General features: G+C 44.7%; 3 protein-coding genes across 7 annotated transcripts; 1 reads left to right on the top strand and 2 right to left on the bottom strand.

Annotated features, from left to right (window-relative positions):
- The first annotated feature begins 6136 nt into the window (after positions 1-6136).
- LOC124034537 (guanine nucleotide-binding protein subunit alpha-14-like) lies at positions 6137-24062 on the top strand. Of its 2 annotated transcripts, none has more exons than XM_046347862.1 (7): positions 6137-6417; positions 19398-19582; positions 19764-19918; positions 20395-20523; positions 20642-20768; positions 21180-21333; positions 21549-24062. In XM_046347862.1, exons 1-7 carry the CDS (start codon positions 6294-6296, stop codon positions 21734-21736), a joined length of 1062 nt encoding a protein of 353 aa, XP_046203818.1. In that variant the 5' UTR covers positions 6137-6293; the 3' UTR covers positions 21737-24062. The 2 variants fall into 2 exon arrangements, with proteins under 2 accessions (XP_046203818.1, XP_046203820.1); XM_046347864.1 differs by lacking the exon at positions 6137-6417 and adding an exon at positions 6588-7096.
- A 2851-nt stretch (positions 24063-26913) lies between these two features.
- LOC124034535 (vacuolar protein sorting-associated protein 13A-like) lies at positions 26914-94942 on the bottom strand. 4 transcript variants are annotated; one of them, XM_046347858.1, is made up of 69 exons: positions 94583-94942; positions 91952-91995; positions 91804-91846; positions 91549-91644; positions 91336-91437; positions 90986-91095; positions 90793-90852; positions 90420-90479; positions 90223-90303; positions 90050-90107; positions 89704-89831; positions 89282-89388; positions 88876-89047; positions 88296-88358; positions 87892-88024; positions 84907-85001; positions 84642-84784; positions 83914-84115; positions 83539-83653; positions 82984-83120; positions 82270-82402; positions 81997-82114; positions 80951-81095; positions 80242-80326; positions 79928-80106; positions 79639-79795; positions 78890-78969; positions 78734-78793; positions 78410-78608; positions 77931-78047; positions 75278-75381; positions 74660-74827; positions 74062-74369; positions 73655-73802; positions 73326-73500; positions 73115-73239; positions 72152-72321; positions 71390-71634; positions 70897-71216; positions 70384-70746; positions 68946-69047; positions 67622-67774; positions 67111-67372; positions 66628-66788; positions 66370-66473; positions 64632-64926; positions 62254-62688; positions 62013-62117; positions 61657-61803; positions 61253-61384; positions 60944-61077; positions 59373-59502; positions 49783-50012; positions 49494-49647; positions 49173-49319; positions 48893-48974; positions 48652-48721; positions 48319-48433; positions 43491-43604; positions 43147-43292; positions 40192-40273; positions 39887-40000; positions 39648-39723; positions 38982-39145; positions 38045-38329; positions 28316-28401; positions 28099-28222; positions 27721-27795; positions 26914-27590 (listed from the first exon to the last, which is right to left on the bottom strand). In XM_046347858.1, the coding sequence occupies exons 1-69, from the start codon at positions 94680-94682 to the stop codon at positions 27540-27542; spliced, it is 9723 nt and encodes a 3240-aa protein (XP_046203814.1). In that variant the 5' UTR covers positions 94683-94942; the 3' UTR covers positions 26914-27539. The 4 variants fall into 4 exon arrangements, with proteins under 4 accessions (XP_046203814.1, XP_046203816.1, XP_046203815.1 ...); XM_046347860.1 differs by having other exon boundaries at positions 73350-73500; XM_046347859.1 differs by having other exon boundaries at positions 59373-59499; positions 94583-94941.
- An 11988-nt stretch (positions 94943-106930) lies between these two features.
- Positions 106931-108211, bottom strand: LOC124033039 (C2 calcium-dependent domain-containing protein 4C). The gene has a single exon (XM_046344962.1). It carries the CDS (start codon positions 108209-108211, stop codon positions 106931-106933), a length of 1281 nt encoding a protein of 426 aa, XP_046200918.1.
- Between the last annotated feature and the right edge of the window lie 13685 nt (positions 108212-121896).

The raw sequence follows: 121896 nt of genomic DNA, 5'->3' as shown, positions 1-121896 counted from the left end.
TATTATTCTGACATTTCACATTCTTAAAATAAAGTGGTGATCCTAACCGACCTAAGACAGGGAATTTTTACTATGATTAAATGCATTTGGCTAAGGTGTAAGTAAACTTCCTACTTAAACTATGGCAGCATCCATGTTGGCTTTGTAATCATTACTTTTTTGCCAGATTGAATGTGCAATATTGAAAATATGTCTAATATATGGCTAATTCATTTGTGAAAAAAACATGGTTTTAAGAGGAGAATGTATATATATTTTTGCCAGTTAATTTTTCAACAAGAAACCAAGTGCAGTTTTAGATCTGCATAATGAGCAATCAATATGATCTAACGGAACAGTTTGCCAGAAGCTGCAATAGCTTTTGTTCATTCACTTTTGTATAAAAGACTGCAGACTCCAATTACAGGGCTAATTCCATTGGTTTAGACCGAAATACTGGCTTCAGGAAATGAGCACTTGTCCTAAGTATTACTAGATGAGTGTTTTGAAAACACTTAATTTCTTCCTTTCCTCATTGGAGTAGTCACTGATCTAGCATGATTGGATATGTTATAGCAAGAATCCCACTAGTCACAGATGTGAGTTCAACACCTAGTTTAGATTTTTCATTTGTTTGAGTTGTCAACTAATGTGAATTCAATGTGAAATCAACAAAAAACACCATGTCATTGGATTTAGGTTAAAAGTTATGTGAAATAAACATTCTCTTACAATTATTTTTTCCCCCCGAAACCAATCAGTTTTCCAAGTAGATTTTCCAAGTTTGAGTTGAAATTACTAAAACAACATTGATTTAATCCGTTTTTTGTCCACTGGGATCCCACTGCCAGATTAGTGATTTCTCCAAGGAAGGGAGGCAGGAAGGATGTATGAAAGTATTCAAACAGGGCTTTGGTTTCCCCTAGTCCTCCCCACACTGGGACTACTGTGTTCCGTTGGGGCTTATTGTTCAGGGGCCATTTATCGTAATGCTGCACCCCCTGAAGTTTCTTATGTTCATGTTTAAGACTGAGCTGTGACCAAGCAACGGTTCCAATGCCCAGTAAGAGTAAGCTGTTAGCCTCTCAAAAATACCTTCCAGTGTCTTTTTGCTGTAGAGGGTCCACGAAAACGACCCTAGATTAGAACCATTCCGAGTTCCAACATGCTTGAACCTATCCTGGATTGTGTTCATTAGGCATGCAATGGCAAATGTTTAAAAATAAATAAAGAGTTTGTTATTGGACAAGGCCAGGTTTGTCAGTTTTATTCTATTTGGTGCCTAATGAGCACGACCCAGTTCCTTCAGATCTGTAACATTGAAGGAGTAGGGGGCAGGGGCTAGGGAATGGGACGTGGGGGTGTATTTTTACCAGCACTTGATTACCAGAGTGTGTCATGGGTTAGAATGCAGGTAGGGGATCAAATGTGGCACTCTCCATAATGGCACGTGCACCACGCTCACAATATGCTAGGCACACACATTTGTTTAAATAGATTTCAAATCCAGTTGAGGAATGTACATTAATAGAAGCTTTTGCATTTCTTTTGATGGCCAATCATCAGAATGTACATTCTTTCAAATGTATTTATGAACTACATAAAAGTGATAGAAAAAAGTTCACATGTGCCTCCTGCTCTTATTTAATTAAGGAACACTTCATCATGTTTCCGCTCTCTAAATGAATATGTATGACATCTGTATGAACATGTTTCAGTATTCACGTCGAGACCAGAAGGCTATGTCACGAAGCCAGCCAGAAAGTAACAGGAAAGACAGCTAAATGTATATTTGACACACACACACACACACACACACACACACACACACACACACACACACACACACACACACACACACACACACACACACACACACACACACACACACACACACACACACACACACACACACACACACACACACACACACACACACACACACACACACACACACACGGCAGATAGCCTAGCGGTTAAGAGTGTAGGGCCAGTGACCAAAAGGTTGCTGGTTCAAATCCCTGAGCCAACTATGTGAAAAACATTTCCACTTGCCCTTGAGCAAGGAACTTAAGCATAATTACTTCTCAAAGGCACTCTGGATAAGAGTTCAATTAAAATAATGAATTCCTTTCCTAGAGGTGCTTGACAGATATTTACCTTGTGAGGTCACTGGCTTTGGTGCAATAGAGACCATGACAAGGAACAACTTGTGCAACTAGGCTATGGAATTGCGTGACAAAACAGAGTGATGGCCTCTATTAAAAAGAGGAGGATTCCAACAGTTTTCTATAGGCTAGGCCTACTATGTTATTTCTCAAATTTTCCTAATATTAAGCACATTGCTTCTCTTTACAACAGTTCTATATCCTACCTGGCTGGCATGAAAATGAACCACGGGAAAATTCATTTGCTATTTAAATGCATAGATGAAATGTTTTCCCCCCTTGCTCCTGTTTCGAGACAGGTGCATGATAATGGTACATTCTAAATCAAAACAAATGTAACACATTATTTAGTATATGTAAAGACAAAATTAAATCAAGAATAGTCTGATAGGTGAAAATATTAGCCTATCACTTGTGAATTATACATTATCACTTGTGAATGACGACCAGCTTGTGTGCAGTAAGTAAGGCAAGAAACAGTGCAAGGCTTTTTTTGCAACTTTTTCAAATCATAGCCTAGCTCAGAGGCCTATATGTTTTGAAAAGGTTAGAATCACATATAAAGTGGCCAAATAACTTCTTAAAATTAATCACATGAATCTGCTTTACAACTGGCTTAGAGCCTAACTGGCATACATACGCAGTGTGTGAGTTTCAGATCTGAGGAAGATCATTTCAACATAATAATGCACCTTTATTAAAAAAAAACATTACATGCATAATCGCATTTGTGGTGACTTTCCCATTAATGCAACATTTGAGTTTATAGCCTACTGCCATGTGAGCATGGCTGCGCGTAATAAATGTGAAGAAATAGCCTAATAGTTTATCAACATTTTAACGTTCTGATCTGTTGTGTCAGCCTCATTGCTTAAATGATTTTTTTGTATGCTAGTGGTTGTATTAATGTGGGATCTATCGCATCTGTCCCAGACTAGGTTTGGAATATTTCTTTCTCGCACAGAATAGGTAAACTTTTGCACCATAGTGGATAGTAGATTGACATAGGCTAGAGCTTTTGCTGTTTGTTAGGTCAACGAAAAGTAAATGTGGACAGCTCTTCCAATATCTTCAATATGCGCCTCGGATTTGGATAAGAACACACGCAGTTGCGTCCCGAATGTATCTGTCTTCACTGGTCACATGACCGAGAGCCATGTGAGTGAGAGGGCATTCGGAGCATGCAGACGGTAGAAGGGAATTGTAATTATTATATTCAGTCCAAGGGCACAACGGACCACTGGCCGTAAAATGCATGGATTGTTTTAGGAGGCATTCAGGCCACACAAAGGGGATGCCACCGGGAAACTCGAGGCATTATCAAGTGCTTGTCGAATTGTGAATGAGAGACTGATAAAGTGCATATAGCCTGCGCAAAAAAATAAGCAGAGCTCTTGCCTTTCAAGCGACTTTTTTTCCAAATCATCATTAGAGTCACATCATGCAGACTTAGAATGTATTAAAAATCAAACCATATAGCCCAACGTTCGTATCATAACTTAAGTTACATTAATAACTCTAAATGAAGCATATCGGAGTATATTTCTTAGTTAACTGCTCAACACAGAATAGCCGCATGTGCGTACTACCTCAAATTGTTTTGAGAAAATATTGTTTCTATTTTATTCAGCTTTGTTCAATTGAATTCTTTATACTATAAATTAATAGCACATAATTCTAAGCAAATCTTGTCTGCTAAATGAACTAATGTAACCCACAGCCATATGGCACAGCCAGATCACAGCCTCACATAATGACAACTCAAAGTATGCTATTCTGTTCTGTTCTTATGAAATAGACTACATTTTCTTAATATCATGTTTCTTTAAACCTGTCTAAAATAATATTGGAATTATTGTGATGGTACATTTATTAAATGTAGATGTTCCAACGGTCTGCCTCAGTGGCTTGCAGGCTATGCCTGGAAGGCAGCAGAAGCTAAATGTGTTTATGTTAAGTCACAGTCAATTACTATGAGACTGGCAGTTATTTGCTTTACAATCACCGGCTGACAAAATTTAATGACCATCACAGCCCTACTCACAACCGCAGACCACGTGTACTCAGCCATCCCAGGATCTCCACATCTGGCTTCTTCATCTGTGAGATCATCTGAGAACGGCCACCTGGACAGCTGATGAAATTGAGGAGTAATTCTGTCTTTAATAAATCCTTTTTGTGGGGAAAAACTGATTCTGATTGGCTGGGCCTGGCTCCCAAGTGGGTGGGCCTATTCCCTCCCAGGCACATCCATGGCCATGCCCTACCCAGTCGTGAAATCCATTGATTAGGGCCTAATGAATTTATTTCAGTTGACTGATTTCCTCCTGTAACTCAGTAAAATCAATTAAATTGTTGCATGTTGCGTTTATATTTTTTATTAGCCAAAATAGATAATTAAACTAATCTATTTCTAAAGCAGGAAGACTCTAAATTGGAAATCTTATTTAGTGTTACTTTTGTCATATGAGCCTAGGTATTATAGAAACATAACAGTGCCTTAGTCTCCTTGTAACTACAGGTAACTGCCAAAATATTGGAAACACCAACATAAAGTGTCTTAATAGGGTGTTGGGCCACCATGAGCCACCGAAACAGCTTCAATGCGCCTTGGCATATATTCTACAAGTGTCTGGAACTCTACTGGAAGGATGTGACACCATTCCTCCATGACAAATTCCATTTTTTATTTTTTTAATGGTGGTGGAAAACAGTGTCTGAGGCACAGCTCCAGAATCTGTTAAATTGGGTTAACATCTGGTGACACACACCCACACCCTTTAAACCCCCTATGCTCCTCTGAGATCTCTTCTAGCCATGGTAGCCAAAATAATGGGCAACTGGGCATTTTTATACATGATCCTAAGCATGATGGGATGTTTTAATTGCTTAAATAACTCAGGAACCACACCTGTGTGAAAGCACATTGCTCGCAATTTACTCAACCTGGTCTCAGGGATAGACATAACATAATGTAACGACCCTGGGTTTATTTGCGCGGAAATCGACTCTGCCGCTTGAGCATGCTTTTGCGGCACAGTCGATAGCGCGCTGGAACTCGGGATCGAAGGTTCGAGACCTGCTCCCTGCTGTTTCATTACATTGGTGTCAAAAGTTGGATCGGACCTTGCATCCACAACAGTGCGTGTGCTTAGCTGGTGAGCGTGTTCCTGTAAGACGTAGAGTTGCGAGGACGCGCTCTTTGAAAGGTGGGAGTAGTGTAAAGACCCTGGGTTTATAAGCGGAAATCGACTTTGCCAATTGAGCATGCTTTTGCGACACAGGTCAAGGGTTTGAGACCTACTCCCTGCTGTTTCATTACAATACTGTAGAAAATGTAAATCCTGGACACTCCAATTAGCATGATATGTTATGTTTCATATGATATGTATTAATTTGTGGATGTCCATCATCCATATCGTATGATGTTACGAATCACAATTCGTATGTTATGTTCAGATTTGCAATTCATGCAATATGTTACAAATTTTCAGAACACATGATATTTTACAAATTCCAATTTGTTGTGGCTAACATTAGCTAGGTGGCTAACATTAGCATGGCTTGGAGTTAGGGGTAAGGTTAGGGTTAGGTTACTAAGTAGCTGCAAAGTTGCTAATTAGCTCAAATGCTAAAGTTTTCCTTGATGAGATTCGAAAACACAACCTTTGGGTTACTAGATGTTCGCTAGGAGTTAGGGTAAGGGGTTAAGGTTAGGGGAAGGGTTAGCTAACATGCTAAGTAGTTACAAAGTTGCTAAGTAGCTAAAATGGTCCATGATAGGATTTGAACATGCAACCTTCGGGTTGCCGGATGTTGGCAGTATACGCCCAACCATCCACCCCACTTTCACTTTTGCCATAAGTAACCTTCTGTCTTATGTAACCATACCAAAAATAACATACTAATTTGAGTGTGCTGGATTTACCTTATTAGGTCGAGTCTATGAGACCAGGCTGATACTTGAGTGTGTTGCCTGTATGTAACCATTCCACCGGGTATCTACTGTGTGTAAGGTGCGCTCGTCCCCGCCACGCCCCGTGGAGATGCGTCCTCCTACGACCGTGGAGTTCAGAGCCCCATGTAATAGTGACTGCTTCAATGATAATCATTGCTCGTTAATTTTACGCCTGCAAAGTTTGGTTAATGATGGCTGGATGTTGTATGTCGGCCGAGGAGAAGGATAATCACAGAATCAATCAGGAGATTGACAGGCAGCTGAGACAGGACAAGAAAGACTCGGGCAGTGAACTCAAACTGCTGCTATTAGGTGAGAGTTGTCACATCTGTCAAGAAGTGCACACTGCTTAGTGCATAGCCTAGGGTCCTAGGCTACTTAGGTAAAGCCTGGACCATACGTGTAAAATCAGATGAACAAGGGAGCGGTAGGCTATCAGTGTTGTAGACGTACCAATTTCAAGTTAGAATAATAGTAATATGTAGTAAAATGTCAATACTGTGCAGACATGGGAGCGCATTAGTTTAAATATTATTTTACTCTCATTTGGTGTGTCGTCATAGCGGTCTCTGATTTATGCGCAGATTAGCTCAGGTGCAACAAATTTGCGCCTTTTTTTCAATGTTGAATTGAAAGAAATGGATGGCCTCACTTTCAACGTCGACAAAAACTAACTATCTGGGAAGCTTTTAATTACGAGATTCTGGTGGCTTGCGTTGGGCCTTGGCCACAACGAAGTGTTTGTAGTCGCAGGTAACTGGTGTATCGGAGTTATGCTCTCATGCAAAGCCATGCAAATACAGCCGCGAGTCTCATATCAGTTTTGCCTGATCAACTCTCCTCGAAAGTGTGCTCTAAACTCAAACACAAAAGGCTAGCATGAAGAAAGAAAGCTTGCAATGCACATGCCCATGATAACTCGTATTAAAATGTAAAACACTGGATATTTTATGTTTCTACTCCCATAAGGGGATTCCTACGTCTTCACCAGGTAAACACAAAACACGTTATAATGCCATATATATTATCGTTAAGAATACATCCGAATTGATCATGTTTATAACTTTAATATCTTTGTTTGCCATATAGCCAACAAGCATAGTTAGGCTTTAAGTGAATACCTTGTTCTGTGCTCTCCTGTCCTGTGTGCGCGAGAGGCAGCGAAGTGTGTGAGCCACTACAGTTGAAGTCGGAAATTTGCCGTTAACAATTCCTGACATTTAGTCCTAGTAAAAATTCCCTGTCATAAGTCAGTTAGGATCACCACTTTATTTTAAGAATGTGAAATGTCAGAATAATAGTAGAGAATTATGTATTTCAGCTTCTGTCCACACATTTTCTATAGGTTTGAGGTCAGGGCTTTGTGGTGGTCACTCATAACTTGACTTTGTTGTCCTTAAGCCATTTGGTCACAACTTTGGAAGCCTGCTTGGGGTCAATGTTCATTTGGAAGACCCATTTGCGACCAAGCTTTAACTTCCTGACAGATGTCTTGAGATGTAGCTTCAACATATCCACATAATTTTCTTTCCTCATGATGCCCTCTATTTTGTGAAGTGCACCAGTCCCTCCTGCAGCAAAGCACCGCTACAACGTGATGCTGCCACCCCTGTGCTTCACGGTTGGGATCGTGTTCTTCAGCTTCCAAGCCTCCCTTTTTTTCTCCAAACATAACAATGGTCATTATGGCCAAACAGTTCTATTTTTGTTTCATCAGACCAGAGGACATTTTTCCAAAAAGTATGATCTTTGTCCCCATGTGCAGTTGCAAACCATAGTCTGGCTTTTTTTATGGCGGTTCTGGAGCAGTGGTTTCTTCCTTGCTGAGCGGCCTTTCAGGTTATGTCTATAAAGGACTCTGTGGATATAGATATTTTTGTACCCGTTTCCTCCAGCATCTTCACAAGGTCGTTTGCTGTTGTTCTGGGATTGAGTTGCACTTTCCGCACCAAAGTATGTTAATCTCTAGGAGACAGAACGCGTCTCCTTCCTGAGCGGTATGACGGCTGCATGGTCCCATGGTGTTTATACTTGCGTACTATTGTTTGTACAGATAAACATGGTACCTTCAGGCATTTGTAAATTGCTCCCAAGGATGAACTAGACTTGTGGTCTACAATTTTTTTCTGAGGTCTTGGTAGATTTCTTTTGATTTTCCCATGACGTCAAGAGGCACTGAATTTGAAGGTAGGCCTTGAAATACATCCACAGGTACAAATCTAATTGACTGATGATGTCAATTAGCCTATCAGAAGCTTCTAAAGCCATGACATCATTTTCTGGAATTTTCCAAGCGGTAAAAGGCACAGTCAACTTAGTGTATGTAAACGTCTGACCCATTGGAATTGTGATACAGTGAATTATAAGTGAAATAATCTGTCTGTAAACAATTGTTGGAAAAATGACTTGTGTCATGAACAAAGTAGATGTCCTAACCGACTTGCCAAAACTATAGTTTGTTAACAAAAAATTTGTAGAGTGGTTGAAAAACGAGTTTTAATGACTCCAACCTAAGTGTATGTAAACTTCCGATTTCAACTGTACATGTCCCTAAAGGTATCATTAGACCCGTGACTGGCCACAGTAAAACTCGTGGGAGACATTCAGCACATGATGAAAAGGGTTTCTGGTCCAGATCTACATATGATCACCATGTGTATTGTAACACTTTCATATTGCACAGTCAAGGGGCTATTCTACAGTAACAGAATTAAGCTTTGACTCAGTTCTTTCACTTTGAAATGTATCCCAAACAAAAACCATTGATTTCAAAGTGTAACAAACCATACAACTCTATGCACAAGGACAATGTTTTACAATTTCCACTGAAAAATGTACAAGAACTACTTTATTGGAAGAACTGCGCAGATGCAAACTTTCGTAACGAAATCACGGTAAAATCTCCCTCAGGTTTTTATACAAACACCTTTTCCAATACCTGCTCCGAATTAAGGGTCAAAGATGTCTGCAGAAAGAATGGGGTGTCAGCTATGACATGTCACCTTGTACAGTGGAGTAGAGTATAGTTCAGCACAATACACTACATTCTATTCACTGTACTACTGTATCATATTGGACTGTACTCTTCTGTGCTCTACTTACGGTACAATACTGTGGTGTACTTGTACTTTACTGTGCCCTACTCACTGTACTATCTAAACTTGATTGGTTCAGATTTAGTACTGTCCAGTCTGTCTCTGTCCAGTCTGTCACAATTTTTCAACCCTTGTATTGGTCAGCCTGTTGCATGCTTTTGTGTGTGTTCCCAAACAAGAACCAGTTGTGCTCTGAGGCGACAACAGACACACCGGTCTGATGTTGGTGGGATTTGGAGGATGATGGAGGCAACAGAGGAAAGAGCCTCAGATCCACAAAGTCCCTTCCACCAGGTGGCTGATGAGATATGTTGGCACGACTGCCATATTGCATCTCCATCCCAAAGCCCTTGCTTGGAAGTGTACTTCGCCAGACTGTCAAGAACCTTTCCCTCATCCAGGCCAAGGTGGCGAGACACGGTAGTGATGACACCATACGCCTTGTTGATCTCTGCACCAGACAGGATGCTCTTGCCAGCATACTTGGGATCCAACATGTACGCTGCGGTGTGTATGGGCTTCAAGCAGAAGTCTTCACACTTTTTGATGCATTTCAGAACTGCAGTTTCCTCTGCTTGGAGCAACAGTGAAGTGGGCAGGGCAGTACGGATTTGTCTTACATTTGCAAGCAGAGTCTGAACATCAGACAAGATGGCATTGTCTCCCTCAATCTGTGCAACGGCTACTGCTATAGGTTTCAGGCTGCTTACCACTTTCTCCCAAAATATATCATCCAGGAGGATCCTCTTGATGGGGCTGTCCATATCGGCAGACTGTGATAAGGCCATTTCTTGGAGACTCCTTCCCCTCCAGGAGACTGTCAAACATGATGACACCACCCCAACAGGTGTTGCTGGGCAGCTTCAAAGTGGTGCTCTTATTCTTCTCACTTTGCTTGGTGAGGTAGATTGCTGCTATAACTTGATGACCCTTCACATACTTAACTATTTCCTTGGCTCTCTTGTGGAGTGTGTCCTTGAGGAGCAGATTCAATGCATGAGCAGCACAGCCAATGGGTGTGATGTGAAGGTAGGACTCCTCCACTTTAGACCAAGCAGCCTTCATGTTCGCAGCATTGTCTGTAACCAGTGCAAATACCTTCTGTGGTCCGAGGTCATTGATGACTGCCTTCAGCTCATCTGCAATGTAGAGACCGGTGTGTCTGTGCTCTTGTAGAATACTGTTTGAGGGGTGGAGATGTAGTTAATTATTCCTTGCCCAGTAACATTCGACCACCCATCAGAGATGATTGCAATACAGTCTGCTTTCTCTATGATTTGCTTGACCTTCACCTGAACTCTGCATCCAGCAAATGAGTAGATAAAGCATGTCTGGTTGGAGGGGTGTATGCTGGGTGAAGAACATTAAGAAATCTCTTCCAATACACATTGCCTGTGAGCATCAGAGGTGAACCAGTTGCATACACAGCTCGAGCAAGACATTCATCAGCATTTCTCTGACTACGTTCCTCCATTGAGTCAAACAAACTTCGGATTCCAGGAGGACAATGAGCTCTTGCTATCAATAAGGTGTCTGATTCATCATTTTCAGCTCGAATAGAACTAGAGGGACTTTTGTCAGACGTTGCTTGTTGTGCTGAGGGAACTTTATGCACTTGGCCAGATGATTTTGCATCTTTGTTGCATTCTTCACATATGATTTGGCACAGTACTTGCAAATGTACACAACTTTTCCTTCTACATTAGCTGCAGTGAAATGTCTCCAAACATCAGATGGTGCCTGTTGCATTATCCTGTAAAGGTTAGAATTTTCTTTGTAAAAAACAACATACAATTGCATATACAGATAAATAGTTAAGAAGCTAGATTAACTCCTTTGTAAGATACTTTTTTTATATGCAATGTATGGAAACAGGTGAATTAACACTCAAATCAAATCAAAATCAAATCAAATGTATTTATATAGCCCTTCGTACATCAGCTGGTATCTCAAAGTGCTGTACAGAAACCCAGACTAAAACCCCAAACAGCAAGCAATGCAGGTGTAGAAGCACTGTGGCTAGGAAAAACTCCCTAGAAAGGCCAACACATAGCCTGGTTCCTCTCTAGGTTTCTTCCTATGTGGGGTGGCCAGTCCACCCCTAAGTTACCAGACTCAAGCAAGCTAAAACCCAAATGGTAGCAAAAACTAACTAGCAGAAATTGTCAACAAGTTAGAAATGATTTAAACACACTTTGCTGTAGGCTACTATTTACTAGTTAACAAAAAATGATGTATGTCATATAAAATATATTCACCCCACCCAGTATTGTAATAAAAATGTATCAGAAAGCATGTAGTCCTTGGCTCAGACAGTGTAGTAGTGTGGACTCAATAGCATCTCATTAGTGTGTAAGATCTTGAAAATCAGCTGTACATGTGATGGAAGAACACACTGGGTTGCAATTCCATTGAATTGTGACATATTTTGGTTAAACTATCCCCAAGACCTAGCATTGCCTTATGTGTATCCCACAAAAAAGGTTCACTGTTATAAGCTAACTTTTTAAAATGAATTTAAGCACAATTCCTAAAACCATGGAAAATGTCCGGAAATTTACCGTAATGTTTCCGATCCTTTGCAACCCTAGGTGTCCACATACTTTTATATATATAGTATATCTTAAAAATGGCACAAGGTAATATTTCTTAAACTTATAGAAGGTAAAGATTTTCTCCAAAACAAAATATATGCGTTGATATTAGCTGGCAGGGGTCTTTACGTCAACATTATTGTGTATTTCTGATCCATTTAAGACTATTTCTAGTATGATGTTTTCTAAGAGCCCTTTTCTATCTGTTTTATCTAGAAATCAAAACCTTTACTTTTTGGGAAAATGGTTGGAAAATGTGTCTATGCCTTCACTTCCCAAAAATATAGTCTTAGCTGTCATTTGACACCAAATGTAATATTTTCATATGAACTTGTTGGTGCTCGATGGAAATTCCCCAAGGTAGAAGTGAACCACCACTGTTTTACACCAACATCAGCTACAGCCTCCTCATACTTCAGTGAGAGACTATACAGACTCTGTGGCAGGGCTTTGTGTAGGCTACTGTCCTCACACCCCCTAAGAAAGAGGAAGTGTAGGTGTGTGTGTGTATGTTCCTGTGGTCAATGTGGCAGGCTGGGTGGTTATGGTAATGTATAATGCCTAGAGCAAAATACTCCTTTGAGTGGGAGAGAGGCCAGCTGGGCAGACAGTCAGAGAGACAGACAGACAGAGAAACTGACTGGTGGTGGTAACCACATGGGTAATGGTATGGTAAATCAAATCAAATTGTATTGGTCACATACACATGTTTAGCAGATGTTATTGCGGGTGTAGTGAAATGCTTGTGTTTCTAGCTCCTACAGTGCAGTAATATCTAATAATTTCACATACCCCAACCAGAAGCCATGGATTACAGGCAACATTTCTATGTCACATAATGGCGCCGGAGAAGAAGGCAGATGTTTTATGTGTCCCCAAAAAATTGTGTTTTTTTGTTTATTTGTGTTTTTTTTTTTTTTACATATTATGTTTACTTATTTTGTACATAATGTTGCCGCTACCCTCTCTTCTGACCGAAAATAACTTCTGGACATCAGGACTGCGATTACTCACCACGGACTGGCAGAATCTTTTTATTTTTCATTTAACGAGTCTGACGAGCCCGACGCGAACAATATACTGCTTTCCCGGGAACAGGCCCAGATCCCTGTGATTTGCGTGAAGAGGAGGTGGATAAAAAGGGGCCAAAGGGCGGGCTGAGAATTTGTAGGTGATCTAATAAACCCCCACTTCCTTCCATTTTGCGAGCAAATGTGTAATCTTTAGAGAATATAATAGATGACCTACGAGCAAGATTAAACTACCAACAGGACATTCAAAACTGTAATATCTTATGCTTCACCGAATCGTGGCTGAACAGCTGGCTGGTTATACGCGGTCCTGGCAGGATAGAACAGCAGCGTCTGGTAAGACAAAGGGTGGGCGGGCTATGTATTTTTGTAAATAACAGCTGGTGCATGAACTCTAAGAAAGTCTCGAGCTATTGCCCGCCTTAGGTAGAGTATCTCATGATAGACTACACTATCTACCTATAGAGTTTTAATCTGTATTTCTTTTTTGTAGCTGTTTACATACCACCACAGTCAGAGGCTGGCACTAAGACAGTATTGATAGTATAGCTGTATTCCGCCATAAGCAAACAAGAAAATGCTCACCCAGAGGCGGCTATCCAAGTAGCCGGGGAGTGTTCAGTGAAACTTAAATCCGTTTTACCAAATTTCTATCAGCATGTTAAATGTGCAACCAGAGGAAAAAATACTCTGGACCACCTTTACTCCACACACAGAGAGGCATACAAAGCTCTCCCTCGCCCTCCATTTGGCAAATCTGACCATAATTCTATCCTCCTGATTCCTGCTTACAAGCATAAATTAAAGCAGGAAACACCAGTAAAGTGATCAATAAAAAAGTGCTCAGATGAAGCAGATACTAAGGACTGTTTCTCTATCACAGACTGGAGTATGTTCTGGGATTCTTCCGATGGCATTGAGGAGTACACCACATCAGTCATTGGCTTCATCAATAAGTGCATCGATGAAGTGGTCTAATGTTGTTATGGTCTAATGTTGTTATGGTCTAATGTTGTTATGGTCTAATGGTCTAATGTTGTTATGGTCTAATGTTGTTATGGTCTAATGCTGTTATGATCTAATGGTCTAATGCTGTTATGATCTAATGTTGTTACGATCTAATGTTGTTATGATCTAATTGTCTAATGTTGTTATGGTCTAATGGTCTAATGTTGTTATGGTCTAATGTTGTTATGATCTAATGGTCTAATGTTGTTATGATCTAATGTTGTTATGATCTAATGGTCTAATGCTGTTATGGTCTAATGGTCTAATGTTGTTATGGTCTAATGTTGTTATGGTCTAATGGTCTAATGTTGTTATCGTAGAATGTATGCACACATGACTGTAAGTCGCTTTGGATAAAAGCGTCTGCTAAATGGCATATATTATTATTATTATTATTATTAAGTGGTCCCCACAGCAAAGTGTCAATACAAGACTAAGATTGAATCATACTGCTCTGGCACTCGTCGGATGTGGCAGGACTTGCAAACCATTACAGACTACAAAGGGAAGCACAACCGAGAGTTGCCCATTGACACGAGCCTACCAGACGAGCTAAACTACTTCTATGCTCGTTTTGAGGCAAAAGGCCCATGAAACCTGCATGAGAGCATCAGCTGTTCCTGAAGACTGTGATCACGCTCTCCGCAGCCGATGTGAGTAAGGCCTTTAAACAGGTCCATTCACAAGGCCGCATCGCCAGACGGATTACTGACATTTTCAACCTCTCCCTGTCCAAGTCTGTAATACCAACATGTTTTAATGCCTGTGCCCAAGATCAGGCCTTGATAATGGAGTTGGAGCTGTGCGTGACTACGCAGTCATGGGTGAACAGGGAGTACAGAAGGGGGTTGAGCATGCATCCTTGTGGGGCCCCAGTGTTGAGGATCAGCGAAGTAGATGTGCTTTTTCCTACCTACACCACCTGGGGGCGGCCCGTCAGGAAGTCCAGGACCCAGTTGACAGGGCAGGGTTCAGACCCAGGGCCTCGATCTTGATGATGAGCTTGGAGGGTACTATGGTGTTGAATGCTGAGCTATAGTCAATGAACAGCATTCTTACACAGTTATTCCTCTCGTGAAGCCCATTTTTAAGGCATTTGTGACCATCATATTCATATCTGTATTCCCAGTCATGAAATCTACAGATTAGGGCCTAATTAATTCATTTAAATTGACTGATTTCCTTATATGAACTGCAACTCAGTAAAATATTTGAAATTGTTGCATGTTGTGTTTATACTTTTTGTTCAGTGTGTGTGTGTGTGTGTGTGTGTATATAAATAGGTAATTCATATTATCTTTCAGGTGTGAAGGTCCTAATGAATGGATTTAAGTTTGTATATTACAAAAAATGTATAGAACTCATTGTATTTATTTGGAAAACTACATGCACATTCTAATCTCAATTGCAAATGGATGGATCAACCCATCTTCAGTAAAGCGTTTAAAACATAAATAAATAGAACATTTATATTGTATCTCTATGGCTTATTAGGTCATGAGGGTAAGTGCAAACTCCAGGTCCCTCTCTGACTGCTTTGGTCAGTTATACATGCTAACTCTCTCTTTGATTGGTCAACTTAATATTCACAAGTCCCTATGGCCTCTGATTGGTCATTGTCAGGCAAGTCCCTGCCCATTATGTCTTCTGGATGGATCTGTGTGGGGTGGTGGCTATTTGAGTACACACTTTTATGTTGTTCTCATTAGAATATTGACTGGCTAGTTTTTGAAAGTAAAATTAATTCAATATGTTTTAAAGTCTATGTACATATGTCTGCAAATACAGTTTCCTTAGCAACAACTCATTTATTTTGTTTTAGTCTCTTGGAAACCACCTAGAGCTCAACACATACAGACACACTGTCCAATTAACTTGAAGAAGCATTTTCGAAGTCCACTTCCATTGTCTTCCAAGGGTAGCTGAAAATGAATGGCTGGAAGGAGGGTGTGTGTTTCAGTGAGGTGCATTGGGGTTTAAGTCTTCATAGCAGACTAAAGACAGATGAGACCCAGCAACAGAGAAACTGTGTTCTGTACCTGTTGGGGTCTGGTGTTTGTTGGCAACAATTATCCATGCTGACATGTTTAAATCCTGAGTGGCTCCAGGAATTGTGAATAAATGGTGGCCAGGAATGAGCCTGTGTCTTCCTCTCAGAAACAACGCAAAAAAGATTGCTGACCCACCTGGTCTCGGAGCATTTCGTATCATGTACGTAAATCCGAGACAGTCCATTTAGTTTGACATGTTACTATATTACGTGTAGTATATGAGACCAGGCTGAGCTGTTCTTAGGAACAGCCTCACTCTTTATCTATTTTTCACCTCTCCTATCCTGGTGATTTCCTCTGAACTAACAATCTGGTGGGTCATTTGATTTTTTAAAATTGATTTAACCTTTATTTACCTAGGCAAGTCAGTTAATAAATTCTTATTTACAATGACTGCCTACCCCGGCCAAACCCTCCCCTAACGACTCTGGGCCAATAGGGCGCCGCCCTATGCTGCCCTACCAAGCAAAAAGGCAGTGACTGCTCATAGCGTGGAACTGAGAAAAATGGCTTTTATTTACCTTGGTTTCACAGTAACTTTATGCAGTTACTGCTAACATGACCCCCATTTTCTCCAAAATACAATAAGAGGCAGGATACTTGTCCACATAATTAAGCATGTATTTAATGTATAAAAAAACGCCATTAACTCATTTTCAACCAAATTAGCAGTTACTGCCTTTTTGCTTGGTAGGGCAATATGGGACTCCCGATCACGGCCGGTTGTGATACAGCCCGGGACTGACAGCTCTAGCACTGAGATGCAGTGCCTTAGAAGGCTGTGCCCCGCAGGTGCTGAAATTGTTTCTGTAGTTATAAACAAATGAGATTATCATTCCTGAAACATTATTTTGTTGAAATGTAATTTGATCTCTGAGAAATTTGGCAAATTAATTGCACCCAAATTGGCCATTTTAATTAATAGGATTCATATAATCTTCAATAAATATAGTACCCAACATCTGATTTAGACCATAATTCTTCCTAATATATGCTATTTAGCAGACGCTTTTATCCAAAGCGACTTACAGTCATGTGTGCATACATTCTACGTATGGGTGGTCCCGGGGGATCGAACCCACTATCCTGGCGTTACAAGCGCCATGCTCTACCAACTGAGCTACAGAAGGACCACAACAATGAGTAAGACGAGGACTCTAATAAAATGATCAGAAGCCACCCATGTACCCCCCCCCCCCCCCATTACATGCTGCTGTTCCTGCTACTGCCACACCTTTTTATCCATTTTGATGGTCTCTTGTGTTTATTAAAGGAATCACAATGTTTCCTTTGCAACTTTGGGTAGAAAACCAATAGCTTTTGCTCATGATAAAATAAATAGTGTGGTCACACAATTCAAGCCAGTCCTCCATGAAAGCAATTCAGTTTGTCCACTTAGGCTTAATATGTGTCCAGGAAAAAGCTCCCGCTCAGCCCAGTCCAAGTTTTTCTCTGTCCTGGGACCCCAATGGTAGAACCAGCTTCCCCCTGAAGCTAGGTCAGCAGAGTCCCTGCCCATCTTCCTAAAATATCTGTAACCCGGGGCCTCCCGGGTGGCGCAGTGGTTAAGGGTGCTGTACCGCAGCGCCAGCTGTGCTGCCAGTGACTCTGGGTTCGCACCCAGGCACCCAGGCTCTGTCATAACCGGCCGTGACCGGGAAGTCCGTGGGCCGACACACAATTGGCCTAGCGTCGTCCGGGTTAGGGAGGGCCTTACCGGTAGGGATATCCTTGTCTCATCGCGCACCAGCGACTCCTGTGGCGGGCGCGCTAACCTAGGTTGCCAGGTGCATGGTGTTTCCTCCGACACATTGGTGCGGCTGGCTTCCGGGTTGGATGCATGCTGTGTTAAGAAGCAGCGCGGCTTGCTTGGGTTGTGTATCGGAGAACGCATGACTTTCAACCTTCGTCTCTCCCGAGCCCGTACGGGAGTTGCGATGAGACAAGATAGTAGCTGGATTGGATACCACGAAAACCCCCCCATAAAAACCTTTTTGTGATCTAACTCACACTTTCTTTTCACGTTTGCTGATTGCTACTATTTTGAGTAAAAATGTACACTGTGATATGTGGTTGTCCCACTTAGCTGTAAATCGCTCTGGATAAGAATGTCTGCTAAATGACAAATGAAAAATATATAAAAAATCCCAAACACACACTGTATAGTGTTTTGTAATAGGGTTGGGTTTTAATGGTAAATGTCTCTAATCATGTTATTGAAAAACATGATCATCAAATACTTTATTATGGTTGTCACACCATTTTAGGCATAGCCTATTTCTCCCAATTCTTTGGCTTGTAGGAAAATGAGAATTGCACCATAGAGCTGCCAGTTGTTGGACTATTCAAAGAGTTGGGTTGACGTATTAGGCTTCTAAGAGAAGGACAAATGTAATTGCTTTCATGGAGGACTGGCTTGACAACACAATTTATTTTCATCATGAGCAAAAGCTATTGGTTTTGTACCCAAAGCTGCAAAGAAAATGTTGTGATCAATTTAATAAATGCAAGCGACCAGAAAAATGTATGAAAGGGTGTGGCAGTAGCAGGAACAGTGGCATCTAGTGGACAAAACCTAGTATTTCCACACTAATTTATGCTAAATAATGGTAACCGCTTCAATTGCAAATTTTTCTAAACAGGGGAAAAAAACATGACCAAATTCACAGATAATACATTACAAAGGATGAAGAAGCAAAACTCCAAACCGCACCTCCATACTACTTGTCAGACATAGAGAACTGATACTGGTTGTTGGGTGGGATGTGGAGGGTCTGTGGGTGGCTTTTAACTAATTTATTGGATTCCTCATGTCTTACTCAATGGTACGAAGACGTTTGGTCCAAATCAGATGTTGGGTCCTATATTTGCTTATATTTGGCTCCCGAGTGGCGCAGCAGTCTAAGGCACTGCATCTCAGTGCTAGGGGTGTCACTACAGACCCCCTGGTTTGAATCCAGGCTGTATCACAACCAGCAGTGATTGGGAGTCCCATAGGACGGAGCACAATTGGCCCAGTGTCGTCCGGGTTTGGCCGGTGTAGGCCGTCATTGTAAATAAGAATTTGTTCTTAACTGACTTGTCTAGTTAAAAAAATATAGATATATTCTGGTAGTCACTCCCTGTTTCAGTAAAAAAAAAAAAATTGTGCCCATAACAGACAGGTTCTGTTATGGTGGTAGAGGTACATTTAGGTTCTGTTGAGGACCCTTGTAAAGGATCTCTCCAGGATCCAGATCTAGAGCTCACATCACAATAGTTATTGTATCCATAGAGATGTTGTTCTTGGTCACTGACCAGGCCAAGAAATCTAAGGAGCTGGCAGGAGCAGCTGGGAAAGGAGATTGAGAATGTGTGTGTGTAAATGTGAATAGGGCTGTAATAGGTGATTATGGATTTTGGTTTGTTTGTCCAGATGCTATCCTTGTCTGGATATAGTGCCTCACACTTCTTCAATTACCCATGTATTCCTTCCTTCCCCATCCTCAACTCACCCCTCTCCCCTTTTACCAGGTGCTGGAGAGAGTGGGAAGAGCACCTTCATTAAACAGATGAGAATCATCCATGGCGCCGGCTACTCAGAGGAGGACAAGCGAGGCTTCACCAAGCTGGTGTACCACAACATCTTTACTGCCATGCAGTCCATGATTCACGCCATGGAGACCCTCAACATCCCCTTCTTGGAGGCCCAGAATAAGGCAAGAATCCCAGCCACATCACACCTCAGGTCTGCTTCCGCACCAGCTGATCACGGAGCCAAGGACTTTTCCAAAAATAAACTCAATTTTAGTTTTAATTTGTGAAGCGTTTTAAAGCATTTTGCCTTGCGTGCCCTAATGAACACCCCAACCATCTTGTTGTTTGCTCCCTCCCTCCCAGGGCTATGCCAGCATGTTGAGTGAGGTGGAGGTGGACATGGTGAATGATCTGGAGAGAGGCCATGTGGACGCCATCAGGAGCCTGTGGAGGGACGGTGGAGTGCAGGAGTGTTATGCCCGCCGCAGGGAGTACCAGCTATCTGACGCCGCCAAATAGTGAGTAGACATAAGTCATAGTGCAGGAGTTGCTCTTAACCTGATAATGATCAGGAAAAAAAACACAGGCCCTGGTTATGGGCTATAACTAGGGCCTGGAGTTTTCCTGGTCAGGGAACAAAGACCACATCTCTATTGACAAAAGTAATTACACTATAACGTAAGACTGCAAAGCCATTCAAAGAACCTTAATTAAAGATTAAATCTGTGCTGCTGCAATTGTTTCCCCCTGCATGTCCTGGTAGAGAACTAAATCAATCTTCACACTGGAATGTCAATTTGCTGCCAGCATGCTGTTATTACATGGACAATGTTAAGACTCTAGCTGAGTCTTTCAAAAGGACACTCTTTTGGGGGCATATACTGTACCACTCTGAAGTTTTTAATTCATTGTTTGTAGTATTGTTGTTCACTTTTTTTCTTTGGGTGATCACACAATTCCCATAAACATATTCTCTTTATGCTGTGTTGTTCAGTTATCTGAGTGACCTGGACCGGATCGCAAAGGCCTCCTACGTTCCCACTGAGCAGGACATCCTGAGGGTCCGAGTGCCGACCACGGGAATCATCGAGTACCACTTTGACATGGAAGAAGTCATCTTCAGGTGAGGGGAAACTTTGGTTCTGTTAATGATGCTCCTTCTCCAATCTCAACTGAGCACATGTTTTGAGGAAACACTATTACCAACAAGCAACGCTCCTAACATTGGCTTGATGTGACAGGATGGTGGATGTGGGGGGTCAGAGATCAGAGAGGAGGAAGTGGATCCACTGCTTTGAGAACATCACATCCATCATCTTCTTGGCCGCGCTCAGTGAATACGACCAGGTGCTGGCTGAATGTGACCAGGTGAGCTCCCCGTCAGTCAGAGCACAGTGTTCAGGCACTGGACATATTTTACTGATACACCTGTGGGCCGCATCCATGAGCAAACATGCTGTTGTGTAAAATTGGTAAGTAAAAGTCAATTGTATCTCACACATTGTGAGATTATAAACAGGGTGGTTTGAGTCTTGAGTTCTGATTGGCTGAAAGCCATGGTGTATCAGACCGAATACCACAGGAATGACAAAACATGTAGTTATACTGCTCTAATTACATTGGTAAACAGTTTAAAATAGCAATAAGGCTCCTCGGGGGTTTGTGATATACACCATGGCTGAGGGTATATTGGCCATATACCACGCCTCCTCTGGCCTTATGGCTTAAGTATGGGCCTTTTATATCCGCTTGTCTATACATGCATTGTCTGTCCCCTAGAACTGTATGGAGGAGAGCAAAGCACTCTTTAAGACCATCATCACATACCCCTGGTTCCAGCAATGTTCTGTCATCCTATTCCTGAACAAGACCGACATCCTAGAGGAGAAGATCACGCGCTCCCACCTTGTCAACTACTTCCCAGAATACACTGGTAAGCTCTAGTAGTGTTTGTGTGACCGCTATTCTTATCAGTATAGTAAGAGAACCCATGAGTTAACACACACGACCAACCAGGTATCAAACCCAGATGGCCACATGACTCAATGGCCTCAGGTCTCAAGCCAGGGTACTCATCACAAGAGGGCAGTTCACCAGAAAAACCTCCGCTACGCATGCACACGCCATAACTAAAGCTGTTGTTTCCAGGGCCGCAGAATGACCCTAAAGCAGCCAGGGAGTTCATCCTGAAGATGTACCAGGAGCAGAACCTAGACAGACAGACTGTTTACTCCCACTTCACCTGTGCCACTGATACAGAGAACATCCGCTTTGTCTTTGCTGCTATCAGAGAGACCATCATCAAAAATCACCTCAAGGACTTTGCCATTATTTAGAGGAGAGCCAAGGCTCCTGTGAGGTTAAGAGACATCTAGCCTGGTCCCAGATCTGTAGCATGTGCTCTAGACAACTCCTCTAACTGTCATTGACATGAGTTGGTTAAAGCACACACAGATCTAGGATCAGGCTAAGATACTTGAGAGTATATGTATAAGGTTGGAATGTTAGATTGATGCGGTAGAAGAAAATGCTTTGACTGCAAGATTTGTAGCATGGGTTGGAACCGGTTCAGGGAACAGAACCGAAAACCGGACAATAACATTTTTCAAGGAACAGAAACAGAACTGGTAATGAAAGTGATCCATACTGTTCCGGAACAGAACCGTTATTTGAAAAGCATGGGAATCAGTTAATAACGTTATTTTACGTTCCAGGCATTTTTGTTCTAGTCGCACAAAACACAACAATGCACCTATGCAAAGCCCTCACTCTGTCACTCAGAAACGTTTTCCAGTGTTTGCCTGCAAGCTGAGAATCTTTGTCAGTGTGGGTGCGTGCTTAGGCTACCTGCCCCTCCCCCATCAGAAGCATAGGATTCTGTACTGATGTTACAAACATGATTCAGAAGATGGGGAGAGACATTATTAATTAGCTAGAGAAGAATGGATTAACTTTTTATATGCTAGTTAAGGATGCTATGTTCATTGTTGTAACATTTCATGTAGGATTTATTAACTATAAAAAGTGTTTCATTCTGCACACTCAAGCTTGTTAGCTAGCTCAAAAGATATTCAAAGTTCCTCCATAGAAGCCACTCCTCCATAGGTATAATTCTGTGGGACTAATTCAGATAATGCATGTCATAACAAGATGCCCAGTGCTTCAAACCTCCTCCTCAACACTCTCTCTTCCCAGAGACCCTCAGTTGCATCTTGGTCCATAGGCGACACTTATCTGTCAATCACGCATGTAAACAACTAGCTTTCCTGCTCTATCTGCACTGTTTGTTGAAGTAATTTAATTAGACTTGTACATACAAAACTGATGATTTCACAGATTTAAAAAAGGAACAGAAAGGAATTATATAAACCAGTACTTTTTGGGGGATTCGAACTGGTTCAGAACTTTATTTTGCTGTTCGGAACAGTAGAATGGAACAAAAAAAAATGTTGTTCTGTTCAGAACGAAACGATTGAAAAATCATTTTGGTTCCAACATGATTTGTAATGCTGTTTTTCTGTCCAGAGTGCTTTTGTTAGGTTGAGCATCTATACCATTTGGAAATAGTATCTGAATAAAAACCATCAGATCACTAAAGAGAATCTCCTGTACATATATTTTGGAAAGAAAGAAAAGTCTACTCACTGTGACGAGGATGCCAAAGTATTTTTTTAACGTAAAATATATTTTTCTTGTATAGTCTTTGTCGTTCTTTGAAATGGATGACTTGAATTGATTTATCTTGTATAGAGGAAGGAGTTAAGTATAGCACCTTTTAATTTACAAAAAAAATCATAGTTTTACTGTTATTATCTACAGGTTTGGGGAGTAACTGATTACAATTTTGGACAGGTAACTACAAAAACTAACTGTAATCAGTTACGTTAACAGCTAAAATAATGTAATCAGATTAGATACTTTTGAAAAACTAAGACTACTTCTTGGATTACCTAAAATTTTTAGAGGTGCAAGATTAAGTTTGTTCCACCTGAGCGAGCCTGACCTCAAGTCAGAGACCACTATGACACACCAAATGCATTTGATGGATACTTTTTGTCTTCTAATGTTTTAAGGGGACAATAATTCAAAAGTATCTGAAAGCAATCAGATTATGTTACTGAGTTTGGGTAGTCAATAACTTAAAAAACTGATTACAATTTTGGACAGGTAACTAATAACTGTAATGGATAACATTTAGAAAGCAACCTACCTAACCCTGTCTAACACTCCTCAGTGAGCACTAGTGTGATGAGAGTGCAAGTGGAATTGTGAATTCATTATTTGGCCAAGTCTTTTACTTGTTTAAATGTGAGAAAAGCAACACTTGGCTGAAAAAATGTTTTGGTTTTCATACAGATACTGTATTTATATATTATTTCAATACATCACCATATATCTAAACAGTGAAGCAAGCGTGCATGTTTTAGCCAAGTAATCTGTCCAAAGTGCCTTAACATAGGGACAAAATTTTCAGCAGTGAGGATTCACCCCTAAGTGTATATGTATTCTAACAATAACAGATTTTTGGTCATGAAAGAATTCTGTTCATAAATTGTTGTGACTATTTTCTTATTCATTATGTGCATCTGTTATTTTCTACATGGTTTCTTTCAAAAATATATTCAAGATACATTTGTTACGTTTCAATAAATTGTTACAGTAGTTAAATGTAGACTTTTATTGATTAATGTACTGCATTGTTGAGGGAGCTAGCACATAAACATTTCATACCTGCCTTAAACTGTGCCAAATAACATTTGATTTGATGTCAAATCTTTATTGGTGCGTGTCAGTAAAAAACATGTCAAGCAGAACTGGGGGATAGACATATACAGTGCCTATAGATCTATACCACCTTGAACATTTTTTTCACATTTTGTTGAGTTGAAGTGTGACAGATATAGATTTAATTGTAAAAAAAGTAATTGATCTACACACAATACCCCATAATAACCCCCCCAAAAAAAAAAAAAAAAACATGTTTTTACAAATGTTTGTAAATGTATTAAAAAGAAAAAACAGATACCATATTTACATAACTATTCAGACCCTTTGCTATGAGACTCAAAATTGAGCTCCGGTGCATCCTGTTTCCATTGATCATCCTTGGGATGTTTCTACAACAAGCAAAGCTGTCATCAAGGTAAGGATTGGCTACTTTGAAGAATATGAAATATAAAATATATTTTGATTTGTTTAACAATTTAGTGTTTACTACATGATTCCGTGTGTATTATTCCATAGTTGATGTCTTCACTATTATTCTACAATGTAGAAAATAGTTTTTAAAAGTTTGGTGTCCAATCTTTTGACTGGTACTGTATATATATTTTGAAATCTCTCTGTCGTTAATGGCACTGCATACCTGCTGCATAAAAACATGAAAATTGCCAATGAGGAGACACAAGCTCACCCATAGATTGGACCTGGCTGCGAATCCAGAGTTTCTGCCCCCACCCCTCTGGAAACCTTTTTCTCAAAAGCTACAGATCACATTCTGTGCATGTGTTATTTTACGCACACATGTTTTCTACGTAGCTGCTGCTCACACTCCACCTCCCTCACTTTACACACCGTCTTCTCAACCATGATGTAGCCGGATATTCCTGAACAGCTGCAACTAAAACCCTTCAGTGATTTGAACAAACATTCAAGGCCATTATGAAGGCTACAACCTTCTCCATCTGTTGTAATGGATAATGCAGTCACACAAGCAGGACGCAGTCCCTACACATTGAATTGGGGCAAAAACGATCTGCGTTTTGGTGATGTGGTTGCTGCCATATTGTTGCCACTAGCGCCAGCACCTTCCAAACTCGGTCCTCAGGACTACATAGCTGATTGAAATGATCAAGCTTGATGATTTGTTGATTATTTGAATCAGCTGTATAGTGTTAGGGCAAAAACCAAAATGTGCACCGAGTTTGGAAAACCCTGCACAGCAAACCCAGTTGCTGAAAAAGCATGGAAGGAGGAGAGATGACTAGAAACGATTCCGTTGGCCGTTTTACGAGTGGATTAATTGTCCGAGTAGAGGACCTTGTGCATTTCAGGTAAAATAACAACTCAATGTTTATATCCCAGGACAAATTAGCTAGCAACACCAAGCTAGCTAAATAGGACATTAGCTAGCAAGTGCAAGCTAACTAGCTAAATTGCCATAGATGTTTAATGCTTTTCGACCTGTCCCCAAATTAATGTCATTGGTTCAGAGTTTGTTTTGATATTTGAACCTGCGTCATGACCGCATTTGGTGTAGGGGGACAAAATAAAACTATGCACGATAGGGCACGATGGCGCGCACACGCAACCGGTTTGGGCTCCGTGTAAGGCCCTGCATCGCAGTGCTAGAGGCGTCACTACAGATTCGGGTTTGATCCCGGGCTGTGTCGCAGCCGACTGGGAGAACCATGAGGCGGCACACAATTGTCCGGGTTAGGGAAGGGTCTGGCCGGCTGGGATGTCCTTGTCCCATCGTGCTCTAGCAACTCCTGTGGCGGGCCGGGTGCATGCACGCTGACATGGTTGCCACTTGGCCGTGTTTACTCCAACACATTGGTGCGGCTGGCTTCCGGGTTAAGCGAACAGTGTGGCTTGGCAGGGTCACATGGCTCTCGACCTTCGCCTCTCCCAAGTCCGTAGGGGAGTTGCAGTGATGGGACAAGCATGTAACTACCGATTGGGGAGAAAAGAAAAAATAGAAAACAATTTTGTGTGACCATGTTGATCATGTATTTTGTGTAGGCTATAACATGTAAATAGCTACATGTAGCCTAACCCCCTCCTGATAAAATAACATTAAATTATGCTTAATAGCCTACTGAGGGATGGAATGCAGTAGTTGGAACATGCAGAGTGGACAGCAGCTACGTAAAAATTCCCTACATGCGCAGAAAAATTTACCAGCACTTGCACTTGAACCCCCCCTAGCTGACTCTACTGATAGGTACATTATTGAGGACAAATGTACTTTCTATGCCTGCGATGTGGTTGTCCCAGCTAGCTATCTTGAATGCACTAACTGTAAGTCACTCTGGATAAGAGTGCCTGCTAAATGACTAACATGTAAATCTCTATCTGTAGCCATGGCAAATCAGGTTTCCTGAAAATCCAACACTGCTGCCACTCCATTACCCTCCACACCCACCCCTCAATTGCCTGAATTTGTTAGTGCATAGACTCTACACGGTGTTAAAAGCGTTCTGCAGGGATGCTGGCTCATGTTGAAACCAATGCTTCCCAAAGTTGTCTCAAGTTGGCTGGATGTCCTTTGGATGGTGGATCACTCTTGATACACACAGGAAACTGTTGTGTGTAAAACACTCAACAGCATTGCAGTTCTTGTCGTAAACCGGTGCGCCTGGCACAGACTACCAGACCCTGTTCAAAGGCACTGAAATCTTTTGTCACGCCATTTCACCCTCTGAATGGCACACATACACAATCCATGTCTCAAGGCTTAAAAATCCTTCTTTAATCTGTCTCCTCCCCTTCATCTACACTGATTGAAGTGGATTTAACAAGTTACATCAATAAGAGATCATAAATTTCACCTGGATTCACCTGGTCAGTCTGTCATGGAAAGAGCAGGTGTTCTTAATGTTTTGTACACTCAGTATACACACCCACACACCCCACTGAAATTAACGTAGAGCAGATTGACATATAAAAAAATGCATGCAGAATTGTGTAGAAAAACAACAGTTAGTGATTTAGGAAGAGGTGGAATGGAATAGGGTGAGTCTTGGAACAGAATCATTAGCATCTTGGACTGGACTCTGCTAACAAGCTGATTTTACAAAAAGTTTAAATGCTTTTCCCCCTCCTATATCAACAGCAAAATAATTGTTTAACATAGACACATCAAGGCAGTTAAAAACAGTACTCTGAAAAACAGTGCTCTTTACAAGCACGTCATTCAGTAACTGTCAAACAAATTGTAATGTGATGACAGAGCTCCGTTAGGAAAGTCCTACTTCTTCAAAGAAAATATAAAAAACAAACATGTATATTTAGGAGATGGAGACATTTCTGGCACATAATTGTGTACAATCATAGCAGTGACATTGACACACATCAGTCAACGTTGTACTTTTGCCATGTCTCAGTGCTGGTTGGTGGCCCTATTGGAGTGACCAGTCAGTACTTGTGTAGACTCTCCCTGGCATCCTCCAGCTTGGTAAGAACCCACTGTAGATAAACAAAACCACACATTTCAATACTAAACCATAGAATTACAGTTTGGTTTCATTTGCTGACAAATATTGTTTGGTGTGTGCAACAGCAAAAAATGGCAGCAGTTTATGTTATGCTAACCCACCTCGGCTATTTCTGGACTTTTAAAGTTTATAATCTTCCCAAACTCTTTGGCATGAAACACAGACTTTACTCTCTCCTGAAACACATACAGGAAAGTTTATTTTTTATTAGTTTATTTTTTAGATAACACATGATTTCTGAGAAATAGGGGGCCGTACTATGATATAATGTAGAGGAACAAACTGTTTGGATGCAAATGAGTGAAGGGGTATTCCATACGCAGGCGTTTCTAGCTAGAGGGACATACTCCTTTGCAAATGGGGAGCGGTTTATTCAGATGGTTATAATAAGCAGTTTGGTTAAGATGAGTTTCATTCACGTAGTATCGGGTATTACTTTGTGTGTGTGTGTATCACTACAAATGGGCAGATGAGGATACCTTTGCCTCTATCCGAAGCCGCCTCCCCTCCACGATCATGGGCTTCTTGGTGAACTCGTCAAACAGATACTGCCACTCACAGGTAAGCTGTCCAAATGTGCCTTTGGTCACGAAAAAGATTCCACTAGCAAGACAAGAGATAGATAGAGCCTCAGAACATTCACAGACAGCCATTACAGTCTACATTTAATACTACAAACTCCAGCCAGCCTCTTACCTTTTGGTGATCATCAAGAAATCTGACTCGTTTACTTTGGCATGAGCAAAGTATCTGTACTTGGCGAACTGTCCATTCTCAATTTTCTAAAAGAGAGGAATTTGCTTATCAGGTTATTTCAACACAATTATAGAAAATAGGCACGTCTTTATCAAATTGGACATTTAAACATACGATATGCTAAACTAAATGCTAAGTCTACTGCTGATATGATAAGAGAAATTTGGTACCCTTTTCACACTTCGATTAAAATGGCTTTGGGATGTTCACCATTCACACGGGCTCTGGCAGGAGATCTGATGAGTACTGTTACTGATCTACATACTTCCCCTACGGATCTGACCATGGCTTGCATGCATGACACATCCTAGGCTCTGTTTGAATACTTGATGGATGCATCCTTCCTTTCTCCATTCCTTGAAGAAATCCCTGATCTGACATGGCTGGATTGGAGAAAGTTGTGCTACAACAGTTGCTTACACATATAAATGTGTGTTAGAGCAGTGATAACTAACAAGGGAAGAAGGAAGGAAGACGGGTGTATTTTTGAAGTATTCAAACAGGGCCATGATCTTTCCACTTGACTTGTGGACCATCAGTCACGTGACCATCTAAATACTCCCCTGTGGTACACTGATACTTCTTTATTGAGTCTAACGCATACCTGTTATAAACCGTTTAAACCTTTCATAATTGCATGGTAATGAATGTTGATGAAGTGATAAGAAAAGGTTTGGATGAGAAGACGATGAAATAGATGTTTTAAAATGCACTTTATTCAGTAGGAAGAGCAGCAGTGATGGATATGAATAATATGTGTGATATGAGTGAAAGACTGAGTGCATAGCAATGACTCTGAAAGAGGGAGGGCCAAAATGCCATGACGGAGGACTGCTGCCTGACCATTACATCACTCCAGACCAATACAATATACAGTGGGCTCAAATTACTGCCACCCCTGACTGGCAATGCATAAACAATAGAATTATAGAGAAACTCAAAATACCAACATATAAGAAATACTGTACTTTAATAATGTTCCATTGGACACCCAAATAATTTATTGATTTAATTAAAAACCAATGTCCTCCAAATCCAGGTTTCACAATTAATGGCATCCTTAAAGATGATTGGAAATAATATCTACCAAAATTAAACCAGGAATTACATTCCACTTATTTAAGTTTATCTAAGTCTTAAGAAACTATATTGAGCCATTACATCACTTCCTGTTTCACTAGGGTATAAAAATGAGGTAACACGCATGCAATATCCCTTTGTCATCCAACACCATGAAGAAAACAAAAGAACTGGCAGTTTAAAAGAGACCGATGGTGGTAAACCTTCATTAATCTGGTGATGGCTACAAGAAGATCCACAAACGATTGAATATACTACTACTGAGCACTGTCAGGGCAATTATAATAAAATTCAAAAGATATGGAACAGTTGAAACCTCACAGGTAGAGGACGCAAATGCATTTTGCCCCCCAGGATTGGGAGGAGGAAGGTGAGAGAAGCAACAAAATCCCCAAGAATCACTGTGAAAGAATTGCAGGCCTTGGTAGTGTCTTGGGGCCACCAGGTTTCAAAAAGCACCATCACACGCCACCTCCACAGGCTCTTTGGAAGGGTTGCCAGAAGAAAGCCCTTTCTGACCCAAGAAACAGACGCAAGTGCTTGGAGTTTGCCAAACGCCATTTAAATTATGACTGGAAGAAGGTGCTCTGGTCAGATGAGATCAAAATGGAACGTTTTGGTCAGATACAGTATCGGCATGTTTGGCGTCAAAACAGAGATGCATACAAGGAGAGGCACCTCATACCCACTGTGAAATATGGTGGAGGGTCAGTAATGTTTTGGGGCTGTTTTAATCCCAGAGGTCCAGGGGCACTGGTTAAGCTTGATGGCATAATGAATTCCACCAAGTATCAGGCAATTTTGAGGGCAGTTGATAAACGCAAACCCAAGAATGTGAAGGATCTTGAAAGGATCTGCATAGAGGAATGGTCCAAAATCCCTCCAAATGTGTTCATGATTCCATGCTGTTATCCTTACCAGAGGTAGTTGAACTAAGTACTAAATGAGGAGTGCCAATAATTATGGAACCTTGATTTGGGTTACATTTATTTTGTATAATAAAATTGCATGATTTTGGTTGGTTCCATTGAAACATTAATAAAGTACAGTATGTCTCACGTTGGTATTTTTGAGTTTCTCTATAATTATATGGTTTTAAGTATTGTTTGGAATTTTGGAACCCACTGTATTTCATATGAACTTAAAATTAATAATATCTACTTTCCCCGCCAAAATCCTGGCTCTACGACAGCATAACATTCATATTTTTTAAAATAAATTAAATTATTATGATTAAAGATTTCTGACTCCGCCCCCTTATATGATAGGGCAGAGGGTTGGATGACAGATGAAGGGTAAAATAAATAAAATGATGTTTTTACATGACAAAATGCAAGGGGGTCCCTGCCCTTGCAATGCTGGGCACAGAGTTAACAAAAAATAAAGAACAGACGAGAATGACAAACAGCCTGGCAGCTGGTTATTCAGGAGGCCTAGTGTTAAAATGTCCTGCTGGAGCAGGCTACACCCCAGTGACCGACACAAACAAACATACAGTTAACATTAAAAGCTATGGAAGACCAAAGAGTTAACTAGGACTTAGCAATTACACTCTAGCGGTCGTCAACATCATCATCATCACTGCCAGTCCTACTCCAATCAGTGAAGGCCACCCTTTTCTGTAAACATGACGAGAGCAGACCAAGCCAATGTCAGGGCAGACAGACAACCCCGTTGCTAATAATATCCAGCTCTACAAAAATATCTTGTTTCCATTGAAGCAAATTATCACAATTTCACCACTCAAAACATCAGTACAGCGCAGCTTCAAGAACAACTATGAAAGACCAAAGCATTACCTATCACACCCTGATCTGTTTCACCTCTCTTTGTACTCGTCTCCACCCCCTCCAGGTGTCGCCCATCTTCTTCATTATCCCCAGTGTATTTATACCTGTGTTCTCTGTTTGTCTGTTGCCAGTTCGTCTTGTCAGATCTTACCAGCGTGTTTTCCTGTCTTCCTGCTTTCTCAAGTTCTGTTTCCTAGTCTCCCCGGTTCTGACCTTTCGGCCTGTCCTGACCCCAAGCCTGCCTGCTATTCTGTACCTTATTGACTCTGCCCTGGATTACAGACCTCTGCCTGCCTTTGACCTGTCTTTGCCTGCCCACTTTTTGGGTCCATAAACATCAAAACAACACAACATTATTACAAAACAACACAACATTATTATCTCAATGCCTTAGCTCACGACATCTACAGTTCATGACGATTCCATTCCAGCCATGCAGGCCAAATTGAATCGATTGAATTGAAATCGACCCAAACTCTGGCCATCTACATTGCTGACACATGCCAGATGTTACAAAGCCTGGATAGGCATTTAACATACCAGGTAACCAAAATCACAAGTTATACCCATCTGATGCTTGTCGATGACGTGGAATGAAACAATTGGTTGATGCAATGCAACACCTGCGTATCTAGTCAGGCAGGAGGAACTCGACCTCTGCCATGCTTTGTTCTTACTGCAGGCCTTAATACTGAAATCAGTTTTGGAATACTGACTGTCCAAACAGCAAGTTACTTTTGAACAAATCAGACTGGCGGGGGTGGTGTAGGCTGACTGGCGGGAGTGGTGTAGGCTGACTGGCGGTGGTGGTGTAGGCTGACTGGCGGTGGTGGTGTAGGCTGACTGGCGGTGGTGGTGTAGGCTGACTGGCGGTGGTGGTGTAGGCTGACTGGCGGTGGTGGTGTAGGCTGACTGGCGGTGGTGGTGTAGGCTGACTGGCGGTGGTGTTGATGCAGGCTGACTGGCGGTGGTGGTGTAGGCTGACTGGCGGTGGTGGTGCAGGCTGACTGGCGGTGGTGGTGTAGGCTGACTGGCGGTGGTGGTGTAGGCTGACTGGCGGTGGTGGTGCAGGCTGACTGGCGGTGGTGGTGTAGGCTGACTGGCAGTGGTGGTGCAGGCTGACTGGCGGTGGTGGTGTAGGCTGACTGGCGGTGGTGTTGATGCAGGTTGACATGCGGTGGTGGTGCAGGCTGACTGGCGGTGGTGGTGTAGGCTGACTGGCGGTGGTGTTGATGCAGGTTGACATGCGGTGGTGGTGCAGGCTGACTGGCGGTGGTGTTGATGCAGGCTGACTGGCGGTGGTGTTGATGCAGGTTGACATGCGGTGGTGGTGCAGGCTGACTGGCGGTGGTGGTGCAGGCTGACTGGCGGTGGTGTTGATGCAGGCTGGTGCAGGCTGACTGGCGGTGGTGGTGCAGGCTGACGGTGGTGGTGCAGGCTGACTAAGCGGTGGTGTTGATGCAGGTTGACATGCGGTGGTGGTGCAGGCTGACTGGCGGTGGTGGTGCAGGCTGACTGGCGGTGGTGTTGATGCAGGCTGACTGGCGGTGGTGTTGATGCAGGTTGACATGCGGTGGTGGTGCAGGCTGACTGGCGGTGGTGTTGATGCAGGCTGACTGGCGGTGGTGGTGCAGGCTGACTGGCGGTGGTGGTGTAGGCTGACTGGCAGGGTGGTGGTGTAGGCTGACTGGCGGTGGTGGTGCAGGCTGACTGGCGGTGGTGTGATGATGCATGCGGTGGTGGTGCAGGCTGACTGGCGGTGGTGGTGCAGGCTGACTGGCGGTGGTGGTGCAGGCTGACTGGCGGTGGTGTGTAGGCTGATGCAGGCTGACTGGCGGTGGTGGTGCAGGCTGACTGGCGGTGGTGGTGTAGGCTGACTGGCGGTGGTGGTGTAGGCTGACTGGCGGTGGTGGTGTTGGCTGACTGGCGGTGGTGGTGTAGGCTGACTGGCGGCTGACTGGCGGTGGTGGTGTAGGCTGACTGGCGGTGGTGTTGATGCAGGTTGACATGGCGGTGGTGGTGCAGGCTGACTGGCGGTGGTGGTGCAGGCTGACTGGCGGTGGTGGTGTAGGCTGACTGGCGGTGGTGGTGTAGGCTGATGCAGGCTGACTGGCGGTGGTGTTGATGCAGGTTGACATGCGGTGGTGGTGCAGGCTGACTGGCGGTGGTGGTGTAGGCTGACTGGCGGTGGTGTTGATGCAGGGTTGACATGCGGTGGTGGTGCAGGCTGACTGGCGGTGGTGGATGCAGGCTGACTGGCGGTGGTGTTGATGCAGGTTGACATGCGGTGGTGGTGCAGGCTGACTGGCGGTGGTGGTGCAGGCTGACTGGCGGTGGTGTTGATGCAGGCTGACTGGCGGTGGTGTTGATGCAGGTTGACATGCGGTGGTGGTGCAGGCTGACTGGCGGTGGTGGTGCAGGCTGACTGGCGGTGGTGTTGATGTAGGCTGACTGGCGGTGGTGGTGCAGGCTGACTGGCGGTGGTGGTGTAGGCTGACTGGCGGTGGTGGTGCAGGCTGACTGGCGGTGGTGGTGTTGGCTGACTGGCGGTGGTGGTGTAGGCTGACTGGCGGTGGTGGTGTAGGCTGACTGGCGGTGGTGGTGTAGGCTGACTGGCGGTGGTGGTGTAGGCTGACTGGCGGTGGTGGTGTAGGCTGACTGGCGGTGGTGGTGTAGGCTGACTGGCGGTGGTGGTGTAGGCTGACTGGCGGTGGTGGTGCAGGCTGACTGGCGGTGGTGGTGTAGGCTGACTGGCGGTGGTGGTGTAGGCTGACTGGCAGTGGTGGTGTAGGCTGACTGGCGGTGGTGGTGTAGGCTGACTGGCGGTGGTGTAGGCTGATGCAGGTTGAGGCTGATGCGGTGGTGGTGCAGGCTGACTGGCGGTGGTGGTGTAGGCTGACTGGCGGTGGTGTTGATGCAGGTTGACATGCGGTGGTGGTGCAGGCTGACTGGCGGTGGTGTTGATGCAGGCTGACTGGCGGTGGTGTTGATGCAGGTTGACATGCGGTGGTGGTGCAGGCTGACTGGCGGTGGTGGTGCAGGCTGACTGGCGGTGGTGTTGGTGCAGGCTGACTGGCGGTGGTGTTGATGCAGGCTGACTGGCGGCGGTGGTGGTGCAGGCTGACTGGCGGTGGTGGTGCAGGCTGACTGGCGGTGGTGTTGATGCAGGTTGACATGCGGTGGTGTTGATGCAGGTTGACATGCGGTGGTGGTGCAGGCTGACTGGCGGTGGTGTTGATGCAGGCTGACTGGCGGTGGTGGTGCAGGCTGACTGGCGGTGGTGGTGTAGGCTGACTGGCGGTGGTGGTGTAGGCTGACTGGCGGTGGTGGTGTAGGCTGACTGGCGGTGGTGTTGATGCAGGTTGACTGGCGGTGGTGGTGCAGGCTGACTGGCGGTGGTGGTGCAGGCTGACTGGCGGTGGTGTTGATGCAGGCTGACTGGCGGTGGTGGTGCAGGCTGACTGGCGGTGGTGGTGCAGGCTGACTGGCGGTGGTGGTGTAGGCTGACTGGCGGTGGTGGTGTTGGCTGACTGGCGGTGGTGGTGTAGGCTGACTGGCGGTGGTGGTGTAGGCTGACTGGCGGTGGTGGTGCTGAGGCTGACTGGCGGTGGTGGTGTAGGCTGACTGGCTGACTGGCGGTGGTGGTGTAGGCTGACTGGCGGTGGTGGTGCAGGCTGACTGGCGGTGGTGGTGCAGGCTGACTGGCGGTGGTGGTGTAGGCTGACTGGCGGTGGTGTTGATGCAGGTTGACATGCGGTGGTGGTGCAGGCTGACTGGCGGTGGTGGTGCAGGCTGACTGGCGGTGGTGTTGATGCAGGTTGACATGGCGGTGGTGTGCAGGCTGACATGCAGGTTGACTGGCGGTGGTGGCGGTGGTGGTGCAGGCTGACTGGCGGTGGTGTTGATGCAGGCTGACTGGCGGTGGTGGTGAGGCTGACTGGCGGTGGTGGTGCAGGCTGACTGGCTGGCGGTGGTGGTGTAGGCTGACTGGCGGTGGTGGTGTAGGCTGACTGGCGGTGGTGGTGCAGGGTGTGGTGATGCAGGTTGACTGGCGGTGGTGGTGCAGGCTGACTGGCGGTGGTGGTGCAGGCTGACTGGCGGTGGTGTTGAGGCTGACTGGCGGTGGTGGTGACTGGCGGTGGTGGTGCAGGCTGACTGGCGGTGGTGGTGTTGGCTGACTGGCGGTGGTGGTGTAGGCTGACTGGCGGTGGTGGTGTTGGCTGACTGGCGGTGGTGGTGTAGGCTGACTGGCGGGAGTGGTGTAGGCTGACTGGCGGTGGTGGTGTAGGCTGACTGGCGGTGGTGGTGTAGGCTGACTGGCGGTGGTGGTGTAGGCTGACTGGCGGTGGTGGTGCAGGCTGACTGGCGGTGGTGGTGTAGGCTGACTGGCGGTGGTGGTGTAGGCTGACTGGCAGTGGTGGTGTAGGCTGACTGGCGGTGGTGGTGTAGGCTGACTGGCGGTGGTGTTGATGCAGGTTGACATGCGGTGGTGGTGCAGGCTGACTGGCGGTGGTGGTGTAGGCTGACTGGCGGTGGTGTTGATGCAGGTTGACATGCGGTGGTGGTGCAGGCTGACTGGCGGTGGTGTTGATGCAGGCTGACTGGCGGTGGTGTTGATGCAGGTTGACATGCGGTGGTGGTGCAGGCTGACTGGCGGTGGTGGTGCAGGCTGACTGGCGGTGGTGTTGATGCAGGCTGACTGGCGGTGGTGTTGATGCAGGTTGACATGCGGTGGTGGTGCAGGCTGACTGGCGGTGGTGTTGTAGGCTGACTGGCGGTGGTGTTGATGCAGGCTGACTGGCGGTGGTGGTGCAGGCTGACTGGCGGTGGTGGTGCAGGCTGACTGGCGGTGGTGGTGTAGGCTGACTGGCGGTGGTGGTGTAGGCTGACTGGCGGTGGTGTTGATGCAGGCTGACTGGCGGTGGTGGTGTAGGCTGACTGGCGGTGGTGGTGCAGGCTGACTGGCGGTGGTGGTGCAGGCTGACTGGCGGTGGTGGTGTAGGCTGACTGGCGGGAGTGGTGTAGGCTGACTGGCGGTGGTGGTGTAGGCTGACTGGCGGTGGTGGTGTGAGGCGGTGGTGGTGTAGGCGGTGACTGGCGGTGGTGGTGTAGGCTGACTGGCGGTGGTGGTGTAGGCTGACTGGCGGTGGTGGTGTAGGCTGACTGGCGGTGGTGGTGTAGGCTGACTGGCGGTGGTGGTGTAGGCTGACTGGCGGTGGTGGTGTAGGCTGACTGGCGGTGGTGGTGTAGGCTGACTGGCGGTGGTGGTGTAGGCTGACTGGCGGTGGTGGTGTAGGCTGACTGGCGGTGGTGTTGATGCAGGTTGACATGCGGTGGTGGTGTAGGCTGACTGGCGGTGGTGGTGTAGGCTGACTGGCGGTGGTGGTGTAGGCTGACTGGCGGTGGTGGTGTAGGCTGACTGGCGGTGGTGGTGTAGGCTGACTGGCGGTGGTGGTGTAGGCTGACTGGCGGTGGTGGTGCAGGCTGACTGGTGGTGGTGCTCGTGCTTCCTCCCACTCACAAGTTTTTGTGTAGCAAGTTAAGGTGCCAACATCGCCTGTCTTGGAAGTGGAACATTCAACCGTCAACAAGATAGCTAGCTATTTAGCTTGTTAGCGCACTCACTAATTTGTTTGTAAACAATTAACAAGCTAGTTAGCTACACCATGTTTTTGTCAAACTGTCAGAGTATCTAGCAAGCAACAAGATATGCCAAATAACAGTAAAAAAAACACTTGAGGGCAAAGAAATCTGAACTGAACATTCAGACAAGTCACATGGCCAGGAATCAGATTTGTATCTGATTTCAAACCACCTATGAATGTGGTTTGAATGTGATTGGAAAACATCTGATTCCATGTGCTTTTTTTCTGTTCAGACTGCAGGAAAAGATCAGATTAGAATAGGATATGCCAAAAAATAAGATTTGAGTCACTTCAAACTGCCAGTGAGAACAAGGCCTAACATCATTAAGGCTGGTTTTACACAGGTAGCCCATTCAGATCTTTTGCCAATTATTTCCATATCTGATATTTTCCCTAATATGTAAACAGCAACAAAAACAAATGGAATATGATCTTCTGACTTCCGATTTATATCACTTCTTTATGTGGATCTCAATTCTGATATAATTCTGATGCTCCATATGTGACTCTCAAATCAGATATTGTTTTGCTCTGAGATGTTTTTTTTTGCACTTGACCTACCAAAATTGAAAGGAACAGTGAAATGAAAAGAGCATTGCATCTGTGTGCTGCTTCAGAGGCTCCATCAGTGTGAATGCGCAAATCAGATATGGGTCACAACTTGCATGTTGACAGATGGAAAAAAAGATTGGATTAAAAAAAATGAATTGGGTTCTTCGGGTGTAAACACAGCCCTATGTCGAACTCCACACACAGAGAGCTACAACAGCCATGCTCTATAGGAGAACTATAGACCAGGTGGGTTAACGCACATAAATCTGAGATTTAGGATGAAAGAGATGAAAATCTATCTGGACTTTGAGACGCAATAAGGGGCTGAGAAGTGGAGTGAGAGAGGGAGAGAAAGGGGATGTTTTTATGCGAGGCCACACATTAACATGAACCCTGACACCTGACCTTGTGGCATCGTGTTCATTAGGACACGAATGGAAAAACAATTTGGAACATGAAGGAAGATTAGCGTCTCTTATTGGAGTTCACATAATCCCCCAATTCTAGTTAGTGTTCTTCTATTTGGTGGCTAATATCAGAGAAGTCCTCTGTTTACAGAGGATATAAGGGTTAGTTTATGTTTTAAAGATAATTCCTGTTACCTGTAGCATCTGGCTGCCAACGCCTTCTCTCTCCTTATATGGTCGGATGACCCCATCCTCGTGAATGAAGCGAGGCGGACGCAGACTCTCCACATCCTGGGACGTCTCAGCCGCCCTCTTGATGCCCTGGAAAGTGCTGCTGGCCATGTCGATGATACCTCCTGTGGGTCTGGCAACAGCCCCCACCAGCCCCTTCCCGACACCCTTAAAGAAGCCTGCCGCACCCTCCTTCTGAGCACCTCTAATGGGCATGGTGACGATCCCTGTGATCCCACTGACGAAGCCCTGAGATGGAGAATGGGAGTGTTACAGACAGGGAGAACAGGTTTGAGAGACTGTTTCTACTGCTCAGCTATACTGGTAAGACTCACAGACAGCTGGATTGTGTTCTGTAGGCACCCGATGGGTGAAGACTGTTGAAATGGAGACTATCTGAACTTGCCATTAGGAAACACCTAGGCTGTGTTTACACAGGCATACCAATTCTGATATTTTGCCCAATTATTGGCAACAGTTTTGGGGACATATCCGCAAAGCATATCAAGTTAGAAAATTGTTTGTAAGTTCTGAGAATGGAGCCATTTTAGTCCTACTCTTATAGTTAATAATAAAAACTATTCATAAATCTTCTTTAAAAATATTTATACAATAATATGTCTCTTAGGCTGTGTTTACAAAGGCAGCACAATTCTAATATTTTGCCCAATTATTGGCAAAAGAGCTGATCTGATTGGTCAAAATAACATTTAGTGGAAAAAGATCAGAATTAGGCTACCTGTGTAAACGCAACCTTATCTTCAACTACCCCTACAACGTAGTAGGTTACGTTGTACTACTGCACACATCCCGGTTCTGTTGTGCTGATGTTTCTGGGTTTGATTATCGGACACCAGTTAGGCCGTACTGGTGTTAGCGTTCTATAGTGGGTCAGACTCACAGAGACCAGTCCTTTGCCTCCACGAGTCAGGCCCTCTCTCAGGCCGCTGGGCTGCTTGTTCATAGCCTCTCGTCTCTTCTGCTGGTATTCCTCATCCATCGTCATGGCAGCCACACCCTTCGCCATGGCGCCTGTTATCCTGGAGGCAGCGCCTGCAATGCCCCCTGGGAGGAGGGAAGAGAAGAGGGGAGTTAGAAGACAAGGGAGAGAAAAGACAGGGGAGAGAGAAGACAGGGGAGAGAGAAGACAGGGGAGAGAGAAGACAGGGGGGAGAGAAGACAGGGGAGAGAGAAGACAGGGGAGAGAGAAGACAGGGGGAGAGAAGACGGGGGGGGAGAGAAGACAGGGGGGGAGAGAAGACAGGGGGGAGAGAAGACAGGGGGAGAGAAGACAGGGGGAGAGAAGACAGGGGGAGAGAAGACAGGGGGAGAGAAGACAGGGGGAGAGAAGACAGGGGGAGAGAAGACACAGGGGGAGAGAAGACAGGGGAGAGAAAGAGAGACCCATAAGAGAAGGACAAAGAAGAGAGAACGTTAGAGAGAGCGAGCACGAGAGAAATGTCAGGGGGTAAATATAGTTAAGTAAGTCTGAAGTGAAAGGATGGCAATGAGGGAATTAAGGAGAATCAAGGTGAGCAGAAAAGAGATTAACAAGAACAGCACTTACCCACTGCCCCTCCAACCAGTGCCTTCACCCCCAGTGCCATACCCTCCACAAACTCCTCTGGTCCCTGGATAGCTCCCTTGAGAACCCCAAAACAGAGTTACTCGGATACATACCATCTATACAGATAACTACCGCACTGTGTCAAATATTACACATTTATAGTGTTTGGCACTATAAGTGATTTAGTTCATGCGTAGTTTGACCTGGCGTGGTTCATACTGGTTGCACTGGGGTCTTACCTGATAGGGCTCATAGAAGAAAGCCTCCACTCCCTCAGACAGACCTCGGATCAGTCCAAATGGGTTTCCCAGCACGTCCAAGCCCAATACCAGCACATACATCTGCTTTATCGCCTGAGACATGGATGGGTACATGGCTCAGTTGTCTTGTGTATCATAGTAATTACATTACTTGTTGGGGGGAGGGGGATCCTAACTAGAGGAACTAAAAGTTTTCACATAAACCATTAGTTGAAGTGAATGAGTGACTTGCTTGGATTTGGCCATTAGTTCCCAATTGGAGTAGAGTGTGTGTGAGAAGTTACCTGCTTCGAATAGTGTCTGATGACCTCCCACTGTAGTTGCTGGCGAGTGCGAAACTGGAATGTCAGCTCGAAATAGGCCAATCTAGGGAAGTTACAGAAAATGACAGTGGGTCAGACGCTAGTGTAAATGTTTACAAAAAGGGGACATGGTAAAATAAAGCTTTGTCAAAAGCAAATAAATGGCATGAAGTGCTTTTGTAGAGTCTCTGTTTGGTGTGTGTGTGTGTGTGTGTGTGTGTGTGTGTGTGTGTGTGTGTGTGTGTGTGTGTGTGTGTGTGTGTGTGTGTGTGTGTGTGTGTGTGTGTGTGTGTGTGTGTGTGTGTGTGTGTGTGTGTGTATACAGTGGGGGAAAAAAAGTATTTAGTCAGCCACCAATTGTGCAAGTTCTCCCACTTAAGAAAAAGAGAGAGGCCTGTAATTTTTATCATAGGTACACTTCAACTATGACAGACAAAATGAGAAAAAAAATCCAGATGCCATCTATTTGTGAAGTGCATCAGTCCCTCCTGCAGTAAAGCACCCCCGCAACATGATGCTGCCACCCCTGTGCTTCACGGTTGGGATGGTGTTCTTCAGCTTGCAAGCCTCCACCTTTTTCCTCCAAACATAATGATGGTCATTATGGCCAAATGTTTTTTTTTTTGTTTCATCAGACCAGAGGACATTTCTCCAAAAAGTATGATCTTTGTCCCCGTATGCAGTTGCAAACTGTAGTCTGGCTTTTTTATGGCGGAGCAGTGGCTTCTTCCTTGCTGAGCGGCCTTTCAGGTTATGTCAATATAGGACTCATTTTACTGTGGATATAGATACTTTTGTACCGGTTTCCTCCAGTATCTTCTCTGGGTCTTTTGCTGTTGTTCTGGGATTGATTTGCACTTTTCGCACCAAAGTACATTCATATCTAGGAGACAAAACGCGTCTCCTTCCTGAGACGGCTGCGTGGTCCTATGGTGTTTATACTTGCGTACTATTGTTTGTAAAGATGAACGTGGTACCTTCCGGTGTTTGGAAATTGCTCCCAAGGATGAACCAGACTTGTGGAGGTCTACAATTTTATTTCTGAGGTCGTGGCTGATTTCTTTTGATTTTCCCATGATGTCAAGCAAAGAGGCACTGAGTTTGAAGGTAGACCTTGAAATACATCCACAGGTACACCTCCAATTGAATCAAATGATGTCAATTTGCCAATCAGAAGCTTCTAAAGCGATGACATCATTTTCAGTGAATTTAGTTTATGCAAATTTCTGACCCACTGGAATTGTGATATAGTGAATTATAAGTGAAATAATCTGTCTGTAAGCAATTGTTGGAAAAATTACTTGTGTCATTCACAAAGTAGATGTCATAACCGACTTGACAAACTATAGTTTGTTAACAAGAAATTTGTTGAGTGGTTGAAAAACAAGTTTTAATTACTCCAACCTAAGGCTAGTTAAGTGTGCCACTTAAGTTGGAGTCATTAAAACGTGTTTTTCAACCACTCAACAAATTTCTTGTAAACTTCCGACTTCAACTGATATATATATTAGTACCAGTTAAAAGCTTGGACACACCTACTCATTCAAGGGTTTTTCTTTATTTCTATTACTTTCTACATTGTAGAATAATAGATGAAGACATTAAAACTATGAATAACACATATGGAATCATGTAGTAACCAGAAAAAGTGTTAAACAAATCAAAATATATTTGAGATTTTTCAAAGTAGCCCCCCTTGCCTTGATGACAGCTTTGCACACTCTTGGCATTTCATCAACCAGCTTCACCTGGAATGCTTTTCCAACAGGCTTGAAGGAGTTCCCACACAGCAGAATGCATTGGTAGCTATGCTGGTTAAGTGTGCCTTGAATTCTAAATAAATCACAGACAGTGTCAACAGCAAAGCACCCCCACACCATCACACCTCCTCCTCCGTGCTTCACAGTGGGAACCACACATGCAGAGATCATCCGTTCACCTACTCTGTGTCTCACAAAGACAAGGCAGTTGGAACCAAAAATCTCACATTTTGACTCATCAGACCAAAGGACAGATTTCCACTGGTCTAATGCCCATTGCATGTGTTTCTTGGCTCAAGCAAGTCTCTTCTTCTTATTGGTGTCCTTTAATCATGATTTCTTTGCAGCAATTCGACCATGAACGACTGATTCACACCGTCGCCTCTGAACAGTTGATGTTGAGATCTGTCTTCTACTTGAACTCTGTGAAGCATTTATTTAGGCTGTAATTTCTGAGGCTGGTACAGTAACTCAAATGAACTTATCCTCTGCAGCAGAGGTAACTCTGGGTCTTCCATTCCTGTGGCGGTTCTCATGAGAGCCAGTTTCATCATAGTGCTGGATGGTTTTTACAAATGCACTTGAAGAAACTTTCAAAATTATTGAAATGTCTTAAAGTAATGATGGACTGTGTTTTGTTTTGCTTATTTGAGCTGTTATATGGACTTGGTATTTTACCAAATAGGACTATCTTCTGTATACCACCCCTACCATGTCACAACACAACTGATTGGCTCAAATGCATTAAGAAGGAAAGAAATTCCACAAATTAACTTATAACAAGGCACACCTGTTAATTGAAATGCATTCCAGGTGACTACCTCATGAAGCTGGTTGAGAGAATGCCAAGTGTGCAAAGCTGTCTTCAAGGCAAGGGTGGCTACTTTGAATAATTTGTTTAACACTTTTTTCATTACTACATGATTCCATGTGTTATTTCGTAGTTTTGATGTCTTCACTATTATTCTACAATGTAAAAAATAGTACAAATATAGAAAAACCCTGGAATGAGTAGGTGTGACCAAACTTTTGACTGGTACTGTATGTGTGTGTGTGTGTGTGTGTGTGTGTGTGTGTGTGTGTGTGTGTGTGTGTGTGTGTGTGTGTGTGTGTGTGTGTGTGTGTGTGTGTGTGTGTGTGTGTGTGCGTGTGCGCGTGCCATTGTATGTGTCCATACTTGAAGACGACGTCCTGCACGTCAGTGAGGGTTGCTCCGATGCTCTTCAGCAGCAGATTGAGGGATTGGACAGGGATGACCTCAGTCTCCCTCTTCTCCTTATTACCATCCTCACCTCCAGAACTCAAAGACAAACTCAGGTGCAACTATCAAACAAATACAAACACACCTTGCTATAGCTACATCATCACATGATAGAATCCCTTGCTATGGTGCATAACTGGCCAATAACAATTCATGACTAGATGGACTATTGGTCAAGCCATGCTGTCTGGAAAATCTCCTGGCCCTAATGTAATGTAGCATACAGGTAGTAAATGCACTGTAATGACACTGAAGCTCACCTTGATGGGAGAGATGTGGAAGTACTCATAGAGACTGATAGGGGATGTGTCAGCGGCTGAGATGTTGTTCAGCTCAGTCTTCAGATACATAATGTCCTTCTCAAACAACTCCACCTGAACACCACGAGGGAGAGGAGAGAGATATTGACGAGGAGCGGAAGTGAACCCAGGAACTCAAAAATAACTTCAATTGCTTTTGTAAACAACAGCTGTTTCGTCACAGTTCTAAACTTAGTCTAGTTGTTTTCATAGTATTCGCAGGTAGGATGGGTCTTACGTCCAGGGACAAATCTATTTTAGAATATTAAAGTTGATAGATTTCCCAAAGAAGCGTCGCAGCGGGCTGCATTTCCTGCATGGATAGTAATGTTAGCAGCAGGATGTGGATACAAGGGTCAATTGTTTATCAAGTTAACTATATATTCTAGGTAATGTCAGCTAAGTACATATAAATAGGATAGACAGACATCCAATATTTGTTATTTTAATGAAACAAACATTTGCTTGATCTGCTAAAAACAATGTTAGCTACCATGAACTATGACAAATTATAGAAAAATGAAACAAATGTTATATTACTTGAGAATAATGATGCAAGTCCTAGTCTAATTTCTATGTTTTCTAACCTCCGATACAGAGACCTGCGAACTCTGCAGATGAAGGTCACAAAGAGAGTCTCAAGTCCTGGAGAGACTGAAGGTTATATCTCCAACGGGTTATATACATTGTAGTTTCTCTTGCTCCTAGAGATCTAGCTACTGGGTGTGCAGGCTTCTGTTCCAGCCCAGCCATTCTGCTTATTATTTGTATTAGGCACTATTCATTTAACTATTCAATCATCTCTTGTTTTGGAGTAAGATGAATGTCTAAACCCATTAACTGTTTACATAGGCGTTCTTTGAATGATAGGAAATACAGTGTTGATTCCTGAATTTAAGTATAGCATATTTTTTGGTCAGTGAACGTTCCCTGTTTTTCTCTTTTATTTGGTTGTCACTCACTCTCATTTTGTTTGATTATATTACAAAGATTTGTAGCTGATGTCCTTGATCATTGGTGTAGGTGTAACAATCCCTGTATATGGCTGACCTAAGATGCAACCCCTCTCTACAACAACACTTCATACCCATAAAGCAGCATCCATTATCCTACCAAACCCATGATCTTGGTTAGGCTAGGATAACAGTACTTTAGGTCTCAAGGTGGGTGACAGCACCAGATGATAGATGATGGCGTGGAGGTAGTGGTGTGGACCAGAAAACCAGTCAGTATCTGGTGAACCCCATTTGCCTGATGCAGCACGACGAATCTACTTCGCATAGAGTTGATCAGGCTGTTGATTTTGGCCTGTGGAATGTTGTCACACTCCTCTTCAATGGCTGTGCAAAGTTGCTGGATACTGGCGGGAACTGGAACAAGCTGCCGTACACATCAATCCAGAGTCTCCCAAACATGCTCAATGGGTGACATGTCTGAGTATGCAGGCCATGGAAGAACTGGGACATTTTCAGCTTCCATGAATTGTGTACGGATTCTTGAGACATGGGGCCCTTCATTATCACGATTAAACATTAGGTGATGTCGGCGGATTAATGGCACGACAATGTGCCTCAGGATCTCATCACAGTATCTCTGTGAATTCAAATTGCCATTGATAAAATGTACTTATGTTTGATGCCTGCCCATACCATAACCCCACCGCCACCATGGGGCACTCTGTTCATAACGTTGGCATCAGCAAATCGTTCGTCCACACGACGCCATACATGCTGTCTGCCATCTGCCTGGTACAGTTGAAACAGGGATTCATCTGTGAAGAGCACACTTCTCTCCAGTGTGCCAGTGCCCATTGAAGGTGAGCATTTGTCCATTGAAGTCAGTTACAACGCTGAACTGCAGTCAGGTAAAGACCCTGGTGAGGACAACGAGCACGCAGATGAGCTTCCGCTAGACGGTTTGTGCAAAAGTTATTTGGTTGTGCAAACCCACAGTTTCACCAGCTGTCCGGGTGGCTGGTCTCAGACGATCCCGCAGGTGAAGAACCCAGATGTGGAGGTCCTGGGCTGGCGTAGTTACACGTTGGTCTGCATTTGTGAGGCTGGTTGGCCATACTGCCAAATTCTCTAAAAAGAACGTTGGAGGCAACTTAGGGTAGAGAAATTAACATTAAGTTCTCTGGCAATAGCTCTGGTGGACATCCCTACAGTTAGCATGCCAAATGCACACTCCCTCAAAACTTGAGACATCTGTAGCATTGTGTTGTGTGACAAAACTGCACATTTTAGAGTTGCCTTTTATTGTCCCCAGCACAAGGTGCACCTGAGTAATGACAATGTGTAATAATCATGCTGTTTAATCAGCTTCTTGATATGCCACACCTGTCAGGTGGATGGATTATCTTGGCAAAGCAGAAATGCTCACTAAAAGTGATGCAAACAAATTTGTGCAAAACATTTGAGAGAAATACTTCTTGTGCATATGGAAAATGTCTGGGATCTTTTATTTCAGCTCAAGAAACATGGGAGCAACACTTTACATGTTGCGTTTATATTTTTGTTCAGTGCAGAAAGTGTTATTGTTTGGACAGTTGAAAAGGTCTATAGCAGGCGTCGGCAACCTTTTTTGTGTGGAGTGCCAATTTACAATTGAAAAAAAAGATTTTTAACGAAAAAAGATTTAACGATCTGCGTGCCAGTTATGATTTTCATATGTGCATTACAACTAACTGTGTCTGTTAAATATCTAATTGCTCACAAACTGAAGAATTCCATAGCTCGCTAAACAGAGGCGCTGTCCAAGATTAAGCACTACGGGCTTAATCTTTGAACACAGATTCTCTTGGTGAATGATACAGTGACATTTAACCACACGGTGGCCAATCTTATCTTCAATCAGCTTTGTGGATCCTTTATGTTTCCCACCATAGCGGAGGCACCGTCAGTTGTAATAGCGAAAATGTTTTTAAGAGACACCTCTCTCCTCAAAATGATCTGTGAAGGCTTTTGCTTCATCTTCCCCTTTAGTAGTAGCATGCATGGGTTATAGACAAAGCAGCTCCACACGTACCTATTCTGAGTCACAGTATCCTATAGACAAAGCAGCTCCACACGTACATATTCTGAGTCACAGTATCCTATAGACAAAGCAGCTCCACACGTACATATTCTGAGTCACAGTATCCTATAGACAAAGCAGCTCCACACGTACCTATTCTGAGTCACAGTATCCTATAGACAAAGCAGCTCCACACGTACCTATTCTGAGTCACAGTATCCTATAGACAAAGCAGCTCCACACACACCTATTCTGAGTCATAGTATCCTATAGACAAAGCAGCTCCACACGTACCTATTCTGAGTCACAGTATCCTATAGACAAAAAGCAGTTCCACACCTACCGGCTCTGAGTCACAGTATCCTATAGACAAAGCAGCTCCACACCTACCGGCTCTGAGTCACAGTATCCTATAGACAAAGCAGCTCCACACGTACCTATTCTGAGTCACAGTATCCTATAGACAAAGCAGCTCCACACGTACCTATTCTGAGTCACAGTATCCTATAGACAAAGCAGCTCCACACCTACCGGCTCTGAGTCACAGTATCCTATAGACAAAGCAGCTCCACACCTACCGGCTCTGAGTCACAGTATCCTATAGACAAAGCAGCTCCACACGTACCGGCTCTGAGTCACAGTCTCTTGCAACAACTGCCAGACGTGGAATGCCATTCACATCCACACTCTCATCAAGAGCCACACAGGTGCATCTTTTAATGCTACAGTTTGCTGCTCCTTTACATTTTCAACCATCTCGGTAACGCGCCTTTCAACTGTTCTGGCAGACACAGGCATGTCTTATCTTTGAGATGATTGTATCTTTGTTAGGCAATCCATCAAATAAAGCCTGCAAACTACTGAGGAAAGCCTCCTTGATATATTCCCCATTAGTAAATGTTTTTCCATGTTTAGCAATGTACAGCGCAACTTTGTAGCTCCCCTCTGTAGCTTGATTATTGACTGCATGTATATTTGTAAACATAACTGCTTGCTTATCATACCTGGACACAGACCTTTTAATTCATTCAGCCTTTTCCGCCTCATCCTTCAAGTTTTTCTCCCATCTCGTTTCAAAATGATGGCGTACACTTGATGTCCGACAAACAACAGTTTTACAACAGAGAGCTCAAAGAGCTTCCATATTCCTTTGTCCAAGAGGGAATAAATGGGTAGACATCTGCCAAACTTCTCTTTGCTGATGTCATTTTGCGCCCTGAACTTCTTTAAATAACAAGCTAGCTCTCATCTTCAGTGCGGTCTTTGTTTTGAATTTGTCAAGAGAGGCGAGGCAGGTCCTCTTGCACTGAACTAATAATATGAAAATCCTGCAAAATCAAGAAAGCCCATTGGCTAATCAGGATTGACATACCTTGGGAACTATAACATTGCAGTGAATATCAATGCAATTTCGAAACCAGTGCATGCAATTTCAATCATTTTCTCCAGTTTATATAAAAAAATTACTGACCAAAATAAGTGAGATAATAAATGTCAAGGCAAGGCTTAGCACACCAAGTATAAAAAAAAAAAAAAAAAGAAAATATATATACATTTTTTAAATGAGTCTTTTTTTGGGTGGGTGGCTTGCCAAGCCTTAGCGTGCCAAGGCAAATACCCTCGCATGCCAAGGCAGGCACGCATGCCTTCGGTTGCCGACCCCTGATCTGTAGGCTCTTTGCACATGTTAGATCATTGGTTCCAAACTCCAGTCCTCGAGTATGTAGTGGGGATAATGTGTGGAGGTCAACTGAGGGGAAGGTCAGGGTCTTACCATCTGCTCTGATGTCATCACACTGGCATTCTCCGGGGTGAACAGATCCAAGATGGCGTAGAGGAAACCCAGGTCCAACTTCAAGTCCATCTCCTGGATCAGCACCATGAAATACCTGATTAAGTCAGGGGGTGGAAGATATAGAGACAGGCAATGAGAAAGTTGTCAGAAAGGAAGGGAACAGAGAGAGAGAAGACACAGAGAGAACAGAAGAGAGAGAACAGAAGATAGAGAAGACACAGAGAGAGAGATGGAACAGAAAAGAGATGGAACGGAAGGAGAGAGAGAGATGGAAGATAGGTGGGAGAAAATGAACTATAGTGATGGACTCACTTGATGCGGGAGATATCTGAGTGTCCGGCTGCCCTGGTAACAATGCTGATGTCGGTCAGAGGTTTGGGCTCTAAAGGACAGTGTGGAGCAGAAACACCCATAGATATGTGTTTATCCAGAGTACTCCACTCTACAAATGTGTATGGTTGCGTTCGAAAATGGCCCCCTTTAGAGACCCACTTAGGCCTAGGTAAGTGTGACTGCACAACACCAAAGGACTTGGACAGACTTTGGTACTGACCTGAGTCCATGGTGACAGACTTCGGTAGTTTTATTGGGTAGAAGACATAGGGAAAGATTGCTCCAGGCAGCTGATTCTGGATCTGTGGAAAAATAAAGGACTCAAACAATGGAACCAAAAAAAAAAGGTCAGCATGAAAGGAATGGCATTTAAATTAACTAAATTGTTGGCCAAATTACTAAATGGTCAATGTAAAAATCTATGGTATGATAGTCAGGTCGGGTGGGGACCCACCATACAGTTGGATAGAGTGAGCACTTTCCTACTCTCTGGAACCCACCTGTATGCGGTTGATCTGGACACGGTAGGCACTCTGGCGGGCCGATACGCTGTACTCCACCTTCACCCCCGGAAGGAAGTTCCTCCTGATTGGAGCATCACATGGCTTCATCATCCTCATGTCTTGCCTATTTGGCGTCAGAGACACCTGATAACAGAGTTAGCCCACACACACACAGGTTATACTGGAGCTGTGCACAAATTGAGAACCACATCTACCTTTACAAATTGTATCATTTTCAAGGGGCAGGATATCAAGTGGATGGTACATGGTATCAGACACATGGATACTGTACAGTGGCATATCCAGTTGCTGTCTGACCTGGAAGTTGCTCTCCAGGTCTAAGATGGCATTGTCCACTGATCCACTCTCGGTGTACTCTCTGAAGTGGGTCTCCAGCAGCGCTGCATATTTAAAACTCAGGGGTTTCCAGCGAGACTTCTTCTTTGGCTTGAACTCCCACACCACGTCTGAACTACACACACAGGAAAGCACAATGAACATGCTGCTGTTCTGAAACTGGAACCACCTTTCCACTCACAGTACAATCAACTGTAGTACTATCATACCATGGTGAGTGAGTGTATATACTATGTGAGTGTGTGAATACCTGGTAATGCCAATGAAGGACACCTCCTGGTGGTTGCTGTTGTTGACCAGGGAGACACCCACGTCTTGCAGGGAGAGGATGATCTCCTGTTCAGCCAGCTCGGCCTTCTCACTCTCACACAGCAGCTTGTAGATCCGCCTGTCCTCGGTGAACAGCGCCACCCGCTGGAGGCCCTCGTAGAATGAGATGAGGTACAGCTTACCCTCCTCATTCACGTCCAACCGCAGGTCCTACACACGGATCAAGTGCACATCAGATGCAAAGAAAGCCTCAACAACTTTTTACACTATGCTTATACTACTGTACGTATTTTGTCTGTCTTGTAGAATTTTACACTGGTTATCATCATGTTGCTTCCCTCAAGTCATCAGACCAGATAAAGGGAATAAAAATGCAGTAACACTTTCAAAGTTTCTGGTGGACTTACCTAAATCCTTTACTAAGCCTTTTTAGGATCGGAGCCTAAATAATGATCCGATTAAAGTTGTGTGATTACTACACCTTATTAAGCAGCTCTGTTAAACACTAAGCACGAGATCCTAGTCTTTTTTCATATCAGTTCATTTTTAGTGTGATATGTAATATGTACACGTATAGCCTACATATTAGTCTGAGGAGATACTATGGTTGAGCCTCACGCCTGTGTGTCATATTGGTCTGATGTACTCAATACAAAATGTGTATCACACGAATATGAAACACTGGTATAAATAAGAATGAACCATATTATCAATCAAACCGTGTGAGAATGTAACATATCAACACCGCTAGCGCAAATGGTGAATGGTGGTTAGGGTTGGGCAATCAACTTTTGTTCAATCGTTATTCTGTACATATAAAATCGCCCGATAGACAATGTTATCGCCCCTCTAGAGGCCAGACATTTTTGTATTTAAAAAAATGGTGTAATTAAGAAACAAACAGAAAATATCTGAATAGACCGCTAGTGGAAGCTCGCATGTTACGGGAAGGACGAGAGGAATCGGTAATCATGACAACATATTTAGGGGTGCTGAATGGGCCAAATCCGATGTAACAAGAACACCTAATAATCCTACTTATCACATTATTATTATTATTATTACAAATAGAAGATTATCACTTATCACAATGGTGCTTGTTTAGTGTAGTTAGATCAAAGCTGAATCAATATCTCACAAGATCACACTGATTCATTAGTATTTTATAATACACCAAAAACACCTCCTTAGTAATTTATCTGAAGCTGAATAGTTTTAAAAATCCTCAACACAGCAAGCCACTAGGCCGGATATACAGACTATTTGGAGTGTATTCAGACGCCTTGACTTTTTCCACATTTTGTTATGTTACAGCCTTGTTCTAAAATGGAATACATTTCAATTAACAGGTGTGCCTTGTTAAAAGTATATTTGTGGAATTTCTTTCCTTCTTAATGTGTTTGAACCAATCAGTTGTGTTGTGACAAGGTAGGGGTGGTATACAGAAGATGGCCCTATTTGGTAAAAGACCAAGTCCATCAACTGTTCAGAGGAGACTGCGTGAAATGTTTTATTTATTTTATTTCACCTTTATTTAACCAGGTAGGCTAGTTGAGAACAAGTTCTCATTTACAACTGCGACCTGACCAAGATAAAGCGTAGCAATTCGACACATACAACGACACAGAGTTACACATGGAATAAACAAAACAAAGTCAATAATACAGTAGAACAAAAGAAAACAAAAAGTCTATATACAGTGAGTGCAAATGAGGTAAGTTAAGGAAATAAATAGGCCATGGTGGCGAAGTAATTACAATATAGCAATTAAACACTGGAATGGTAGATCGGCAGAAGATGAATGTGCAGGTAGAGATACCGGGGTGCAAAGGAGCAAAATAAATCAATAAATACCAGTATGGGGATGAGGTAGGTAGATAGATGGGCTGTTAACAGATTAAGGCTAAGTACAGGTGCAGTGATCTGTAAACTGCTCTGACAGCTGGTGCTTAAAGCTAGTGAGAGAGATGTGAGTCTTCAGCTTCAGAGATTTTTGCAATTCGTTCCAGTCATGGGAAGCAGAGAACTGGAAGGAAAGACGACCAAAGGAGGAATTGGCTTTGGGGGTGACCAGTGAGATATATCTGCTGGAGCACGTGCTACGAGTGGGTGCTGCTATGGTGACCAGTGAGGTGAGATAAGGCGGGGCTTTACCTAGCAGAGACTTGTAGATAACCTGTAGCCAGTGGGTTTGGCGACGAGTATGAAGTGAGGGCTATCCAACGAGAGCGTACAGGTCGCAATGGTGGGTAGTGTATGGTGCTTTGGTGATAAACAGATGGCACTGTGATAGACTGCATCCAGTTTGTTGAGTCGAGTGTTGGAGGCTATTTTATAGATGATGTCGCCAAAGTCGAGGATCAGCAGGATGGTCAGTTTTACGAGGGTATGTTTGGCAGCATGAGTGAAGGATGCTTTGTTGCGATATAGGAAGCCGATTCTAGATTTAATTTTGGATTGGAGATTCTTAATGTGAGTCTGGAAGGAGAGTTTACAGTCTAACCAGACACCCAGGTATTTGTAGTTGTCCACGTATTCTAAGTCAGAGCCGTCCAGAGTAGTGATGCTGGACGGGCGAGCAGGTGCGGGCAGAGATCGATTGAAAAGCATGCATTTAGTTTTACTTGCGTTTAAGAGCAGTTGGAGGCCACGGAAGGAGAGTTGTATGGCATTGAAGCTCGTCTGGAGGTTAGTTAACACAGTGTCCAAGCAGGGGCCAGATGTATACAGAATGGTGTCGTCTGAGTAGAGGTGGATCAGAGAATCACCAGCAACAAGAGCAACAGCATTGATGTATACAGAAAAGAGAGTCGGCCCGAGAATTGAACCCTGTGGCACACCCATAGAGACTGTCAGAGGTCCAGACAACAGGCCCTCCGATTGGACACACAGAATCGAAAGCCTTGGCCAGGTCGATGAATACGGCTGCACAGTAATGTCTCTTATCGATGGCGGTTATGATGTCGTTTAGAACCTTGAGCGTGGCTGAGGTGCACCGCATGACCAGCTCTGAAATCAGATTGCATAGCGGAGAAGGTATGGTGGGATTCGAATTGGTCAGTATGTTTGTTAACTTGGCTTTCAAAGACCTTAGAAAGACAGAGTAGGATAGATATAGGTCTGTAGCAGTTTGGGTCTAGAGTGTCATCCCCTTTGAAGAGGGGGATGACCGCGGCAGCTTTCCAATCTTTGGGAATCTCAGACGATACGAAAGAGAGGTTGAACAGGCTAGTAATAGGGATTGCAACAATTTCGGCAGATCATTTTAGAAAGAGAGGGTCCAGATTGTCTAGGCCGGCTGATTTGTAGGGGTCCAGATTTTGCAGCTCTTTCAGAACATCGGCTATCTGGATTTGGGTAAAGGAGAAATGGTGGGGGCTTTGGCGCGTTGCTCTGGAGGGTGCCGGGCAGTTGACCGGGGTAGGGGTAGCCATGTGGAAAGGATGGCCAGCCGTAGAGAAATGCTTATTGAAATTCTCAATTATAGTGGAGTTATCGGTGGTGACAATGTTTCCTAGCCTCAGAGCAGTGGGCAGCTGGGAGGAGGTGCTCTTATTCTCCATGGACTTTACAGTGTCCCAGAACTTTTTTGAGTTAGTACTACAGGATGCAAATTTCTGTTTGAAAAAGCTTGCCTTAGCTTTTCTAACTGCCTGTGTATATTTGTTCCTAACTTCCCTGAAAAGTTCCATATCACGGGGGCTATTCGATGCTAATGCAGAACGCCACAGGATATTTTTGTGCTGGTCAAGGGCAGACAGGTCTGGCGTGAACCAAGGACTATATCTATTCCTAGTTCTACATTTTTTGAGAGGGGCATGCTTATTTAAGATGGTGAGGAAGGCACTTTTAAAGAATAGCCAGGCATCATCTACTGACGGGATGAGGTCAATGTCATTCCAGGATACCCCGGCCAGGTCGATTAGAAAGGCCTGCTCGCAGAAGTGTTTCAGGGAGAGTTTGACAGTGATGAGGGGTGGTCGTTTGGTCGCAAACAGCAGAGGTGTATTTGGAGGGCGAATTAGTTAAGATGACATCTATGAGGGTGCCCGTGTTTACTGATTTGGGGATGTACCTGGTAGGTACATTGATAATTTGTGTGAGATTGAGAGCATCAAGCTTAGTTTGTAGGATGGCCGGGGTGTTAACCAGTTATGCATTAGGGGGCGCTATAAAAATTTTGGGATGAAAAACGTTTCAGTTTTAAACAAGATATTTTGTCACGAAAAGATGCTCGACTATGCATATAATTGACAGCTTTGGAAAGAAAACACTCTGACGTTTCCAAATCTGCAAAGATATTATCTGTGAGTGCCACAGAACTGATGCTACAGGCGAAACCAAGATGAAATTTCAAACAGGAAATGCCCCAGATTTTGAATGCGCTTTGTTCCCATGTCTCCTTATATGGCTGTGAATGCGCAAGGAATGAGCCTACACTTTCTGTCGTTTCCCCAAGGTGTCTGCAGCATTGTGACGTATTTGTAGGCATATCATTGGAAGATGGACAATAAGAGACTACATTTACCAGGTGTCCGATTGGTGTCCCCCGTTGAAATTATTGCGTAATCTCCAGCTGCATGCATTTTTCCATGTGGTTCAGAGGAGAAACCAAACTTCCACGAATGATATATCATCGAATAGATATGTGAAAAACACCTTGAGGATTGATTCTAAACAACGTTTGCCATGTTTCTGTCGATATTATGGAGTTAATTTATAAATGCTATGGTTGAAAAGCATATTTTGAAAATCTGAGATGACAGTGTTGTTAACAAAAGGCTAAGCTTGAGAGCCAATATATTTATTTCATTTCATTTGCGATTTTGATGAATAGGTAACGTTGCGTTATGCTAATGAGCTTGAGGCTATAATTACGATCCCGGATACGGGATTGCTCGTAGCAAGAGGTTTAAGCATGTCCCAGTTTAGGTCACGTAGTCGCACGAGCTCAGAAGATAGATGGGGGGCAATCAGTTCACATATAGTATCGAGGACACAGCTGGGGGCAGAGGGAGGTCTATAGCAAGCGGAAACAGTGAGAGCCTTGTTTCTGGAAAGGTGAATTTTTAGAAGTAGAAGCTCAAATTGTTTGGGTACAGACTTAGAAAGTAAAACAGAACTCTGCAGGCTATCTTTACAGTAGATTGCAACACCGCCCCCTTTGGCAGTTCTATCATGGCGGAAAATGTTATAGTTAGCAATGGAGATTTCAGGGTTTTTGGTGGTTTTCCTAAGCCTGGATTCAGACACGGCTAAGACACCTGGGTTGGCAGAGTGTGCTAAAGCAGTGAGTAAAACACACTTAGGGAGTAGGCTTCTAATGTTAACATGCATGAAACCAAGGCTTTTACGTTTACAGAAGTCAACAAATGAGAGCACCTGGGGGGTGGGAGTGGAGCTAGGCACTGCAGGACCTGGATTAACCTCCACATCACCAGAGGAACAGAGGAGAAGTAGGATAAGGGTACGGCTAAAGACTATACGAACTGGCCGTCTAGTACGTTCAGAACAGAGAGTAAAAGGAGCAGGTTTCTGGGCACGATAGCATATATTTAAGGCATAGTGTATAGACAAAGGTAAGGTAGGATGTGAGTACATTGGAGGTAAACCTAGGCATTGAGTAATGAAGAGAGAGATATAGTCTCTAGAGATGTTTAAACCAGGTGATGTCATCGCATATGTAGGAGGTGGAACAACATGGTTGGTTGAGGCATATTGAGCAGGGCTAGAGGCTCTACAGTGAAATAAGACAGTGATCACTAACCAGGACAGTAATGGACAAGGCATATTGCTATTAGAGAGAGGCATGCATAGCCAAGTGAACATATGGGTCCAGTGAGTGGTTGGGCTGGCTGGGGACACGGTGATTCAGACAGTTAGCAGGCTAACAAGCTAACAGTTAGTAGGCCGGAGCTAAACAAGCTATCAGCTAGTAGACCAGGGCAAGCTAGCAGTTAGCAGGCCGGGTTAACAAGCAAGCGTCAAATCAGGCCTTCATGGTCGATTTGCTACAAAGAAACCACGACGAAAGGACAACAATAAGACGAGACTTGCCGGTGGAAATCTGTCCATTGGTCTGAGTCCAAATTTGAGATTTTTGGTTCCAACCACCATGTCTCGGTAAGACGCAGAGTAGGTGAACAAATGATCTCTGCGTTTGTGGTTCCCACCGTGAAGAATGAAGGAGGAGGTGTGATGGTGTGTGGCTGCTTTGCTGGTGACACGGTCTATGATTGATTTAGTATTCAAGGCACACTTAACCAGCATGGCTACCATAGCAGCGGTACGCCATCCCATCTGGTTTGCACTTAGTGGGACTATCATTTGTTTTTCAACAGGACAATGACCCAAAACACTCCTCCAGGCTGTGTAAGGGCTATTTAACCAAGGAGAGTGATGGAGTGCTGCATCAGATGGCCTAGCCTCCACAATCACCCGACCTCAACCCAATTGAGATGGTTTGGGATGAGTTAGACCGCAGAGTGAAGGAAACACTGCCAACAAGTGTTCAGCATATGTGGGAAGTCCTTCAAGACTGTTGGAAAAGCATTCCTTATGAAGGAGGTTGGGAGAATTCCAAGAGTGTGCAAAGCTGTCATCAAGGCAAAGGGTGGCTACTTTGAAGAATGTCAAGTATAAAATATACTTTGATTTGTTTAATACTTTTTTGGTCCCTACATGATTCCATATGTGTTATTTTATAGTTTTGATGTCTTCACTATTATTCTACAATTTAGGAAATAGTCCAAATAAAGAAAAACCCTGGAATGAGAAGGTATGCCCAAACTTTTGACTGGTACTGTATATATTTTTCTACACACAATACCCCATAATGACAAAGTAAAAACAGGTTTGCATATTTCTAAAAATAAAAAATAAAATAGAAATACCTTTACATAAGTATTCAGACACTTTGCTATGATACTTGAAATTGAGCTCAGGTGCATCCTGTTTCCATTGATCATCTACAACTTGATTGGAGTCCACCTGTGGTGAATTCAATTGATTGGACATGATTTGGAAAGGCACACACCTGTCTGTATAAGGTTCCACAATTGACAGTGCATGTCAGAGCAAAAACAAGGACATGAAATCAAAGGAATTGTCCGTAGAACTCTGAGACAGGATTGTGCCGAGGCCCAGATCTGGGGATGGGTACCAAAACATTTCTGCAGCATTGAAGGTACCCAATAACACAGTGGTCTCCATCATTCTAAAATAGAAGAAATTTGGAACCATCAAGACTCTTCCTAGTGCTGGCCTTGCCAAACTGAGCATACGAGGGAGAAGGACCTTGGTCAGGGAGGTGACCCGAGAACCTGATGGTCACTCTGACAGAGCTCCAGAGTTCCTCTGTGGAGATGGGAGAACCTTCCAGAAGGACAACCATCTCTGCAGAACTCCACCAATCAGGCCTTTATGGTAGAGTGACCAGACGGAAGCCACTCCTCGGTAAAAGGCACATGACAGCCCGCTTGGAGTTTGCCAAAAGGCACCTAAAGGCTCTCAGACCATGAGAAACAATATTGAACTCTTTGGCCTGAACGCCAAGCGTCACGTCTGGAGGAAACCTGGCACCATCACTACAGTGAAGCGTGGTGGTGGCAGCATCATGCTGTGGGGATGTTTTTCAGTGACAGGGACTGGGAGATTACTCAGAATCGAGGGAAAGATGAATGGCGCAAAGTACAGAGATCTTTGATGATAACCTGCTCCAGTTCGCTCAGGACCTCAGACTGGGGCGAAGGATCACCTTCCAACTGGATGAAAACCCTAAGCACACAGCCAAGACAATACAGGAGTGGCTTCGGGACAATTAATTCTCTGAATGTCCTTGAGTGGCCCACGCGAGCCCGGACTTGAATCCAATCTAACATCTCTGGAGAAACCTGAAAATAGCTGTGCAGCGATGCTCCCGATCCGACATGACAGAGCTCGAGAGGATCTGCAAAGAAGAATGGGAGAAACTCCCCAAAAACAGGTATGCCAAGCATGTTGCGTCATACCCACGAAGGCTGTGATTACTGCCAAAGGTGCTTCAAAATATTGAGTAAAGGGTCTGAATACTTCGGTAAATGTGATATCAGTTATTTATTTAGCTTTTCTTTATCATTATGGGATATTGTGTGTAGATTGAAAAAATAACAATTTCATCCATTTTAGAATAAGGCTGTAACATAAGGCTGAATACTTTCCCAATGCACTGTATGCTTGTATTGAAACAAAATACAAGAAAGGCTATTAGTTAACACAATCTGCTCACAAAACAGTAATTCAAGAAGATGTCAACTAATTGAGAAAAAATAATTGGCATGCAGTTTGGACATTTCACCGGTAAAACTGAATGTCATTCACAATTGACAGTGATGGTGGCCTATTTTGAAATTAGGTATGCATAACTCCAGAATCCAGGAGTCGCCTCTTCACTGTTGACGTTGAGACTGTTGTTTTGCAGTGACTATTTAATGAAGCTGCCAGTTGAGGACTTGTGAGGCATCTGTTTCTCAAACTAGACACTAATGTACTTGTCCTCTTGCTCAGTTGTGCACCCGGGACTCCCACTCCTCTTTTCTATTCTGGTTAGAGCCCGTTTGCGCTGGTCTGTGAAGGGAGTAGTACACAGAGTTTTATGAGATCTTCAGTTTCTTCGCAATTTCTCGCAAGGAATAGCTTTCATTTCGCAGAACAATAATAGACTGATGAGTTTCAGAAGGAGGTTATTTGTTTCTGGACATTTTGAGCCTGTAATCGAACACACAAATGCTGATGCTCCAGATACTCAACTAGTCTAAAGAAGGCCAGAACCCCTCTTTTTACGCTTCTGCTACTCTCTGTTCATCATATATGCATTGTCACTTTAACGATACCTACATGTATATACTACCTCAATAAGCCTGACTAACAGGTGTCTGTATATAGCCTTGCAACACTTTTTTTCAAATGTCTTTTTACTGTTGTTTTATTTTTTTCCGCACCATTAGTTAGAGCCTGTAAGTAAGCATTTCACTCTAAGGTCTACCTACACCTGTTGTATTCGGCGTACGTGACAAAAACTTTGATTTGATTAGAGTTTTATTGCTTCTTTAATCAGGACAACTGTTTTCAGCTGTCCTAACATTATTGTACAAAGGTTTTCTAATGATCAATTAGCCTTTTAAAATAATAAACTTGGATTAGCTAACACAACGTCCCATTGGAACACAGGACTGATGGTTGCTGATAATGGGCCTCTGTACGCCTATGTAGATATTCCATAAAAGATCTGCCGTTTACAGCTACAATAGTCATTTACAACATTAACAATGTCTACACTGTATTTCTGATCAATTTGATGTTATTTTAATGGACAAAAAATGTGATTTTCTTTAAAAAACGAGGACATTTCTAAGTGACCCCAAACTTTTGAACTTTAGTATATATATACAGTTGGAGTCGGAAGTTTACATACACCATAGTCAAATACATTTATACTCAGTTTTTCACAATTCCTGACATTTCCCCGATAGACGGTGCTATGGTAATATACCCAACCCTAGTAGAAGTGAATAGAAAGCTGTGTTACGGTACCTCTTCACTCTTCAGCTCGCCACTGTAGCTACCACACTGCCAGGCCAGGGAGCGTGACCCGGTGGGCTCAGCCCAGGTATAGTACACCGCCTTCCCCGGGCTCAGCTTGTCCTTTTCCTTCTGACTGCTACTTGTGCACACACGCACGCACACACACACACACATAACGGGAAAGAGTTAGAAAGCACACACACAAGACCACGCAAACTCCACCACTAGGAAGATGGCTGACATGGGTTATGGAAATGGGTTGGAGAAAATGGAAGGACTAGTAAGCAGAGGTCAGATCCCATTTCCATAGTCCCATCCAAGCAGCAGCAGAGTCCCACTATGAAGCAAATTAACCTGGAATATAGGGGGAGGTCAAAGGGCAAACAGTCATAACATTGTGAAGCCGGAGTTCCTCCTTGATCACTCCACACTCTGTAGTTTGGTCACTAACAATCAGTTGACTCGTGGTTGTTGATCCATACAGTGATATTAATATGTAATACAATATAATCTATTTTCTTGTGGAGTGGCATGTAAGCACCAAAACCGAACAAAGGCTCTTTCCCTTCACCTGCGGTTACCTGGGGGTCCAGCTCTGACCACACTCTGACCACTCCTGAACTATGGGAACACACAGACTGCAAACACCACTGTATATGTGTACGTTCGCTCTATGGCCCATGCCTTCTGCATTAGTAATTGTATGCTAGGGAGAGAATTTAAAGTTCCCCAATATGTCCACCCCATCTGAAGCAAGTCACTCATTCAGTCTGTTCCTACCCCATATCTCTCTCCCTCCCTCCCTCCCCCCAAGGTCTGAGTGGGTGAGAGCCAGAGTACTCGTGGTACCCTGGGTCCTGCTACCTGCGCTGGGTCTCCTCTAGTGAGAAGGAGAGTTCGAGCAGCTCGTCTGCCAAGCATTTTGACGAGTCTCTCCGCAATCTGCCCGTCCAAACAAAAACCAAACAAATCCATAAACACACACAAACACATTTCAGACAAACAATGTGTCACTAGCAAAGAATTCTGACTTAAAGCAAAATAAGTGTCAATCACAAGTCACTAACCAAAGGAAATTCATCCATTCATGCAAACAGGGCAAATACAGACAAAACACAAAATTGAAGAACACAAAAACCCTGTATTAATAAAACAAATAAAAAGTAAGTGCAAACAACAAAGAAAACCGAGGAACAACAAGTACAAACAAAAGATAGGGGTGTATCCTGCACGCAGCACAGCCTGGGAAGTTTGCTGAACCTGAGGCTGTAAACATGCAGGTTTCATTCAGAAACCAATGAGGACAGCCTCAACACTTATTTTGTACTGTTAACTTATGTCCCCATAAATAATCGCCACTATCTCAAGGACACTGCTAAAAGGAAAGTTGAGACATCCCACTTCAAGATAGACTAAGATTTATGAGGAATATAGGTTGTTTCAGTGCATTGCACCTGTTTTAAGAATAACATGTCACCCATTTAACATATTTCTGCTTATTGCCCTGTTTACCTACCTTCCTCCCTCCCCATCCTTCCCCTCCTCCCCCATCCACCCCCTCCCTCCAGTCTTTCCTTTACCTCTGGTAGAACTCCAGCGTCTGCTCCAGGGTGTGGTTGATGATGAGGAAGGGGGCGGCTCCATCGTGGTAGTCCGAAAAACGGATAATGATCGAGTGGTCTGATAGGTTCACGTCCACAATGACTCCGCCCAGCTGGAAAATACAGGAGGAAAGCCAAATTAAAAGTGGTAGTACTAGTACATTAAGGAACCCAACTTGGAAAATGTATTTATCGCCACATCATCAGCTTATACAGTAGTTACCCACAAACACTCCAGTACAGTCCTTAAGTTTGTGTGTGTGTAGTGCAATTTCAGGCATTACTCACAGTGTTATCTAGGTGCAGCAACAGGCAGTTTTCTGGTTTGGTGAAGTTCATGGTTTGAGGGGTTGCCTGACAGCCTTCTACCTTGATTTTGAGCTTCTTGGAGTCCTTCTCGGGCCAGAATGGGATGGCTGCCTGAGTAGCACAGAGAGAACGAGAGAAGCAAGTGAGAGAGAGAAGAGAGTGAGAGAAGAGAGTGAGAGAGAGACAAAAACAGAGTGGTCAGTTTCACTACATGGATATGCTATGCAGGGTAGGGCTCCATTATTCCATTTAAAAATTCTGAAAATAACTGATATTCAAGCCCTGATTTGAACATATTTTTACTATTAGCACTTTTCATTGCACTTCCTGAATGGATTGAATTGCATTGCATTGGGGGTTGTAGGTAGCTCTAGTTGTCGTACCTGGTGTGGTTTGGCCTTGGTCCAGTGTTCCTGGCCCTCCTCTCCCACCCAGATCACATGCTTGGTCCTGTTCACCAACAGGTAGTATGGCACAAAGCTCACGATACGGGTCAGGCTGAAACTGCTGGGGTCAATCTTCACCCCGATCTTCAATCAAACCATAGAAAGCCACAATCAACCTGAATCAATCCACTCATCATCTGTGGATTGTTCAATGTTCAGCAAATCACACTCCATGACCATTCTGAAAGTTGTTGAAAGGGTGAACATCAACCAACACTACAATTCTGCTGGTGTCACTTCAAATAAACTCCCAGCAGGTTCTCTGCTGTTAGTCTTGATTCACCACCACTCACCAGGTAATCTTTGAGCCTCCCTTTGCACTTCACTTCACCATAGCTACCCACGGTATCCAGGGAGAAATCATCAGACAGCTCGCTGTCCGAGATCATCAGCCGCACCTGCCACGGGAGAGAGAAAGGTTTGGCGAGACAAGCAGTAAGGATTAGGTCTTTAAGATTAGGCATTATCATTTTTTTAAATAGCAGGCCCGCCATTTGGTGCGCGCTTTGACCAAAGTCAATCCCCACCCACTACCTTGTTGTTGTGCAGAAAGTTGCGTGGCTTGAAGGAGAAGAGCAGGGGCATGTCATAGTCCATGGCGTGTTTGCGGTGGATGTCGTCGGCCTTGTATTGTAGCAGGCGACCCGTCTTGTTCACCATCCAGTAGGGAGAATGGATGGCCACCTCAGTCAGGCCCGCATCGTACTTCACATGCACCGCAATGTCCAGCTCTGCCCGCTTCCTTTCTCCACCCTCCCCTAACCTAACCTCCTCATCTTCATCGCGCAGGGAGTGGAACACAATGAAGGTGATCTCGTCCTGGTCGCCACAGAGACCATAGTGGGCCTTCCAATCCTGCCCCAGGTAGTTGAGGAGGCGGAGTTCCAGGCTTGACAGGTCCATGACGGCGGTGTGAAGCTCTGCTGAGTGGCCGTCCATCAATGTGATGGGGGCGGGCTCTTCACTATCCTGTCAGCCAATCAACACACACAATATCAATCAGTGACCAATAATAGTCATGTGAGGGTGAAGGTCTGAGGATATATGACATACATATATATCCAGTGGTAGAAAAAGTACCCAGTAGTCATACTTGAGTAAAAGTAAAGATACCTTAAAAGAAAATGACTCAAGTAAAAGTCACCCAGTAAAATACTTGAGTAAAAGTATTTGGTTTCAAATATACTTAATTATCAAAAGTAAACATAATTGCTCAAATATAAGTAAAAGTAGAAATGATTTCAAATTCCTTAAATAAAGCAAAGCAGACGGTAGGGCTGGGCAATATGGCCAAAATATTATATCACGGTATTTTTACGAAATGGACAGTATGATGGTATTTTTAGTTTTTGAATAATAAAAGTTTAACATTTGCTTTATGAGTAGTGAATGATCCTAGGGTGGCGACACATACATTCTAAGTGATATCAATGAGTCTTTCTCCATTCTGATTGTTATATACTGTTCAATTCAACTTCAACCAAAAAAAATTGCAGCACTTTTATAATTTCTGCATTTCCTGCATTCAATTGCAGTGGTGGAAAAATACCCAATTGTCATACTTGAGTAAAAGTAAAGATACCTTAAAAGAAAATGACTCAAGTGAAAGTCACCCAGTAAAATACTACTTGAGTATAAGTATAAAAGTATTTCATTTTAAATTAGGTATCAAAAGTAAATGTTATTGCTAAAATATACTTAAGTATCAAAAGTAAAAGTATAAATCCTTTCAAATTCCTTATATTAAGCAAACCAGATGGCACCATTTTCTTGTTTTTTTTTACATTTCCGGATAGCCAGGGACACACTCCAACACTAAGACGTAAAAACAAAAATATAACTGTTTGGCCATAATGACCATCGTTATATTTGGAGGAAAAAGGGGGAGGCTTGCAAGCCAAAGAACACCATCCCAATTGTGAAGCACGGGGGTGGCAACATCATGTTGTGGGGGTGCTTTGCTGCAGGAGGGACTGATGCACTTCACAAAATAGATGGCGTCATGAGGAAGCAAAATTATGTGGATATATTGAAGCAACATCTCAAGACATCAGTCAGGAAGTTAAAGCTTGGTTGCAAATGGGTCTTCCAAATGGACAATGGCCCCAAGCATACTTCCAAATTGTGGCAAAATAGCTTAAGGACAACAAAGTCAAGGTATTGGAGTGGCCATCACAAAGCCCTGACCTCAATCCTATAGGAAATTTGTGGGCAGAACTGAAAAAACTTGTGCGAGCAAGGAGGCCTACAAACCTGATTCAGTTAAAACCAGCTCTGTCAGGAGGAATGGGACAAGATTCACCCAACTTATTGTGGGAAGCTTGTGGAAGGCTACCCGAAACGTTTGACCCAAGTTAAATCATTTAAAGGCAATGCTACCAAATACTAATTGAGTGTATGTGAACTTCTGACCCACTGGGAATGTGATGAAAGAAATAAAAGCTGAAATAAATCCCTCTATCAACTATTATTCTGACATTTCACATTCTTAAAATAAAGTGGTGACCCTAACTGACCTAAGACAGGGCATTTTTATATCAGGAATTGTTAAAACTGAGTTTAAATGTATTTGGCTAAGGTGTATGTAAACTTCCGACTTCAACTGTATATCTATGTGCAGTATGAAGGTGATAGAGGAGCAGTTGTAACATTCTGTAGGTCAATTTCTCTAATGGTGGGTAGGGACTCAGGAGTAATGTGGCTAGTAGCCACTGATCTGTCTATGTGTGTGTGTTTTGGTTTTCTTCACAACAATAGTGAAAGAAGTCAAATTTGGACAAGTGGGGAGATTTCGCCAATCCGCACAAGGAAAAGGCTATTTTAGGCTTATCAATTGTTTTCAATGACGATGATTGTTCATTGATGTTTTTTTATCCTTGTGGGGACCAAACAAAGTGTGTGTGTGTGTGTACCTGTAGGCGATAGGTGATGGGGTAGGGTAGAAGGTTCCGGAGCAGGACGGAGGGCCACAGATGCAGGATGTAGGGCTCATCAAAGTGCTCCCCGGCCACTCCCGTGTGTTGTGATGTCACTGTGTCTTTCAGAGGTACGATGTTGACAATTAGCACGCTGGCGCTGTTGCCATGTCGATGACAGGTCTGCTGTACACGTGCGCCAGGCTGCTGACTCACTGACTCGTAGCTGAAGCCCTCGGAAGAATCATATTGATTGTCTCCTTCGGTTACCGGCTGCAGGCTCAACTTTGACCTAAGGGTGGTGGACACACAGCAGTCAGTGTGTGTGTGGTGTGTGTGTGTGTTGAAGACAACTTCCTGGGCTTCAGGAGGAAGGCCAATGGAAAATTGGACACTCGTGCTGCAGGGTTTGGAGTCTGGTCAGACCTCAATGACATGTGCAACCGGAATAGAGTGGAGCTCTGATGAACATGGACTGATATGCAAACTGAGCCAGTGACTGCCTCTGAAGCAGTTGTGGCAGATTGCAGTGTTTTTGTGGAGGCTTCTGTCACCCATGATGGAACATCTCATCCTACATCCAGGACAACACTCCTCGGTATCAGACGGATGCAGCTACTGCAACACTGGACTGGCCTGAGGCAGCAGGGGAAACTCACTGCTCTGGACTGTGATGTCCACTCTGTCTCCCAGCTACTGCAACACTGGACTGGCCTGAGGCAGCAGGGGAAACTCACTGCCCTGGACTGTGCTGACCACTCTGTCTCCCAGCTACTGCAACACTGGACTGGCCTGAGGCAGCAGGGGAAACTCACTGCCCTGGACTGTGATGTCCACTCTGTCTCCCAGCTACTGCAACACTGGACTGGCCTGAGGCAGCAGGGGAAACTCACTGCTCTGGACTGTGCTGACCACTCTGTCTCCCAGCTACTGCAACACTGGACTGGCCTGAGGCAGCAGGGGAAACTCACTGCCCTGGATGGTGCTGACCACTGTCGCTCATTGGAGGCAGATAGCCTAGTGGTTAGAGCGTTAGACTAGTAACCAAAAGGTTGCAAGATCGAATCCACAAGCTGACAAGCTGTCGTTCTGCCCTGAACAAGGCAGTTAACCCACTGTTCCTAGACCATCATTGAAAATAAGAATTTGTTCTTAACTGACTTGCCTAGTTAAATAAAGGTAAAATAAAATACAATTCCATGTACCAGAATGCTGCCATTGGCAAGGACAATCTCACCTTTGCATGAGGTGAGGCGAGGCTGCAAGTTCCACCAACAAAATATAAACTAGTACTCTGGTACCCTGCAAGCCATAACCCATTTTGTATTATACATGTGTCAAATGTAATGGAGTCCATGTTGTGAATGGTTGCTGTTCATACAAGGATTTGTACTATTGCTAGTCATGACCTCTTTGTCGACCTGATAGCCAGCGAGGTGAGACCGGTAGTCTCACCAACAGCACACATCCAGGAAACTGGTTTGATCTAAATTATGAATGTGTTTTCCTGTGTACCAAATATGCCAGATGTTGTTGTTGTTGTTGATGTGGGGGGGGGGGGGTACTCATTTGACGGCTACACGGGGCAGGCCTTTGCCGATAAGCTGCTGAAATACCAGCCCCTCGTGGCACGCTTGGACAGCCTCATGCATACAGGGACCTATGAAATGTTTGGATCCTTTTTTACTGTAAATTTGATTGGTGGACTCAAAGTATTTAAATGTATGTGTGCTACCTGTAGGAGTCGAGAGGCACGCAGAACTCCTCTGTAGGTAATGACATCCCCAGACACATGGAGCCCTCCATCACTCTGAACGGGATGGAAAAGTGGTTTATGATCTGTAAGGGAGACATGAGAAAGAGACGTTGTTCAGATAGAAATTATATTCTCTGGGGTCACGTTTAGTACATTCTGGGGTTCGAGGTAAGTACAGTGGAGAGAGAAGGAAGAGGGGTAGGGAAGCAATCCCCCCCCCCGGTGACTGTAACTTGCCTGGAAGGGAGAACGGATCTTGATGTGCTTGCTTCCCTGCACAGAGTAGATCTGACAGACCAGGAAGCGGGTGACCCCAGAGACTTTGTGCATGACACTGTACATACCACGCCCCATTTTGATCAACGGAATCATGCTGGCTGAAGTGTGGCCCGCCGGAGCTGAGGACAAGAACATCAAAAGCCATGAGATTAATGACTAAATTGACCCTAGACCCAGCGAACTACTTGTGTTAGCTCCGCAAACAAATGCCAGGGCATTAGGTCAGAACGCTAACACTGTCTTTGACCCAGGGTCTAAATATCAAGGTTCGTATTCATAAAGCAACTCAGAGTAGGAGTGCTGATCTAGGATCAGGTCCCGTGTCCATATAATCTTATTCATTATGATATAAAAAGCAAGACTGATCCCTAGATTAGAAGTCCTACTCTGAATATGGGTGCTGGTCTGCACTGGTGTAACTGTTGTAACTGTGTTGCTTACTGGGCTGTATGTAGTAGTCCTTGGCCACCAGCGAGGTCATGGCAGAGAACTGGTCTGAGTGGGTGGTGGTGCGACGGTAGTCCATGTTGACACTCTCTCCGTTCTGCAGCTCTACACGGTTCTCTGTGGCCTCACAGCCCAGGGGGCAGAACATCTCACTGTACATCACTGACACAGTCAGACCCAGACGGTTCTTCACCACGAACGGCGCCTCGTCCTCCTGGAAACTCTCTGATGTCTGCTTGGCCGCCTCCGCAAAGGCCTGCCATGCATTCACAAGCACATTGGGATGTACAAGAAATAAGGACTACACCAAGCTATCCCAACACATTAAAACAACCCACTTAGACATAAAAAGTTATTCTTGAAAATGTTTTATTGTGATTATTGACAGTATAGATTATGTGATTTCATAATTTATTTTTAAAATTGTTCACAAAAAAGTAATATTTTCAGCTAGTCAATTGAATAGCACATACAAGAGTGCTGGTGTGTGACGTCATTGACTTACCGTGCCCAGGTTACTGAGCATGCCCAGTCCACACTTGGAGAGGGTGATGTTGAGCTGGTCCTTGCTGCTGATGCTGATGATAGTCTTGTAGTCTGGGATGTTGTAGTCTACTTCATCTGATATACCTGAGTACTTTACTGGCTTCTTCTTCATCTGCAGTTGGGGGAAATCATGGCCGTTAAGTGTGTGGTGGACAGTGTTTACACTATCTGGATGAGCGATGTGTGTGGAACATGGGACAGTGTTTGTGAGTTTGTGTGTGTGTGGTGTGAATGACAAATTATTTAAAGGTTGACATTGGGCAGAATTTTTATTTTTATTTTTAGGTTTTCTGCTGTATAACTGATCAATGCACTATCATACCATATCTCTACAGCTTCCGTCCAAAAATAAATCCTGTGAAATGACGTCAACACGTACTGGAAGAGTTACTGGCTAGCTTTTTTGTCACCTAAAATCCTCAAAAACTTCTGCAGATGCACAATTGAGAGCATCCTGTCGGGCTGTATCACCACCTGGTACGGCAACTGCACCGCCCACAACCGCAAGGCTCTCCAGAGGATGGTGCGGTCTGCACAACGCATCACCGGGGGCAAACGAACTGCCCTCCAGGACACCTACAGCACCGGATGTCACAGGAAGGCCAAAAAGATCATCAAGGACAACAACCACCCGAGCCACTGCCTGTTCACCCCGCTACCATCCAGAAGACGAGGTCCGTACTGATGCATCAAGGCTGGGACCGAGAGACTGAAAAACAGCTTCTATCTCAAAGCCATCAGACTGTTAAACAGCCATCACTGACACAGAGAGGCTGCTGCCTACATACAGCCTTAAAATCATTGGCTACTTTAATAAATGGATCACTAGCCACTTTAATAATGTTTACATGTCTTGCATTACTCATCTCATATGTATATACTGTATTTTATACCATCTATTGCATCTTTCCTATGCCTCTCTGACATTGCTCATCCATATATTTATATTATTATTCCATTCCTTACTTAGATTTGTGTGTATTAGGTAGTTGTCGTGGAATTGTTAGATTACTTGTTAGATATTGCTGCACTGTCGGAACTAGAAGAACAAGCATTCCGCTGCACTCACAATAACATCTGTTAACCATGTGTATGTGAGCAATAACATTTGATTTGCTACAGTGGCTAGCTTAGCTAATGAACTAGCAACGTTTGTTGCGGCGTGCATGACCAGAATGACACATCGATGAACCACCAAAGGCACACCCCATTTCTGTTAGAAAATTGAGTAAGAAGCGGAGTTGGACCGTTTTTCGTGCCTAAAGTCGACCTTTAAGGGTCACCTTTAATCCCAGAGTCCAGGATCTGAAGCCGTCTCTGATATCGTCCTCTAGGGGCTCCAGCAGAGGCTCCCACACCCCCATCACCTCGTTGAAGTAGTGAACCTAAACACACAACACTATGTTACAGTACACCAAATGCAGTCTGACTAAACCCACAGTTGAAGTTGGAAGTTTACATACACTTAGGTTAGAGTCATTAAAACTTGTTTTTCAACCACTCCACAAATTTCTTGTAAACAAACTATAGTTTTGGCAAGTTGGACATGACATCTACTTTGTGAATGACACAAGTCATTTTTCCAACAATTGTTTACAGACAGATTATTTCACTTATAATTCACTGTATCACAATTCCAATGGGTCAGACGTTTACATACACTAAGTTGACTGTGCCTTTAAACAGCTTGGAAAATTCCAGAAAATGATGTCATGGCTTTAGAAGCATCTGATAGGCTAATTGACATAATTTGAGTCAATTGGAGGTGTACCTGTGGATGTATTTCAAGGCCTACCTTAGAACTCAGTGCCTCTTTTCTTGACATCGTGGGAAAATCAAAAGAAATCAGCCAAGACCTCAGAAACAAAATTGTAGACCTCCACAAGTCTGGTTCATCCTTGGGAGCAATTTCGAAAAGCCTGAAGGTACCACATTCATCTGTACAAACAGTAGTACGCAAGTATAAACATCATGGGACCATGCAGCCATCATACAGCTCAGGAAGGAGACGCATTCTGTCTCCTAGAGATGAAAGTACTTTGGTGCGAAAAGTGCAAATCAATCCCAGAACAACAGCAAAGGACCTTGTGAAGATGCTGGAGGAAACAGGCACAAAAGTATCTATATCCACAGTAAAAACGAGTCCTATATTGACATAACCCGAAAGGCCGCTCAGCAAGGAAGAACTACGGTTTGCAACTGCACATGGGGACAAAGATCGTACTTTTTGGAGAAATGTCCTATGGTCTGATGAAACTAAAATAGATCTGTTTGGCCATAAAGACCATAGTTATGTTTGGAGGAAAAAGGGGGAGGCTTGCAAGCCAAAGAACACCATCCCAATTGTGAAGCACGGGGGTGGCAACATCATGTTGTGGGGGTGCTTTGCTGCAGGAGGGACTGGTGCACGTCACAAAATAGATGGCATCATGAGGCAGGAAAATTAAGTGGATATATTGAAGCAACATCTCTAGACATCAGTCAGGTCGCAAATGGGAATGTTTACAAGGATTAAATGTCAGGAATTATGAAAAACTGAGTTTAAATGTATTTGGCTAAGGTGTATGTAAACTTCCAACTTCAACTGTATATTTTAGTTGAATTGAGGTTGTGTAGAAGTTGTGAAAATGTTGTGTAGATGTGTAAAGGTTGTGTAAATGTTTTGTAGATGTTGTTTAGAGGTAGTGTAGAGGTCGCATGCAGAGATGTGCGGTGTCTGACCTCCAGGTTGAGCTGGCTGTGCAGGTTGATGAGAGTGCTCCAGTTCTTGACGTCCCCGTGGAAGGAGGACTTAGCCAGCAGCATGGGGACGGTACGGTGGCCCACCCCTGCCTCCAGGGTCAGGCAGATGGAGGAAATGGCCACCTGCAGGGACTCACCCTGGGGAATCAGCCGGACCAGGGACTGGGCATCCTCGTCTTTACCCTCCTCCTCCAGGAACCACAGCTTGAGATCCCGCCAGGACCGGCGCTCCCACAGGTCTGGGGGCACGGGGCTCTCCAGCTCAGACTGGGGCATGTCTGCACCGGCCGGGCTCAGCACCGACTGGATGGTGATCACTGTGTTGATGATGATGGGCGACACCTGTGGGAAGGGGGCACAGAGGAGAATGGAATGTAAGACACATTACTCTGGTTTTGGCAGCTGTGCCAGAAATAAAAACATGAGAAAAAGTGACAAGGTATTTTATTAGTGAGATGCTTCTTCCCGTTCCGTTTTTTGGCCGTGGCCTACCTTGAGTGTCAGTGCCTTGATGGAGACCTCCATGGCCTGCGGGGAGGTGGAGGACTGTGCACTCTTGTAGAACACCTGGCAGGGCTGCAGCACAGTGGTCTCCTTGTTCCTCCTCTTCTCCCTCAGAAAGGGGCAGGCCACTACCTTCAGGTCCTTGACCACTGCTGTCATCAGCTGACCATCCGGGTTGCTCTTCATCACCAGCTCGCACTCCATGGTCATGACCAGGGCTGGGGCGTCGGCACGTGTCAGGTCAGCCACAAAGACAATCTCTGGGTTCTTCACCAGAACATTCATCTCCGACTTGACTGCCACTGGAGCTGGAGTACAGACAGAGAGGAAAGCAGGGGTGTGTTCATTAGGCATCAAATGTAAGAAAACTGTCAGAAATGGAGTGAAACCATCGGACATTTCACTTTGCCCTAATTGGATGTCGTACAAACATGACATTTGTGGTGAATATTGTGTAGTGTGAAATGTGAAAATGTCATACCAGGTTCCTTGGAAGCGGCGGTGGCTGTAACTGTGGGTTTAGTGTTGCTGTTCTTGTGGGCGGCTGAGGAGAAACCTTGTTGGCTGGCCTTGAGGAAGATGTCGGCCACGGTGAGCAGGAACTCCATGCTGGCACAGAGGTAGACATCCTGCACCACCGTCTCCAGAGAGGTGCCTTCACGCCCCTGATTGTAGTTCACCTCCACCATCACGTTCCTCTCAGCACTCGGACGAATCGCCATCATCCTGACAGACAGAGGCCAGAGGGACAGGTGTACATGATGATTCCTTCAGAAAGAGCAATAATAACAATCCCTACAGCAACCCTATCATAAGTGCACTAAATACCTTGTAATCGGTTTGTCATATGATGTTACATAGAAGAGTGAGTAACTTTTTATTCTACCCTACAGATTCAAAGATTCCATTCTCTCAAAACAATTGACATACCAGATGGAAATACTCATGGGTTTTGATGAACTGGGAGTGCGAGATTAAATTAAAGCTGCTTAGACTATCATGGGGTTGCTAACCAAAGCCATTCATTTTAGCTGTGTGACAGTCCTGTGTGACAGACAGATGGTGAAGCAGTGATGAACATTATGCCACGCTGGAGAACACACACTGAGCCTCGTACATCAACGCCAGCACTGAGCCACGCGCTCATATGTTCACAGTACACACACCACTCTGCGGTATCTCTCCCAGTGTCTGTGAATGTGTACGTAGGCTCAGTACCAAGGTAACTGTGTGTGTGTTTTACCTGGCAGTGATATTCTTGACTCTGCGTCTCTTGTCGTCTAGCAGGCAGTCTGTGAGTTTGACGGAGGCCTTCATGGATCCGTCTGAGAACATGTGGACAGATGTAGAGATTGTTCCCAAGGTGAACTCAGCCAGCATCAGCTGATCATCCCTGGAGTTCAACACCTGCACCTGAATACAGACACGTAGGCAGAGACGCACGCCCACAGAGACAGGCACAGACACATAGACAGAGACGCACGCCCACAGAGACAGGCACAGACACATAGACAGAGACGCACGCCCACAGAGACAGACACATAGGCAGAGACGCACGCCCACAGAGACAGGCACAGACACATAGACAGGGACGCACGCCCATAGAGACAGACACATAGGCAGAGACGCACGCCCACAGAGACAGGCACAGACACATAGACAGAGATGCACGCCCACAGAGACAGACACATAGGCAGAGACGCACGCCCACAGAGACAGGCACAGACACATAGACAGAGACGCACGCCCACAGAGACAGACACATAGGCAGAGACGCACGCCCACAGAGACAGGCACAGACACATAGACAGAGACGCACGCCCATAGAGACAGGCACAGACACATAGACAGAGACGCACGCAGAGACAGACACATAGGCAGAGACGCACGCCCACAGAGACGCACGCCCACAGAGACAGGCACAGACACATAGGCAGAGATGCACGCCCACAGAGACAGGCAGAGACGCACGCCCACAGAGACAGGCACAGACCACAGCCCACAGAGACAGGCACAGACACATAGGCAGAGACGCACGCCCACAGAGACAGGCACAGACACACAGGCAGAGAGCCCACAGAGACAGGCACAGACACATAGGCAGAGATGCACGCCCACAGAGACAGGCACATACACACACTTTCAGGTAAGAATATCTCAGTGGATGGAGTTTTCTGCAGTCAATTAGTGTTTGTGAAGTAGTCACCTCAGTCCCATTGGGGCTGTACAGGACCAGAGTCATGGAGTCAAACTTGAAGTCTACTTTGAGTATGTTCTTCAGCTTAGTGCTCTTCTGGGTCTCGACCACTGCAGCAGTTACCACTATGTTGCCTACAGACAGGGTTCAACATGATTATCAATATCACAATCATCCAAATATTAAGACTCACACACACATTCAACCCAACTGTTCTCACCGCTGGTGGAGATAGTACCAGTACCTCCTGTGCCCTGCGAGCCCTTGGTAGTGTCAGTGTCGGAGTGATCCACTGTAGACGGAGGAGGACGAGGGGAAGCAGCGTCTGACGTCTCTGACATGTTCTCACCCAGAGTCCTCAACACCACAGTCATGTCATCCTGACTCAGGATCAGCTAGTAAGACAAAAACACACACACACATCCACCCCGTTACACAAATGTATCAACAACCATCATTTCATATGAACATTTCTTGTTCATTGAGAGTTGGCTTTAACTAACACAGACACACACACTGACACATACACACATACAGACACACACTCACATTCATAGGTTTGAGGTGGGCAGTGATCTTTATGTCAGGGATGCTGTGGTACCAGGAGGCTGACAGGTTCCTCTGGATGGACAGGTCCAGGTTGACCGGCTTCAGAACCTGGATCTCCCCCTGAAATCTCCCCTTCTCAAAGGTGGTTCTGCACAATCAAACACAACAAACAAACGGCTTTACAGGTTCTGATTTTCTGCACATCCAGGTCCATCGACCAGATATACAAAAGTAACTGAAACACCTAGAAACCTGTCTATTGTCAAGAAACACCTCACATCCCTGTGAACAAATGAAGTCATCCGTTCACTTTAAACAACTGCGAATCCATGAGGTTTAATTCTGGTTCCGTATACAGAATTGGCTGACTACTGGTGTGCTTTACTAGCAACCCTGTTCTGTCTCACCTGTACATCTTCAGGTCACTGAGGACCACGGTCATGGTGTCGATGATGGGAGGGATCTTGACATGCGCCTGGGAGTCGACCAAGGCGAAGCAGTTCTTGACCGTGACCATACCGAGGTCAGCCACAGTGACGTTGGTGGAGGAGGATGACTGCGGCAGGAAGACAAGAGGAGCTTTGAAGTCTACATCCAGAGAGATGCGCACGCTGCGCTCAGCCAGCTCCATCACCCCTGTGGCTGCCTTCTCCGCTGCCTGCACCGTCACCTCAGCCAGGGCCTCCTTGGCCGCCTGGAAATTGTTGATGAAAGCCTGGGGGAGAGGGAGGTGAATGAGGAGGAAGAGAAGGGGTGGGACAAAGAGCAGTCGCGTTACAGAGTTCTCATCGATGGTCATATGATGTAGGACAATCCAGAACCGAAAAAGTGCACCGAATGTGATTACGGTAGGCTTGGTAAGTTCTTGTGCATTTTGGTACCGGTACTATAAGTAAGGCCATGGTTTTCGACACCCTGGAAAAGTTTTGTTGGCAGCTGAATTTTTGAAACACATAAAAGGATAGGTGATAGTTAAGTGGAGTTAAGAGAGATGGTGTCTCTTACCAGGATGGAGGAGATAAACTTGTTGAGGAAGATGACCTGGATGCAGCCCACCGTCAGGGTGATGCTGGTGTCCACTTTACCCATGTCTAGATAGGCATCGCCCTCAGTGGCGTCCGTGTGGTTCACCATGCGGAAAGCAAACACCTCCTTATCAGCTATGGACACACACTAGGATGCAGGCCGTACAAATATAGCAGCAGAAAGCAAAAACAACAATCATAATTTCTTGTGAATGTGGCCCCTTGACTGGGAAAATAACATCGCTAAAGTAAAACAAATGGCAAAGATTAGATGATGTTTGTTCAAATGGCAAAGATTAGGTGATGTTTGTTCAAATGGCAAAGATTAGGTGATGTTTGTTCAAATGGCAAAGATTAGGTGATGTTTGTTCAAATGGCAAAGATTAGGTGATGTTTGTTCAAATGGCAAAGATTAGGTGATGTTTGTTCAAATGGCAAAGATTAGATTTGGCGTTATTTCAAATTTTGATATGTCAACTTTTCATTTGATCCTTTTTGGATACTGGAGGCCATGAGTGAGCCTTGTGAGTATGGTAGTCAATAACTGCTGGGTCGTGTTCATTAAGGAACGCAAAGGAAAACATTGAGCCAAAGTTACCTGCTTGTACAGTGCCTCCTTATCACAGTCCAGGATGACTATGTTCTTCAGGTTGGCCAGAACCTCCACCGCCTTTCTCCTCATCAGCACCTCCGACACCAGGCCTAGAACATAGAACAAAGAGGCAGAACACTGAGGAGCAGGTCTAGGTCTATAACAAGTCTAAAACAAGGCAACAGTAAACATGTCGTCCCCCACAAATAACGAATGATGCAAGCTTGTTCAAAGTTTGGAACTTCAGTTGATTACTATAGCGCCCCCTTTGGCCAATCAGTGTAATTTTGTAAATGCCATATCTCTGCACTTCATTCACCAAAGTTTTGTCAAAATCAGGCCAGCGGTGTCTGACATATCACGTGATTAACTAACATACATACTAGCGGACGGCGACAGATCCATAGTCCCCCCCCAATTTCATGGTGGGGCACCACAAAGGTGTGTTCATATCAGTTCCAGAGCCAATAGGAAAAGATCATCCGTGGCCTGAGTATTTCTTAATGTTTACCACAAGGTAGCACTAGCATCATTATAATGTGTGTGCGTGAGTGTCCTGTCCATACAACTAATCACACAAACACATAATTGTATGCAATATCATAATTCAGGCACGCAGCTGTTGTGGATGTGTGTCGCGGAAGGAGACTTGTGTAGCGGACGGTGACTTGTGTAGCGGACGGTGACTTGTGTAGCGGACGGTGACTTGTGTTGCAGACGCGTATTGCGGACGATGACTTGTGTTGCGGACGGTGACTTGTGTAGCGGACGGTGACTTGTGTAGCGGACGGTGACTTGTGTAGCGGACGGTGACTTGTGTAGCGGACGGTGACTTGTGTTGCAGACATGTGTTGCAGACGATGACTTGTGTTGCGGACGTGTGTTGCGGATGGTGACTTGTGTTGCAGACGTGTGTTGTGGATGGTGACTTGTGTAAGCGGACGTGTGTTGCGGACGGTGACTTGTGTTGCGGACGTGTGTTGCGGACGATGACTTGTGTTGCGGACGGTGACTTGTGTTGAGGACGATGACTTGTGTTGCAGATGGTGACTTGTGTTGCAGATGTGTGTTGCGGACAGTGACTTGTGTTGCAGACGTGTGTTGCGGACAGTGACTTGTGTTGCAGACGTGTGTTGCGGACGATGACTTGTGTTGCGGACGTGTGTTGCGGACGATGACTTGTGTCGCGGACGTGTGTTGCGGACGGTGACTTGTGTTGCAGACGTGTGTTGCGGACAGTGACTTGTGTTGCGGACTGTGACTTGTGTTGCGGACGGTGACTTGTGTTGCGGACGTGTGTTGCGGACGGTGACTTGTGTTGCGGACAGTGACTTGTGTTGCAGACGTGTGTTGCGGACGATGACTTGTGTTGCGGACGTGTGTTGCGGACGATGACTTGTGTCGCGGACGTGTGTTGCGGACGATGACTTGTGTCGCGGACGTGTGTTGCGGACGGTGACTTGTGTTGCAGACGTGTGTTGCGGACAGTGACTTGTGTTGCGGACGTGTGTTGCGGACTGTGACTTGTGTTGCGGACGGTGACTTGTGTTGCGGACGTGTGTTGCGGACGGTGACTTGTGTTGCGGACGGTGACTTGTGTTGCGGACGTGTGTTGCGGACGGTGACGTGTGTTGCGGACGGTGATTTGTGTTGCGGACGGTGATTTGTGTTGCGGACGGTGATTTGTGTTGCGGACGGTGATTTGTGTTGCGGACGGTGACTTGTGTTGCGGACGTGTGTTGCGGACGTGTGTTGCGGACGGTGACTTGTGTTGCAGATGTGTGTTGCGGACAGTGACTTGTGTTGCAGACGTGTGTTGCTGACAGTGACTTGTGTTGCAGACGATGACTTGTGTTGCGGACGTGTGTTGCGGACGATGACTTGTGTTGCGGACGTGTGTTGCGGACGATGACTTGTGTCGCGGACATGTGTTGCGGACGGTGACTTGTGTTGCAGACGTGTGTTGCGGACAGTGACTTGTGTTGCGGACGTGTGTTGCGGACTGTGACTTGTGTTGCGGACGGTGACTTGTGTTGCGGACGGTGACTTGTGTTGCGGACGTGTGTTGCGGACGGTGACTTGTGTTGCGGACGGTGACTTGTGTTGCGGACGTGTGTTGCGGACGGTGACGTGTGTTGCGGACGGTGATTTGTGTTGCGGACGGTGACTTGTGTTGCGGACGTGTGTGGACGTGTGTTGCGGACGGTGACTTGTGTTGCAGACGTGTGTTGCGGACGGTGACTTGTGTTGCAGACGTGTGTTGCGGACGGTGACTTGTGTTGCGGACGGTGACTTGTGTTGCGGACGGTGACTTGTGTTGCGGACGTGTGTTGCGGACGGTGACTTGTGTTGCGGACGTGTGTTGCGGACGGTGACTTGTGTTGCGGACGTGTGTTGCGGACGGTGACTTGTGTTGCGGACGTGTGTTGCGGACGGTGACTTGTGTTGCGGACGTGTGTTGCGGACGGTGACTTGTGTTGCGGACGGTGACTTGTGTTGCGGACGGTGACTTGTGTTGCGGACGGTGACTTGTGTTGCGGACGTGTGTTGCGGACGATGACTTGTGTTGCGGACAGTGACTTGTGTTGCGGACGTGTGTTGCGGACGGTGACTTGTGTTGCGGACGGTGACTTGTGTTGCAGACGGTGACTTGTGTTACCCTCAATGCAGATCTCTGCTATCATGTGGCTATGGCCTCGGATGAAAACCTTCAGACAGTTGAGATCAGCTCTGATGTGCAAATTCACCACGTCCTCAAACTTTGACTTCTTAGAAGCTGAGGAGAGTGGGGTAGAGAGACATTGATGAAAGAGTAGTTCCTTTGTCCAAACGTAAAAGACGCTTTGATGAGAAGATGATTTTGTTTGCATCACAATACATCAAACGTCAAGTGGTCCATACAATGGCAGAGAATTTACATTTGGTTTAGCTAGCTACGGATTAGAAGGAGAATACATGGAGGACATGGGTCTACTCAATATCTCTACATGCAACAAATATACAGGAGGTATATTACCTAACCAAATTCTCTTCCACTTTCGACTAACTTTGATTCATAAAATAAATTCTAATACATTTCAACAGTGGAAAAGTCTTAGTTCCAGTAACCGGAATGGATTCCATGAAACTGATAATTACATGTTCTTTTTGCCACGGCCGATTCCTCCTTCTCTCCGTCCTCCCCCTCTCCCTCTCCCTCGTCCACCTCTGCGATTGTGGGAAGCTCCTCCTTGCTAGGCACCGCCTCCTTGGTCGGGGGGAGGAGGCTGTTCAGGAAGTTCATGGCGTTGAGCAAAGCCTCCGTGTGCAGGTGTACATCCAGAGATGAGAAGTTCACCTGAGACAGATTTCACACACACACCACCGTCACAATGAACACAACTGAGCAGAGTACTGAGCTCAAATCAACATCATGTTGAAGTTCCAAATGTGGGTTAACACAGTTGTATTGTAAGATCTTACCTTTACTGATTGTTCAGTGTTCTTGTACTGAGACTTGAATTCTGGCCCGTTCTTATCAGCCTGAAAGAGACATTGAAGATTTTAGAACTGCTCTACTGTTAATCTACATTGGATGAAGAATGCATGAAACAGTGTTGTGTGTGTGTGTGTGTACACCTTAGTGTACTCCAATGTGAGGAGGTCCTCCTCTGTGTTGTCTAGAGTGGTGATCAGGTGCACTTTCTTCTCCTCTGAATCTGGACAAGTATATCAAACCAGAAAATCCTATCACACCAAAACCACACAGAGAAGTCTGCAGACATGCCACACAACCGCCAACGAGGAAGCAGCATATCAGGTTATTTCATAATGATCTAGACAATAGTTTCTTCGCATTCCAAACGCAGCAAGGTGCACAGAGCTGTCTTGCTAATGTTCCAAAAATGCAATCGAGGGAAAAACACCATTCAAAAAACACACCAGATGCAAGCGATTTCATGTGACATATGTTAAAAGCGTGGAAAGAGGGGTGATGTAAAGATGCAACAACTCCAATAGGTTGCTATCAAACATAACTAGATTACTACCTTTGAATGTGGTGGACAACGGAATAAAGTTCATTTGAAAAACAAATAGGACAGGAGAGAAATGCTGGTTTCAATGGCATAAACAGGCACATTCAAGTGTGGCTACCTTTTCTGGCGTCTCCCCTAATGTCAGAGCTGGTGTGGAGAAGGCTGTAGCGAAGGCGCATAAGACCCAGATTTATACATTTACATATTTATGTAAATCTATGCTAATTATATTAAAACTATTATTTGAATATTGAAATGTTTAAGATACATTTTCGATAGTGAATTTCTGGATCAGTTAGTTGACAGGCCTACCTTTAAGGGACAATGATTCCCACCCACCCCCTCACCTACCCATATACTCTGAGCACTCTAGGCAGATCTCGCGTAGAAAGGTGTTAGATGTCATGTCGAAGGTGCGAATCTTTAGCTCGGTGCCGAGACGCTCGACATCCAGGTGTAACACTGTGACCTCCTGGCCTCTAGACAGACGACACAGCTGAACAGACAGCTAGACAGCAGAATGAGGGAGTTCAAGTACACACATATACACACACAGCTTTATTAGCAATTAGAGTGAAAACATTTAAATGAAGTGTTTAAGGACTCTCTCACACACAGATGTATATTATGTTAAGCATACCTTGTTGATCTCAAACGTCATGAGGAACTCTGTCATGTTCTTCTTGGGGTCTTTCTTGACCAGACCTCTCCTCTTGACCGAGTCGGAGCGTTGCAGGGGGCTGGGCATGTTATCGGGGAAGAACGGACTGTCGCCTATAGGAGAGCTGGGAGCATCGTAGAACAGGTCCTCCTCTGAGCCTGCACACACACACACACTTAAATGATAATGCCACACTAACGTCTGTCATGATCACAGTTGTGTGTATGCGTTAAGTACAAAGATCCATTTGTAATGGGCTGTATGGGCTGTATGTGTGCGTGCATGTCTCTCACCTGATTCCCATATGAGGGAGTTGCGCAGTTCAGCCATGGTTGGTTGCCTGGGGGTTAACTGAGGGGTGTACGACTGCTTTGGAGCCTGCGGAAGAAAAATAAGCAGAAATTAGACACGAACACACACACAACCCAATAGAAATCTATTTACACACAAAACAACAACCAACATTACAGTCAACCCACAGACAGGCAGAGAGGGAGAGTCAACCCACAGACAGGCAGAGGGAGAGTCAACCCATAGACAGGCAGAGAGGGAGAGTCAACCCACAGACAGGCAGAGCGAGAGAGAGAGTCAACCCACAGACAGGCAGAGCGAGAGAGAGAGTCAACCCACAGACAGGCAGAGCGAGAGAGAGAGAGAGAGAGAGAGAGAGAGAGAGAGAGAGAGAGAGAGAGAGAGAGAGAGAGAGAGAGAGAGAGAGAGTCAACCCACAGACAGGCAGAGAGAGAGAGAGGGAGAGTCAACCCACAGACAGGCAGAGAGAAAGAGAGTCAACCCACAGACAGGTAGAGAGAGTGAGTCAACCCACAGACCAACAGGCAGAGAGAGTCAACCCACAGACCGACAGAGTCAACCCACAGACTGACAGTCAACCCACAGACAGACAGAGAAAGTCAACCCACAGACAGACAGAGAAAGTCAACCCACAGACAGGCAGAGAAAGTCAACCCAAAGACAGGCAGAGAGACTCCCAGTAGTTAGTACCTTAGGTGTAGAGTGTGTGTTGGTGCTGCGCGGGGCCGGCCTGCTCTCCGGCAGCGGGATGCTGTTAATCAGCTCCAGCACGGCCCGCACCTTATCATCAGAGATCCTCAGAGACAAGAGAGGCATCTCCCCGAAGATCTTAAACCTGACACACACGCACACACACACTTTATTCATATCATTCATCTGACCAGCTTTTTGACAAACACAATTATAGATAGTGGTAGTCCAAAAACGTCGCATCGCACCCACCCCTCTCTCTCCACCCCAGAACCAACCCACCCCTCTCTCTCCACCCCAGAACCAACCCACCGCTCTCTCTGCACCCCAGAACCCACCCACCCCTCTCTCTCTACCCCAGAACCAACCCACCCCTCTCTCTCCACCCCAGAACCAAACCACCCCTCTCTCTCCACCCCAGAACCAACCCACCCCTCTCTCTCTCTACCCCAGAACCCACCCACCCCTCTCTCTCTACCCCAGAACCCACCCACCCCTCTCTCTCCACCCCAGAACCCACCCACCCCTCACTCTCCACCCCACCCACCCCTCACTCTCCACCCCTGAACCCACCCACCCCTCTCTCTCCACCCCAGAACCAACCCACCCCTCTCTCTCCACCACAGAACCAACCCACCCTCTCTCTCCACCACAGAACCAACCCACCCCTCTCTCTCCATCCAAGAACCCACCCACCCTCCCACCCCCTCTCTCCACTCCAGAAACTACCCACCCCTCTCTCCATCCCAGAACCAACCCACCCCTCTCTCTCCACCCCAGAACCAACTCACCCCTCTTTCTCCACCCCAGAACCAACCCACCCTCTCTCTCCACCCCAGAACCAACCAACCCTTTCTCTCCACCCCAGAACCAACCCACCCTCTCTCTCCACCCCAGAACCAACCCACCCCTCTCTCTCCATCCCAGAACCCACCCACCCACCCACCAACCCCCCCCCTCTCTACCCCGGAACCCACCCACCCACCAACCCTCCTCCTCCACCCCTCTCTCTACCCCAGAACCCACCCCTCTCCCCTCCCTCTTACTTGGGCATGCGTGAGTCTGTGACCACCATGGCTCTGCTGAACACCACCTTGACATCAACAGGCTCCAGGATGTGGAGGGCCGATTGCTTCAGCTTACGGGCTTTCCTCCAGTCCCCGTCTAATACACAACACAACAACCACTGTTAAGCCTAATTTAACTATATTCTACCTAAGTATGCAACGCAAGAACGCAATAAGCTACAGAAAACGACTTCCCTGCACAGTTGTCACATGACACATTTTGGGCAGATAATTGTATGCGTGTGTGTGTACCTGGTTTGCTGTAGAGGAACTGTAGGCTGCTGAGCTTGATGTTGAAGCTGTCGTAGGCTTGGGACATGATGTCCTGTATAGTCCTTCTCCCTACAGAGAGCTGGGGTAGCCCCTTTCTGCTCAGACTAGACACCTGATAACACAATGGCATAGAACAGGGATTTTCAAACTTTTCTTCCCAGGCAATAAAGCCCTTTTCGTCTGCTACCTCAGAGTCGGATGAACAGCTAGTATGCCAAATGTTCCTGTAGACTTCCAGTTATTGTGCTAACGCTAGTTAGCATTGGCTCGTGAAACTCCCTCTAACTTCCTTCATACTGGACATAGAGACATTCAAATGGTTTCCATGACGGTATTCTGTTGCAGCTAGCGATATTCATAAACTAATGATTTTTCACGTACAAAAATACCCAAAATAGTTTTTCAAAAAAAGCTAAAATGTATGGACCCCAGTTTGATAAAAACCCTGTCATAGCACACCTGGATGAGGTCCTGTTTATTACGCAGGGTTCGGCTGCCCGGGGCTAGTAAACTAAACAGTCAGGCAAGTTGAGTCTGCTCAGTGGTTGCCTTATTGGGCAAGCAAAATTTAGCAACATGACAGGATCAATCACAGTTCGCAAATTTTCCGTACATCGTCTCTCACTCACTTAAGTCAGATCGTACCGCTGTCTCTACACAAACGTGTGTGCTGTGTCAATTGAAGTGACCTACCTTGAAGTGACCCAGGTCCAATAGCATGAGGTTCTGAGTGGAGTCGTAGAAGCCGGTTTGGGGCACGATCACGTAGGAGGCCATGAGGTTGATGTTCAGATCCAGAACCTTCTGGGTCTCAATCACGTACATCAGCCCTGCAGACAACAATATATAATGGACGGCATACTTCAACACGTTCTTACATAATATAGGATATGATAGGGGAGGGAGGGGTGTCTGTCAATAGGAAATAAGAAGTATGGATTGGAGATTGAGGTCAATGAGGCGGATATCCTGGCTGATTAATCATAGGTTTACCTCACCAACCTCCATGTCCATAGAAAATAAATGAATAGATCATATTTGGGCCTGCAGCATATGTAAACAAATCCAATTTTATTTGTCACATACACATGGTTAGCAGATGTTAGTGCGAGTGTAGCGAAATGCTTGTGCTTCTAGTTCCGACAATGCAGTAATAACCAACAAGTAATCTAGCTAACATCAGTGCTGTGTTTCAGCCCAGGAAAGTGAGTGTGGCCTGTCAGTCAGAGCTAGAGGCGGGGCTCTGACCTGTGGAGGTGCGGTCTCGGAATTGTTCCAGCTTCATGAGAGTGGCGTTGGTCAGCTCGTCTAGCTGGAGGTCATCAGGCGGCAAGAAGAACGCAGACATGCTGTTCACCGTCACCTGCCGGAGGGAGACACAGGTACCCATGTTGTTACACATGCAAACACACTCATTTTGTTCTAACAACTCCACACCCTGATTGAACCGAGGAACAACTGATATAGTCATGTAAACACACACACACACACACACACACACACACACACACACACACACACACACACACACACACACACACACACACACACACACACACACACACACACACACACACACACACACACACACACACACACACACACACACACACACACACTAACAGAGTCATAGATGATCTCCAGAGGCTGGGACTCGACGTGGAGCCGCTGGTCAGCACTCTCATCCAGAGGGTTGGTCTCAAACAGGATGTCAAGCAGGGGGGTCCCTGTTACCGTGGCAGCCTTCCTCGACGACAGCAGGGTGGGCGCCGGCCGATTATTTGCCAGTCCTTTCACCTCAAACAGACTAAGCTGGGCCGACAGCCTGAGGGCAACAACAACAACACCAGCAGCATCAGAACCAAGGGCAGAGAGTGGAGGGAGCAGTGGAAGAGAGAGAAGTCTGGAGAGCGAGAAAGGGGGAGAGAGAAGTCTGGAGAGCGAGAAAGGGGGAGAGAGAAGTCTGGAGAGCCAGAAAGGGGGAGAGAGAAAAAGGGGTGATAGATGAGGGAAAAGCAAAGGGGGAGAAAGAGAGAGATACCGACAAACGGAGCATTGCAAAATAGTGTCGTCAGCTGTTCTCAAGTTTGCTCTTGGACTATGGCGCGACAACAAAAACCTGGCAACAATATCCCATTGATAAAGCACTACAACAGGGAAGGAGGGTAAGTATTTAAACACAGGGTCTGTTCACAAGTGTATAGAGTTACCGATTATAAATAGATTTTGTAGAACAGATATGATATACTGTCATGTAAATTTTGACATCATGTCAGCTCTTCATTTCTGTGTGCAACGTTCTGAACGTTTCCCCTCACCGAACAACACCCCAGAGTGTGTACTGTGCATACTTAATGGCTTGTGCTCCGGGCCTCTGGGTCAGCATGGATTTCAGGTCTTCAACTGTGACCTTGAGGATTTCATTCTGATCCTTGTTGTTTTTCATTGAGAAAGACATCCTCTTCATGTGAAAATGTATCTTAATGTCCTCAAACTGCAAAAACAAAATGAGAGAGGGACAAGAGAGATTGTGAATAGTGTCCTGGGTTATCTTTCTATATCCAGGGATTGCTGTACTGCACTATGATGTGTAGGAAATATACAGTAGCCACTCACGTTCTTTGGCAGGTTGTGATTGACAGCTACCTCACTGTAGCCAATGGCAGTGTAGAGTTTGGCCTTCTCGGCAGGAGTCATAAGCTCACCAAAAGCTGAGGAGAATAAAGATTTGTATTTTTATATTGTCCATAAAATGTGTCTAGCTTCACAAAAACAAACATTAACACATCATCCTCATCAGGAGCGCCTTATCATCAAGATAATTTCAAATCAACTTTACAAGAGGGAAGAAAATGCTAAATGCAATTCCAGGTGCGCAATTAAATTCAAGTCAAAGATATAACTGGTCCAAAACCATTATTATCATCATCATCATCATGAGCACCTTGTTATCAACATGATTCAATACTTGATAATTCATAGGGTGGGAAAGGACAGGGTTAAAGGGAAATGTCAAACATTTGATAATTCATAGGGTGGGACAGGACAGGGTTAAAGGGAAATGTCAAACATTTGATCATTCATAGGGTGGGACAGGACAGGGTTAAAGGGAAATGTCAAACATTTGATCATTCATAGGGTGGGACAGGACAGGGTTAAAGGGAAATGTCAAACATTTGATCATTCATAGGGTGGGACAGGACAGGGTTAAAGGGAAATGTCAAACATTTGATCATAAATAGGGTGGGACAGGACAGGGTTAAAGGGAAATGTCAAACATTTGATCATTCATAGGGTGGGACAGGACAGGGTTAAAGGGAAATGTCAAACATTTTTTACTTCATATTCATCATCTTTAGCACCACCGCGACATCAACATGTGAAAATGACACATTTCTATGTTTTGAAGTAAAAAGATAAGTGTTTACAATGACATCATCAACCACTTAGTAGACAATTAATAGGCAATGCCTGCTCATAATTGGTTAAAATCACCCAATGTGCCCTGATGATGTCATTTTGAAACCAGCTGAATGACACATAGTAAACCAGCTGAATGATTGGCACGTTGGCCTTATGAGAAAAGAGGCAAGGCGACCTGTAGAAGAGTAAGCATTGGTGCCCTGGTAGCCTACTCGTCTGATCTCATTTATTGCTGATATGTCTGTCTGAATCCAAGGACACTCTCCTCTCACGGTGCCCATGCATCACTTTGCAAAGTAACAACTTTGATTTGCTGCCAACTTCTCCCAATAAAATAAATAAACGCATGTGCCGATGCGGTCTTCCAACCGTGCTCCACCTGTGTCAAGAGGATTCTGTGGAAAGGAGCGACAGCCTCCTGGACAATGGACGGTTTTTATTTCACCTTTATTTAACCAGGTAGGCAAGTTGAGAACACGTTCTCATTTACAATTGCGACCTGGCCAAGATAAATTAAAGCAGTTCGACACATACAACGACACAGAGTTACACATGGAGTAAAACAAACACAGCAATAATACAGTAGAAAAATATTTCTATATACAATGTGAGCAAATTAGGGGAGATAAGGGAGGTAAAGGCAACAAAAAAGAAAAAGACCATGGTGGCAAAGTAAATACAATATAGCAAGTAAAACACTGGAATGGTAGATTTGCAGTGGATGAATGTGCAAAGTAGAAATAGAAATAATGGGGTGCAAAGGAGCTAAATGAATAAATAAATACAGTAGGGGGAGAGTTAGTTGTTTGGGTTATATTATAGATGGGCTATGTGCAGGTGCAGTAATCTGTGAGCTGCTCTGACAGCTGGAGCTTAAAGCCAGTGAGGGAGATAAGTGTTTCCAGTTTCAGATATTTTTGTAGTTCGTTCCAGTCATTGGTAGCGGAGAACTGGAAGGAGCGGCGGCCAAAGGATTGGTTTTGGGGGTGACTAGCGAGATATACCTGCTGGAGCACGTGCTACAGGTGGGTGCTGCTATGGTGACCAGCGAGCTGAGATAAGGGGGGACTTTACCTAGCAGGGTCTTGTAGATGACCTGGAGCCAGTGGGTTTGGCCAGCCAACGAGAGAGTAGAGGTCGCAGTGGTGGCTTTGGTGACAAAACAGATGGCATTGTGATAGACTGCATCCAATTTATTGAGTAGGGTATTGGAGGCTATTTTGTAAATTACATCGCAGAGGTCAAAGATCGGTAGGATAGTCAGTTTTACGAGGGTATGTTTGGCAGCATGAGTGAAGGATGCTTTGTTTGCGAAATAGGAAGCCAATTCTAGATTTAACTTTCGATTAGAGATGTTTGATGTGAGTCTGGAAGGAGAGTTTACAGTCTAACCAGACACCTAGGTATCTGTAGTTGTCCACATATTCTAAGTCAGAACCGTCCAGAGTAGTGATGTTGGAAAGGCGGGCAGGTGCAGGCAGCGATCGGTTGAAGAGCATGCATTTGGTTTTACTTGCATTTAAGAGCAGTTGGAGGCCACTGAAGGAGAGTTGTATTTCATTGAAGCTCGCCTGGAGGTTAGTTAACACGGTGTCCAAAGAAGGGCCAGAAGTATACAGAATGGTGTTGTCTGCGTAGAGGTGGATCAGAGACTCACCAGCAGCAAGAGCGACATCATTGATGTATACAAAGAAGAGAGTCGTTCCAGGAATTGAACCCTGTGGCACCCCCATAGAGACTGCCAAAGGCCCGGACAACAGGCCCTCCGATTTGACACACTGAACTCTATCAGAGAAGTAGTTGGTGAACCAGGCGAGGCAATCATTTGAGAAACCAAGGCTAAAGGACTCGGCCGAGGAACAACATGCACAGTGGATTGACAGGAATTCTCCACCTCAATATCAGTATGGGGTCTTTTCAAGTGCCTTGTTTCGCCATTGTCAATTTTTGTAGCTAGGTTTGTACTTGGTAGGCCTACAATGCCATTTAGCTAGCCACTGCCTACTTCAAGCTTGCAAGCCAAAAAGATTGCAGCTGTGGCAGGATGCTGGCACTAACAGACATTCTGCCTTTATTTATTAGTCAAAGTGAGACCCTGTATCAAAAGTGAAATGTCTCAATTAATAAGAATGTATGTACAAAATGGAGCATGGTGATTGGGTATGTTGGCAGTCTCACCTCCGGTCTTGACCTCCTTGGACTTGGCGCCGTCATCTCCTGACCAGCCGGACCACATCCAGCCCACCCAGCCCTGAGATTCCTCCTCCACCTTCACCCCCGGACGAAAGATACGCAGACCCGCCTTGCTCGCCTGGAACAACCAACCATTGCTGGTCACAGTCTACACATAACGCCTCAGCCATAACCACTAGCTGGAACCACTGTTAGTTAGACTGTGACCACGTGTTGCACTGGTGGTTACGCTATGGCAGTGTGACTAAGTAGGGTTATTTCAGTCATGCTTTACTGCCATTTTGAACAAATTAGTTATTTGATGGACAGACAGGCTAAACACATTACAGTAGATGCAGAGAAGAGAGGTAGTTAGCTAGGAATAATTCAACAGATAGCTCAATCCGTACCTCCATCTCAGCTTGCTGCCTGGCCAGCGTGATGTTAAAAATATCCAGAGTCCGCTCAGTCTCCTGGGCACATGGAGGGAAAGATGGATCCATTAAAACAGTTCCCGGACCGTTATGGGAATCGATCAATTATTACTTCATCAATTACTTAACGTCCATCAATCAATGCAGCAGAGTAGAGAAAAGGACTGGGGTTGCAACTCTGAAAGCGAGGGAGGAGTAGGCCTTTCTCAATCTCCACCACACCTGGGTTCAAAGAGCATTTTGTTTTCTTTTAAATACATTGAGTGCCTGATTGAGTCAGCCCGAAGTGCCAGATGGGCAAGGCTTGAACTTTGGGGAGTATTCCATTGGTCAAATTACAGCCAGGCAAGCTCAAGTTTTGGAAACAAAACAAATACTATTTGAATGCAGGTCTGGGTTCCTCTCTTTAGGGAACGCAACGGAAAATGTTTCAAAACCTTTTGCAATAGAACATTTTAATGTGTGCTTCTTTTTGGACAAGTCCAGGTCGTCCCTTCCCATTTGTCAGTTTTCCTCCATTTGGTGCCTAATGAACATGACCCTGATCTCCACAAACCTCCACTTCCCTGAGCAGCTTCTCAGTGGGCTTCTTGTTGGTGATCTTGGACTTGTAGAGCGCTCTGTAACACTTGACTGTCTGCCGGTGGCGGTGGATGTGCTGCCACGACCACATGTGCAGCCGTGGCTTCACGTCCACCTCCATGATGCCCATAATCACATACTGCCACCTAGATGAAAACACAAGCAGAGTGACAGTCACAATGGGCCTAGTCTGTGACATCACTGTAACTCAATTGATTGGAAAAATGTGTCTAATAATCTTATACTGGGTGGCATGCAACATGACACAATTATCATTCACTGCCTAAACATTAACAATAACCACAATTGTCATCAATACATCAAGAGAAAAGGGTTTAAGTATTTTTTTGTATAAGAAACAAAAAAGAGTGAGTGTTGACCATATGTAGGCGTTGGTGTGCACGTGGAATTGTGGCCGGTATTTCCTGTACGGCAGGTTGCGTGACATCATATCCACCGAGCCCAGGAGCTCCAGAATGCTGATATACTGCAGAGAGGGAAAGGGTCAGAGTTCAGGGGTTGACGAAGAAGACAGAGAGGGAAATAATAAACCCGATTTTATATTGGTAAAAATACTATAACATTTCAAATAGACAGGATAGCAAAATTGTGGAAATTGCATGTATCAGTGTCCTTCACTGTGGTTAAATAATAGCCACCCTCCTTATTATGCACATAGTTGAAGTCACAATGCAGATTCTAATGAGTTTTACAGTATTTTTGGGGGCAAATGTGCTCTTTTGCTCAAAGAAAATTGTAGCCCTTTCTCGCCCTCTCTTTCATGGCCTCTCTCCCATCTCACCTGTGACCTGTTCAGCTCCACGGCCACCTCTCTCAGGTTGACTACCAAGTCTACCTTGGGTGAAGAGAAGTTTACGTCTGACCGGGGGTTCATGCTCAGCTTCGCATTGGCCGTTATCGGACGAAAAACTGCCAGCATTGAACAGGGAAATTAGGTTAATAAGGATATGATACCGAATTAAACAACAATTCAACAGTGGGTTTAAATAATGAGAAAAAGTATTCAATTACAATACACTCAAATGACTGATTTGATTCCCTGTATCAGGTGGATGGCAACATGAATACCAAGACTGATCCAGATGATGAATGATGTCACACCCCTGTATCGACTAGGCAACACTCACTGAAATCGTGTTTCATGGGGGTGGAACTGTAGATATCCATGCTGTTCTGGAGGCATCGCTGTGGAAACGACAGACAGGAAGAGACACTTAATTAGACATCATAGATAGACATCACTCTCACTTAAGAGACTCACCGCTCAGCAACGGTGCTGAATGATGACACGGTCACTCACCAGGGCCTCGTCTGGCATGTGATTGGAGTACAGCATTGAGTTCACGTTCCAGTAGGCAAAGAGATTGTCCAACTGGACAAGCTGAGGAGGAAAAAGCACAACAGAAAACAGCTTAGAATGCTGTTGACAGTATAATAGTGTCATAATGTATGTAAAACTCATCTACAGAATAACCATTGCTGTAAAGAATACTCTACCTTGAAAAACAGCTTGGCTTTCTCATTCAGAAGACAAGGTTTCCAGTTCTCATCTGCGGTCTGTGGGGTAACACAGTTTTGGGGTTGAGAAGTTACGTGATACTGTTTTGGCATCAGACCACAAATAGACCATAACTCTGACCACAACCATAACAAAACCAAAGCATGGATTGCTGTCATACCTTGTCCATAGACTGCTTACAGGGTAAGGAAACCAATATCACATTTTGTCATTTGGGTGAACTATCCCTTTAACCACGGCAACATCACATATCTCACATCCAGACGTTAACTAAATCGAACCGCTGCAATTTAGATTGTACATCATCCACAATGAAGGACAGATTTCATGAGAAGGCGACACACACATTACCTGAAGGCTGAGGTTCTGTAGAGACATTCCAAATGATAATGGGCATTTGGGATTGGTGACCTGAGAAAGAGAAGAGAGAAAGAGATGAGAGGAGAAAGAAACTTACAGTAATGCAACACAGTAGTAATATACATTGTTCTAGTACTGTAGATCTAGTGTAGTACTATTGTAGTACACTAGGCAGAATACTCACGTTATCCTCATAGCGGATGTGGATGTTGGAGATCTTCACCTGAAGGTTCTTGATCACCTGTGTCACCAGTTTCTCCACAAAGGTGTCTTGTTTCTCAAGTGCGGGGTTTTCTGTGACACCAATGAACATGATATAAGAACACATGCATTAAAGTCACAGTCCTGAGTCTGTGTTTTAACCCAAAGGCAGCCCCGCCAAGGGGTGCATCAGGGGAAATGTAAACACTGACTGACAGTCTGAGATGCATATGACAGTTTTAAACATTTTGAAGCTATACATAACTTACAAAGACTCAAAATGTATAATATTGTAACTAACTGCCAAAAACAGACAGACACATGAACTCTGACCTTGTTCCGCTGCTTTCTGTTTGGTCTCTTCGATCCTCTGCAGCTCCCTCTGACGAGCCTCCTGAAGCTGTTTCTCCTCCTTCTCTGCATCATACTTTATACCTGAATCATGCAAAGACATAGGCTACCCATTAACAAAAGCAAAGACACATGCACACACACACACACTACCGCTAGGATTAATGCATATCGGTGATACGGTCAGGTTCTCACTGGCTGTGGGCACGATGAGCAGGTAAACCCCATCCAGTGTAGCTTCCACTGACTGGGTGTACAGATTCTTCCATGGAATCTTCAGCTCCAAACGTTCTGACAGAACCACACACACAAACACACACACACAGCAGAGGGAGAGAGCAAATAGAAAGAGGTTGAAGAGTGAGAAAGAGGGAGTAGGAGGGAGGCACTATTGTAAATGTCATAGGGTTACGGTAGGTGTTGGGTTGAGAATCATCGTACAAATCTTACCTATATGTCCGGCTCTTACTTTAAAAGGAATGTCAAGTTGACTCTGAAACAAGAACAAAAATATTCAGCACAATATTATGTCAATGTACCTACATAATTAACAACTGATACGTTTAGCAGTAGGCCTAGCCATTCATGTAAAACCTACCAAGGCATTTTCCTTTATTTCAAGATTTCTGAGCACAGCATCACCTAGGGGGAAAAAAGCATATTGGTTTAAAAAGACTCAAGAAGCACTGTTACATGAATATACAGCACTAATAGATACATAGTACCATGAGGTTGGAAACATATAGGGCTGAGCCTAAGCTGACAAATAACTTCACAATACAAATATTGGCAAGCGGCACCTTGTGTTATCATGTGCTCTGTCTGTTGGCAAGGTGTCAGGCTTTGGACTTACAACTCCAAGTATCATATCTTTCTGGTTGTGCAACTTTTAGGTGCAATGACTGCAACCAAATGCTTCCTGTAGTTGTTGATCAGTCTCTCACATCGCAGTGGAGGAATTTTGGCCCACTCTTCATGCAGAAATGCAACATTTGTGGGTTTTCAAGCATGAACTGCTCATTTCAAGTCCTGCCACATCATCTCAATTGGGATTAGGCCATTCCAAAATTGACTAGGCCATTCCAAAATTGACTGGGCCATTCCAAAATTGACTAGGCCATTCCAAAATTGACTGGGCCATTCCAAAATGTCAAATGTTTTGCTTTTTAGCCATTTTCATGTTGACTTGATTGTGTGTTTTGGATCATTGTCTTGCTGCATGACCCAGCTGTGCTTCAGCTTCAGCTCACAGACGGATGATCTGACATTCTCCTGTAGAATTCTCTGATATGCTTGACCGTTGGTATGAGGCTCTTACTGTGGAATGCTTTGTTTGGTTTTCGCCAGGCATAATGGGACCCATGATGTGATGTACAAAAAGTTGAAGTTTCAAGTTTGCCAAGTTTGCCAAAAACATCTGGAAGCACCTGGATGATTATCAAGACTCTTGGAAGAATGTTCTATGGACAGATGATTCAAAAGTATAACTTTTTGGATGACATGCCTGGAAAACCAAAAGCTTCCACGGTAAGAACCTTATACCATCATGGTGGTAGTGTGATGCTTTGGGGATGCTTTGCTGCCTTAGGACCTGGACCACTTGCCTTAAAAGAAGGAACCATGAATTCTGCTCTGTTCAGATAATTCTACATGAGAATGTCAGGCCATCCGTTGAAGCACAGCTGAAGCAGAGCTGGGTCATGCAGCAAGACAATGATCCAAAACACACAATCAAGTCTACATAAAAATGGCTTAAAAGCAACAAATTTGACATTTTGGAATGGCCTAGTCAAAGTCCAGATCTAATCCCAGTTGATATGTTGTGGCAGGACTTGAAATGCGCAGTTCATGCATGAAAACCCACAAATGTCACTGAGTTAAAGCAGTCCTGCATGGAAGAGTGGGCCAAAATTCCTCCACAGCGACAATAGAGACTGACCAACAACTACAGGAAGTGTTTGGTTGGAGTCATTGCAGCTAAAGGTGGCACCGGTTATTGAGTGTAAGTGGGCAATACATTTTTTACAGAGCATCATTGGGTGTTGCATAACTTTGTTTATTAAATAAATTAAATAAGTATGTAATTGTTGTGTTACTTGTTCACTCAGATAATATTAGGTTTTGGTTGAAGAGCCGATAAAAATCAATATAAAAAATATGCAAAATTGGCCACGTGTCAAATGTTTGCAGACGGGAGAAGTATGATATTGAATAATCTGTGAATGGAAAATGTTGCAACTGTGGTGGGGATCACACTCCGAACTGCCTTGAGTGCCCTGTTAGGGTGAATGAGGTCGAGGTGTCAAAGATCAGGGCTGCGTAACGATTCTCCTATGTAGAGGCCTGTGAAGAGAGTTGAAGGGGAAAGAGGCAACAGTGTTGAAGATATAGTGGTGGATGCATTGAAACCAGTTGCTTGTGTTTGAAGTCAATCAAGTGATCTGGATACACTCACTGTGAAAGTGGATTTTGTGTCATTTATAGCCACAGTCACTAAGAAGTCCAAGAAGCTGGATATCATATCTGCAGCCGAGAAGTTTTTGGGGCTCCAAGACAGAAGCAGTACAAGGACTATGGTCCTATGAAATGTCCAGCCCTTACAGGAGGCTTCTGAGCCTGTATTGGGACCTGATTAGAATGAGGTTTTTACAGAAAAGCAGGTAGATAAAAAAAAAATGTTTAGTTTGTCTATTTATTTTTACTCGAATGTTTTCCTTTTTGGGATCCTTATTATCCACCCGCACAGTAAGTGGCGGAATGCACTTCTAATTGTTGCGAACGCCATTATACCATAGAAGAAGACAAATAATAAGAAACGGGCGTGACCACACTTGGACTCCAGCCAAACAAAAAAACGTTGGCTTTTTGGGGGTAGGGCTTGCGAGCAAACCTGTGAAGATGGCTACCTGGGCTAGTTGACTGATGTAGGCTAGCAAACGTAGCTACCTAGTTAGCAAATAAAACCCCATAATAGCTAGCCAGTTGCCAACAAAACCTTAACAAGCCAGCATAGTAGCAGTACTTTCCCTCAGCAAACCAGCCATGTATTACTCTGGGAAACACTATTTTCACGGCACTTCGATACTCGTAACGTTACCGAAGTGACTTTTTCGTAGCAGGTTAGGAAATGGACCAGGGCTATCCAAAATCACTTCGTATTTAAGTGCCGTGAAAATAGTGTGCCCGTTGTCTTGCAAACCATAACACTTAATCGTCAAAGTAACGTTACCTCCCCAAATCCCGAGCTTGAGTTGTGAGGTGTCAAGGTTCACAACGTAGTCCCCCAGAAACCTGTTTAGGACATCTACCACCACGCTTTCGAAGACCATGTTGCTGTGTCGTTCACCTCTCCGTCACCATGTTAAGTTGTTTACATTAAGTTTCTCTTGACTAGCTAGCTACCTGTCGCACCTAGTCCAGTTGCTCAAGCATTTGGTTGCGTCAGTGGAGTAGTGGTGGGGAGTCGATTCCAAAATAATCGATTCCTTGCCAGTCGACTCCCATTTCTAGTTGTCAAGCTTCGATTCCAAATGAATAGACTCCTAAAGTTCAGTATTTTTGCAACGGAGGAAACTATTTGGCGTCGCCTACTTCGAGAACAAACTCTCGCATCTTTCACAGCTATGGGGGTGCAATACACAGCGAAGAAAGAGAGGGAGAGACGGCAGAGGCACAGCCAGGCATAGACATGTCGACCACCAGGCAGAAAGTCAGAACCGTGCATCGGTAATCAAAATATATAACGTTGGCTATCGCAATGGTGTATTTTAAAATGGAAGAGCAGGCGAGGGAGAGAGAGAGGATGGGGTCAGGCAGACAGACTGTCGGAATAGGCGCATAAACTATATTTTGGTAATCTGTATCTCGTAATCTGTATCGCAGTGCCTTGTAAATTCACCTAAAGTATTTTAAAGTATATATTAAACGAGTGAGTATGATTAAACTATTCGTCATAGTGCCAGTGAATTGAAATTAAACATCGCCAAATTCATGTTTAATTAGGCCTAAATGTGCAGTAAAACGTATTGTGTTTATAGATAATTTAACGAAACCCTGGTAGGCTGTTGATGTCCTGTGGGCGGCAGGTAGCCTAGAGCGTTGGGCCAGTAACCGACAGGTTGTTGGATCGAATCCCCGAGCTGACAAGGTTATGTCGTTCATAACAGTTAACCCACTGTTCCCCGAGCGCCGTAGACGTGGATCTCGATTATGGCAGACCCGCACCTCTCTGATTCAGAGGGGGTGGGTTAAATGCGGAAGACACATTTCAGTTGAATGCATTTAGTAATACAACTAGGTTTTCGCTCCAACCAGATTAATTTGATCAACCAGCTAATTATTGAATCAGAAGCACTAGATTAAGGTTGGAGTGAACCTAAAGGATGGTAGCGCTCCACGAACAGGGTTGGAGAGCTCTGTCAAAGCAGGACATCCCCGCTAAACTTTTTGGAAATGGTAAATTCACTTAAACGCATCTCAAGTGCAAATATGGTTCAGCAGCTCAAATCAGCAGGATGGAGGGCATTGTTGTTAGGAAGTATGTCAACCATGGATCACTAAAATAACGATTTTGATCACACTTTATCAATTTAAATATTACGGGGACGTCTATACATTTGGCAGCAAAACATGAAATATTTTCACGCCTATAATAAACTCCAGGCTTCCATCATGTCAATTATATAAAATATTAATTATCTAGTAATACCCGTCCGAATAGGGCTATAACATGGCAAAGAATAGGTGTATCAACACAGTACCAGCATCATCCCATGTGATCCGTCAAGTATTCTAGTTCCTACACATTACCTTCTATATTCAAACAAAATAGGCCTTTTATAGGCTAAATTGATGACTAAATGGGCATGCTCATGTCAGTCCTCTAGAACGCATATGTAGTCTTACATTTACATTTACATTTAAGTCATTTAGCAGACGCTCTTATCCAGAGCGACTTACAAATTGGTGCATTCACCTTATGACATCCAGTGGAACAGTCACTTTACAATAGTGCATCTAACACTTAAGGGGGGTGAGAGGGATTACTTATCCTATCCTAGGTATTCCTTAAAGAGGTGGGGTTTCAGGTGTCTCCGGAAGGTGGTGATTGACTCCTAGTAGGACTGTAATGAGGTGGCTGTCCGCATCAGTTTCAGCGTGCTTTCGAGTCGAGCAAGAGTCGCCTCTTTCAACTTTAACCACAGGAGTCGACTACTTTCGACTCCAACAATAGGAGTCGCCATAGTCTATGGCATATAGAAAATAAAAGGCCAATAGTGTGCAACTGCAGCCCGCAATTTGGGGCGTTCCTGTGTTTGGGCATTCCCGCATGTGCCCACCTCGATTATACCATTGGTTCCTCTCAAGCGGTGTTGCACATTTTCTGTTTTCTCGCGAATTGGGCTACTTTGAAGACGATGTCGCTCGTGAAAATGTATTGGTTACGTTTTTTGGGCTATTAGTAAGTTGCACTGCGGCCGCCATGGCATTTCTCTTAACAAATATATATTTATATATATTCACTGTGACCTGTTGCTCACTGTCTGGCAGAGGCAGGTTGTTGCTGAGGGAGTGGGTGGAGGGACGGATGGGTGTGTGTTGAGAGAGCACTACAGCTATTGGCTGAGTCATGTGAGCGAGAGAAGAGGGAGCAGCGCACGTCCTGAGAACTTTTTACCAAGTTGTATATAGGCTATTTAGATTGTCGTTTGTATACTGTTTTTTCTGCAATAAATACATTTAGATGGTCGTTATGGAGACAGCTATTTCCAACCCATTTTCGTAAAACATATGAATACACTAGGGCTGCATTCCAAACACATTATTTTACCCCCTCAACGGGTTAATATGACCCACAATTCAATGCAAACTGTAGTCACATGTCAAACTCTGGTGGCCGCGAAGTGTCAAATTCAACAAACAATGATGTATTTTCGGCATGTTAGAAAAAAGTATGAAGCTAGCTTGCAAAAAATATATATATATAAATATACACATATACATTGATTTTAGAGTTGGCAAATTGGCTTAGTCTCGTAGTGAGGAGATTCATAAATATATTTTTTGCAATTCTGAAATGTATTGGAACAAATGACCAAACTATAAAACTAGCTAGCCAGCTATGGGCAACTGTAGCTAGCTACCTGACAGGAGTGCTAGCTAAATACTTTAGCTTACTAGGAAATTTGAGCAAATCCTGACAACCCTGCCCTGGTGCATGACATCTTCATGCTTGTGTGACACTTTTGAATGGGTCACAAGGTTTTTATCTGATTGAAAGTTTTTTTTTTCTCTCAAAGTTGCCGAGGATGTCAAGTGTCCTACTTATATCAGTACACTTGTAACAACCTAAGGCGTTACGAAACTTCTATTCGATATATACTAAATGAGCCACACAACAAATACGCCAAAATAAGCATGCAAAACTCCTCACTTGGTGAGTGGAAAAAACACCACCTGCTGCAGAAGACAGATTTTTGACCCAGTTATCCCTCTAGCTTAGCCTCTTCTTCTCTGGTTTATTTGAGTGAGTGTTTGTATATTCAAGTTTATTTGTTACTGTTAACATGGTTCAAACAGCCACATTTAAACCTTTAACCCTTAATAAGCATTGCTTGTTATTTCTATATTTTACCATTTTCCCTATTTATGTGCCTCGGGGACCTCCCGAGTGGCGCAGTGGTCTATGGCACTGCATCGCATTTGCTAGCTGTGCCACTAGAGATCCTGGTTAGAGTCGGCCGTGACAGGGAGACCCATGGGGCGACACACAATTGGTAAAGCATAATCCAGGTTAGGGGAGGGTTGGCCCGGCAGGGATGTCCTTGTTCCATTGCGCTCTAGCGACTCCTGTGGCAGGCTGGGCGTATGCACGCTGATATGGTCGCCAGGTGTAGGGTGTTTCCTCTGACAGATTGGTGTGGCTGGCTTCCGGGTTAAGTGGGTATTGTGTCAAGAAAGCAGTGTAGCTTGGTTGGGTCGTGTTTCGGAGGACGCATGGCCTTGATCTTCGCCTCTCCCGAGTCCATATGGGAGTTTCAGAGATGAGACAAGACTGTAACTACCAATTGGATACCATGATATTGGGGAGAAAAAAGGGTAAAAGTAAAAATAAATGTCCCTCGAACCCAGGGGCGCAACTTTGACTGGGAATGGGGGGCATGATCCCCCCCCCCCACACATTCTAAAACGTAATTTGTGTCCCGCCCAGTTTTATAATCACACTGTGATACAAAGGTAGCATCAATGTGCTTTAAGACCGTGCGGGACGCCTCAGTGCTGTTGGGTGGGCTGTTTGGCAATTTCAGTCGACTGGATTTAGGACCACAAGGACACCACAGAGCAGGCGGACAGGCTGTGTGAAGGCAAAGCTATTATAGAACCCGCGTGGTGCTGCTGTCTGCAGATGCGTTCGCTGTGTGTTGCGCTTTTTCTCCAGGTTGTAAAGGAAAGAAGAGCAGAAACTGGCTACTATTTATTTGACGGATGTAGCTGGAAAGGAAACAGCTGTTTGACTTAACAGAAAAAAAGTATTTATTCCCAGTGCTAAGCTAGTAGTGTAACTGACATGTAACGTTAGCTAATGTTTCATCCCCCTCTCGAATTGTGTTCTGTCCGAAGAGAATGAACTAGCTAGCTAGTAGCTACCACAGCCAGTTCAGCTCTAGCCTCTAGCTATCTGTCAAGTAGCAGCATCAGACAGCTGTTGTGTGTATGGAATGTTTTGTAGCATTTTTGTCCCATTTCACAGAAGTAAATTAACTTGACTAGTTTTGGCAAGTTGATGTACCATTAGAGCTAGCCAAAAGTTGGCTAATATTAGCTAACAAGCTAGCTCACTAACTTTAGCTATTATTTTTGATGAATGGATACAGATATGTTTGAATGCCCAGTCATGTTCATATAATCTCAGACATAAATTACTGTAGTTTAAGACCATCCATAGGACATACTATATGCCAGTGAAACTGAATATCATGCACTCAGAAATGTAATTCCTCTGCTGGAGGTGTAAAACACAAAAGGGGACATATTTGCATATGGTATGATCTTGCTTGTGAAGGCTGGCTGGATTCTGCCAAAGAGTATGTTCTTTTGTCTCAGCATTGTCAGATACAGATTCTCCCTTCTCCCTGTTTTTGTTTGCTTGGAAATGTTGATACTGGAGACTTATCAGAGGAAACTGTATAACCTAGCATTTATAGTGGCTAAGAAATGTGTTGCTATTAATTGGAAGGTTGGTTATCCTCCCACAATGCTACAATGGATGGCAGAAATGTCAAATTATGCATCACTATATTTGATTTATTATAAGATTAAGGGTATAATGTGCAACCATCACAAGGTCTGGGTGCCTTATGGAATACTGTATTACAAAAGGGGTCTGTATTGAAAACATTCCATTTCTTTTAGTTGAGCAGTCGCGAATAGATCATTTTTTTCATGGCACACGAGACATCTTTCAGATTTCTGCCTGTCTCAGTGGACTAATCCGTTGAGGAGGCCCGGGTATGTAATGGTCCATGTGGCTCAGATGCACAAGGCACACCCCTCTCTAGAATGCACTCTCTCCCGCCATTTCATGGGTATTCATTGTTTCATAACTTAATTGTTTGTATTGTTTGCTGTGTCTATCAATTCCCCATGAATACATCACCAGCAGCAGCCTACATTTACCATTAATTCCCATAATTTCTAATCTGCAATGTTTGTTTGATTAATTCCTGTTAATGCATTGAATACATTATTATTACCGTCATTTACTGTTCTCCTTGTCAGAGTGGATATGTGTTTTGCAGAACTCACAACCTATGCTACACTTGTGAGAAACACGTTTTTGTTTATTTCATTCCATTTACGAGTTTTGTCAATTTATTAATGATCTTTTGTTTGAAACACTCCTAGTAAATGTTATATAAGGACGTGCACCTGATTACGCATATAGAAGTAGGACTGAGCACAAATGTAGGGCTATAAATGTGCCAATTTGAGGAGGAACCGTCAGCATAATTTAAGATAAAGAAATGTACCTTGAGGGTCCTGTAGGATCCTTTAGGATAATATAAGGTTAAAAAAGGATCTTAAGGTTCATTTAAGAACCTATACTTTGCCACTCGTTTATTTTTTATAACTTTTATAGACTTTAAAAGGTGCTTTAAAGAACCCTTTTCAAAAGAGGGATTCATTTTGAAACTATCAGTGCGCTCATGAATAAAGGGCTTGTGAGTATAATTCAGAGAACATTGGTCAAAAGTCCCTGGATGGGAGACCAGATGTTGCTGGAAGTGGTGTTGGAGGGCCAGTAGGAGGCACTCTGCCTTTGGTCTAAAATATATCCCAATGCCCCAGGGCAGTGATTGGGGACACTGCCCTGTGTAGGGTGCCGTCTTTCGGATGGGATGTTAAACGGGTGTCCTGACTCTCTGCGGTCATTAATGATCCCATGGCACTTATCGTAAGAGTAGGGGAGTTAACCCCGGTGTCTTGGCTAAATTCCCAATCTGGCCATCAAACCAGCACGGTCACCTAATAATCCCCAGTTTACAATTTGCTCATTCATCCCCCTCCTCCCTGTAACTATTCCCCAGGTCGTTGCTGCAAATGAGAATGTGTTCTCAGTCAATTTACCTGGTAAAATAATGGATAAATAAATTAGTCATTATTTTAGGCAAAATTTGAATTATTTAATTATTTTGCTTACTTTGTATATTATTATTAGCTCATGTGCTTTTCTTCATGATAAGGGAATACAATATAATGTTGTTGGGTCTGTAAACATGTTTGCCAGTGACAGTCTCTTCTGATGCAAACGTAAAGTTGTAGAGTGTTGTTGTAAAGTGTTGGTCCCGTGTTTCATGAGCTGAAATAAAAATCACAAGATTTTTCCATTTGCTCAAAAAGCTTATTTTTCTTTGTTTTCATCTGTGTTAGTGACCATTTCTCCTTTTCCAAGATAATATATAATAATAATATATGCCATTTAGCAGACGCTTTTATCCAAAGCGACTTACAGTCATGTGTGCATACATTCTCCACAGGTGTGGCATATCAAGAAGTTGATTAAACAGTATGATCATTACACAGGTGCACCTTGTGCTGGGGACAATAAAAGGACACAGATGTCTCAAGTTTTGAGGGAGCATGCATTTGGCATGCTGACTGCAGGAATGTCCACCAGAGCTGTTGCCAGAGCATTTAATGTTAATTTCATTACCATATGCTGCCTCCAACGTCATTTGAAAGAATTTGTCAGTACATCCATCCAGTCTCACAACCACAAACCATGTGTAACCATGCCAGCCCAGGACCTCCACGCTTCTTCACCTGCAGGATCATCTGAAGGGGGTGGGGGAGGGTTCTGAGTATTGCTTTCTGTAATAAAGCCCTTTTGTGGGGAAAACTCATTCTGATTGGCTGGGCCTGGCTCACCAGTGGGAGGGAGGGCCTGACTGCCAAGTGGCCCACCCATGGCTGCACCCCTGCCTAGTCATGTGAAATCCTTAGATTGATGCCTAATTAATTCATTAAAATTCCTTATAGGAATTGTAACTCAGTAAAATCTTTGAAATTGTTGCATGTTGTGTTTATATTTTTGTCCCATTTGCAGGCTGTGGAAGAAAATCCAAACAATGCATCGATGTATGGCATCAAAAAAGCCTGTTTACTTCTCTCAGCTGAATCATGTGCCATCTCCAATTACCTATCTGTTTCCACCAGATGTTATGTATGCCACCAGACTGCAGGTAACCTAGTGGTTAGAGTGTTGGACTAGTGACCGAAAAGTTGCCAGATCGAATCCCTGACCTGACAAGGTAAAAATCTGTCTTTCTGCCCCTGAGCAAGGCAGTTAACCCACTGCTCCTAGGCTGTCATTGAAAATACATTTTTGTTCTTAACTGACTTGCCTAATTAAATGAAGGTAAAATAAAATGACCTTCATGAGGGCATCATACCCACAGTGCTCAGAATAGTGCTGCAACAGCTGGTTCAAGAGAGACAAATTACTTTGGCCCAGATCAACGATGAGATTGAGAACTTGTCTTATGGCAAACAAGATGTGTCTTCTAAACCTGTCCCACTATCCGAGAGAACCCTAAGGATGGAAGGGCCATTATCCGGAAGTGCAGCAGAAAAATTTACAACAAAATTTACAATGATTGGTAGTCAAATACAAAACGTCTGTGCTTAGGATCTCTGCCTCCTGCTTCGAGAGATATCCAATATAATCTTGGCCAAAGTTTTAAGAAGATCCTGAATCCCATATACGGCAGAAAAAAATCCCTGAATTTCAAGCTCTCTTACAGGAGCTTGTTTCCAGGGAAGACCATCCCAAAGATGCACTACCTCGTCCACTACCCTAGCCTGCTACTTGCCTATGGACCTTTGATCCACAATGTGATTTGAAGCGAAACACCAATATTTCAAGAGGCTCTCAGCAGGGAAACTTAAAAAATATAACGAAGACCCAGCCTAAAAGACATCAGCTCGGACCATGCTGGGAGCAAACCAACAACTGCCTCGGCAACAAAACAACATACTGTAAGGACACAAGAGACGTCTCACTGCATGCTCTTCCAAACTCTGACCATACAGTATTAAGTGCCAGATTCGGAGAAGCCATCAGAGCAAAATATGTCACCAAGACAAAGTCCATTGCAGTGAACAACGTGTAGTACAATGTAGGAGACTATCTGCCCATTGACACTGTCTATTCAGAAGAGATCCCTGTGTTCATAGAAGTCTGTGGAATTTACAGTTTCCTTGGTGCTTGTGTGGTAAAGTACTACTACCAGCCAGTTGCTAAAAATCCTACAATGTAATTTTCTGGATTTTTTTTCTCATTTTGTCTGTCATAGTTGAAGTGTACCTATGATGAAAATTACAGGCCTCTCTCATCTTTTTAAGTGGGATAACTTGCACAATTGGTGGCTGACTAAATACTTTTTTGTCCCACTGTAAATATATGGATGAGCAATGGCCATGTGGCATAGGCAAGATGCAGTAGATGGTATAGAATATAGTATATGCATATGAGATAAGTAATGTCGGAAATGTAAACATTATTAAAGTGGCGTTATTTAAAGTGATTAGTGATACCTTTATTAAATACATTTCTTAAAGTGGCCAGAGATTTGAGTGTGTATGTTGGCAGCAGCCTCTCTATGTTAGTGATGGCTGTTTAACAGTCTGATGGCCTGTCACGCCTGCTCCCGCTCTTCCCCCCCTGGGGTTCGAGGGCGCCAGGCTGCCCTGCATTACGTACTCCTGCCACCATAATTTACGCACACCTGCCTTCCCTCGTCACACGCTTCCGCGATTTTGGACTAACCTGGACTCACTCAATCACCTGTTTATTACCTCCCCTATATTTGCCAGTTCTCCGCTCTGTTCCCCGCTGCTGCATTGTTTGTCATATGTCCATGTTACCTGTGTGCTGAAGCTGTTCCTGTCTTGTTCTATGTCTGTTCCCGAATAAATGTCTGACTCCCCGTACCTGCTTCTCCTGTCCGGCGTCGGTCCTTACAGAGTGCAGCAGCCATCACATGAAGCATCGGGGAGTACTGGCATTCCGGTTGGTGGTGACGTCGGTCTTGGGTCGCCACCAATAGAACCGGGGCTGCTTAGCCAGACCGTCGGGCTTCCACGCCCTAGCTGGCTCGAGAGGTTTCCTTGGCTCGGAAGGTGCCCATCCCACGTTGGGCCTCAGCCGGATCGTCAGGTCTTGTTCTCCCAGCCGACCCATGAGTTTTATTGGTGACGTCGGGCTTGGATACTGCTGCCAATGGAACCGGGTGTGCCTAAGCCAGCTTGTCGGGATTCCACGTCCTAGCTAGCTAGAGAGGTTTCCTTGCCTCGGTTGGCTCAGCAGGTTTCCACATCATGCTCCGCCGGATGATCGGGCTTTCACGCCGCAGCGGGATCGACAGGCATTCATGCTTCAGCCAGCACAACAGGCTCCCACGCCCCTGCCGGTTCGTGGGGAGTTTACCCCCAGCCGCCTTTCCCAGTGCCCATGTCACGATCATCTTCTTTGTTTTGTTGAAGTTGAGTGAGAGGTTATTTTCCTGACACCAAACTCCAAGGGCCCTCATCTCCTCCCTGTAGGCCGTCTCGTCATTGTTGGTAATCAAGCCTACCACTGTAGTGTCGTCTGTATACTTGATTATTGAGTTGGAGGCATGCATGGCCACGCAGTCATAGGTGAACGGGGAGTATAGGAGAGGGCCGAGAACGCACCCTTGTGGGACCCCAGTGTTGAGGGTCAGTGGAGATGTTGTTTCCTACCTTCACCACCTGGGAGCGGTCTGTCAGAATGTCCAGGAACCAGTTGCATAGGGCGGGTGGAGGGTATTATGGTGTTAAATGCTGAGCTGTAGTCAATAAACAGCATTCTCACATAGGTATTCCTCTTGTCCAGATGGGATAGAGTAGTGTGCAGTGTAATTGCGTTATCACACTGCAAAATTGGAAAATTGGAGTGGGTCTAGGGTATCAGGTAGAGTGGACGTGATATGATCCTTGACTAGTCTCACAAAGCACTTCATGATGACAGAAGTGAGTGCTAAGGGGCGATAGTCATTTAGTTCAGTTACCTTAGGTTTCTTGGGAACAGGAACAATGGTGGCCATCTAGAAGCATGTGCGGACAGCAGACTGGGATAGGGATTGATTGAATATGTCCGTAAACACACCAGCCAGCTGGTCTGCGCATGCTCTGAGGAAGCGGCTAGGGATGCCATCTGGGCCGGCAGCCTTGCGAGGGTTAACATGTTTAAATGTTTTACTCACGTTGGTCACAGAGAAGGAGAGCCCACAGGCACTGGTAGCGGGCCGTGTCTGTGGCACTGTATTGTCCTCAAAGCGAGCTAAGAAGTTGTTCAATTTGTCTGGGAGTAAGACGTTGATGTCCGCGACGGGGTTGTTTTTCATTTTGTAATCCATGATCAACTGCCACATATGTCTCGTGTTTGAGCCGTTGAATTACGACTCTACTTTGTTTCTATACTGACGCTTCGCTTGTTTGATTGCCTTGCGGAGGGAATAACTACATTGTTTGTATTCGGTCATGTTTCCAGTCACCTTGCCATGATTAAAAGCATTGGTTCGTGCTTTAAGTTTTGCGCAAATGCTGCCATCAATCCATGGTTTCTGGTTACGGAAGGTTTTAATAGTCACATTGGGTACAACATCTCCGGTGCACTTGCTAATAAACTCGCTCATCGAGTCAGCGTATACGTACGTCAATGTTATTGTCTGAGGCTACCCGGAACATATCCCAGTCCATGTGATCGAAGCAATCTTGAAGCGTGGAATCTGACTGGTCAGACCAGCGTTGGATAGAGATTGGCGAGTAATATGCTCTGAAGCTGTGGATGGTGTGCTCGACTTCTAAGTCTGACCAGTAGGCCGCTCCGTCTGCCTCTCCTGCGGCGACCGCGTTGTTTTGGGTCGGCCTCTGGGATTAGATCCCATGTCCAGGGTGGAGGTCCGAATCAAGGATCCGCTTCCGGAAAGTTGTATTCCTGGTCATAATGTTGGTAAGTTGACGTCACTTTTATATCCAATAGTTCTTCCCGGCTGCATGTAATAACACTTGATATTTCTGGGCTAACAATGTAAGAAATAATACATTTAAAAAACAAATGATTGCATAGTTTCCTAAGGACCTGAAGCGAGGCGACCATCTCTGTCGACACCATCTTATAAAGTACAAAACACTTTTGTTTTCACATTTTCATATTATTTTCCTATTCTGATAAGCACTGACCAGAACACTGACATGTTCTTTTTCTTTTGTATATTTTTCTCCAATAGAACACTAAACTGATGGAGAGACTGATGTCATTGGACCAAATGTAACAAAATGTGAAAAAAAGGGAGACAGCCTTATTTTGCTGTCAATGAATGGCACACTTCCAGTATTATTCTATGTTTATTTATTTATAAACGGTTAGGTTCACAAAGTAGAAGATAACATCCCAGCCCTCTGTCTGTCTGGTTAATGACTATCTGTCAGACTGTCAAGCCCTTCCAACAAGTTTGACATTTTTTAAATGCACACACAATGTACACATTGTAAGAATGTGAAAAGTGATGCCTTTGAGCGATTCGGAGCCTAATGGTGCAGTGAACCACAGAACAACAGTCAAACAATCTATGCTCCATAAAACATTCTATGATCTGTCACGATTTGCTTTGCACACGTTTGCAGACAACATTTGCTTGGTAAATCCAAATACTATGTCTCTAAAGATTCACATAGCTCTCACTATTCACATAAGTGAAGCATACAACAAGACAGAAGGCATTGTAATAATAATAATCAAATATCATTTGAAGAGCGCATTTCCCACGATTAATAATAATTATGCATGGCTAGGGACCTGGATAGGACTTACTGGCCTGGTAGCTAAAGCTAATTCTGCTAGAGCAGAGGGGTTGGAGATTATTAGGCTATGTACACTATATAACCACAACAAGTACTAGGTGTTTTCCCTGGTCAGGTGACATGGTCAGGAAAAAGTCCTGGCCATGGGCATAACAATAACACATAGAAGCAGAAGATATTTCCTCCCTGGTCACAGGGGCAGTAGCTGGGCCAAGGGTTCAGTTATGATGATCCCGAGCACCGTGCCCCGTCTGAGCCCGGAGGCCTTGTCTAACACCTTCAGTTGGAGCCGCAAGCCACCCAGGCTGTCCAGGCTCAGCTCAGTGAAGAAAAAGTCCTCATTGAACACGGGGCTCCTGCAGTTCCTGATTGTGGCGCTGTCCTGTCTCTGGAGCTTCCCCGGGTTTAAGCTCAGGCTGAGGCAGCAGTGGAGGGCTCTGGGGTCCCCTTCATCCCTCAGACCCTCCACGGACACCACCCTCACTCGCACTACCATGGACAGAAGAGAGGGCGACAATGTGTGCTCGGCCGAGAGGCGGACTCTGCCGCGGCCCTTCGGCAGTGGGAGGACATGTTCTCTCTGCATCCGCTCCTGGCAGTGGAGCACGTCCAGCGGGAACAGGACAGGTGGCGCCAGGGAGTTGACAACGAAGGGAGGACTGAAGCAGGGCTCGATAAGGGAGGTGGAGGGAATGGGTGAGATCGCCCCCCTCCGTCCTCTGGGGTTAACCACAGAGCATGAGGGGGCTCCTTCCAGTCCCAAAGTGTCACTGAAGGCAGAGGCAGACTGCAAACCTGGGTGAACCTCGGTTAACCCGATGATAGAGAGTGAGAGGCCAGAACAAGAGCGGCTGAACAGGGGAGAGCCCAGAGGGGAGGAGTCATTTGAGGAGGGCGTATCGCTTTCTGTGCTGCCTGACTCCGACAGGCTCTTACAGGAGAGCCCTAGTTCAAGCCCCAATTGGATGGGGGGTGCTTTACACTGGTTTCGCTCTATCGCCACCCTTGTGGTGGGCCTGGGTAGGGTCCTGTCCAGTGTGTAGCCAGTGCTCTTGGAGTGAAACAACGACTCTTTCCTCCGTGTGTTTGGACTCTCATACATCCCTGCCAAACCGTAGCCCTCTGCGGAGAATGGCAGTGGCTTCTTACCCCTCCAGGCCACCCCACTGACTTTTGTCAACTTCATTTCCTCAATCTGTTTAACTTGCGGATTCACAGAGAAATCAACAGCACCACAGTCTCGACTGGTGAGCCTCTGACCCACAGTGTGGGGTTCAGCTGCCGCTAGGCTCCTGCACAGCCGAGGGGGCAAGCAGAACTCCGGGATTTTGTCCGGAGTCAGAATGTTACTGTGCAACTTGTTGGAGAGACTGGCCTTGGCTGAGAGATCCTTCTCACTCTTTCCCACGTAGTGTCCAAGCTCTAGGGGAATGTTCTCCATGTTCTCTCGGATCTTTCCCAGGAACCACATTCTGCTGGCTAGCAGGGGTTCACTCTTGACCAAGCTGTCCTGGTTAGTTATCCCTGTTAAAACAAAATGGGTATCGGAATACTATTCTCATGAACATTCTCAAATCTAAAGTCATGATGTAGTGTATCGACTCAAGCTAAAATCATGTATAGCACGGTATGTGTAGTGTAGCCTATCTATAATAACACACGTTTCATTGCAAGAATACACTTCTGACATCAAGAGAGTTTACAGTACCATGAATGTTTTCTCACCTGTGTAGTCCAAAGATTTGTAAATTACTGGTATGCACTTTTTCAACAAACAACTGATCTACACCTGGAAGAAACAGCCACAACTGAAGCCAACAGTTCCCTTCCTGGAAGTTAGTGGCCACACAGTGCTAACTGTTTTTTAATTGAATGAGGTTTTGGGTAGGAATCCGTTAGAAGCATTCTTGGAGGGAGTGTTCCGTGCTGTGTTCCATGAATGGGAGTGTGTGTATGAGTGATAGAGAGGCAGAGGAGAGGTGTTTTTAAAGGCTAATGTCACTCTCTGCGTCACTAGTCTGCTGCACCCGCAGCCAAGAAACGATTTGCACACACACATAGACACACACACACAGTTGTATTGACAGTATTCAAGCAATCAAGAAAAAAACTGAAAAGACCTCCAAAAGGTCAAATAGATTTCTGTGGTGGTGATAAAGGGGGGACTGCAGGATGTGACCATAGCTACAGGATTGATTTGACCAAGGCAATGGAATGTGGAATGTGTGCCATATTACATAGTTTCAAACCTCTCTAAAAGTAGCATCACTGTCACTGTACTCTTCTCTCTAACTGACGTCTACATCAAAGACCTTCAAAGACAGCAGCTAACCTGGCCTACACACACACCACCTCAAAGACTGACCTTAACACTCAGTACACCCCGTACCTCCCTCCGACTTCTGCCGCCCCTCTGCTGACCCTCCGCCCCTCTGCCCCCACTGTAGCCTCTGTAGATACTGTCCTGTAGAGGGAGAAAGGCAGCCCTGGCCCATTGTAATATCAGGCCGTTCAAATAGTGACACCTAGTGATATATAGGCTAGTAGCTCTCATGTCCTCTGTGTCAGGCAGGCTTGATACTGCGGCTGAATATGAATAGTCCTAGTGGGCTTGTCTCCTTGTACACTGTGGCTGCATATGAATAGTCCTAGTGGGTTTGTCTCCTTGTACACTGTGGCTGCATATGAATAGTCCTAGTGGGTTTGTCTCCTTGTACACTGTGGCTGCATATGAATAGTCCTAGTGGGTTTGTCTCCTTGTACACTGTGGCTGCATATGAATAGTCCTAGTGGGTTTGTCTCCTTGTACACTGTGGCTGCATATGAATAGTCCTAGTGGGTTTGTCTCCTTGTACACTGTGGCTGCATATGAATAGTCCTAGTGGGTTTGTCTCCTTGTACACTGTGGCTGCATATGAATAGTCCTAGTGGGCTTGTCTCCTTGTACACTGCAGCTGCATATGAATAGTCTTAGTGGGCTTGTCTCCTTGTATACTGTGGCTGCATATGAATAGTCCTAGTGGGCTTGTCTCCTTGTATACTGTGGCTGCATATGAATAGTCTTAGTGGGCTTGTCTCCTTGTACACTGCAGCTGCATATGAATAGTCCTAGTGGGCTTGTCTCCTTGTATACTGTGGCTGCATATGAATAGTCCTAGTGGGCTTGTCTCCTTGTATACTGTGGCTGCATATGAATAGTCTTAGTGGGCTTGTCTCCTTGTATACTGTGGCTGCATATGAATAGTCCTAGTGGGCTTGTCTCCTTGTATACTGTGGCTGCATATGAATAGTCTTAGTGGGCTTGTCTCCTTGTATACTGTGGCTGCATATGAATAGTCCTAGTGGGGTTGGCTCCTTGTATACTGTGGCTGCATATGAATAGTCCTAGTGGGCTTGTCTCCTTGTACACTGTGGCTGCATATGAATAGTCCTAGTGGGTTTGGCTCCTTGTATACTGTGGCTGCATATGAATAGTCCGAGTGGGCTTGTCTCCTTGTATACTGCAGCTGCATATGAATAGTCCTAGTGGGGTTGTCTCCTTGTACACTGTGGCTGCATATGAATAGTCCTAGTGGGCTTGTCTCCTTGTACACTGTGGCTGCATATGAATAGTCCTAGTGGGCTTGTCTCCTTGTATACTGTGGCTGCATATGAATAGTCCTAGTGGGCTTGTCTCCTTGTATACTGTGGCTGCATATGAATAGTCCTAGTGGGCTTGTCTCCTTGTATACTGTGGCTGCATATGAATAGTCTTAGTGGGCTTGTCTCCTTGTATACTGTGGCTGCATATGAATAGTCCTAGTGGGCTTGTCTCCTTGTACACTGTGGCTGCATATGAATAGTCCTAGTGGGTTTGTCTCCTTGTACACTGTGGCTGCATATGAATAGTCCTAGTGGGTTTGGCTCCTTGTACACTGTGGCTGCATATGAATAGTCCTAGTGGGTTTGTCTCCCTGTATACTGTGGCTGCATATGAATAGTCCTAGTGGGTTTGTCTCCTTGTACACTGTGGCTGCATATGAATAGTCCTAGTGGGCTTGTCTCCTTGTACACTGTGGCTGCATATGAATAGTCCTAGTGGGTTTGTCTCCTTGTACACTGTGGCTGCATATGAATAGTCCTAGTGGGTTTGTCTCCTTGTACACTGTGGCTGCATATGAATAGTCCTAGTGGGTTTGTCTCCTTGTACACTGTGGCTGCATATGAATAGTCCTAGTGGGCTTGTCTCCTTGTACACTGCAGCTGCATATGAATAGTCTTAGTGGGCTTGTCTCCTTGTATACTGTGGCTGCATATGAATAGTCCTAGTGGGCTTGTCTCCTTGTATACTGTGGCTGCATATGAATAGTCTTAGTGGGCTTGTCTCCTTGTACACTGCAGCTGCATATGAATAGTCCTAGTGGGCTTGTCTCCTTGTATACTGTGGCTGCATATGAATAGTCCTAGTGGGCTTGTCTCCTTGTATACTGTGGCTGCATATGAATAGTCTTAGTGGGCTTGTCTCCTTGTATACTGTGGCTGCATATGAATAGTCCTAGTGGGCTTGTCTCCTTGTATACTGTGGCTGCATATGAATAGTCTTAGTGGGCTTGTCTCCTTGTATACTGTGGCTGCATATGAATAGTCCTAGTGGGGTTGGCTCCTTGTATACTGTGGCTGCATATGAATAGTCCTAGTGGGCTTGTCTCCTTGTACACTGTGGCTGCATATGAATAGTCCTAGTGGGTTTGGCTCCTTGTATACTGTGGCTGCATATGAATAGTCCGAGTGGGCTTGTCTCCTTGTATACTGCAGCTGCATATGAATAGTCCTAGTGGGGTTGTCTCCTTGTACACTGTGGCTGCATATGAATAGTCCTAGTGGGCTTGTCTCCTTGTACACTGTGGCTGCATATGAATAGTCCTAGTGGGTTTGTCTCCTTGTATACTGTGGCTGCATATGAATAGTCCTAGTGGGCTTGTCTCCTTGTACACTGTGGCTGCATATGAATAGTCCTAGTGGGCTTGTCTCCTTGTATACTGTGGCTGCATATGAATAGTCCTAGTGGGCTTGTCTCCTTGTATACTGTGGCTGCATATGAATAGTCCTAGTGGGCTTGTCTCCTTGTATACTGTGGCTGCATATGAATAGTCTTAGTGGGCTTGTCTCCTTGTATACTGTGGCTGCATATGAATAGTCCTAGTGGGCTTGTCTCCTTGTACACTGTGGCTGCATATGAATAGTCCTAGTGGGTTTGTCTCCTTGTACACTGTGGCTGCATATGAATAGTCCTAGTGGGTTTGGCTCCTTGTACACTGTGGCTGCATATGAATAGTCCTAGTGGGTTTGTCTCCCTGTATACTGTGGCTGCATATGAATAGTCCTAGTGGGTTTGTCTCCTTGTACACTGTGGCTGCATATGAATAGTCCTAGTGGGTTTGTCTCCTTGTACACTGTGGCTGCATATGAATAGTCCTAGTGGGCTTGTCTCCTTGTACACTGCAGCTGCATATGAATAGTCTTAGTGGGCTTGTCTCCTTGTATACTGTGGCTGCATATGAATAGTCCTAGTGGGCTTGTCTCCTTGTATACTGTGGCTGCATATGAATAGTCTTAGTGGGCTTGTCTCCTTGTACACTGCAGCTGCATATGAATAGTCCTAGTGGGCTTGTCTCCTTGTATACTGTGGCTGCATATGAATAGTCCTAGTGGGCTTGTCTCCTTGTATACTGTGGCTGCATATGAATAGTCTTAGTGGGCTTGTCTCCTTGTATACTGTGGCTGCATATGAATAGTCCTAGTGGGCTTGTCTCCTTGTATACTGTGGCTGCATATGAATAGTCTTAGTGGGCTTGTCTCCTTGTATACTGTGGCTGCATATGAATAGTCCTAGTGGGGTTGGCTCCTTGTATACTGTGGCTGCATATGAATAGTCCTAGTGGGCTTGTCTCCTTGTACACTGTGGCTGCATATGAATAGTCCTAGTGGGTTTGGCTCCTTGTATACTGTGGCTGCATATGAATAGTCTTAGTGGGCTTGTCTCCTTGTATACTGCAGCTGCATATGAATAGTCCTAGTGGGGTTGTCTCCTTGTACACTGTGGCTGCATATGAATAGTCCTAGTGGGCTTGTCTCCTTGTACACTGTGGCTGCATATGAATAGTCCTAGTGGGTTTGTCTCCTTGTATACTGTGGCTGCATATGAATAGTCCTAGTGGGCTTGTCTCCTTGTACACTGTGGCTGCATATGAATAGTCCTAGTGGGCTTGTCTCCTTGTATACTGTGGCTGCATATGAATAGTCCTAGTGGGCTTGTCTCCTTGTATACTGTGGCTGCATATGAATAGTCCTAGTGGGCTTGTCTCCTTGTATACTGTGGCTGCATATGAATAGTCTTAGTGGGCTTGTCTCCTTGTATACTGTGGCTGCATATGAATAGTCCTAGTGGGCTTGTCTCCTTGTACACTGTGGCTGCATATGAATAGTCCTAGTGGGTTTGTCTCCTTGTACACTGTGGCTGCATATGAATAGTCCTAGTGGGTTTGGCTCCTTGTACACTGTGGCTGCATATGAATAGTCCTAGTGGGTTTGTCTCCCTGTATACTGTGGCTGCATATGAATAGTCCTAGTGGGTTTGTCTCCTTGTACACTGTGGCTGCATATGAATAGTCCTAGTGGGTTTGTCTCCTTGTACACTGTGGCTGCATATGAATAGTCCTAGTGGGCTTGTCTCCTTGTACACTGCAGCTGCATATGAATAGTCTTAGTGGGCTTGTCTCCTTGTATACTGTGGCTGCATATGAATAGTCCTAGTGGGCTTGTCTCCTTGTATACTGTGGCTGCATATGAATAGTCTTAGTGGGCTTGTCTCCTTGTACACTGCAGCTGCATATGAATAGTCCTAGTGGGCTTGTCTCCTTGTATACTGTGGCTGCATATGAATAGTCCTAGTGGGCTTGTCTCCTTGTATACTGTGGCTGCATATGAATAGTCTTAGTGGGCTTGTCTCCTTGTATACTGTGGCTGCATATGAATAGTCCTAGTGGGCTTGTCTCCTTGTATACTGTGGCTGCATATGAATAGTCTTAGTGGGCTTGTCTCCTTGTATACTGTGGCTGCATATGAATAGTCCTAGTGGGTTTGGCTCCTTGTATACTGTGGCTGCATATGAATAGTCCTAGTGGGCTTGTCTCCTTGTACACTGCAGCTGCATATGAATAGTCCTAGTGGGTTTGTCTCCTTGTATACTGTGGCTGCATATGAATAGTCTTAGTGGGCTTGTCTCCTTATATACTGTGGCTGCATATGAATAGTCCTAGTGGGCTTGTCTCCTTGTACACTGCAGCTGCATATGAATAGTCCTAGTGGGTTTGGCTCCTTGTATACTGTGGCTGCATATGAATAGTCCTAGTGGGTTTGTCTCCTTGTACACTGTGGCTGCATATGAATAGTCCTAGTGGGCTTGTCTCCTTGTACACTGTGGCTGCATATGAATAGTCCTAGTGGGTTTGTCTCCTTGTACACTGTGGCTGCATATGAATAGTCCTAGTGGGTTTGTCTCCTTGTACACTGTGGCTGCATATGAATAGTCCTAGTGGGTTTGTCTCCTTGTACACTGTGGCTGCATATGAATAGTCCTAGTGGGTTTGTCTCCTTGTACACTGTGGCTGCATATGAATAGTCCTAGTGGGTTTGGCTCCTTGTACACTGTGGCTGCATATGAATAGTCCTAGTGGGTTTGTCTCCTTGTATACTGTGGCTGCATATGAATAGTCCTAGTGGGTTTGTCTCCTTGTACACTGTGGCTGCATATGAATAGTCCTAGTGGGTTTGTCTCCTTGTACACTGTGGCTGCATATGAATAGTCCTAGTGGGCTTGTCTCCTTGTACACTGCAGCTGCATATGAATAGTCTTAGTGGGCTTGTCTCCTTGTATACTGCGGCTGCATATGAATAGTCCTAGTGGGCTTGTCTCCTTGTATACTGTGGCTGCATATGAATAGTCTTAGTGGGCTTCTCTCCTTGTACACTGCAGCTGCATATGAATAGTCCTAGTGGGTTTGTCTCCTTGTATACTGTGGCTGCATATGAATAGTCCTAGTGGGCTTGTCTCCTTGTACACTGTGGCTGCATATGAATAGTCCTAGTGGGCTTGTCTCCTTGTATACTGTGGCTGCATATGAATAGTCCTAGTGGGCTTGTCTCCTTGTATACTGTGGCTGCATATGAATAGTCCTAGTGGGCTTGTCTCCTTGTATACTGTGGCTGCATATGAATAGTCTTAGTGGGCTTGTCTCCTTGTATACTGTGGCTGCATATGAATAGTCCTAGTGGGCTTGTCTCCTTGTACACTGTGGCTGCATATGAATAGTCCTAGTGGGTTTGTCTCCTTGTACACTGTGGCTGCATATGAATAGTCCTAGTGGGTTTGGCTCCTTGTACACTGTGGCTGCATATGAATAGTCCTAGTGGGTTTGTCTCCCTGTATACTGTGGCTGCATATGAATAGTCCTAGTGGGTTTGTCTCCTTGTACACTGTGGCTGCATATGAATAGTCCTAGTGGGTTTGTCTCCTTGTACACTGTGGCTGCATATGAATAGTCCTAGTGGGCTTGTCTCCTTGTACACTGCAGCTGCATATGAATAGTCTTAGTGGGCTTGTCTCCTTGTATACTGTGGCTGCATATGAATAGTCCTAGTGGGCTTGTCTCCTTGTATACTGTGGCTGCATATGAATAGTCTTAGTGGGCTTGTCTCCTTGTACACTGCAGCTGCATATGAATAGTCCTAGTGGGCTTGTCTCCTTGTATACTGTGGCTGCATATGAATAGTCCTAGTGGGCTTGTCTCCTTGTACACTGCAGCTGCATATGAATAGTCCTAGTGGGCTTGTCTCCTTGTATACTGTGGCTGCATATGAATAGTCCTAGTGGGCTTGTCTCCTTGTATACTGTGGCTGCATATGAATAGTCTTAGTGGGCTTGTCTCCTTGTATACTGTGGCTGCATATGAATAGTCCTAGTGGGTTTGGCTCCTTGTATACTGTGGCTGCATATGAATAGTCCTAGTGGGCTTGTCTCCTTGTACACTGCAGCTGCATATGAATAGTCCTAGTGGGTTTGTCTCCTTGTATACTGTGGCTGCATATGAATAGTCTTAGTGGGCTTGTCTCCTTATATACTGTGGCTGCATATGAATAGTCCTAGTGGGCTTGTCTCCTTGTACACTGCAGCTGCATATGAATAGTCCTAGTGGGTTTGGCTCCTTGTATACTGTGGCTGCATATGAATAGTCCTAGTGGGTTTGGCTCCTTGTACACTGTGGCTGCATATGAATAGTCCTAGTGGGCTTGTCTCCTTGTACACTGTGGCTGCATATGAATAGTCCTAGTGGGTTTGTCTCCTTGTACACTGTGGCTGCATATGAATAGTCCTAGTGGGTTTGTCTCCTTGTACACTGTGGCTGCATATGAATAGTCCTAGTGGGTTTGTCTCCTTGTACACTGTGGCTGCATATGAATAGTCCTAGTGGGTTTGGCTCCTTGTATACTGTGGCTGCATATGAATAGTCCGAGTGGGCTTGTCTCCTTGTATACTGCAGCTGCATATGAATAGTCCTAGTGGGCTTGTCTCCTTGTACACTGTGGCTGCATATGAATAGTCCTAGTGGGCTTGTCTCCTTGTACACTGTGGCTGCATATGAATAGTCCTAGTGGGTTTGTCTCCTTGTATACTGTGGCTGCATATGAATAGTCCTAGTGGGCTTGTCTCCTTGTACACTGTGGCTGCATATGAATAGTCCTAGTGGGTTTGTCTCCTTGTATACTGTGGCTGCATATGAATAGTCCTAGTGGGCTTGTCTCCTTGTATACTGTGGCTGCATATGAATAGTCCTAGTGGGCTTGTCTCCTTGTATACTGTGGCTGCATATGAATAGTCTTAGTGGGCTTGTCTCCTTGTATACTGTGGCTGCATATGAATAGTCCTAGTGGGCTTGTCTCCTTGTACACTGTGGCTGCATATGAATAGTCCTAGTGGGTTTGTCTCCTTGTACACTGTGGCTGCATATGAATAGTCCTAGTGGGTTTGGCTCCTTGTACACTGTGGCTGCATATGAATAGTCCTAGTGGGTTTGTCTCCCTGTATACTGTGGCTGCATATGAATAGTCCTAGTGGGTTTGTCTCCTTGTACACTGTGGCTGCATATGAATAGTCCTAGTGGGTTTGTCTCCTTGTACACTGTGGCTGCATATGAATAGTCCTAGTGGGTTTGTCTCCTTGTACACTGTGGCTGCATATGAATAGTCCTAGTGGGTTTGGCTCCTTGTACACTGTGGCTGCATATGAATAGTCCTAGTGGGTTTGTCTCCTTGTATACTGTGGCTGCATATGAATAGTCCTAGTGGGTTTGTCTCCTTGTACACTGTGGCTGCATATGAATAGTCCTAGTGGGTTTGTCTCCTTGTACACTGCGGCTGCATATGAATAGTCCTAGTGGGCTTGTCTCCTTGTACACTGCAGCTGCATATGAATAGTCTTAGTGGGTTTGGCTCCTTGTATACTGCGGCTGCATATGAATAGTCCTAGTGGGCTTGTCTCCTTGTATACTGTGGCTGCATATGAATAGTCTTAGTGGGCTTGTCTCCTTGTACACTGCAGCTGCATATGAATAGTCCTAGTGGGCTTGTCTCCTTGTATACTGTGGCTGCATATGAATAGTCCTAGTGGGCTTGTCTCCTTGTATACTGTGGCTGCATATGAATAGTCTTAGTGGGCTTGTCTCCTTGTACACTGCAGCTGCATATGAATAGTCCTAGTGGGCTTGTCTCCTTGTATACTGTGGCTGCATATGAATAGTCCTAGTGGGCTTGTCTCCTTGTATACTGTGGCTGCATATGAATAGTCTTAGTGGGCTTGTCTCCTTGTATACTGTGGCTGCATATGAATAGTCCTAGTGGGCTTGTCTCCTTGTATACTGTGGCTGCATATGAATAGTCTTAGTGGGCTTGTCTCCTTATATACTGTGGCTGCATATGAATAGTCTTAGTGGGCTTGTCTCCTTGTATACTGTGGCTGCATATGAATAGTCCTAGTGGGTTTGGCTCCTTGTATACTGTGGCTGCATATGAATAGTCCTAGTGGGCTTGTCTCCTTGTATACTGTGGCTGCATATGAATAGTCCTAGTGGGGTTGGCTCCTTGTATACTGTGGCTGCATATGAATAGTCTTAGTGGGCTTGTCTCCTTATATACTGTGGCTGCATATGAATAGTCTTAGTGGGCTTGTCTCCTTGTATACTGTGGCTGCATATGAATAGTCCTAGTGGGCTTGTCTCCTTATATACTGTGGCTGCATATGAATAGTCTTAGTGGGCTTGTCTCCTTGTATACTGTGGCTGCATATGAATAGTCCTAGTGGGTTTGGCTCCTTGTATACTGTGGCTGCATATGAATAGTCCTAGTGGGCTTGTCTCCTTGTACACTGTGGCTGCATATGAATAGTCCTAGTGGGGTTGTCTCCTTGTACACTGTGGCTGCATATGAATAGTCCTAGTGGGCTTGTCTCCTTGTACACTGTGGCTGCATATGAATAGTCCTAGTGGGTTTGTCTCCTTGTATACTGTGGCTGCATATGAATAGTCCTAGTGGGCTTGTCTCCTTGTACACTGTGGCTGCATATGAATAGTCCTAGTGGGCTTGTCTCCTTGTATACTGTGGCTGCATATGAATAGTCCTAGTGGGCTTGTCTCCTTGTATACTGTGGCTGCATATGAATAGTCCTAGTGGGCTTGTCTCCTTGTATACTGTGGCTGCATATGAATAGTCTTAGTGGGCTTGTCTCCTTGTATACTGTGGCTGCATATGAATAGTCCTAGTGGGCTTGTCTCCTTGTACACTGTGGCTGCATATGAATAGTCCTAGTGGGTTTGTCTCCTTGTACACTGTGGCTGCATATGAATAGTCCTAGTGGGTTTGGCTCCTTGTACACTGTGGCTGCATATGAATAGTCCTAGTGGGTTTGTCTCCTTGTATACTGTGGCTGCATATGAATAGTCCTAGTGGGTTTGTCTCCTTGTACACTGTGGCTGCATATGAATAGTCCTAGTGGGTTTGTCTCCTTGTACACTGTGGCTGCATATGAATAGTCCTAGTGGGCTTGTCTCCTTGTACACTGCAGCTGCATATGAATAGTCTTAGTGGGCTTGTCTCCTTGTATACTGTGGCTGCATATGAATAGTCCTAGTGGGCTTGTCTCCTTGTATACTGTGGCTGCATATGAATAGTCTTAGTGGGCTTGTCTCCTTGTACACTGCAGCTGCATATGAATAGTCCTAGTGGGCTTGTCTCCTTGTATACTGTGGCTGCATATGAATAGTCCTAGTGGGCTTGTCTCCTTGTATACTGTGGCTGCATATGAATAGTCTTAGTGGGCTTGTCTCCTTGTATACTGTGGCTGCATATGAATAGTCCTAGTGGGCTTGTCTCCTTGTATACTGTGGCTGCATATGAATAGTCTTAGTGGGCTTGTCTCCTTGTATACTGTGGCTGCATATGAATAGTCCTAGTGGGTTTGGCTCCTTGTATACTGTGGCTGCATATGAATAGTCCTAGTGGGCTTGTCTCCTTGTACACTGTGGCTGCATATGAATAGTCCTAGTGGGTTTGGCTCCTTGTATACTGTGGCTGCATATGAATAGTCCTAGTGGGCTTGTCTCCTTGTATACTGTGGCTGCATATGAATAGTCTTAGTGGGCTTGTCTCCTTGTATACTGTGGCTGCATATGAATAGTCTTAGTGGGCTTGTCTCCTTGTATACTGCAGCTGCATATGAATAGTCCTAGTGGGGTTGTCTCCTTGTACACTGTGGCTGCATATGAATAGTCCTAGTGGGCTTGTCTCCTTGTACACTGTGGCTGCATATGAATAGTCCTAGTGGGTTTGTCTCCTTGTATACTGTGGCTGCATATGAATAGTCCTAGTGGGCTTGTCTCCTTGTACACTGTGGCTGCATATGAATAGTCCTAGTGGGCTTGTCTCCTTGTATACTGTGGCTGCATATGAATAGTCCTAGTGGGCTTGTCTCCTTGTATACTGTGGCTGCATATGAATAGTTCTAGTGGGTTTGTCTCCTTATATACTGTGGCTGCATATGAATAGTCCTAGTGGGTTTGTCTCCTTATATACTGTGGCTGCATATGAATAGTTCTAGTGGGTTTGTCTCCTTATATACTGTGGCTGCATATGAATAGTCCTAGTGGGTTTGTCTCCTTATATACTGTGGCTGCATATGAATAGTCTTAGTGGGCTTGTCTCCTTGTATACTGTGGCTGCATATGAATAGTCCTAGTGGGCTTTACTCCCTGTATACTGTGGCTGCATATGAATAGTCTTAGTGGGCTTGTCTCCTTGTACACTGCGGCTGCATATGAATAGTCCTAGTGGGCTTGTCTCCTTATATACTGTGGCTGCATATGAATAGTCTTAGTGGGCTTTACTCCCTGTATACTGTGGCTGCATATGAATAGTCCTAGTGGGCTTGCCTCCTTGTACACTGCGGCTGCATATGAATAGTCCTAGTGGGTTTGGCTCCTTGTACACTGTGGCTGCTTATGAATAGTCCTAGTGGGCTTGTCTCCTTGTACACTGTGGCTGCATATGAATAGTCCTAGTGGGTTTGTCTCCTTGTACACTGTGGCTGCATATGAATAGTCCTAGTGGGTTTGTCTCCTTGTACACTGTGGCTGCATATGAATAGTCCTAGTGGGTTTGTCTCCTTGTACACTGTGGCTGCATATGAATAGTCCTAGTGGGTTTGTCTCCTTGTACACTGTGGCTGCATATGAATAGTCCTAGTGGGTTTGTCTCCTTGTACACTGTGGCTGCATATGAATAGTCCTAGTGGGTTTGTCTCCTTGTACACTGTGGCTGCATATGAATAGTCCTAGTGGGTTTGTCTCCTTGTACACTGTGGCTGCATATGAATAGTCCTAGTGGGTTTGTCTCCTTGTACACTGTGGCTGCATATGAATAGTCCTAGTGGGTTTGGCTCCTTGTACACTGTGGCTGCATATGAATAGTCCTAGTGGGTTTGTCTCCTTGTATACTGTGGCTGCATATGAATAGTCCTAGTGGGTTTGTCTCCTTGTACACTGTGGCTGCATATGAATAGTCCTAGTGGGTTTGTCTCCTTGTACACTGTGGCTGCATATGAATAGTCCTAGTGGGCTTGTCTCCTTGTACACTGCAGCTGCATATGAATAGTCTTAGTGGGTTTGGCTCCTTGTATACTGCGGCTGCATATGAATAGTCCTAGTGGGCTTGTCTCCTTGTATACTGTGGCTGCATATGAATAGTCTTAGTGGGCTTGTCTCCTTGTACACTGCAGCTGCATATGAATAGTCCTAGTGGGCTTGTCTCCTTGTATACTGTGGCTGCATATGAATAGTCCTAGTGGGCTTGTCTCCTTGTATACTGTGGCTGCATATGAATAGTCTTAGTGGGCTTGTCTCCTTGTACACTGCAGCTGCATATGAATAGTCCTAGTGGGCTTGTCTCCTTGTATACTGTGGCTGCATATGAATAGTCCTAGTGGGCTTGTCTCCTTGTATACTGTGGCTGCATATGAATAGTCTTAGTGGGCTTGTCTCCTTGTATACTGTGGCTGCATATGAATAGTCCTAGTGGGCTTGTCTCCTTGTATACTGTGGCTGCATATGAATAGTCTTAGTGGGCTTGTCTCCTTATATACTGTGGCTGCATATGAATAGTCTTAGTGGGCTTGTCTCCTTGTATACTGTGGCTGCATATGAATAGTCCTAGTGGGTTTGGCTCCTTGTATACTGTGGCTGCATATGAATAGTCCTAGTGGGCTTGTCTCCTTGTATACTGTGGCTGCATATGAATAGTCCTAGTGGGCTTGTCTCCTTGTATACTGTGGCTGCATATGAATAGTCTTAGTGGGCTTGTCTCCTTATATACTGTGGCTGCATATGAATAGTCTTAGTGGGCTTGTCTCCTTGTATACTGTGGCTGCATATGAATAGTCCTAGTGGGCTTGTCTCCTTATATACTGTGGCTGCATATGAATAGTCTTAGTGGGCTTGTCTCCTTGTATACTGTGGCTGCATATGAATAGTCCTAGTGGGTTTGGCTCCTTGTATACTGTGGCTGCATATGAAT

The sequence above is a fragment of the Oncorhynchus gorbuscha genome, linkage group LG04 (genome assembly GCF_021184085.1).
Source record: "Oncorhynchus gorbuscha isolate QuinsamMale2020 ecotype Even-year linkage group LG04, OgorEven_v1.0, whole genome shotgun sequence".
NCBI classification, from domain to species: domain Eukaryota; kingdom Metazoa; phylum Chordata; class Actinopteri; order Salmoniformes; family Salmonidae; genus Oncorhynchus; species Oncorhynchus gorbuscha.
The sequence above is the reverse complement of the archived record's forward strand: the minus strand, read 5'-3'. Positions and strand labels throughout refer to the sequence as shown.

What these genes read in the sequence shown, in the direction of transcription:
- LOC124034535 (XM_046347858.1), bottom strand. Translation starts at nt 94,682, where the DNA reads ATGGTCTTCGAAAGCGTGGTGGTAGATGTCCTAAACAGGTTTCTGGGG. An exon ending in TGACGTTTGAGATCAACAAG is followed by an intron (nt 79,796 to 79,927) that starts GTATGCTTAACA and finishes TCTGCTGTCTAG; the next exon opens with CTGTCTGTTCAGCTGTGTCG. An exon ending in TCCAGATCAACCGCATACAG is followed by an intron (nt 48,975 to 49,172) that starts GTGGGTTCCAGA and finishes ATTTTTCCACAG; the next exon opens with ATCCAGAATCAGCTGCCTGG.
- LOC124034537 (XM_046347862.1), top strand. Translation starts at nt 6,294, where the DNA reads ATGATGGCTGGATGTTGTATGTCGGCCGAGGAGAAGGATAATCACAGA. An exon ending in TGCTGGCTGAATGTGACCAG is followed by an intron (nt 20,769 to 21,179) that starts GTGAGCTCCCCG and finishes TCTGTCCCCTAG; the next exon opens with AACTGTATGGAGGAGAGCAA. An exon ending in CTACTTCCCAGAATACACTG is followed by an intron (nt 21,334 to 21,548) that starts GTAAGCTCTAGT and finishes TGTTGTTTCCAG; the next exon opens with GGCCGCAGAATGACCCTAAA.
- LOC124033039 (XM_046344962.1), bottom strand. Translation starts at nt 108,211, where the DNA reads ATGTGGTTCCTGGGAAAGATCCGAGAGAACATGGAGAACATTCCCCTA.